General features: G+C 40.9%; 2 protein-coding genes and 1 long non-coding RNA gene across 4 annotated transcripts; 2 read left to right on the top strand and 1 right to left on the bottom strand.

The window, feature by feature from the left end:
* Nucleotides 1–55335: 55335 nt before the first annotated feature.
* abcb7 (ATP-binding cassette, sub-family B (MDR/TAP), member 7) lies at nucleotides 55336–116844 on the bottom strand. Of its 2 annotated transcripts, XM_041195467.1 has the most exons (16): nucleotides 116704–116844; nucleotides 104233–104313; nucleotides 101441–101524; nucleotides 98094–98213; nucleotides 92911–93043; nucleotides 91370–91638; nucleotides 87333–87421; nucleotides 87149–87236; nucleotides 85581–85755; nucleotides 82246–82403; nucleotides 81848–82011; nucleotides 78332–78461; nucleotides 64974–65145; nucleotides 60075–60178; nucleotides 59689–59796; nucleotides 55336–58516 (listed from the first exon to the last, which is right to left on the bottom strand). In XM_041195467.1, the coding sequence occupies exons 1-16, from the start codon at nucleotides 116833–116835 to the stop codon at nucleotides 58304–58306; spliced, it is 2220 nt and encodes a 739-aa protein (XP_041051401.1). In that variant the 5' UTR covers nucleotides 116836–116844; the 3' UTR covers nucleotides 55336–58303. The 2 variants fall into 2 exon arrangements, with proteins under 2 accessions (XP_041051401.1, XP_041051402.1); XM_041195468.1 differs by lacking the exons at nucleotides 104233–104313; nucleotides 116704–116844 and having other exon boundaries at nucleotides 101329–101464.
* Nucleotides 116418–117629, top strand: LOC121282063. The gene is made up of 2 exons (XR_005943990.1): nucleotides 116418–116554; nucleotides 117090–117629. It is a non-coding gene; the product is annotated as an uncharacterized LOC121282063 (long non-coding RNA).
* A 4616-nt stretch (nucleotides 117630–122245) lies between these two features.
* uprt (uracil phosphoribosyltransferase (FUR1) homolog (S. cerevisiae)) lies at nucleotides 122246–139001 on the top strand. The gene is made up of 7 exons (XM_041194807.1): nucleotides 122246–122611; nucleotides 129434–129476; nucleotides 129822–129891; nucleotides 133580–133642; nucleotides 134523–134684; nucleotides 136526–136624; nucleotides 138524–139001. Exons 1-7 carry the CDS (start codon nucleotides 122412–122414, stop codon nucleotides 138628–138630), a joined length of 744 nt encoding a protein of 247 aa, XP_041050741.1. The 5' UTR covers nucleotides 122246–122411; the 3' UTR covers nucleotides 138631–139001.
* The last annotated feature ends 5178 nt before the right edge of the window (nucleotides 139002–144179 follow it).

Raw genomic sequence — 144179 nt, 5'->3', positions numbered from 1 at the left:
GTGGAAATGTATATTGTGATGAAATTGTTCTAACCATCGTACCCTTGTGGATAAGAGAAGGCTAGATCATAATTTATGCACCTGCAAGCTACACTATTTAAATTGGGTCTAGGGTTAACACATTTTCTCAAATTAAAAAAAATTTGGCAAGGTGAAAATGTTTTGAGAGAGAAATATACAAATTATGCAAAAACAACTATTTCAAACCGACACTTGTCTTGCTGCTGCTCTATTACATATAGCAAGCTACAGTAAAGGGGGTAAGAGTCTGGATTCAGGGACACACATCCAAAGATTGCACTGCACCACATTAAAATCAAAGATCAAGCTTTAAAGCTCCTGGGAGCCTCAAGGATGAAAAAGTTATAAATCTGCAGTGCTATGTTTTCCTTTTCTTTTTATCTGATACACACCATCATAGGCGGAGGATGAACATTTTTTTCCTGCAGCAGTGACAGTGGGCAGGGTGGTAAATAGAAAGCAGGAACATGCCTGGTAACAGCCTCTCTCCAGAATTCCTCAGTCTAAATTGGAGACAATTATTTTCCAACACTTGTCAGGAAGTGCCATCAGGATGCGCTGCTGGATGTATACTTTAGCCCATTAGCTCAGTTGGCTGGACGGCTGGTTTGTGATGCAGAGTGACGCTAACAGCGCACAACGGCTGAGGTCTCAGCCTCGCCCCTTGCCTGAGGTGTGGTGACCCTCAGGTTAAACTCACCACTAGTCGTCTCTCTCTAATGAAAGAGCAGCCCATGGTCTTCCAGGACTCGAGTGACTTTCATAGCCCAGCAAATAGTGGTAAGGAAAGGGAAGAGCAAATTGCAGACAAAATGCAAAAAGATGCAAGAATGTTAGTGATTCATGGGAAACTTCAATGAGCCTAAAATCAACTGGAAAATAGCAATGTAAAGGGCAAGAGGGAGTGCAAGAGGAAGGAAGCGGTGCTGGATCTAGTTCTGAGAATGAAATGGGGGAAGTGGAGTATGCTTCACAGGGGGTGCATTTGGGAAATGATGATCACAATATCATTAAGTTTCGAATAGTTATGGAAAAGGGAAAGGAATAAAATCAAACGTGAAAACATTTAACTGGAGGAGGAATAATTTTAGTGAGTTGAAAAGGGATCTGAATCAGGTGGATTAGAATTAATGAGCAGGAGGCGAGACAGTAATTGAGCAATCAGAGGCTTTCAAAAAGGAGATACTTCGGGCACAGATTAGACACATTCACATGTGGAAAATTGCCCAGGTATGTCCTGTACACAAAAAGCAAGATAAATCCAACCCAGCCAATTACTGCCCCATCAGTCTACTCTCAATCATCAGTAAAGTGATGGAAGGGGTCATTAACACTACTACCAAGCAGCACTCGCTTAGCAGAAACCTACTTGCTGATGCTCAATTTGGGTTCTGCCAGGATGACTCAGCTCCTAACCTCATTATAGCCTTGGTTCAAACATGGACAAAAAGGCTGAACTCCCGAGGTGAGACGAGAGTGATTAACCTTGACAACAAGGCAGCATTTGACCGAGTGCGGTATCAAGGAGCCCTCGCAAAACTGGAGTCAATGGGAATCAGGGGGAAAGCTCTCCGCTGGTTGGAGTCATACCTAGCACAAAGGAAGATGGTTATGGTTGTTGGAGGTCAATCATCTCAGCTCCAGGACATCACTGCAGGAGTTTCTCAGGGTCGTGTCCTAGGCCCAACCATCTTCAGCTGCGTCATCAATGACCTATTTTCCAGCATAAGGTCAGAAGCGGGGATGTTTTTTGATGATTGCACAATGTTAAGCACCATTCACACATCCTCAGATGCTGAAGCAGGCCATGTCCAAACGCAGCAAGACCGGGACAATATCCAGTCTTGGGCTGACAAGTGGCTAGTAACATTCACGACACAAAAGTGCCAGGCAATGACCATCACCTACAAGAGAGAATCTAACAGTCACCTCTTGACTTTCAATGGCATTATCATCGCTGATTCCCCTACTAACATTATCCTGGGGGTGACCATTGACCAGAATCTGAACTGGACTAGCCAGTTCTCAGGGGAAGTGATGGTATTGTCACTGGACTAGTAATCCAGAGACTCAGGGTAATGCTCTGGGTTCGAATCCTGCCATGGCAGATGGTAAAATCTGGAATTAAAAGTTTAATGACGACCATGGACCGATTGTTGTAAAAACCCATCTGGTTCACTAATGTCATTAACGTAAGAAAGCAGAATGTAATAACATCAATGTCACCATCAGCACCTCCTTTAGCCCATACCGCTATCATTAACACTCCTGTTGTTCATGACATTTTTGTCAATCTCTCCTTTGCCCTGTCTGGCCTACTATCCAGCTTCACCTGCCCCAATCCCCCTTAAACAGTATAAATTTCCTCACATTTTTCCTTCTCTTTAGCTCTGAAGAGTCATATGGACCCAAAACGTTAACTCTGTCTTTCTCTCCACAGATGCTGTTAGACCTGCTGAGTTTTTCCAGCATTTTCTGTTTTAGTTTCAGGTTTCCAGCATCCACAGTATTTCGCTTTTTGCTTGACTCTTAAATACCCTCTGAAATGGCCTAGCAAGCCACTCAGTTGTAACAAACCACTACAAAGTCACAAAAAAAGAATGAAACCAGATGGATCACCTGGAATCAACAACTGCAATCTGAGCCCTGTCAACCTTGCAAAGCCGGCCAGCCAGTGCCGAAATTGGGACAGCTGTAGTCAAGCAACGGCCTGACATAGTCATCCGCACAGAATCATACCTTACAGATAATGTCCCAGACACTGCCATCACTATCCCTGGGTATGTCCTGTCCCACCGGCAGGACAGGCCCAGCAGAGGTGGTGGCACAGTGGTATACAGTCGGGAGGGAGTTGCTTTGGGAGTCCTCAACATCGACTCTGGACCCCAAGAAGTCTCATGGCATCAGGTCAAACATGAGCGAGGAAACCTCCTGATGATTACCATGGACCGCCCTCCCTCAGAGGATAAATCAATGCTCCTGCATGTTGAACACCACTTGGAGGAAGCACTGAGGGTGGCAAGGGCTCAGAATGTACTCTGGGTGGGGGACTTCAATGTCCATCACAAAGAGTGGCTTGGTAGCGCCATGGCTAACCAAGCTGGCCGAATCCTGAATGACATAGTTGCTTGCCTGGGCCTGTGACAGGGGGTGAGGGAACCAACAAGGGAGAAAAATATACTTGATCTCATCCTCACCAACCTGCCTGCCACAAATGCACCTGTCCATGACAGTATCGGTAGGAGTGACCGCTGCACAATCGCTGTGGAGACGAAGTCCCACCTTCACAATGAGGATACCTCCATCATGCTCAGTGGCACTACCGCCATGCTAAATGGGATAGATTGTGAACAGATCTAACAACTCAAGACTGGGCATCCATGAGACTATGGGCCATCAGCATCAGCAGAATTGTACTTGAACACAATCTGTACCTAATGGCCCGGCATATCCCCCATTCTTCCATTACCATCAAGCCAAAGGATCAACCCTGGTTCAATGAAGAATGAATAGAAAAAAATTGACCAAGTGTGGCAAAACCGGAGTTAATGAGAATCAAGGGGAAAATGACTCCGCTGGTTGAAGTCATACCTAGCACAAAGGAAGATGGTTGCGGTTGTTGGAGATCAGTCATTCCACCAGAAGGTCAGAAGTGGGGATGATTGCACAATGTTCAGCACCATTAGCGACTTCTCAGACACTGAAGCAGTCCAGGCCCAAATGCAGCAAAACCTGGACAATATCCAGGCAAGTAACATGCTTGCCACACAAGTGCCAGGCAATGACCATCTCCAACAAGAGAGAATCAAAGAGAGAATCATCACCCCTTGACATTCAATGGCATTACCATCACTGAATCCCCCACTATCAACATCCATTGACCAGAAATGAACTAGAACAGCCATATAAATACTGTAGCTACAAAAGCAGATCAGAATTGTGCCTCCTAACTCCCCAAAGTCTGTCCACCATCTACAAGGCACAAGTCAGAAGTGCGATGGAATACTCATCATTTGCCTGGATGAGTGCAGCTCCCACAAGCTTGACAAAGCAGCCCACCAGATTGGCACCACATCCACAAACATTCACTTCCTCCACCACCGATGCACAGTAGCAACAGTGTACAAGATGCACTGCAGGAATTCATCAAGGCTCCTTTGACAGCACCTGCCAAACCCACAACTACTACCATCTAGAAGGAGAAGGGCAGCAGATAGATGGGAACCCCACCACCTGGAAGTTCCCCTCCAAGTGACTTGGAGGGGAACTTCACCGTTTCTTCACTGCCGCTAGATCAAATCCTGGAATTCCCTCCCTAACAGCACTGTTGGTGTACCTACACCACATGAACTGCAGCTGTTCAAGAAGACAGCTCACCACCACCATCTCAAGGGCAACTAGGGACAGGCAATAAATGCTGACCTAGCCAGCAATGCCCACATCCCATTAATGAATTTAAAAAAACATGAGAGCAAAAAGAAGGGAGTCCAAAACTTCAGGTCCTTGGATGACTGAAGGTAGAGGTTAAAAATGAAACAGAAACAAGGAAGCCAATGAGCAATATCAGATTCATAGTGGAGTAGAGAACAAGACTGAATATATAGAGGAGAACATTGAAGGAAATAAGAAAAGCAAAGAGAATAGATTAACAGGTATTATATAAGGGAACCCAAAGTCTTTCATAAACGTACAAATAATAAAAGAATGGGGCCGTTTAAAAATCAAAATGATCTTGCGAAGGCAGAGGGCATACTGAGGTACTAAATGAGTGCTTTGTATCCGTTTTCAATAAAGAGGATGCTGCCAATGTGACAGCAAAGGGGGATGTAGTAGAGAAAATTGACTTGGATAAAAATAGATTAAAAAGGTGGCAGCACTCAAAGTAGAAAATTCACCCAATCCAAGCAGGTTGCATCCTGTGTTGCTAAGGGAAATAAGGATAGAAATTGGAAAGTATGGCCTCCTTCTGTGCTGCATCATTTTATGGCACTGTTGCTGCAAAACATCCAGTTGCTCTTATGCATGTGGAGGTTCTTGAAAAAGAAAAAATGGTCAGATGCACAGTTCTTCTAACTGTGGACAGTACATAATGGGAAGGAGAGTTTAGGATATTGTACAGGTCACTTTGGAGCAGAACAAACTTGCATTCATGCCTACACTGACATCTGCTTTTAAAACAATTTATGCACACACAACTGAGATATATATACTGTACCTCAAACAGGCTAATCATAAGATGCAACAAGCTTTATTTTGATGTTAGATGGCAAGTTTGATTGGTTATTCATACAGCATGTAAACATACTTTCTTGTAACAAAGCAAAAGAAACTCCATTATAAATTCATATCTATTTCACTATCTAACAAAAATGGTACGAATACATGCTTTTACATCTGTCACATTTTGAACATACCTTCAATACTTTATCATATGCAAATTGTTTCCAGCTGAATGACCCAAATTTCATATTCACTAAATAAAGTAGGAAGTCACAATTTAACAGGAAGAAAACCTAATTGGCAAGTTGCATGCAGGAATGAAAACTACCATTCATCAATTTTAAAAATTACAAATCAAAAAATAGGAAATCAGCATGCAATAAAAGGTGGCACCCAAAGCAACAATAATGTGCATTTATTTTGTGTCTTTAACATGACAAAATATCACAAGGCTTTTCACACGAGCATTATCATACAACATATGACACTGAGTCACATAAGCAAATACTAAGACAGGTGAACAAAAGCTCGGTCAAAGAAAGAGATTTTGAAGAGTATCTTAGAAGGGGGGGGATAAAAGAGGTGGAGAGGTTTAGGGAGGGAACTTCAGAACGTTGGTCCTTGGCAGATGAAGGAAAGGCCGCCATTGATGGAGTGCTTAAAGCCAGGGATGCTCAAGTGGCCAGAATTCGAGCAGCACTGATATCTGAGGGCTTTGAGGTTGGAGGAGTTTATAGAGATAGGGAGGGGCAAAGCCATGGAGGGATATGAAAACAAAAAATTTTAGAATCGAGCTGCTTAGCCTGAAGCCAATGTAGGTCAGCGAGCACGGGGTGAGGAGTGAACAGGGCTTGCTGTGAGTTAGGACACAAGTGGCAGAGGTTTGTATGATCTTAAGTTTACAAACAGATCAAATGTGAGAAGCCAGCCAGAAGTGCATTGAAACCGTCAAGTCTAGAGATGACAAAAGCACAGACGTGGGTTTCAATAACAGAGAAGGTAAGGCAGGGTTGAGCCTGGGTAGTAATCATACACGTGTGGTCAGAAGCTCATCTCAGGGTCAAATATGATACCAAGGTTGTGAACAGTCTGGTTCAGCCTCAGTTAGTTCCCCTGGAATGGGATGGAGTAGATGACTAGGGAATAGAGTTTGTGGCAAGACCTCAAGACAAAGCTTCAGTATTCCCGATATTTAGTTAGAGGAAATTTCTGCTCATCCAGGACTTGATCTAGAAGTAGTAGTAGTCTAACACAGCTGAGGCGTCTAGAAAGGTGGTGAGGTAGAGCCGAGCACCATCAGTGTACATGTGGAAAACGATGCTGTGCTTTCAGATGATGGCACCAAGGGGCAGCATATGGAGAGATATAGGAGGGGCAATGGGACACCAGATTTAATGGTGCAGGGGCAGGAAGAGAAGCCATTGCAGATGGGTCTCTGGCTATGTCTGGATAGATAAGAATGGACCCAGACAAATGCAGTCCTACCTAGGTGGATGCCGGTGAAGAGACACTGGAGGAGGACAACATGATCAACTGTGTCAAACGCTGCAGACAGGTCTAGAAGGACAAAGAGAGATAGTTTACCTTTGCCAAAGTCACATAAGGCGTCATTTGTGACTTCGATAAGAGCTGTTTCAGTACAGCAGGGATACAAAGCTCATTGGAGAGATTCAAGCTTGGAGTTCTGGGAAACATGGACATGGATTTGGGAGTCGACGGCACATTCAAGTATTTGAAGAGGTAAGGGAAGGTGGAGCTTCAGCAGTAATTTGCAAGGACAGTGAAAGACAAATCAAGGGTTGATTTTTGATTTGAAGGCAAGGAGGACAGTACTTGTGGCGAGAAAACCGTTAACAAATATCATCCAGGAAGGGAAGTTGGGTGGTCAGCAGTTTAGTAGGAATAGGATTGAGGGAGCAGGAGGTCGATCTGATGGACAAGGTGGACTCAGAGAGGGCATGAGGAGAGATAGGGAAGAAACTAAAGAAATGTGTGAGTTCAGGGCTAGGGCAGGGAGAACCTTAGAAGAAGTTGGGCACAATCAAATTATTTTAAATGAAAATTTCAAAATGCTTACATCCAAGCTAAGATTTTTTGTATTGTAATAGACATAATAATTTCATGCAAGCTTATAATTTAAAAATAACAATAAAATAGTATTCTCTGTATTTGAAATGATTGTAATAATGTGTTCTATCAGAAGCCTGTACCTATCTAAGAAGCCTGAGTCAAGTTCACGCAGGGTCCCAGAACTATTGATTTAGTTGGAACTGCAGCTCCCAGCATGAATCCATGCATACAACTGCTGGAATGTTTTAACATTGGCCATTTAGAGTGTGCGCCAGGACTTGCTGTTTGTAAGCCCAAGTTTCTACAATGGAAAATTACTGTTTACAGGGTTCCCAGGGAACCATTTTTAGCACAGTACAAAATAGTCAAAATGTTTTTTTACATCTCATGTTTCTAAGACAAAGTACAGCATGAGCTCTTCAATTTACTCAGTGATAACATTTCAGAAAACAAATTATGACATCCAAATGTTACTTACAGCATATTGCATGTTTGAATGTCTAATTTTATAATGGCCAAATTTTGCTGTAACAGGGCATCTAATAGTGTGCCATTAGTTAGGCTTACCCTTATGCACTAAGTTTTTAAATTGTTTGAATGAAAAGGTGTAAGCTCATAATGACACATGGGAAAATGGGTGTTTAGGACCAGAGTGATCAGCGCAAGCAACTGTGTATCTCCTTGACCATTAAGATTGAAGGATTTTGAAATTAACAGCACAAAGGAGTGAGGAGGATGTGTATATTGGAGCGGGTGAGGTCATGGCCAAGTCATGTAAAGATAGAGAAATAAAGACAGGAAAAGAAAACTGTACTGAGAGAGGAGAGAGAGAGGGAGGAAGATTGTGAAAAAAAAAGTGTAAAAAATAAACCTTACATTTTTAAAATCTCCAACAACAGTTAATACCTAAAGGAACGAAACACCATACTTTTAACTTTCAGTGGCAGAAAAGTTGATTGGCAGTTGTGAACATTTGCCACATCATTAAAAGAATGCCTGTACTTAGGATAGAACAGACAAGATTTAAACTTTCCCTTGATGAGTTTGGTTCAAAGGTTGAAATCTATGGCACAAATACGGCAACTTCATATCATTCAATGCGCTACAATGGAGAGGTAGATGACAAGATGGCATTTTCACAAAGAAAACTGGAGCAGCACAACTCAGGCAGCAGCTTCAAGATGTTTGAGTTTAATGCCCGAGTTTATCTGCCTGAAGTTTCTGTACCAATTGCACATAAAATAACAGCGAATGCCATTGGACCCTCTGATGTTTTGACAGGAAAATCTGAGTCAATGTATCCTAACTTGTTACAGTAGTGCTGTCTTTTGCATATTTATATAGGAGAGGTAAGATAAAATTAATTGTTTACATAAATATGAGTTGTACCATTATTCAAGTCTGAAACAAATTCTGAGTTACAGTCTGTAATTAAAAAATTTTTACAAACAGGTTTTGCTTAAATTCATTAAGTGCTACTGCAAATAGATTCGTCAAGAAAAACAAGAAACAATTTCCCCAGCCTTTTAAGCGAAAAGCCACATTTTAAACAGATAGTAAAGTGCTGCTCCCTGTATTACATGTAGATGTTTACTTAAATTAATACCGTATTTAATAAGATACGGGAAATATTTATTTATTTCCCTAAACACTCGCTTCACTCTCCCTAAGTAGCTATCTTAAAAGCTGTTTTAAAAAATTATTTCACTTCAGCTGGGTACATCCCTTAGAAAAGCCTAACCTCTGAGTTTGCCTTGTGTAATACCAAGGAAGATAAACTAGTATGTAAAAGTGCTGTGCATGACATGTGTTGTCCATAACACATGTCTATATGAAATTGTGTTATTTGTACCTGATTTCTGAATATGGGATTTGAGTCAAACCGTAACAAAACACAGTTCTGATGAAAGGTCATCAACCTGAAACGTCGGGCTGAATTTTATGTGCCCCCGGCAGGTGCCCCCCAGAAGGGAGGGGGGGAGCATTTAAAAGGAGATGGGCGCCCATCCCACCACCTTCCCACCCAACCCTGAGCTCACCTCCACAATACTGAGGTGGTGGGAGGCGGGGGGGGGGTTGTTATTGGGCAGCAGGGCAGGCAAGCAGGCCAGCAGGCTTGTTATCAAGCAGATTAATCCATAAAATGTTTGACGTGAGCAACAGGGTGGGAGCAGGAAGCCCGATTTTTCACTTCAAGTGGTTAAAGGGCGGCAAGGAAGTGACAGAAGGGGTCACTCTTCAGAGGCTGCCCTTGACTGATGGCAGGGCGCCCAACCCCCACTTCACTTAGGTTGAACCCACCCTTTACTGCTCACTCCTTCCCTTAGACCCACCCCCACCCCACTATCCTTAACCTACCCAAACCTTTCCGGCCCCAGACCCCGGACTTACCTACTCCAGGGATCCAAAGTCTTGGGGTCCTTTCTTCTCCAGCTGTCCTGGTAGCAGCCACTGACACCTTCCAAGCACTGCCAGGACTGATGGAGTTGCCAGTCAATGGGGTTGGCCAGCAGCTCCAGAGGGCTGGGCTTCTGCCCCAAAGTCCCACTGAGTCCTCACTAATCAGCCCCAAAGAACTTTATGGCTGTTGGGTGTGTGGTGTGGAGCATGTTGGCTCCAGGCCGAGGTGGTTTCCAGGGGTAGGGGGAGGGGGTGTGCCATCTGCCCTACCATGCACCGTATCATTTGGCCTGTTGACTCAGTTTCCCTCCCCTCGGATACTGCGAGACCTGAGTATTTCTAGCATTTCCTGCTTATATTTTAGTAACGAAACACACAAATGTTTTGAAAAGCGGTACATGAATCAGCAACAAAGCATGAATGAAAACTACTATTCATGAAGCTCACTAATGGATTATCAGCAACAGTCAGCAATACAAATGGATGAAAACCAAAATTCTGAAGTCTTTTTGGAAATCCTTTCAACTGCAATCTTGGGTCCCCTAACAAATTCAGCACTTGGCTAACATTCCTAACATAATTAAAACATAAAATTTACAAGAAATTGATTAAATTTAACCATCCAAAAGAAGTTTTTTCTAAAACAGAGAAAGTACAAACAATGCTTCCTGTTAGAGGTCCATGTCTTCACATAATATCACAGCCAACAGCAAACCAAATGAGGTAACAATCTACACATACCAGCAGTTGCTTACGATTTTCATGATTGACAACAAGTATGGCTACTCACTGAGCATCGCAATATTTGCTATTTGTAAATCTGCTCCCTCCTGCACTCCTCTGTCTTAATGGAAAATTACTGCAATCAAAAACTCCAAGAGTTATAATTATTATAAGCAGCTATGTTGAAAATGAATTTGATCAAAAGAAATGTAAAGCATGATCGCTTCAACATTTTCCAGAGGCAGCTGCTTTGAAGCTGCTACCAGAAAGTAGCCAGATTATGACTACCTTTCTGATTTCCGCTTCATCCTTCTCTGTCATAGGTGGAGGTGGGGATTACTATCTTTTATTTAGGATTTCCCTTCAGTGTCAAAGCCAAGATTAGAAATTCAGTAGCAAGGGGGCAATTAAAAGCGCAAACATTAGAAATATGAATTAATTCAGCAAACATTGCCATATCACAACTATTACTATTTATTCTAGTTTACTTAGCATATCGTCCATTGTGTAATGTGGCATGACCATTCTACTAAGTGGGGCAGAGGAAAACCAGATTCAGCAGACCAAACTGGGCATCCATGAGGCACTGTGGGCCCGTAGCAGAATCTTATATCACCACAATCTGTAACTGCATAACCCAGCACATCCCTCACTCCTCAACCATTATCAAAATGGGAAAACAATCCTGAATCAACAGGAAGTACAGAGGGCATGCCTTGAGTGACATTAGGATATGGACAAATATGTAATTAACTTAGTGAAACATCTACACAAGGATACCTTCCTGCTGGACACCAAAAGTAGCAGACTATAGACAGAGTCAGAAGGTTTCATAATCAATGGATCAGAGCCCACTACATCCAGTCAAGGATGTTGGTCGATAACTCAGCAACTAACAAGAGTAGGAGAAGGCTCCAGGAGCATCCCCATCTTCAACCATAGTGGAGCCCAGCATACGAGAGCAAGAGATAATATGAAGTATTTTTGCATTTTCAACCAAAGGTATTGCGGACTCGGCCTCCTTGTGAGTTCCCACCATCATAGTTGTCAATGCCCAGCCAGTCTGATTCACTCCACTTGATGTAACACAGCAGGATGGACTGGACACTGTCAGGCAATGGGCCCTAGTTGTAACATTGAAGACCTGTGCCCCCGGATCAGCTGGTGTAATACCCACTACAAAGGAAGATGTTTGTCAAAGGCCAATCATCATAGCCTCAGGACATGGTTGGAAGAGTTCCACTTGGAAGCATCCTTGGTCAAACCATCATCAGCTGCTTCATCAATGATCTCCCTTTCACCATGAGGTCAAGAGTAGGCCTGTTTGCTGATGAGTCCAGTCTTCAATTCCATTGACAACCTTCCAACAATAAAGCACCCAATGCCAGCCTACCACAGAATTTGTACAACATCCAGGCATTTACAAATAGCATTTGCACCATTTACTACCAGCTGATGACTAGTGTGAACCAGAGAAAGCCTCCACACCCACAATCCCCTCCACCCAATCCCTAATAGCATCACCATCACTGAAGGAGTGACCATTATTGAGTCCCTCATTAACAACATCTTGGTGGTCCCCACTGACCAGAAGCTCAACTGGAGCAGCTATATCAATATCATGGCAATACAAGCAGGGCAGAAGCTGGGTGCTCTGCAACAAGTTACTCAATTCCTAACTCCTCAAAAGTCTTCTGGTATTTTGGACAACAGTTTTCCTTCAAGCAACATCAACAAAATAAATTAACTTATCATTCATCATATTGCTGTTTGTAGATGATACACAAATTGGGATAAAAATAATGACTACACGATAAAAGTAATGAAATGGGCTGTGAAACACTGAGGTTGTGATGGGTACCATAGAAATGAGAGTTCTTTCTTTCAGCGTTTTGCCTCTGAAAATGCAGTGATGGAATTAAGATTTCCTTTATTGCTTTCCCTGAATTTGTCAATCTTTATTGAAACGCATATTTGGCACATAGTGTCTTCATTCATTAAATTTCACCATTATTTGTGCTATTCCATAGATTGCAAAAAAGGAATGATTATCACATTATATGTCTTTTATCGCTTTCAATCAATCACACTTGCATCAGAATTCTGGAATATATAGCTTTGTGGCTTCTGTTGAAACTACAATCGACCCTACATATTACCTAAAAGAAATTCTAAAATAGCATTTAATGTTAGACTATGATGGCTTACGTGTGAAAGAACCTTTGTTCTTTTAAAACATAAAACAAGTGGTGCAATTGAACTGTTGTAGGAGAGTCACATATCCAGGCACATACCATCATGTCGATTGAGAGCGTAATGGGTTCTTCACATGATCAAAAATTCTGCATTTAATCTGGTTACATGGAGCTTTATACTACTGAAAGGACTTTGTTAATATGTGGAAAACAATCGGAAAAAAGGAAAATCAACTGGAAATTTTTCACATAAGGAACTTCAAGGTCACTTAGGTATAAAATGTTATAATGGGCCCATTTTTTGAAGGAATTTTTCAGAATGACTCCAGCATAAATATAGCATTGTGTTGATTTCTTCCTGAGGAAATTCAAGTATAACTAATACATTCTGAAGCAGGAGACCATTGGGATAGTCAAGTCTAGTGGTAACAAAAGCATGAATGAGGGTTTCAGCAGTAGATGAGCAGAGGCAGGGCACAGACAGGCAATATTACAAAGGTGGAAGTAGGTGATGGTGTGGATACAGTGCCCGAAGCTCAGTGTAGGGTCAAATAGAAGTTTGAGGCTGCAATCAGTCCAATTCAGCCTCAGACAGTTGCCTAGGGGTAGAGTGGAATTGGTGGCAATGGAACAGAATTTGTGGCAAGACCAATGATCATGGTTTTGGTCTTCCCCAAGCAGGAGAGGAAGTTTGCTTTGACGAGCAAGTGAAAAGATGTAGCAAAGGCAGCTAAATAGATGATCTCCAACTCAGTGATAAGGACATTCATGAGCTCCTCACTCATGCAGCCCAGAAAAGTGTGAGGTAATGCACTTGGGGAGGGCTAACAAGGCAAGGGATTACACTATGAATGGCAGGACCCTGGAAAGCACTGAAGATCAGAGGGACCTTGGTGTGCATATCCATAGGACCCTGAAGGTAGCAGGGCAGGGAGAAAGGCGGTTAAGAAGGCATATGGGATACTTGACTTTATTAGCCAAACATAGAACAGAAGAGCAGGGAGGTTATGCTGGAACTGTATAAAGCACTGGTTAGGCCAGAACGGGAGTACTGCGTGCAGGTCTGGTCACCACATTATAGGAAGGATGTAATTGCACTGGAGAGGGTGCAAAGGAGTTTTACCAGGATGCCACTTGGGCTGAGCTACGAGGAAGGACTGGATAGGCTGGGTTGCTTTCCTTGGAGCAACGAGGTTGAGAGGGGACCTGATAGAGGTGTATAAGATTATGAGGGGCATAGATAGGGTGGATAGGAAGGCACATTTTCCATTAGTAGCGGGGTCAATAACCAGGGGGCATATATTTAAGATAAGAGGTAGAAGGCTAAGAGGGAAGTTGAGGAGAAATTTTTTCACCCAGAGGGTGGTGGGAGTCTGGAACACACTGCATGAAAGGGTGGTTGATTCAGAAACTCTTGTAACATTTAAAAAGTGTTTAGATATTCACTTGCATTGCCATAGCCTCCAGGTCTATGGGCCAAGCACTAGAAAATGGGATTAGAGTAGTCAGATGTTTGTTGACCGGCACGGACACGATGGGCCAAATGCCCTCCTTCTGTGCTGTAAGCGTCTATGAGTTTAATAGCCTTTTCATGTTCCTAAAGTGCTTCTGCTTTACAAATTGGTTTTACATGTTATATTTCTTCATGATCTCTTCTGCAGAGCCTTCTAGCATCTTGCTTCATACGGAGTCATAGTCGTGCATTTTCTGCTGCCATCAACATAGATTACTCCACTGGTCTTAAGTCTCCCTCCCAGTCATCCGCCCTCAAACTAAAATACTGTGAGCATTTCACTTCTGTCCATAGCAGTCTAAAAACAAAGACTGAGTCAAGACCTAGTAAAACATGCCAAAGAATAAAGGTCGTGGTTAGCCAGTAGAATATGAACATTCCAGATCAGAAATGTATTCTAGAATTAGAAGCAACTGGGATGGTATTATTTTAACTTTTAAAAAGTTATACAATTCTGGAAAGAATTTAGAAAGAACATCAAAGGCATAGAAACATAGAAAATAGGAGGAGTAGATCATTCGACACTTGGAGCCTCCTCCGCATTTCAATATGATCATGGCTGATCCTCTCTCAACGCCATAGTCCTGCTTTCTCTCCCCATACCCCTTGACACCTTTAGAGTCTAGAAATCTATCTATTTCCTTCCTAAATATATTCAGTGACTTGGCCTCCACAACCCTCTGTGGTACAAAATTCCACAGGTTCACCACCCTCTGAGTGAAGACGTTTCTGCTCATCTCAGTCCTAAAAGGCCTGCCCCATATCCTGAGACTGTGATCCCTTGTTCTAGACACCCCCCACCAGCCAGAGGAAACATCATCCCTGCATCCAGTCTGTCCAGCCTGTCAGAATTTTTATACATTTCATTGAGATCCCCTCTCATTCATCTAAACTCCAGTGAATACAGGCCTAGTTGGCCTAACCTCCCCTCATACAACAACCCTGCCATGCCAGGAATCAATCTGGTGAACCTTCACTGCACTCCCTCTAAAGCAATTATAGTCTTTCTTAGGTAAGAACACCAAAATTGCACACAATACTCCAGATGTGGTCTCAACAAGGCCCTGTACAGCTGCAGAAAGATATCCTTGCTCCTGTACTCAAGTCCTCTCGCAATCGAGGCCAACATGCCATTTGCCTTCTTAACTGTTTGTTGCATCTGCATGTTTGCTTTCATTGATTGTTGTCCAAGGACACCCAGGTCCCTTTGTACATCAACATTTCCCAATCTATCACTAAGTTAATAATACTCTGCCATTCTCTTTTTTCTACCAATGTGGATAGCTTCAAACTTATCCACGTTAAATTGCATCTGCCATGTATATGCCCACTCATTCAACCTGCCTAAATCACCTTGAAGCCTCTTTACATCCTCCTCACCACTAACATTCCCTCCAAGTTTCATGTCATCAGCAATTATATTTGGTTCCCTCATCCAAATCGTTGATATATATAATGTGAATAGCTGGGGCTCAAGCACTGATCCCCGCGATACCCAACTAGTGACTGCCTGCGACCCAGAAAAAGACCCATTTATTCCTACTCTGTTTCCTGCCTGCTAACCAATTCTCAAACCATGCCAATATATTACTCCGAATCCCATGTGCTTTACTTTTACACACTAGCCTCTTATGTGGGATTTTATCAAAAGCTTTCTGAAAATCCAAATACACCACATCCACTGGTTTTCCCTTACCTATTCTACCAGTTACGTCCTCAAAAAACTCCAGTAAGTTTGTCAAACATGATTTCCCTTTCATAAATCCATGTTGACTTCATCTAATCCCATTGATCTTTTCTAAGTGTCCTATTATCACATCCTTTACAATAGACTCTAGCATTCTCCTTACTACTGATATTAGGCTAACCGGTCTGTAATTCTGTTTTCTCCCTTCCTCCTTTTTGAAATCGTGGGGTTACATTTTCCACCCTCCAACCTGCCGGGGTTGTTCCAGGATCTACAGAATTTTGGAAGATGACAACCAACGCATCCACTGTTTCCATGGCCAATTCCTTTAGTTCCCTGGGATATAAACTATCAGGCCCAGGAGATTTATCAGCTTTTAGTCACATTCATTTCTCCAGCACTATTTTTTTTAAGTAATACTAATTTCCTTCAATTCCTCTTTCTCACTAGACCCTTGTTTCTGTAGTATTTCTAGGAAGTTATTTGTGTCTTCCTCTGTGAAGACAGAACTAAAGTAGTTGTTTAACTGCTCTGCCATTTCCTTGTTTCCTATTATAAATGCTCCCATTTCAGACTGTAAGGGACCTACATTTGTCTTCACCAATCTTTTTCTTTTTACTGACTTTTGGAAGCATTTACAGTCCACTTTTATGTTCCTTCCAAGTTTACTCTCATAATCTCGGTCCTCCTTTGTTGAATTCTAAACTGGTCCCAATCCTCAGGCTTGCTACTTTTTCTAGCAACTTTCTATGACTCCTCTTTAGATCTAATCCTATCCTTAATTTATTTTGTTAGCCATGGTTGGGCCGCTTTTCCTGTGTTTTTGCACCAGAAAGGAATGTATAACTCTTCCAATACATACATTCATTCCTTAAATATTAGCCATTGCCTATCCACTGTCATGCCTTTAATGGAGTTCCCCAATTTATCTTAGCCAACTCACGCCTCATAGCTTCATAGTTTCCTTTCTTTAGATTTAGGACCCTAGTTTTGGATCGGACTACTTCACTCTCCACCCTAATGAAGAATTCTATCATGTTACAGTCACTATTCCTTAAACGGCCGCGCACAAGATTATTAATTAACCCTTTCTCATTGCACAATACCAAATCTAGGATAGCTAGTTCCCTAATTGGTTCTCCAATGTACTGGTCTAAAAAAAAATCTCGTACACACTCCAGGAATTCATCTACCACAGTACTATTGCTAATTTGGTTTACCGGTCTATATGTGGATTAAAGTCACCCATATTACTGTAGCACCCTTGTTGCATGCAGCTCTAATTTCCTGTTTAGTGAGAGTAAACTTGCAAGGAACATAAAAGTGGACTGTAAAAGCTTCTGTAAGCATGTAAAAAGAAAAAGATTAGTGAAGATAAACATAGGTCCCTTACAGTCTGAAACAGGAGAATTTATGATGGACAACAAGAAAATGCAAGAGCAATTAAACAATTACTTTAGCTCTGTCTTCACAGGGGAAGACATAAATAGCTTCCCAGAAATGCTAGGGAACCAAGGGTATAGTGAAGAGAAGGAATTGAGGAAAATTAGTACTACTTAAAAAAATAGTGCTGGAGAAATTAATGGGGCTGAAAGGCAATAAATCCCCAGGGTCTGATAATCTACTTTCTAGGGCACTAAATGAATTGGCCATGGAAATAGTGGATGTGTTGATTAACATCTTCCAAAATTCTGTAGATTCTGGAACAGTCCCAGCAGATTGGAGGGTAGAAAATGTAACCCCACGATTTCAAACAGGAGGGAGAAAACAGGGAATTGCAGACTGCTTAGCCTATCAGTAGGAGGGAAAATGCTAGAGTCGATTATAAAAGATGTGATAACAGGACACTTAGAAAAGACCAACAGGATTAGACAAAGTCAACATGGATTTATGAAAGGGAAATCATGTTTGACAAGCCTACAGGGGATTTTTTGGGGACGTAACTGGCAGAATAGTTAAGGAAGAAACAGTGGATGTGGTGCATTTGGATTTTCAGAAAGTTTTTAATAAAGTTTTACACAAGAGGTTAGTGTGCAAAATTAAAGCACAAGGGATTGGGGGTAATATATTGGCATGGATTGAGTTGGTTAGCAGGCAGGGAACAGAGAGGAGGAATAAATAGGTCTTTTTTGAAGTGGCAGGCGGTGACTAGTGGGGTACTGCAGGGATCAGTGCTTGAGCCCCAGCTATTCACAATATATATCAATGATTTGGATGAGGGAACCAAAAATAATATTTCCAAGTTTTCTGATGACACAAAACTTGGCGGGAATGAGAGTGGTGAGAAGGATGTAAAGAGGCTTCAAGTTGAGTGGGTGGGTAAACACATGGCAGATGCAGTATAACGTGGATAAGTCTGAAGTTATCCACTTCAGTAGGAAAAACAGAATGGCAGAGTATTATTTAAATGGTGACAGATTGGGAAATGTTGATGTACAAAAGGACCTGGGTGTCCTTGTACACCAATCACTGAATGCAAGCATGCAGGTGCAGCAAGCAGTTAAGGTGGCAAATAGTATGTTGGCCTTGATTGCGAGAGGACTTGAGTACAAGAGCAAGGATGTTTTATTGCAGCTGTACAGGGTCTTGGTGAGACCACAACTGGAGTAGTGTGTGGAGTTTTGGTGTCCTTACCTAAGAAAGGCTATACTTGCCATTGAGGGAGTGCAGCAAAGGTTCACCAGACTAATTCCTGGGATGGCAGGATTGTTGTACAAGGAGGGATTGAGTCGACTAGGCCTGTATTCACTGGAGTTTAGATGAATGCAAGAGGATCTCATTGAAACGTATAAAATTCTGACAGGGATGGACAGACTGAATGCAGGGATTGGCCGGGGGGTGGTGGTGGTGGTGGTGATGGTGGTGGTGGTCACAATCCCAGGATACAGGGTAGGCCGTTTAGGACTGAGATGAGGAGAAACTTCTTCACTCAGAGGGTGGTGAACCTGTGGAATTCTCTACCGTATAGCGCTGTGGAGCTCAAGTCACTGAATATATTTAAGGAGGAAATAGATTTCTAGACTCTAAAGGAGTCGAGGGATATGGGGAGCGAGTGGCAGTATGGCACTGAGAGACAGGATCAGCCATGATCATAACAAATGGTGGAGCAGGCTTGATGGGCCAAATGACCTACTCCTGCTCTTATTTTCTATGTTTCTATTGGCCCCTGGTCAAGCAACATGTTGATTTTAAAATTCTGGTCCTTGTTTTCAAATCTCTTGATGGCCTCACCCCCTCCCCTACCTCTCTAATCTCCTCCAGCCCCACAACTAATTTTGGCCTCTTGAGGCCACTCGATTTTAATCGCTTCCCCATTGGCGGCCATGCTTTCAGTTGCCTGCCCCCAAGCTCTGGAATATCCTTCCTAAGCCTCTCTGCCTCTCCAAATTGCTTTCCTCCTTTAAGATAATCCTTAAAACCTACCTTCTTTGACCAAGCTTTTGGTTACCTGACTTAACATCTTAATGTGGCTTGGTGTCAATGTTTCCATAAACTACAATGCCATGCAGCAGCCCAAAAGCAGAGAACCATGTTGCGCACAGTGCCCCCTTTGCCCACCCAAGCTAAAAAATTTAAAGGGGCTGCACACTTCAAAATAAAATCTTAGGGTATATAGCTGCCATATTTTGTTTTGTAATGCTCCTTTGAAGCACTTGGGGACCTTTTCTTACATGAAAGGCGCTATATAAGACTCACTACAGAGAAAGAAACCCTCAACTAATTTAAAAGGTGTCTGGATACGCATCTGAAGTCCTGTAACCTCCAGGGCTACAGACCAAGTGCCGGAAAGTGGAATTGTGCTGGGAGCGGGGTAGGGGGGAGATGATGTGCTCATTTTTTGGCCGGTGCAGATGCAATGGGCAGAGTAGCAGCCATAAGTTTAAGTACATTTTCTAAACATCTGAAGAAGAGGAAAGTGTAGGGATGTGGGGAGACGACAGGGGAATGGCAGCAGTGAATTGCTCCTTAGGACAGCCAGCACAGACACGACAGGCTGAATGGTCACCTTCTATGCTGTAACCATTCTATGATACGTAAGTTACTATTATAGTTCTCAGAAGAGTATAATAATTACAAATCATTTCAGATTAATTAATTCTTGTCCATGCTTCAGAACCCCAATCTGAGTTCCCATGGAATACGATTTGATCCTTCTCTCCAAACCCAGTAAGCTCATTAAAGCTGATGCGTAGCTCTGGGAGAGGTGAGACCAGAGTCCAAGGTCCATTAACCGAAGGAAAAATGAAAGCTAGAATATCTCTTCTAAATTGTTGGCACACACACGCCTCCTACTGCACAACCGAGGTGCTACAATGACAGATGCTTGGATCACATTGATCAACCAACGTTCGAATCAAAAAGCACAGGAGGCCATTTGGTCCGTTGTGTCTGTGCCTACCCTCTGAAAGAGCTGCTAATTAGATCCACTCCCCTGCTCTTTCTCCATAGCCCTGCAAATGTTTCCTTGCCAGGACAATACAGAAATATAAGAAAATAAAACAACATTTCCTGCATCATAACCTGATGACTTACAGTGACTAGTTGAGCTATACAATCTCCCAGGTTCAAACCCCGCTGTTACAAAGGTTGCTGCATTCAGCCAGTGTGACTGCAGGACTGCTGAAATTGGCCTTGGTAGTTCTGGGTTAGATAGAGAAAATTAGCTCATGCTTGAACATCATCCAGTGACCCTTGTAATTACATGCACTTAGTCATCCATGGGGATGTAGGATATATATTGATACACAAAGTATACACTTAATTTTCAAAGGCAAGCATGTGTCATTTTAGATACTGGCATCTGAAAGTCACTGGCACTGTAGAAAGCTATAAGTTCCTCAAGTTATGTCTCTATTATCTTAGTGGATGAATCAAGAGGATTTCAGTTCAGGCCGAAGTGCATTTTTGAAACCTCCAAACATGTTGTTGGATCTTTTTTGGTTGGCTTTTTTTTTACTATTTTAATAGAAGAAGCTAAAGAAAAGAAAATGGGCATTCAACCTATCGAGCCTATGTCGTCTCTTTGAAAGAGTTTCCAATTTAGCCCCATATCTTAGCTTTCTTCTCATAATGCAAAATCTAAGCTTTGAATGTAGAACAAATTATATGCAAATTTTTCCAAGGCAAATGGTCTGAGGCCAATGGGTTAAGTAAATGAAAAGATGCAGTGGAATAGCTTACAGAGTCTTCTCTCAATTCTACCTTCTTATGTTAGAAGGATAAGGTGGGGTGAGTGTGTCCTTTCAGTAAAATAAATGAACGAATGCTACCTGTTCTTCTAGTATTAAAAAGCCTGGTATTACCCTACAGCGACATGTTTATAGATATTTGGTTACAAAGCAGCATGGCATAATACACTGAATGTCAATCAGCTGCTTATGGCTTACACACAGATAAGAGATAACAACAGATTGTCAGCATGCGTACAGTTGTTTTTGTCCAGTTTAGTGGGTATATTCTCTCCTATGAAGCATGCACAACCAAAAACATTCAAGTACACATAAAAAAATCTGTTCCAAAGTGCACCAAATAAAATGTCAAAGATTAAAGCTTGCTGGGGAAGGGGACTGGACATGCCCCAGAGTGTAAATTCTCATTATAGGGTCCACAGCTTCGAGAGAATCTAGGAGGGGGATCCCAGGAATTTAAAGAGGTCATCAAGTCTTGTCTGTTGCCAGACATAACATGTGCCTCAAGCACAGGGTCTCAGAATTCTCAATTCCATATTTTTGTATTTGGCAACCTACTTCTGTTGCACATATACGAATAAAAATTCTTTCCACAAATGAAACTGCATTTCTTTTGAAGTCAGGATAAGGGGTCTGTGAATCAAAATTATAGGGGCTCCTGGACTGAGTCAATATTTGGTAAACCCTACTCTAGAAAATAAATCATATATATGATACACAGTATTCCCATTTTTGAACTTGCCATTACATCACTCAACATTAAGCGTGCACAGAATTAAGCTTGACTGTGAAGCTCTTTGCAACTGAAAGGTCTGCCAGTACTCACTGTCAATGGTGACACATGAAAAATGACCACTTTGCAGAGGTACCAGAGAGTACAAGCCACCCATGAAATTTCAGGGCAAGAGTCAATACCTTCAGGAGAGATGGGGGAGGGAAGTGAGAAAAATACATTTGTTTCTTTTCCATGATTAAAAAAATCAAATATCTCGGGGAAGCTATAACGTTTTATTCTAATTGCACATGAAGTTCCACGAACTCTGAAAACAGGTCAACAGTGGGTGACCTGTTCCCAGATACTTTACAGCTTTCAAAGTATGCTCTGCACTAGAGATGTTAGATTCTTTGATGCAGTTCAAAGTATTAATATTTATTGCAACTCAGCATATTTATATTTCTCCCCTTTTTCTACAGGCCTATCTTCCCTGGTCACACCCCCTCCTTGCTCCCCCCACTTCTTATACTTGTGTGCTCTACCTCACCCTAGTATGGCCTCTCTTCTCACTACAGAGGTTTAGAACATGAACAAACATACCTCAAAGCCTAATTGTTCTACTGAATTCCAAGGTGCTGCATCTTAAAATCTTAAGCCACAAATACAAAATTGGTTTAAACACATTTTAAAAGCGCAAGTTACTTCAAACTATATTTCTCAACATAGATGTGTTGTACAAATATAATTTTAAAAAACACAAGAGATTCTGCTGGTATACCATTAGACTACACTATGCCACTTTATCTTCCATTTAAAGCACTTGACAAAATGAGGAATCTTCAACAGGTATTTTAGACAAATAAAATTTCAGTTGAAATAAAATTCAGTCAACATGCTACCTTGATATTTTAAGAACTGTATTAATATCAACATGTACATAAATAAATCAAAATGCATGGAAGGCAAAACAGGGTAAATTATAAGTTCTTGGCAAAATTAACTTGTATAAAATCTAGTACTTTTCTCAAACCTTCTAAATTTAGGGAAATTACTTCGGCTGGTGCAACCTAAGTTTTCCAAAAGAACAAACCTAAAGATCAAGGTGTGCCTTACAAATCTTGACTTTGCAACAGATAATTACAGAAAAACAGAATTCATAACAACATTCGTAGTTCAAAATGGGTATCCTTTAACAATTCTTTTCAAAAATACAGTTAATAGCAGAAAATTTGATTTGAATGCAGGGAGAGAAAAAAAATGTTTTTGTTGTCCAAAAAAGTACGACTTCAACAATCATACTGTGCAGTGAGTCAGTGTTGGAATGGTATTCCTTTTAACAGAAGCAATGGATATTTTAGAGGTAAATATTACTGCATTTCCAAAGGATATAGTAAACAAGCTTTGAATATCTGGCATGATTTCCTGCAAAATGAAAGGGTACTAGTTCCTAAATCTACTATATTTGTGGTCTTTGTCTCCACGCCATAGACAATGTGATCTTTTCTAGATGTGTGAATTAATGATTGCCATACCATATATTAAAAAACACTTCCAGGATTTTTGTGTAACTACAGTAACCTGTCATTCTTGGGCTCTCCCCTCCCCCAACCTGCAGCAACAGACTAAGGGGAAAAATACAATGGGTTGTTTTTAATTTAATTAGAATGGCTGTCACTATTTCTGAAAATATTTTCTTGGCAAACTGAAATTCATTAATGGTCCAATAAATCAGTGATATGCAGATTTATTGTCTATTCCCAGATCTCACATTAAAACTCCATTACAGACTACAGCCCCAATTTACTGTAGGATATGCTCCAACATTTTTTTTTTGCCCCCCTTTCTCACACCCCATTCATGTCTGCTGTAGGCCATCCACTACACTACTAAAGCAAACGTAACCTATACACACACACACACGCTGCAGTTGCAAAATAATCGCTTCTAAACGAGAAAGCATGTCGAAAAGGAAATCTGCTGCAGTTTAACGTGCGGGGAAGGCACCTTTCATCCGGTTGCAAAAACACTCTCTGATTGCTACAATTGGTATCTCCACACAGTCACTCACAGGCCTGAACATGTAACCTTACTGAATGATTCACTACTCGCTTTAACAAAGATTGCTACAATGTTAAATGCAGAAGGGAAAGAGGGAAGGTGGAAACACGGGAACCGCTGATAAGCTACACAGAAATTGTAAACCAGAAGAGAGCTGCCATACCTGTAGATCCGAATGCAGCATTCCCACTAGCAGGGTGCAGTGTGTGTATTTTTTTGGGGGGGGGAGGTGGGTCAGTCTGTGAGGAGGGGGAAGGCCTGTGGCACTGTCCAAGCTCCAGTTTTTTTTTTCTCTCCTTCCACGCCTGGTTTTTCCAGTGCAGGTGTCGCGCCTCTCTCTCGGATGCAGGCAAGGCTTTTCCCAAACCCACCCCCTTCTTCTTTCCTCCCCCCCCCCCCCCTCTCTCTTTCTTCTTTTCTTACATCTTTTTCCTTTCACACGGCGCCAAGACAAATACACAGGAATAAGAGTGAGGGAAATGATATATATATATATATATATGTGTGTGTATATATATTTTAACTACTATTTAATCCATTTCTTCGGATTTGCTCGGTAAAGAAAAAAGGCATTGATTTAATATGGGAGGGTTGCAAAAAAAACTGTTGAAAATTGGGAGTTTTTTTTTGAAGGGCGGTGTTGATTATTATTATATTTATATATATATGTGTGTGTGTGTATATATATATATCTTTTCCCCTTGTCCTGCAGAGGGATGTGTCCGTCTCCTCTCTTGTTGCTGGATGTCAGATGCAGCCCCGTGCCATTGTTTCCAGCCTCTGCTGCGCTGCTACCGAAACCCAGAGCGCGTGCACCGAGTCGCGCGGCACGCGCAGCGCGCTCCCCGGCCCCGTTGTACCGCGCGCGAGCGCACCATCCCCACCCACCTACCTACCTACCTGTGGTGCCTCCTGCTTTACCCAGGTGAGTTCAGTCTTAAGTTGAGACTTGTTCTGCGCTTCCGCCCCTCCCAGGCCTCGACTCCTGAAAGACAGACTTGCATTTATGTAGCGCTTCTCACGACCACCAACAAATCTCTCAAATTACTTTTTGAAGTGTAGTCACTTGTAACGCAGGGAACACAGCAGTCAATTTGCGCTCAGCAAACTTCCACAAGCAGCAATTACCAGGCAGCCTGTTTTTTTGTGTGTGATATTGATTGAGAGATAAGTATTAGCCAGATGGTAATAACTTCCCTGTTCTTCATAATTGTACCATATGGGATCCTTCACATTTACCCAAGTAAGTAGGTGGGGACTCGGTTTAACATGTCATCCAAGAGAGAGCATCTCCAACAGTGCAGTGCTCCCTCAAGACTGCACTGGCATGTTAACCTTGATTTTTGTGCTGAAGCCCTGGAATGGGACTGGAACCTAGTACTTGGTGATTTGGCGGCGAGAGGGCCACAACTGGCATTGACACTGCCACTCCCTTCATATTTCTCAGGATTTTATTTCTGAATGAGTTCTGAAATGGGCTTGGAGGTATAGCTTTGTCTTGGAATTTTGCATTTCTGGTTTAAAAAATGCAATTAAAATGTCGTAGAAGCTGAAAAATCTGAAACGATAACAAAATAAAACCCAGAAAATGCTTGAAACACATGCCAGGCCATTCCCCATGCGGAGAGAACAGGTAAAAGTTTGCGAGTTTTGAGCGTAGAGCCTTCAGAACTGAAAAATAAATGGACAATGTATCTATCAATGCAGTCAGAAAAAGTGATGAGTATATGAACCGCAAAGAAATCTTGAATGAAATGAAGGAGTAAACCCTCTCAGTCAAGTAATACAGAGAGAAGAAATAAGACATTACAGAAAAAAAAGTGTGCAAATAGAGGGAACCCAGGGGACATGTAAAAAAATGGGAGACAGAAACTCCAGGGATTAATTATGAAATTATAACTGGTTTAGAAATGGTACAGTTAAAATTTGAAGTCAGTTTTCCTACCAGTGTGTTTCAGATGTCAAGAATACATGGGAACCTAGAAAATTTAGCGGACAGGAGGCCATTTAACTCATGTCTATATCAACCAGAAAAGAACTATCCAGCCTAATCCCACTCTCCAGCTCCTGGCCCATAGCCCTGTAGATTACGTCAGCTCTATGTATATCCAAGCGTTTTTTAAAATGTAATGTAGGTTTCTGTCACTACCACCCTCTCAGACAGTAAGTTCCAGGCCACCATCACCCTCTGGGTGAAAAAAAATTCTCAACTCCCTTTAATCCTTCTGCCAATTACTTTAAATCAAGGCCCCCTGATTATTGACCTCTCTGCTAACAGAAATAAGTGCCTCCTATCCATTCTAGGCCCCTGATAATTTTATACACCTCAATTAAGTCTCCCCTAAGTTTCCTATATTCCAAAAAAAACCCAGTCCATCTAATCTTGCCTTATAACTAAAATTCTCAATTCCTGGCAACATCCTCATAAATCTCCATGTCCTCGCTCATGCAATTACTTACTTCCTGTAATGTGACAAGAACTGTACACAGTACTCTGGCTGTGGTCTAACTAGTATCTTATGCAATTCTAGCATAACCTCGGTGTTCTTACATTCTATACCTCAGCCAATAAAGGAAAGTATCTAATGAGATAGTGTTCTTGAAGCTTGCATTGAACTTCAGAGTACGAGACAAATGACGGAGTCAGAGGGGCAGCAGAAAGGCAAGTTAAAGGTAGCTTGGGGGTAACACTTGCAGACAAAACAAAAGTGTTCACTAAAGCAGTCAGCTGTCTACAAGAATGATTTTAAATTTCCACCCCATTCCCACTCTGATCTCTCTCTCCACAGCCTCCTAAGTTATTCCAATGAAGCTCATCACAAACGCGAGGAACAACACCTCTTCTTTCAATTACGCACTTTTCAGTCTTCCAGACTAAACACTAAGTTCAACAATTTCAGTTCATTACCACTGTCCCCATTTGTTCAGACAAGACCTGTTAGTAATGATTCTGCTAGACCCATGTTTTGTTCTTTTCCTTGTCTATTAACAGTGTTCACTCCAAGCTGTGGTCGGGCAGCAATACGGAATGTGCCACACAGGGAACAAACAGGCAGCACAAGCAACAGTCCCTTTAGGATATTTGTATGTATGGCCATGTGTTAGTCTTAAAGGGGTAAGTCATTTGTGCACAGTAAACTGCAGTTCGAGGGAACATTGCCCACTCTCACCTCCATCTGCCTTGCACTGCCATCTCTTTTCCTCCCTATCTTAGACTCTCTCTTTGGATCTTCACACCTCCCCCGCCCCACTTTCCCTGCCTCCATGCCCACTTCAAACCTGTTACGTTCCTAACTTTATTGAGTTTTGACATAAGGTCATCAACCTGAAACATTAAATCTGTTTCTCTCTTCACAGATTCCACCTAGCCTGCTGTGTATTTCAGCATTTTCTATTTTTAATTACAGCTAATTTGCATTTGATTTTCCTGGCATGAAGATGACCACAGCATGAGCAATAAACCATGTACTAGCTTAGAGGAAGTACATATAAATTGTTGTCTCAGTAGAAAGAGTGTTTAAGATTTTGGACAATTGTGTGGGAGAAATTGAACAGACCAATGTTGCTGCTCCTGTCCTTGCATGGGTAGGTTCTAGGGAAGGGCAGCTGGAACTAGGAGAGATGGAGGAATGATCTAGAATGTCATGAAAATAACTTATCCCTCCGCAAAGTGGAAGGAACATCTGATGAATGGAGGAATCATGTAGGTGGCAGAAATAGTGAGAAAAGCCTGGTAAATGCAGAGACTGGTAGGGTTGGTGGTGAGGGCTGGGGGACAACATCATGGTTGTGAGTGGAAAGGGAGAGGATCAAGGCAGTAACATGGAAAAGGGGACAGATCTGGTCAAGCATCCTGTTGACCATAACAGAGGAAAGAAAAAGAATTTAGAAGCTCTGGTGCAAAAATTAGATTCATCCATGCAGATCCTTCGGAAATGGAGAAACTGGGACAACAGAACTTTATAGGACACTGCGTGGGAAGAAACATACTCTAGTTAGTTGTGGGGGTTAATGAATAGGAATAGATTGGAATAGATGTCTATGAAAAATCCAACCCACTGGAGAAAGAGCAAGAGAAATCCAGAGATTGCAGGAAGAACTCACAGACAATGAGAAAGTGACAGATGATGAGAATTGGAAGCATAATTAACAAAGTTCTCAATATTTGTGTGAGAGCAAGAAGCAATCAGTCTCGCATGCAACAATGTAACAGAAGAAGTGGTCTGGGAAGAGGCCTAACTAGAATTGCAACAAAGAATGTTCAACATACCCTACAAAAAGATACATAACTGAGCTCATGAAATTCATATAGTCACACCTTTCATCTAGAAGAGGTGAGCGAAGTTGAAAGCAAAGTTGTTCAAGATGAGATCAAGTTCAACCAGACGGAGGAAGGTGGCAGTAGTTGGCGATAGGTTGTGGCATATTCAAAGGAGAAGCAATGGACGAGTGGATCTTCTGCTGTGGGCTGGTAATGTAGAGGGACTGAACAATTGAGGCTGGAGACTCTGAAATCATTAAGAACATGAGAAATAGGAGCAGGGGAAGACCATACGGTTGTTGAGTCTGCTCCACTATTCAGTACGATCATGGCTGATCTTGGGCTTCAACTTCAATTTCCCCCCTGCTCCCCATATCCTTTGATTCTCTGAGAGTCCAAACACCTGTCCGCGTCAGCCCTAAATTTATTCAATAATGGTACATCCACAACCTTCTGGAGTTGAGAATTCCAACAATTCACAACCCTTTGAGTGAAGAAATTTCTCCTCATCTCTGTCCTAAAAGATCGGTCCCTGATCCTAAAACTGTGCCACCTTGTTCTAGATTCTCCAGCCAGGGGAAATAACTTCTGTGTCTACCCTGTTAAACCCCTTCAGAATCCTGAAATTCTCAATGAGATAATCTCTTATATTTCTAAATTCCAGGGAGTATAGACCCAATTTACTCAGCCTGTCATCATAGGACAACCATCTTATCCCAGGGACCAATCTATACTGGCTGCAATACAAGTATATCATTTCTTAAATGGAGACCAAAATTACACACAGTATTCCAGGTGGGGCTTACTAAGGTCCTGTACAATTGTAGCAAGACTTCTTTATTCTTGTACTCCAATATCCTTGCAATTAAGGCCAACGTGCTACTAACTTTTTTAATTGCTTGCTGTAACTGCCCGTTTAAGTTTTTGTATTCCTTCTGAGTACGCCGAGGTGTCTCTGAACATCAACATTGACAAGTTTCATACCTTTAAAAATCTGTTTTTCTATTCTTACCACCGAAGCGAATAACCTCATACTTCCCCACATCAGGAACCTTGTTGCCCACTCACTTAACTGGTCTGTATTTTTTTGCAGCCTCTTTCTCTTAGCAGCCTCTTTGTGTCCTCCTCACAGCTTGCAATCCCACCTAATTCAGTACCATCAACAAACTTAGATACATTACCCTCTTGTTTGTTTAAGTTGTTAATACATATTTTTTTCTTCATTTACGGGATGTGGGCTTCACTGGCTGGGCCAGAATTTATTGACCATCCCAAGTTGCCACAGAGAAGGTGGTGGTGAGCTGCCTTCTTGAACTGCTCAGTCCATGTGGCGTAGGTACACCCACAGTGCTGTTAAGAAGGGAGTTCCAGGATTTTGAACCAGCGACAGTGAAGGAACAGAGATATATTTCCAAGTCAGGATGGTGAGTGACTTGGAGGGGAACCTCCAGGTGGTGGTGTTCCCATCTGACTGCTCCCCTTGTCCTTCCAGACAGTAGTGGTCGTGGGTTTGGAAGGTGCTGTTGAAGGATCCTTGGTGAATATCTGCAGTGCATCTTGTAGATCGTACACACTGCTGATACTGTTCATTGGTGGTGGAGGGAGTGAATGTTTGTGGATGTGGTGCCAATCAAGTGAGCGGCTTTGTCCTGGATAGTGTCAAGCTCTTGAGTGTTGTGGGAACTGCACTCATCCAGGCAAGTGGGGAGTATTCCATCACACTCCTGACTTGTGCCTTGTAGAAGGTGGACAGGCTTTGGGGAGTCAGGAGGTGAGTTACTTGTCGCAGGATTCCTAGCCTCTGACTTGCTCTTGTAGCCACAGTATTCATATGGTTAGTCCAGTTCAGTTTCTGGTCAATGGTAACCCCCCAGGATATTGATAGTGGGGATTCAGTGATGGCAATCCCATTGACTGTCAAGGGGCGATGGTTAGATTCTCTCTTGTTGGAAATGGTCATTGCCTGGCACTTGTGCAGCATAAATATTACTTGCCACTTGTCAGCCCAAGCCTGGATATTGTCCAGGTCTTGCTGCATTTGGACATGGACTGCTTCAGTATCTGAAAAGTCATGAATGGTGCTGAATGTGTGCAATCATCGGCAAACATCTCCACTTCTGAGCTTATGATGGAAGGAAGGTCATTGATGAAGCAGCTGAAGATGGTTGAGCCAAGGACACTATCCTGAGGAACTCCTGCGATGATGTCCTGGAGCTGAGATGACTGACCTCCAACAACCACACCTTCTTTTGCACTTGGTATGAATCCAACCAGTGGAGAGTTTTCCCTGATTCCCATTGACTCCAGTTTTGCCAGGACTCCTTGATGCCGCACTCTGTCAAATGCAGCCTTGATGTTAAGGGCAGTCACTCTCACCTCACCTCAGGAGTTCAGCTCTTTTGTCCATGTTTGAACCAAGGCTGTAATGAGGTCAGGAGCTGAGTGGCCCTGACAGAACCCAAACTGGGTGTCAGTGAGCAGGTTATTGCTAAGCAAGTGCTGCTTGATAGCACTGTTGATGACCCCTTCCATTACTTTACTGATGATCGAGAGTAGACCGATGGGGCAGTAATCGGCCAGGTTGGATTTGTCCTGCATTCTGTGTACAAGACATTCCAGGATTATTTTCCAAATAGCCAGGTAGATGTCAGTGTTGTAACTGTCCTGGAACAGCTTGGCTAGGGGCATGGCAGGCTCTGGAGCACAAGTCTTTAGTACAGTTGCCTGAATATTGTCAGGACCCATAGCCCTTCCAGCATCCAGTGCCTTCAGCCATTTCTTGATATCACGTGGAGGGAATCGAATTGGCTGAAGACTGGCATCTGTGATGCTGGGGACCTCCGGAGGAGGCCGAGATGGATCATCCACTCGGCACTTCTAACTGAAGGTTGTAGCAAATGCTTCAGCCTTATCTTTTGCACTGATGTACTGGGCTCCCCCACCATAAAAGATGGGGATATTTGTGGAGCCTCCTCTTGCCAGTGAATCATTTAATTGTCCTCCACCATTCATGACTGGATGTAACAGGACTGCAGAGCTTAGATCTGATCCATTGGTTGTGGAATCGCTTAGCTCTGTCTATCACTTGCTGCTTATGCTGTTTGGCACACAAGTAGTCCTGCGTTCCCTAGCTTCACCAGGTTGACACCTCATTTTTAGGTATGCCTGGTGCTGCTCCTGGCTCTTCATTGAACCAGGATTGATCCCCTGGCTTGATGGTAATGGTAGAGTGGAGGATATGCCAGGTCATGGAGTTTACAGATTGTGTTTGACTACAATTCTGCTGCTGCTGATGGCCCACATCATGGATGCCCAGTCTTGAGTTGCTAGATCTGTTCGGAATCTATCCCATGTAGAATGGTGATAGTGCCACACAACACGATGGAGGGTATCCTCAATGTGAAGGCGGCACTTGATCTCCACAATGACCTTCCGAGACTGTCATGGACAGATGCATCTGCAGCAGGCAGGTTGGTGAGGATGAGGTAAAGTATGTTTTTCCCTCTTGTTGGTTCCCTCACTGCCTGCCGCAGACCCAATCTAGCAGCTGTGTCATTTAGGACTCAGCCAGCTTGGTCAGTAGCGGTGCTACTGAGCCACTCTTGGTGATGGACAATGAAGTCCCCCACCCAGAGTACATTCTGCACCCTTGTCACCCTCAGTGCTTGCTCCAAGTGGTGTTCAACATGGTGTAACACTGATTCATCATCTGAGTGGGGTACATGGTAACCAGCAGGAGGTTTCCTTGCCCATGTTTGACCTGATGCCATGAGACTTCATGGGGTCTGGAGTCAATGTTGAGGATTCCCAGGCAACTCCCTCCCAAATATATGCCACTGTGCCGTCAACTCTGCTGGGTATGTCCTGTCCCACCAGCAGGATGAACCAGCAATGGTGATAGTGGTGTCTGGGACATTAAGCTGAGATAGCTCTCCCAATTTTGGCACTAGCCTCCAGATGTCAGTAAGGATGACTTTACAAGGTCGACAGGGCTGAGTTTGTTGCTGTGTTTTCCGGTGCCTGGGTCGATGCCGGGTGGTCTGTCCGGTTTCATTCCTTTTTTTGTAACTTTGTAGGCCATTTCGGAGGGCATTTAGGAGTCAAGCACATTGCTGTGGGTCTGGAGTCACATGTAAGAATGGCAGATTTCCTTCTGTAAAGGACATTAGTGAACCAGATGGGTATTTACAACAATCAACAATGGGCTCTTCATAGACTTTTAATTCCAGATTTTTATTAAATTCAAATTCCACCATCTGCTTTGGCCGGCTTCGAACCTGGGTCCTCAGAGCATTACCCTGATATGACTGTCCAGTAACGATGCCACTACGCCATCACCTCCCCTAATATAGATTGTAAATAACTGAGGTCCCATCACTGATCCTTGCGGCACTCTACTAGTCACAGCCTCTTGATGGCAGCAGCCCTCTACCTTGTTAGATGTTGGGTTGTGCAATGGTGATCAACCCTGTGTTAAGCATCGATTAGTGTGGCTCAGGAGCCTGGCTCTGGGATGGCAGTCTCTGCCGCATTTGCTGCAGAGGAGGACAGTGAGCTGAGAAGGTGCACAATTTGCTGCATGGCCTCCCTTTTCTCTGGCCCTCTTCTGAACCAACTGACCTTTTTCATTTCTGCTAGCCTCTTCCAATGCACCTCCAAAAGGTCACAGCCATCAGCAACTGTCTCCCAGTTGTCAGTACCAATGTCCACCATCTTCATATCTGGCTTGCATGTGTCCTTGTAGTGAAGATATGGATGCCCAGGAGGTCGTGACCCAGTGGCCACTTCACCATACAGAAGGTCTTTGGATACACGGCCGTCATCCATTTGATGAACACGGTGTGAGCCAGCACAGACATTGTTGGCTTAGCAATGAGTGGATGCTGATGGAATTAGCGCACTCCAGGACCTCTGAGTTGGTGCCCTTGTCCTACCATGAATGCCGAGGATACATTTGACACAGCAAAGGTGGAAACTGTTCAGCCTTTTCTCCTGCCTAGCCTATATTGTCCGGGTCCCATGACTACAGAGGAGTGCACTGAGGACGCAGGCTTGGTAGACACGCAGTTTGGTGTTCTCAGGTTGCTGTTGTTCCACACTCTCTTACTCAGCTTGGGCATAGAAGCTGCAGCTTTTGTGACGTGTACGCTGATTTCAGCATCAAGTGATATGCGAATCTACCAACAACTCCAACGTCACATTTTCAATGCTGACAACATCCTGGACCATGACATTTGTCTTCCTGATGCTGATTGTCAAATCAAACTCTTTAGGTGTAAGAGAGTCTGCCTATTTGCCACCGAAGGTGTTCCTCGATGTGGAATGCTAGTGTGGTATCATAAGCATAGAGCAGCTCACCGATGAGGACCTGGCGCACCTTTGTCTTGAACCTCAGGCACGAAAGGCTGACCAACTTTCTGTCACCTCTGGTATGTAAGTGGACATCATCTGTAGATGACCTGAAGGCATGTGACAGCAGAAAGAGAAAAATATGCCAAAACGTGTCGGTCCCAGAACACAACCCTTTTTGACTCCACTGCGGACCTCAACGGCTCCCAATGTTGACCTGTCATAGCTGACCTTACCCATCATGTTATCAAAGAGCAGCTTCGGCAGGCAGCCAATTTTCTTCAGCGGCTTAAATGGACTGCTCTGTACACATGGTCAAATGCTTTAGTGAGATCGATGAAGGCAATATACAGTGGGTCACCTTTGTTCACAGCATTTCTTTGCAGCTGCTGGACTGAGAAGATCAAGTTAATTGTAGATCTTCCAGTTCTGAAACCTCACTGGGATTTGGGATAAATGTGTTCAGCCAAGATCTGCACAGGGGCAACACGGGCAAATAGTTTTCCTGCAGTGCTTGACAGGGAAATGCTTTCATAGTTGTTGCAATCACTGCAGTCACCGTTGTTCTTGTACAGGTTCATGATCTTCGCATCATGCATATCCTGGGGCCCTGTCCTCCCCCCTCCAGCAGAGACAGAGAAGTTTGTGCAGGGGTTGCCAGTTTCCTATGCTTGATAAGTTCAGCGTGTATAGCATCAGCACCTGGAGCTTTGCCTATGGCAAGCAAGTCAATAACTTTGCAAAGTTCCTCCAGTGTGGGTTTGATATCCAGCTCTGCCACAACTGGCAGGTTTTCTATGGTGTCTAGAGCCTATGGTGACAGAGTTCTCCCAGAACTACAATTCAAGGCAGTGTTCCACCCATTTTTCCAACTATTTATTGCCTTCGGTAGACCTTCTCCTGCCTTTTTTTCAATGGAGCTGCATGCTTTGCTGATGGACCTGTAGCCTTTTTGATCCCTTTGTATATGCCCCTAGCATTCCTTGTGTTGAAGGACATCTGGATATTCTGGCAAAGGTGTAACCAGTAGTCATTGGCACACCGCCTAGCAGTCTGTTGGACTCTACTTCAAGCAGCTTTTAGTGTATTCAAAGTCTCTCACTCGGGTCCCTCTTGTAGTTAATGAGACCGGATCACTTGGCCTCAATGACAAGTTCCATCACAGTGATGTTAGCCTTGAACCAGTCAGCATTTATCCACTCTTGCTTCCCATATATTGAGAGTGTGGTATTGTAGATGGCATTTTGAAGTATGTTGCATTTCACATCTGCATTGTAAACATAGAAAATAGGAACAGGAGTTGGCTATTTGGCCCTTTGAGCCTGCTGCACAAGTCATTAATGTCATGGCCGATCATCCAACTCAATAGCCTGCTCCCGCTTTCTCCCCATATTCTTTGATCCCTTTCGCCCCAAGAGCTATATCTAACTCCTTCTTGAAAACATACGATGTTTTGGCCTCAACTACTTTCTGTGGTAGCGAATTTCACAGACCCACCACTCTCTGCATGAAGAAATTTCTCCTCATCTCAGTCCTAAATAGTCTACCCCATATCTTCAGGCTGTGATCCCTGTTTCTGGACTCCCCCACATCGGGAACATCCTTCCTGCATCTACCCTGTCTAGTCCTGTTAGAATTTTATCGGTTCCTATGAGATTCCCCACTCATTCTTCTGAACTCCAGCGAATATAATGCTAACCAACTCAATCTCTCCTCATATGTCAGTCCCACCATCCCAGGAATTAGCCTGGTAAACCTTCGCTGCACTCCCTCTATAGCAAGAACATCCTTCCTCAGATAAGGAGACCAAAACTGCACACAATATTCCAGGTATGGTCTCACCAAGGCTCTGTATAATTCCAGCAAGGCATCCCTGCTCCTGTATTCGAATCCTCTTGCTATGAAGGCCAACTTTTGCCTTCTTTATCGCCTGCTGCACCTGCATGCTTACCTTCAGCAACTGGTGTATGAGGACACCCAGGTCTCATTGTACATTCCCCTCTCTCAATTTATAGCCACTCAGATAATAATCTGCCTTCCTGTTTTTGCTACCAAAGTGGATAACCTCACATTTATCCACATTATGCTGCATCTGCTATGCATTTGCCAACTCACTCAGCTTGTCCAAATCACACTGAAGCATCTCTGCATCCTCCTCACAGTTCACCCTCCCACCCAGCTTTGTGTCATTTGTAAATTTGGAGATATTACATTTAGTTCCCTTATCTAAATCATTAATATATATTGTGAATAGCTGGGGTCCCAGCATCGAACCCTGTGGTACCCCACTAGTCACTGCCTGCCATTCGGAAAAAGACCTGTGTGGGAATGCAGGAGAGCACCTGTTCAATTGAATCATAGAACTGGTAGGCAGTATGGCTGACATTGACACAGGATGGTATTTCTGCTTTGAATAAAAAAAACTTCAAGGGTTGCATCCTAAACCTGGTGTACATCAGGAAGTGACCTGTATTATAGTTGGCACTGTGATATCTGTGTGTGTTGAGAATGCTGTTCAGAGAGTCACGTCTGGTGATGATTAGAACCAGCTGGTACCAGTGCCCTGATCTTGGATGACTACAGGACACCTCATGACATGTTTTGCTCTGAAAGAAGGTGTTAATTACACAAAGCACATGGTAGCAGCAAAGCTCCAGTAGTTTCCATTCGTTCTCATTTATCTTTCTCAGGCCATGATGTCCAAGGCAGGAGGCCATGTCTCATATTCTGCGCCCACTCTTGCATTGAAATCTTTCAGTGGGTGAGGATGTTCTGACTTAGGGATTCTCTGGATAGCAGTGTCAAACTCCTCAAAGAACTGGTCTTTCGTCATCTGACTAAGGCGAGAGGGCAATCCCTGAGCCAAGGCTAACACCTAAACCAATGGAGGGCATCAGAAGTCACAGATAGAGACTCAACCAATGGGATAAGGAGATATCAAGATGAAAGGAAATCGGTGCATTGGGACAGAAGCAAGCTAAAACAATTGTCCAATTTGCCAGTCGTAATTGCTTTCTCCTGCCATTGCTAGTGGGTGGTCCAGGATATGGAGTGTGCTCTCTAATGTTATCTGAAGTTCCGCCGCAGCTTAAGCAATTTTCCTATTGTTTGAGTAAAGCAAATTTACTGAAGCAATGTATCATATATAAAAGCAGAGAACACTGGAAATATTCAGCAGGTCTGACAGCATCTGTGAAGAGAGAAACAGAGTTGATGTTTCAGGTCGATGATCTTTCATCAGAGCAATATATTGTGTGACTGACACAGGTTAAAAAAGTTATACATCTTCCCGGCACTGAAAGATACAACTCTCAGAGGTTATAATATTTTAATACAATTTATCTTCCACTGAAAGAAACTCCAAGGTGCAAGTGTTTATTAAGAATGGTTCTTCTTTCCCCAAAACTTCCAGTCTCTAGTTATCAATATTTTTGCCCTGTGGATTTGCTTAAGTATTTACTCAAGATCCAAGCAGTTTATTCATTTGTTTATTCTTCGCTCCTTCCCTAAAAACTATTTTCCTTTGTCTTGGAAGAACCTAACATGGAATACCAAAACTAACTGGTTTGGAGGAAAAAGAAAACAAATAATACTTGCACCAAGGTTACATAATAAATCTTAAAGGATAAAAGTATCCTGGCAACTTCTGAAGAAGAGCCATACTGACTCGAAACATTAACTCTGTCTTTCTCTTCACAATTGCTGTCAGACCTGCTGAGTTTTTCCAGCAAGTTTTGTTTTTGTTTTGGCAACTAGAAAGTTGCCTTGGGCAGGTGTCCAAGTGTTTCCAATGGTGACAACATCCCTAACAAATAACCTATACCACCAGAAATAGTAGGAAGTCAATATGGGAGCACTCCGCTTCAAATCATCACAATACTGGACTGTTTCTTTTTTTTTTCAAAAATATACTTTATTCATAAAATATCTTCAAGAACATTCCAAACCATTTCAAAATCGCCATCACAAAAGTACAATCAGGTTCAACTTTTACAACATGTATCACAAAATGCATCAATACAATAAATGAATATTACAATCATTTGCAGACATTCATTTTGAGTTGTACAGCCTGAGGGGCTCTCAACAGTTCCCAGACCCTTGGTGCACTGTGGCAGAAAGGTCTTAGACAGCAACCTTTCCCCATTGCACCTTTGCGGCGGCTGCCCCAAGCTTTAGTGCATCCCTCAGCACGTAGTCCTGGACTTTGGATTGTGCCAGTCTGCAACACTCGGTCAGCTGCCCAAACCAGTAAAGTTGGGGAGTCCAGATTAACTTTAAAATTAGAGCCGGGTTGTTCAGTGGTGAAATTAGGAAGCACTTTTAAAGGGTAGTGGAAATCAGGACCTCTCTCTCCCAAAAACCTATCAAGGTCAGGTCAATTTTAAATTTCAGAGATCGATAGATTTTCGTTAGATTAAGGGTATGAAGCTTTAAAGAGTCAAGATGGATCAACAGAGATAAATGCAAATCAGCCATGATCCAGTCAAATGGTGGAACAGATTCGTGAGGCTGAATAAAAATTTTTAGGAATATAGGACAGAGATCTGCAAACCGTTGTCTGTTTTTGTCATCAGATTTCTGTCTTTTCTGTACTCGCTGATGTTGTAGTGTGGCCGAGTTGTACTATTTGTGATAGAGTTAATCTGCAGACACTTCTTGGGTGGAAACTTTAAGTTTATTTACAATATACTCAGCAGCATATACATGTGTGCTTTCAACTCCAACTCCATCTCTGCACTGACTGCTGCGGTAGCCCGCGCTCCTCTCCTATTGGTTACTACAGATCATGTGATCTTGCCTAACAAGTATTATTCTTAAAGGTACATTACACACTAAATAAAACCACAATTATCACATTCCTCCCACTTTAACTTGGCTATACATACATTTACAAATACATATGTTTCAAGATAACATAATATTTACACTGGGTAAGGAATTTACAAGTTCAGTCTTTCAGGTGGTTTCCTGGTACATGTGGAATGTCGCAGCTCCACAACTTCAGATTCTTTGTCAGGAACCTCCTTTTCCGGAGTTGCCTGAACATCAGGAGTTTCGGGTGGGCACTTGCAGTTCTGTATCCTCAACTCTTACAGGAACATCACACATGTCAGTCCTGGAGTATCCTCAACAGGAAACACAGACTCGGTCATGAACACTGCTGGAACCAAATCTTAGTGATTTGTCTCTCTCTCCCTTAAATGGTCCATGTGTTTATGAATGATCCGGCATTCCACCTCCACGTGGTAAGATAGAGGTCCAGTCACTGCACTTATTTCACCTGGTAACCACTTCAGTCCTTCTCCGAAATTTTTCACATATACTGTCTCTACCACAGTAAATTTCCTCTCACAATTATGACAGTTGTGTCTAGTTTTCTGGCTTCCCTGACTCCTTTCCACCATCCCTTCTAATTTCAGCATTATTAAACTCAATCTCGTCCTGAGACAGCATTTCAACAATAACTCCGCAGGTGTGGCACCTGTTGTTGTGTGAGGAGTGGTCCTGTAATGAAAAAGAAAACATACTAGCTTGGTTGCTAAGGAATCGCCAGTTAGTTTTTTCATGCCTGCCTTGAACGTTTGAATCGCCCTTTCAGCCAGTCCATCTGAGGAAGGGTGGTATGGTGCAGTTTTCATGAGTGATACAATTAAGGCTGATAAACTGTTGAAACTCAGCACTCGTAAATGCTATGCCATAATCAGAAACGACTACTTCTGGTAGTCTGTGAATGGCAAAACTCTGACATAGTTTCTCAATTGCAGTGGACGACGTTGGTGACTTCACCTCATATACATCCAACCATTTTGAATGGGCATCAACAATGAGCAGAAACATTGTTCCCAGGAAAGATGCCACATAGTTAATGTGTAACCGCACTCAGGGTCTACCTGGCCATTCCCATGGGTGTAATGGAGCTGTCACTGGCAACCTTTGCAGTTGCTGACATTACACACAGTGCTTTACTAAACTCTCTATTTCACCATCCATCCCAGGCCACCATAGATAGCTGCATGCTGTGGTCTTCATTTGGGAAATTCTGGAATGGACACTGTGTAGTTCAATTAAAAGTAGCTCCCTTCCCTTTGGAGGAACTATGACTCGTGCTCCCCACAATAAGATGATTATTTCATGTCTTCTGTTGAAGTGTGTTTCATTTCATCAGGTATGGGCTCCTGTGACCAACCATGTAGCACTTGTTCTCATACTGGAGATAGGACTGGGTCCTGACTTCTCCAGTCTCTGATCTGTTGAGCACATACTAGCGAGGAATCTAAGAAATTTAACAGTAAAACAAGTTCCTGTGGAACTGGGACGTGCTCATCATTTTCTTGTAAAGACAAACGACTAATGGCATTGGCATTTGCGATTTGATTGCCAAGCCTATGTACAAAAGTGTATTTGTATGCTGCTAGAATTAAAGCCCATCAATATATTCTTGCTGAGGCTATGGGTGGTACAGCCTTGTCCTCGCTAAACAATCCTAGCAATGGTTTGAGTTCTGAAACGATTGTAAAATGGTGGACGTACTGGTGAAATTTCTTGACGCCAAAGATGATGGTTAGGCCTTCTTCTATCTGTGAGTGTCCCTTTTCCTCTGTGGTGAGCGTTCTTGAGACGTAACCTACTGGCCGTTCCGTGTCATCATCTATCCGATGAAAAAGCATTGCTCCCACTCTGTAGGGAGATGCATCACATGTCAGCACCAATTCCTTTGTCTGGTCATAACACACTAATAGATTGGACAAGTGCAACAATTGTTTCACCTCTATGAAAGCTTCTTTCTGGGGTGCATCCCAAGACCAACGTTGGCTCTTTTTGAGTAGAGAATACAGGGTGGCCAGCACTGTAGACTAATTGGGTAATAACTGCCCATAATAGTTGCTCATTCCTAGGAATGATTTGAGCTCTGAGGCATTCTTTGGCGCAGCTGCTTCTCTTATGGCTCTCACTTTCTCCTCAATCAGGTAGAGGCCCTGTGAATCTACCCGGTGACCCAAATAGATTACCTCCCTCACTTGGAATGTGCACTTTTCTCTTTTTTAGCATAAACTTTCATCTCGGCCTTCATTTTGACTTCACTATTGGCCAGACTTCTCTCAGATGCAAGCGCAACTTGTCTTATTTCAGTAGATGAGCTACCCATGACTTCATTATATATTCACATGTTGGAAAGTTCTATGACTTTTCCTTTCAAAGCCTCTTTAGCTTCATTCAGCTGATTCTTCAGCTCTTTGTTAGACAGCTGCCTTCACTGAGCTGACACTGCCTTGGAGTTTCTCCGAACTCCTGTCTCCTGGCTGTATCTAACTCCGATTACCAGAGCTTCCTGGAGCCCTCTTCAAACATCAGGGCTTCCCCTGAGCCCTTTTCAAGTTTCTTCTGCTGTGCTTCCATTCTACTGTTTAAGACAGTCTTCATTTCTTCATGTTGCTGAATGGCGACACATTCCTTTTGCATTTAATCTTGAAGGACAATCAACTGTTCATTTAACTGTTTAATTTCTTGTTGCCCTCCCTCTGCGGTCTCCTATTGCTCTTGACGGAGTTGCCCTCTCTCTGGGGTCTCTTGTTCCCTATGGCAGAGTTGCCCTCTCTCTGGGGTCTCTTGTTCCCTTCAGCAGAGTTGCCCTCTCTCTGGGGTCTCTGTTTCGCGAATTAAACCTGAATCTCTGCGTCATGACTGAGGGCTTGGGTTGAAAGTGACCCTTCACGAGGTCCATCAATTCATCAAAATTTTTGAAATCTGGGGCATTGGGTGCTGTCAAACTTCCAATCAAACCATAGGTTTTGCTCCCACAAATACTCAAGAGGATCGCTCACCTCTTCTCATACCCCGTAATCTCATTCACTTCAAAAAGAATGTGAGGCATTCTATGTATTGAAACCAATCGTCTGTGGCAAATTCAAAAGGATCAATTCTCCCAAATAGCGGCATTTTGAAAGGGGATATATTTCTTCAATTCTAATGGCGCTTGCTGCTTACAATCACTGGGCGAGGTACAGTGCCAATTTCTTTTTAACTGGATTTCTTCTGTTCAACCCTGTTTTATCCTCATTGCCAGTTTGTTGTAGCATGGCTGAGTTGTACTATTTGTGATAGAGTTGATCTGCAGACATTTCTTGGGTGGAAACTTTAAGTTTATTTACAATATGCTCAGCGGCAACTACATGTGTGCTTTCAACTCCAACTCTAACTCTACGCTGATTGCTGAGGTAGCCCGTGCTACTCTCCTATTGGTTATTACAGATCATGTGATCTCTCCTAACAAGTGTAATGTGCCTTTAAGAATGATATACTAAATAAAACCATAAATTCTACAGCTGACTTACCAGTTCTTTATTTCTGTTAATAAATAAAATGTTTTCTTTCAGGTACTTGAGATTACTTATGGCAATTTGGGCTAAGAGTACACAATAGCTTGTCAATATCTATAGATCACCAGAAGCTACTCTGACAAGGAAAACCTGTTCATAACTTTGTGGCTACAAGATCAGACACGGGGGTTAAAGATTACTATTAAAGGTCAAGACAATTCTAATGCCTCACTGAGGCTTAAGCTTAAATTATGTGTGTAAACTAGGTGTAAGAGGCTTCATATATTTTTCTCCAATGAATTGCTGCTCTTAGATTGTCCACTCCCATCACTGTTGGGGAAGGAGGACAGAATGAACTTTATTCATCAGCCTCTGGCTATCAGTGCGATTTCTATTGGGTGGAAAGAATTGACCAACTGGGTACACAATTGACAGAGATAGAATGGGAACATAGTAGTGTCACATGAGGTTTTATTAATATTCGAGTTCCAGAACTTAAAATGTCAGAGTTCCTCAGTAGTTCAGTTAGTACATGCACTAAGTGATCCAGACCATACCGGATGTGCTGAATCACCACATTTTAACATACCCAGGTTATGAGAGTAAAACTGAGCCAGGGTTCCAGATTAAGAGAACGTGTATGGATACCTGATGAAGAAAGTATAGAGCTTAGTTTAGAAGCCTCATAAAGACCAACAAGCCTCATACAGACCAACAACTTGTCGCAAAATATGCAGCATGAACTGGTGCCTCCAATGCACGAAAGAAACTGGGCAAGGGAAAGGAATTTAAGTTTTTTTAGAAAGACTTATTATACAATGCTGGCAGCCTATATCCACTCTTTCCAAGTGATACAAAGCAATTATTTAGTGAAAGGAATATACATTAGCTGTAGCTACCCTATGCTTTAGCCTAGAAGCATTCATAACACTAAATGGTTCTTTTATGCCTTAAAATAGGATATGTCATAGAGAAATTGGTTTGGAATAGACCAGGTGATAAAATGGAAGGATAATAAATCTCCACTATACAAAGGGCACAGTGGCTTGCTGTTGTGAACGTGTACACTTCCCACAAGACTATCTTCAAAGCAGGGAAACTGTCCAAGATATTACTGTCTAACACCTGTTGTATAAGGACAAAGAGTGCCATCAGTAACATGTACACACTAACTGCAGCAGGTGTTTTGTACAACTATCTTCTGTTAATATTCCCACAGAAATCAAATAAAAATTTTCCCCACACGTATAAGCACTCAGCAACCTACTGTGGTTTAGCTATGCTTAGTCTTGTCCAAAGATTTAAATGTACAGTAACTCGGTTTTAGCTCAACTATATTAGGGCAATAAATATAGAGTAATAGATAGATGGCAGTTAAGTACAAAGCAATAACTCAATTGAACAGTCATGATAATATCATAAACTGCAGAAGCAGTTTGCTGCCAGCTGTTGTTCTTCAAAAGATGAAAAAAATTATTATAATGAGTTTTGATTGTTATGCAACGGGCACATTATCATGGAAAGTCACATACACATTATTAGCCTTTTTTCAGCAGCAGACTTATAGAAAATAAATTGAGTAGTAATTTATACGTGGCTTAACAGGAGTTACTGTCATGAGAATGCAATAAGTGCGGGGTGGGGGGGTGCATTTAGCTTAAGGAAAAAGGGAGCACAGTTGAACACTTGATTATCATATGTAAAAACTGTGTGAAGCTTCTTAATTAGCTCAGTTGGTACCTGTACAGAATAACTGAACCGTGCAAATCTAAATGGTTCAGATTCAATCCTTGATTTGTGCTGAATTTGTGTTTTTGTGGAGGGGTGGCCAGGGGTTGGGGGTATAGTGGTCAATGGAAGCATTTCAGTACCTTTGGGTTGGGCAGAGAGCGTTCCCATTCTTGATAGCTTTTCAGTATCCTCTGCTGGAAATGTGTATGTGTAGAAACCAGGTGGGATCAGAATCAGTTTCGGTGGTAGTGCCAATGTAGTTGCTTTGCCTGATAACACATCTAGACTCACAAATGAAAATTGCCCAGTTAGGCAAGGAACTGGTTAGATACTCAGTGGCTGTGGAAACAGTCTGAAAAGAAATCAATGTCTTTTGAGAGGGTGCAGACTCACAAGAGAAAATAGAAAATTGACAAAGCAGGAGGGGTGGGGGGAATTCAGTGCTAAAAGTAGCATATGTGCAAAGCAAATCCAAAAAAAAGCAGCTTTCATCTGCCAGAACTTAAAATTGGATTTCCAAACCTGATACAATTCTACAAACTGAACAAACTCAACAATATAGTCACTTTATCGCCCGTAAGACTTTCTGAGCAAACATTTTTTGATAAGACAATTTAGCTTAAAAAAAGAAAAATCACTTGGACAATAAAAAGGACAGGTGCCCTCTCATAGCTTAGATGTATAAACTCTTGTTAATCTACCTGTAATTACCACCCCACCTCACAGCTTCAATATTAATTATAGTGAGGTGTGACTCAGTTCCAGTCCCTTTGGAAATACATTCGATAACCTTAGCTATAAACACAAAGAATGGATGATTGGAATGGACAGACTTATGGATCTTTTGAAAAGATATGTTTTTAAATGCCTGCTCAGAATTGCTTATCATCTTAAACAGATGGAATTATACACTGGATCTTATTCAAATAAGCAGGCAAAGAATCTCTGCTTTATTTGCCAGAAAGAACAACATATGCAAAGCATGGTCAATAGCGTAAGTGTTTGTGTGTTGCCAAACACATCTAAATAATCCAGAAGAAAACTGTTTTGTGTCTGCTAATAAGAGTTACACATCAGGATATTTTAATTGGCTATATGGATTAAGTGGGCACAGATGAGGGAGGATAAAAATGTTAACATTTTAGGTTTAGCTGGGCTATAACTCAGAGCTGTCAAATTAAAACCTTTAAATTATATCATTTTAAATGCTTCAGCTTTATTTAAATATTTTATGTATCTTCTGTAAAGTTCAGTTCAAATGATTTCAAACAGTTTTTTATGGCTCTGTAAAAATATATAAAATCAGTCTTTTCCTACAAATGTCTTTAAAATTATGAGTGCACTGGGATTATGTACCACAGAATGGTTTTTAGGTTGGACTAATGCAAATAACTAAATCAGTCTGAAAATCATATATTCAGTGTTGTGCTGGTTTTGAGTGAACTGATTGGTCTATGTTAAACATATAACTACTAATAATACTAAGTGCCAAACATGGACCAGGTGGGAGAACCATAACAGAAAAGGGATGGAAAACAGCCAAGTTTCTGGCAGCATCTGGCCTCTGTCTGCTTTCTGTCCACTTGGATTGCTTGCTGTTGGCAGACTTTGGATGCGTTACTGGGTTTCCCTATCGTTTGAGAGTCAGCATTTTTGTCCTGCTTTCCAGACCTGAATTTACCTTTGACTTTCAAAATGTTAAAAGCATTGTACAGCATTTTGCTTTTGCTCCTTTGAGATTTCTGGTGCATCAAAACCTAATCTTTATATCTGTCACATCCCACCCGAGTGTACTTATTGTTAAAGCTTTTTTCTAAAAGATGAGAAATACATCTCTGCAGTTCTGTGTTAAAATTGAAATTTCTGTCATTGTTGATATAGATTTCAAATAGGATTTAAAATGGAGGCCCCTCCTTTGCTAAGTGTAAAGGAAAGGCAGGAGACTCCATTAAGATAAAGTTGCTTTGATTTAGGCATGGACTGAATTGTATATTGTAAGAAATATAGCAGATGTAGGTTTGGTCTCAGACAATCTGCTTTTAGCTGTTTATTAGCATTTCATGTAAACATCATTATGGTTGTACTTTGATAGAATGACATTTGAACAATTGTTCCTTTGACCACTGTCTTCAAAGAAAAATGTCTAAAACAGATTTTTTTTTCATTGCTCAGCATCTCTGACAAAAAGCTAAACTCTGTTGACACTTGATGCTTATGTATTTGATGTGCACCATTTCATTCTCAAAAATACCCATTGCAGAACTCATTACTGTTTACCAAGAAATAACAGGTATTGATTCATTGGCCTATATAATAACTGTGACTGCACTTCAAATGCATTAGCTGTGAAAAGTGGTGGGGTATCCCGAGGACACTATGAGGTGCTATTTAAATAAAAGCTCTTCATTTCCTCCAATCTAAAGGAGTTGTTCAACTCTGAGGATGTGGGGATAAGAAATAGCAAAGGAAAGAAGTCACTGGTGGGAGTGGTTTATACACCCGCTGACAGTAGCTACACTGTAGGACAGAGTAGAAATCAAGAAACAATGGCCGGGGGTGGGGGGGGGACTGTGTGTGGGGAGAGAAGAAAGGTACTGCAATAATCATGGGATATGATTACCTGCACCTTATGCCTGCACCCAAGGGTTTTAAAGGAAGTGGCTGCCGAGTTAGTGGATGCATTGGCTGTAATCTTCCAAAATTCCCCAGGTTCTGGAAAGGACACAGCAGATTTAAAAACCGCACATATAACTAGAGGCCAGTTAGTCTAATATCTGCATTGGAAGCAGTTCAGAGTAAGTTCAGAGTAGGCTGAATGTTGGGATGAAGGAGTTTGTCTTGAGGAAAGGTTAAGCTGATTGGGTCTGTATCCATTGGAGTTTAGAAGAATGAGAGGTGTTCTTATTAAAACGTAAGATTCTGAGGGGGCTTGAAAAAGTGGATAGTGAAAGGATGTTTCCCCTTGTGGAAGAGGGTCTCCCTTCTAAGACAGACATAAAGAGATTTTTATTTCCCTTTGAGGGTCATTAGTCTTTGGAATTCTCTTCTGCAGAGAAGGCTGGATTATAAGGCAGAGGTAGATAGATGCTTAATTAACAAGGGAATCAAAGGATATCGTGGCTGGTCAGGATAGTAGCATTCAGGCCACAATCAGATTGACCATGGTCTTATTGAATGACAGAGCAGGCTCGAGGGGCCGAATGGCCTACTCCTGCTCCTAATTCATATGCGCATATGTTTGATTTTATCGAATGGAAGAGCAAACTCAATGGCTGAATGGCATATTCCTGCTCCTATTTCTCATGATCTTGTTGGAGGCCAATCATCTCAGCTGCATTACTAAGGAGTTCCTCAGGGTAGAGTACTATCTTCAGCTGCTTCATCAATGACCTTCCTGCCAACAGAAGGTTAGAAGTGGGGATGCTTTCCATTCGCAAACTCCTTGGATACCGAGCCAGTTCATTTATCATGAAACAAGACTGCGCAACATTAAGGCTTGGATTAATGTGTCGCACAAATGTTACTTGCCACTTAAGTACCAGGTAATGATCATCTCCAAAAGAGAGAATCTAAAACATCTCCCCTTGACATTCGATGGCATTACCATCGCTGAATCCCACACTAACATCATCCTGGGGGCTATCATTGACCAGAAACTGAACTGAATCAGCCAATAAATATTGTGATTACAAAAGGTCAAATGCTGAGAACTCTGCGGCAAGTAACTCACTTCCTGAATTACCAAAGACTGCCCATAATCGACAAGGCACAAGTCAGGAGTGTGATGGAATATGCCCCACTTGCCTAGATGTGTCCAGCTCCAACATTCAAGAAGCTTGACACTATCCAAGAGAAAGCAGCCTGCTTGATTGGCCCCACGTCCACCAAGTCCCCACCGATGCACAATGGCAGCAGTGTCACTAAGGCAAATTCCTGGAACTCCCTCGCCACTGTGGCTGTAACTACACCACATGGACTGTGGAAGGCAGTTCACCACCAACCTCTCTAATGCAATTAGGGATGAACAATAAATGCCGGCCTTGCCAGCAATGCTCACATCCCTTGAAAGAAAGAATAAAAAGATAATGGCAACAAAACAAAACAGAAATGAAAAGCTTAAGTTATGAAGGGGAAGAGATGGAAGCAGAACAGGAGGATAGAGTAGTAATTACATATTGTTTGACTACAATGTGAATGTCCGCTAATATCTATCTCTGCCTTTTGTAATGTTGCAGAATCACTTCTTAAAAAAATCATTTTTGTTCTTTATAACTAATGCAAACTAACATGTATTTTTGTAACCCCCTTATCACATTTCTCAGAAAAACCAGAGTGTTTCACATATGTTGAATTGCTTTGAAAATGCAGTTGCTGTTAAATAGATGAATTTCTACTTTAATTTAAATACGTTAGTTCTACCCAGTAATTTTCTTAGCATCCTTTTATGTGACATGCAGCATTAAATGAACAGGTAATTTATTTGCAGCACTGCCAATACAGCACTCTGCGTACTTATAAACTGGGGTTAAATACGACAATCTGAAGAGACAAATTTTTCTCCTCGCACCTTCTAACAACTTACTTTGCTTGGTGCCTCCCAGGTTGCAACATTACCATAATCAAGAATTTATTCTTTGCGTAAAATTATATCCTTATCACTCCTTGGCACACTGTGTTAAGAATATAATTTCTTCCATTAGCAATAAAATGTAGCCAATAAAAATATAGCCAATAAAGACCTTTGTTTAAAAAAAACGATAGGGATTATTGGAGAAATTAGGTTTTTTTTTAAAAATGGTAATTTTGTACCTGTTCTGAATTTGGTAACCACGATTCAAATACACAGATCAGCCATTCATTCTACTTGCTCACATTAACAGAATATCTGGTTAAATCTTGAGTGTAGGCTATTGGAGTAAGTGTAGTAAGTATAATGTGCACCCAATTTCTGGGAACGCATTATGGAAGTGATAGACCTTGTTTAATTTGCACTTCTGGCTGGTGAATCAGGAACCAACAACAACTTGCATTTATGTTGCACCCTTAATATAGTAAAACATCCCAAGATGCTTCACAGGATCGTTACTAAAAAATGAAATATGTTTCTACAGTTATAAATTATACCACAAACATGCTTTCACTGAGGCAGTGCCTCTTTCAGTTAAGACTTTGGCATCGGATTTTAAAATAAAATTCCATTCTAAATTTATGCTCAATCAGCGGTAGCCACTGTAAAACTGGCCAGTTTATCTTGGTGCAATTCCCCACACAAGGGGAGAAACAAATGGTCCCACAAGTAAATGATACACACAAAAATCCTGCATGTCACATGTGTTTTGAGCCAGTGTAATTTTCCAAGTTATGACTGGCTGACCAAATGATAGAACAGAGAAAGTTAGAAGGAAATCTGATTGAGTCAAAGTTCTAAGTTGAAGAAATGAAAATCAGGTAAAAACTGGTAAGTCAGTAATTAGAGGGCACAAACCTCAAGGTCACTGCTGAAAGAATGGAGAGGTCAAGGGTATTTTTGTTTTTCTTGAAAAGGGTTTTTAAGGTATGGAATGCCCCGCCAGAAACATCAGTGGATGCAGAAGAGCTTTTAAAAAGGAAAGTGGATAAATATTAATTAAAAATATAAAGGATATAGGGGAAAGGCAGGCTAACTCTTTACAGAAAACTGGCATAGGTATGATGGCTGGTTGGCATTTCTCCGCTGCTTAGTTCTATGATATTAGATTGAAAATGTGCCACGGAACAAGTTGGATGTAGGAATGAAAACAAAAGTATCAAGGAAGTATAAAAATGAATAAAAAATTAACAGCTATTAATGAAGCATCTTCAAAGAGAAGGGGAACCAATCAAGACAAAGAATCTTTAAAAAAAATCTTTCAGCCAGCCTAGCCACCATTTTATTTTCAGTAACCAAAATCTGAAAAAGTATTAAAATTGTACAGTTTCTGTGTGTGTTTTAATTGACTCCCTGAATTTTTCAATCAGATGATTGTTTCAGTTTCCGACCATGAGGCTCATGTTTTACTGCATTCTCCAGGTCCTGAGTAAAGAAGTTTTGTAAATTCCTGGAATGCAACTCTACCCTCCTGATCACATGGACGGGCTACCCACAATGCACCAGTGCACATTACCACATTGATAGACTACATTCTGGAAGTTGTGGGCAAAGACTGCCTCATTCTCTAAAGTGTTGACAGATATGTGGGGGTACTAACAGGAAACTATGGATCACTGCGTCAATGGCTAGTCTTGCTTATCAACCTGTTTTAAAAGGATATCCTAATTTTCTGATTCAAGACCTTTTTTTGACAGAGAGCCACTTGATTGATGGCAAATAAAAATGGCCGGAGGTGGGGAAGAAGGAGGAATAAACAATCTAGTTAATGGCATTCCTGGTGATGCCAAATAATCTCTCAAGGCTTTGAGTCTAAAATTTTGTATCTGACTCCCTTTCTGTAAACCCTCTTTGACTATTCACATACAAAAGGAACAGAAACTGTTACAATGTTGAAATCATCTCATCAGTAGCATGCATTTAAAGGCAGGAAAATGTTGATGTGCAACAGCATGATGTCATCCAAAAGTGTAGTTTTAACGTAAATATGGAAAATGCCATAAAGATGCAAAAAAATTCAAAAGATAAAGGCTTTAAAAATAATTTGCTCAAATATGTTTTAAATGCGATTCCATTCTATTTAAACAGTTGTTTGTTAAGGAGTCAACTCTTACTAAGGCTTGTAAAAATATAGACCTGAACATACTATAACGGAAGGTTAATGTTTTTCTATTGATATTTTGTAAATCCATAATTGTACACTATCAAAATGAACAGTCCAGAGAGACAAAATTACACACTAAACTAGAGGCAGTTTAGTATTTGGATGCAGAATATTTTATGTATTAAATGGTTCCTAAGATGTCTTTTTCAAAATACAGAGGATAAAATTGAATAACAAACTGTAGAAGATGCAATTTAATAATAAACACACTGTTGCAATACAGGTGGCTTATTGCATGACTATTTTATAAGAGATTGGAGTCTTTAATAAGTGGATATTTTCTGCATTTTATGAGATTAGATAAATAGCATCGATTCTTTCTGGAAAGAGAATTTATAAATACTTTGACCTCTGAACAGTCTTCAGAAACAGCAAGGTCACTTAGTTCAGCCTGTCATGTTGACATTCCTAAGCTGGTAGGATGGCATCTTCTGCACCCTCTTATCATTGCAAGTGTTTAGAAAGGGTCAGGATATGACCCTCAGCATAACGTAAATGAAAAAGCTGACCTCGAGCAGGGTGACAAACAAGATCGCTGGTAACCACCCTGATGTTTTGAGTACCTGTTCTGTATCCATTGGTCAGAATAGTTAAATAGATGATTGACACTGAGTAAGCTACCAGCTCCCCCTCACCTTTTCTTCAGAAGGAAGATGGACCAGAGGAGGAGCAGGAAGAACGAGAGATCAAGGGAAGAGTTTCCTAACACCTTGACTATAGAGTAGAATGCCGTTATCACAAGCTGTAACAGGTCATGTACTTTTTTTCCTGTCTAATTAATGTATCATATCTAAACTGCTGTTTCTTAATAAATCATCTTAAACTTACTTACGGCTAATTGACTACCTATTTAGGTATCTGGGTCCCGAACTCCAAAATCTTACAATTTTCAAACTAAAACCAACATCTGAACTTATAAACTCAAAACTTATGAAGTTTAAATAAAATCTTAACATTTTTTAAAATTAGGTGGTATAGTAACCAAGTGCACATTATTGCTGAATATTCCATGGCATCTGTCAGTCCATTGAGCCAATTCACACCAGGTCACAATGTCAGCTAACAACAGTTAATTACTGAAACTTATAAAACACAGAAATAGAATGCGGAGAAGATCCTGATTAAGGGAGAACTGATTTTGTTTTATTTCCAGTATTTTTGGGGCTAGGAGGAAAGAGGGATCAGTGAATATTAATACATTTCCTATGGTGTTTGGGACCTGGAGTGCAGTTTGATATTTACCAGCCCTGCTGCAAACTAAACACAAAAGCAATTCACCCAATGCTCCAACACAGCAAATATACTCATCAATATACTCCAAGTGAAAATATTACACAACTTGGGATACCAACACACAGGCCTCACAACTGCTGCCTTACAAAAATAAATGTTCCTGCTGACCCAAAACTTCATCTTGCCCTATGAAAGTTTTTTGTTTCGTCTCTCATGGTAAAATTGCGGTATTTAGTTATTTATCTTGCCTTGTTTTCTATTATTTGCAGGATCAAATACACACTTTCCCCCCCTTACTTCCTGCAGTCGTTCTACAGTCTTTTTTGAAGAAGTCATTGGCATAACCGAGCACAAGGGAGGGTTTCCCATCCATCTAGACTTTCTAGTGACCATCTTGAACATTCACCATTGCTTGAAGGCTTGATTGTGGCTGAAGTGACTCAGTGTCCAAGCTATGCATCAAAGCACATCAAAAATACCACTTCAGATCTGTAGATTTCATCAAATGACTTGGTTCCATGTTCCAGCCATTATTTGGCCAACACATCCACTCTTGTGATGTACTGCCTTCTTATGCCAATTGGAAAGCAAAATATCTCATTCCCCAATTGGTTTGACTGTTAACCAAACAGCCTTCCTCCCCCCACCCCCCCCAATTCCTGGTCAAACCTGAAGGGTTGGCAACCCTAGGTCTGGCATAAACAATACCATGAAAATAAAATTCCTTACAAACTGTAATCAGTACATTAGTAAAGACATTTAATGGTTTAAATTATATAAAATTAATAAAAATAATTTTTGATTCCTTTTGAGTATCAGCTGCCAAGTTACCATGACACTGTGAAATTAAAATGACCAAAGGGCATTTAAAAAATCTATAATTCCAGCAACTTCTCCCACACTTTGCCAGCATGTGCTACAAATCCTCAATGCCCCAAGTCCATGTGAAATTTGCAACTCTAGCACCAAAACCACAAGAGAAACATGCCAATGCAGGCAAAATGTTTTGCAGCAATTCTAATTTTACAGATAAGTGGAGCGATTTTTTCTATTTTAACAGCATATACAGACCAGTAAGGGGAGAGAAAGTTTGGATGAAGAGTGAACGATGATGTATTTAACCATTTTGATTTTTTTGTACGTGGGCAGTTGCTGGTTTCTGATTGGTAAGCTTTTAAAATAACAGCATGTTATTTGGTTGATCAAGTTTGTATGGATTGCAGTTCATAAGTGATAATGTTTTTACCTCGTCGGGCAAGCATGGCAGATGGGCCAGGAGAGGTAGCAAAACTGAACGCTGCCCCTGATCAGGCCCTGACCGCGATTTCATGCTGACTGGCCAATTAACAGCCACATTTAAACATTTTTATTTTAATTCCTGTTGGAAACCTCATCCTGCCCATGGATGAGGTTTCATAAAAAACCCAAAGGCCGCTTAGCCTTTTCACCTGCCCGCCAACTGAATGGTTGGGCGGGCAGCGAAAAATCCAATTCAATTGATTAAGGGCCTTAATAGGCCTCCTCATCGTTGGTGGGCGTTCTGTCGCCTCTCGCCCGCCGAGCAAAATATTGCAAGAGTGCGTGATGATGTCAGGATGCTCGCCTGATGTCATCGCGCACTACTTTACTCTCATTTGGGTTGGGCACATGACTGCTTAACGAGAGAAAAATTCTGCCCACGGTGTGTTTGTGGCATTCCTAATCTCCAAGATAGATCCATGCAACTGATTGTTCTCTTTTCTCTGTCAACATCCTCCCAGTTTCAATTTATTCCAAACCTGATCTTCCATTTCCTTTTCTGAATTTTCCAAACCCATCTTACAGAGATCCACCATCTGTTATCTTGATGAGATCCATGAGGTCACTGACTGTCTTGTTTGTGCCCAAGTGACCTTGGTGAGAGACAATGTGGTGTTTACCTGGTGCACCATATATATCAACCACACCAGTCTTTTTTGTTGCCTTCATGGTTTCACTCCCATCTGTCTGAACATAGCCATTTTAAATTTTGGTTAAGCATTGAATCCTCCAAAGTTCAAGGTTCTATTCTTAGCTCATTCCACTTCCATCTCTGTGTAGTACCATAAAAGCAAAATACCATGGTTGCTGGAAGTCAGAAAAATAGCAAATGCTGCAAATACTCAGGTCAGGCAGCATCTGTGGAGAGAGAAACTGGATTAACATTTTAGGCCCTGGGGAAAAGTCAGTTTTACTTTAATTTTTCTTTTGTTTTTGCATTCAGATTGCAACTGTTCATCATTCTGCCATTCGCACTTAAGGGTTAATAGCATTAATAGAAGCCATAAACTTATTGCAAGACTTTAATTATTTAGATTGATGAAACTGCTAGTTCTTCAGAGAACAGCAGAATCTTCTTCCAGCAATCCAAGGGAGACCAGGATTTGTTTATTCCATTCTTGTATTAAGTTCTGGACTGAATTATCAATTTACAGTTAATGCATGTAAGTGTTTCAAAGTACTAAAACACAATGACAAATGTACTTCACACAATAACTAATTATATTTGGAGCTGCATGTTTCACAAATGCATGGGGTCTTTGAAGTCCTATATCACATTAATCTTACTTCTTTCTGAACTGCTAAAATTAACCTCTGGTTTTTCCTCAAATTAATAAGTGTTTTTAAATTTGTGCTTTTTATTTTTTGAAAATTGCTTTAACTGGTTTATTGAAAAGCCCCAATATTAACAGACTATTGTTCTTTAATTAATTAGTGGGATATGGACAGCATTCATTGCTCATTCCTAAATGTCCTCGAGGTGGTGGTGGTGGTGGTGATGATTCATCTTCTTTATAACTGAATGGCTTGGTAGACGATTTCAGAGGCCAGTTAAGAGACAACCACATTTCTGTGGGTCTGGAGTCACATATGGGTCAGACAGAGCAAGGATGGCAGATTTCCTTCCCTTATAAAGGACATCACTGAATCAGGTCGGTTTGTGTGACAATCCAGTAGTTTCATAAAAACAAAAAAAAACTGCGGATGCTGGAAAGCCAAAACAAAAACAGAATTACCTGGAAAAACTCAGCAGGTCTGGCAGCATCGGCGGAGAAAAGAGTTGACGTTTCGAGTCCTCATGGCCCTTCGACAGAACTAGCCCCAGTAGTTTCATGGTCATCATAACTGATACTAGCATTTTGTTCCAGGCTTATTTAATTAATTGAATAAAAACTCCTCAGCTGCTGTGGTGGGATTTGAACTCATGCCCGCAAGTCATTAGCCCAAGCCTCTGGATTACAAGTTCATTAACCTAACCATTATGCTATGTATCCATGCTAAACAGGATTCATCTGACTACCTTTGAAGTAATAGAAGAGGTAGGGCTACCAAACATGAAGAAAAAAGTTAAATGTTATTGCACATGTTTTATAGTCAGAAATTAAGCATGATGAGCAAGGTTTAAAACAGGTATTATTTTGGAACCACTACAACCAATATAATGTTTTTTTCACCTCTACCTTTGTGTGACATACACCAAAATATGTAACAAAACCAAAATTGCAGTGTTACACAGTAATATTGCCCTATGGTAAAGTACCAAAGTGACTTATGGCTAGCTTCAAATGCAAAAATATAAAATTTTACTGACATACTCCACGGGTTTGGTTCAAAAAGCTTGTTAATGAAGAAAAGTGACTTTTTAAAAACTGATTTAATCACTGAGTAAATCATATGGTATTACCACTGCTTTGCTAACTTTTTAAAAGTGAGGAATTTCTTCACACAATTTGACATCTTTGAAGTTGAAAACTTAGTTTCCTTTAGCAAACTCAGTCGTGCCCATTACAAAAGAGGGGGTAGTTGTAAGGCTAGTGAAGTATAAGACACAGTAAAAGCCACAGATAGTCAAGACTTTATTTGGGCTGACCAATTCTGCAAATACATTCCAATTTTACAGGTGAAATAGACTTGAAAACATAACCGGTTACTTACAAAACCATAAACAGCATTCAGACTTTGACTAAATACTGGGTAAACTTAAATGGCTCACAAATAAAAGAACATTAAACATTTCACCACTTTCATCGTGTAATCATGGAACTCTAGTACACATCATGTAAATACGTCCTTTATCTTCTGGTTCTATTTTCAATTAGGGAAGTAGAATGGAAAGATTATAGCATAGTGTGCATTAGAAATAAATACATTCGTATTTATCCAATGATGACGGTATTCTGAAATTGGGTTTACATGACTCATATAAGAACATCTTAGAAACATAAATATATTTAAAGATTTATACATCAGGTGAAGTTTGATATTTTAAAAAAGGGACAAATGTAGTTTCTGTATACCTCAGTTTTAAGTAAATTTGTTTACAAAATCTACCATATGTAGTGAGCAATACAAATCATTTGCCACAGGTCAACAGGATTGGCATTTAATTTTCATAAAAGCAGGGGCCAAAAAGCTCACAAATGAAAGTTAGAAGCAAGTTTCTCTTGCAACTGGAACTAAACTCCATATTTATCTAATGAGGTATTTGGTTTCAAATTATTGGGGTACCCATGCCATTAGTTTAAATGTTTAATATTTGTTTAGAAAAGATTATGGATAGTAAATGTGACCTTGTAAGGATGGAAATAAAAATATTACCTGTAAAAGTCTGCACATGTGCAGAAGTAAGAATTTTGAAACTCTATTGTGTTACATCATTTCTGGAGTAACCTCAACAAGTTTTAAAATTTTCATGGTGCGTGGTGTTTGTGTAAATTTAGAGCTGTAAATTGCTGCCTGCACCTAAAGCACTGTATGTTGGTTTACAGGCTTAGTTACAAAACAGCTAAAAAGGTCAAGTAAACATACATTGTGACAGATACTGGAGGTGTTAGTCTCAATATTTATGAACACGGTCGATAAAAAAAAGATTGAAAGGTGAACCAATCTAATTTTTTTTGCTGAATAAAACTCAGTTATAGCCAAAGACAAATGGAGAAAAGATAGTTAGACACTCATAGATCTTACAGCTCTTACAAAAAAGAAAACCTTGCACCACAATCTGCAGAACTAAATCAATATCCCCTCCAAAAAGCAATCCCAAGTTTGACCTGGCTTAGTTTTGGCTCAGTACATGTACTCCTTAACTTAGGTACTCCTTAGAAGTACCAATGCTGAGAGATGCAAAACTAGTAGAAGACAATGATCTAAGCAATGATCTGGATAAAATAATATGGCAATATACTCCACAATAGAAAAACAACACAAAGGCACAACTCAAAAGCATTTTATAGGGGGAAAGCAGCAGCTTTTTGAGTCAACATTTGATAAGTGAAAAAGGAAACAAATGAATGAAACCATGTGCACACCACAGCTTAATATTCCTGACTGACAGGGGACCATATTGCCAAATTAACAGGGCCATTTAGCTTGTATCTATTACAGCAAGTTTAAAAACAGTGTCTCAATTACAGGAGAATAAAAAGGTTGTACAATACCCTGTAGGAACAGAAATATGAAAAACCTTGACAATTGTTTCAGAACTGGTTGCCCGGTTTTAATTCTTACAGATTAATGCAATGGGTTTTTTAGTACATCCAAACTTCTCCAAAAGCAATTAATTCAAGACTGCAAAATAAATCCACACTATTTCAGACTACCAATTATCACAAAATACATGTCACCTTTTCCTCATGACCATACCATTAAACGTAGTTGATAGTTGCCTTGTACAGAGGAGATTAGTGCCAAGGTGGGCTATGTTATGGAGTGCTACACCTCCAGACTATATTAAAGCTTCTCTTCATGCAGAGCTCCTGGTCTCTTAAAGGGTTGTCTAGGGAAAACTAAGAGACAAATCCTTCTCTAGGAGGTTCAATAGCAGGGAGGAAAAGAAATCTCAGACAGTAGACTCAACCTCTCAATTGCATATCTTATTGGACAGCTCTGCTTTCATTCCCAATTGAAGGTGACACAGGGGTTTAACATGAAGGATAACAAAGTAGAGCTGGATGAGTGACAAAAAGATTTTACAGAAGTATGGATGGTCAATGAACAGGGTGGCAAATACATCTATTTGAAGGGATAAGCCCAGGAATATACACTTTTACAGCCTTTTTAATACAGGCGATCTTTCGTTAAACATTGGCATGCCATCTTGAATTATTAAATTAGCATGCCTCAGTTAAATCATTCAAGGTATCATAATAAAGCAGTGAACGAAGTTCAAAATGTGCATTATTGGTAAATGCTGTTTGTGGAGGCATGTGCATTCAGCTTTGCCTAATTCCCAAGCTAATTCCTTTCCACATTCTGGTATACTAAATATTGTCCTAATTAAAAACTCTCATTATAGGTACTATGGCCTTGGATCCAGATACCAACGTTCAGTGTTTACTGAAACCCTGTAAGGATTATAATAGTTCTACTTCTCGGTTCACAACATAATCATTGAAAAAGCAAGCACTGGTTCTGTTTCTCATGACTATTCCTGTTACATGGTCCATGCTAATACTGATACAGTATTGGTTAACCACTACATTGCCGTAATTCACCAGCAATGCACTATGCCTCAAGCTAATATTTAGAAAATTGCATGGATGCTACCTACAATGGAATCATTTACTTGATCTAATTTTAAACGAGTTTTTGATTTGCTGTTCCATGAAAGGTCTTTCAACATATAAGGTTACCAATCAAAAATATTTGACCATTTTACCATAAAAAAATAAAATCCTTCCCTAAAAAAAAGAGCAGTTTCATCAGGTTTCCTGTTCAAAATGGTCTACTTGTGCATTGGTACCTAATGACATCACCAGTGCAAATTGCCAGCATAGTTTAATGCCCAGTATAAAATTTTAGAAAAGTTTTAACAAGAGCAGTTTCCACAACCTTTAACACTGTTCAGAATCTCTTCTGATAGTTTTCTCCTTTCCTCTTCCTTGGATGACACAACTTTCTTTTCTTGACTGTAGGAATTTTTGTTGAACACTCTATTATTTTGTGCTTGCCACAGTTCAGAATAAAGACTGTTGGAATTGTTCAGGAGAGTTTGATGGGTTCCACGCTCTGCTATCTTGCCCTGCAATGAAATTACAAGGAGTCAGAAAAACACCAGGAGCATTGTATTTGATTTCAGATGAACAACTTCTAGTCAGATGCAACTAAAGATGCACTGACGTAAATCTGTTGTGTATGCAGTTTAAAGTTAGATTCCTCCATTAGATCCATATCTTTGTTTGACTGAAGCCATAAATGACTGGAAAAAGTCTACAGTAAAAAAAGTGTGACTATGTAGTTAGCAGGTTTGAAATACCAAATTTTCTCCTTTGAAGTTAGTAACTAATACTTAGGCAATCTAATAGAGATGTATTAGAATGCCAGCAAACCATCAAATTTTCCTCCATGAGCAAGATCCATTTCAGAGGAAGACAGGAGTTAATGGATTGACAGGTCATAGTGAAGCATAGTAACTTGTAATATGAGCTCACTTCTCCACTAACTTATCTAGGTACATTCAAGTTCCAATTGCAAAAGTCCCCAGACTCAACTGTGTGTCAGTTGCCAAGGAGGTAAGTGCTATAGCGCTAGAGTCAGTATCCATTATTCAGAATGTTTTCACATATGGTGCATGTATAAAATATTATAGCATCCCATATCCGAAGTGTACAACATGCAAATATATATACACATTAATTTTTAGAATATCACTGACTAATGTGACCATTTCAACCAAACTACATATACAGACAGCAGGTGCCATAGCCTCGAAGGGCCTTGTAAAAATGCAAAAAACCTCTGGTACATTTTTCTACACCATTTTGTAAATACTGTAGGACAATGGTACTCAAACTGTGGCCACAGGTGGCCACTTTCAGTCTGCCTCCTTCACAGCTCGACAGATCTAACAGTCACAGCCTGCAAACTGTGGGATGTTGCCAGAGCTGGAATTCATGGTGAGAAAGAGTAAAGGAAGCAAGACTAACCAAGCATCAATCAAACAGGTACTAAAGGCTTTATTAAAACTGCAGGTTCAATAGTTTTAATGGACCTGTATGTCATTCCTGTAGTGGTTTCCCCTCCCCTTCCTCCGGGCAGTCATTTTGAAATGAGGAACTCAACAGTCCCATCATCTTGGTAATGCTACACAGTATGAACAAAACACTGCTTGGTATTGTGGCCCTCAACAAAATACTTGTGAACAAATCCGCTCCGAGATAACTTAGAGTTACGGAAATATTCTAGTTTTCCTACCTTATCCAGAACTAGAATTTCATCTGCATCAACAATTGTAGTAAGCCTATGGGCGATAAACACAGATGTACGGTGGTGCACCAAGTCTCTCATTGCACTGAGAATATTCTGTGGAGAGTGAGTAAAAATGATTCCTTAGCATTGCAAAGACAGTTGGAAACTAAAAACTAACTACGAACCCCATAAATCTGCAATAAAATGGAGAAGTTTAAATTATTTATTTACAAATAAGTAGTCATTTACTCCCAACGTTGAATTACAAAAAGGACATTTGATTCACATGCTGTGAAGTTGAAATGAGTTGTAAATCAGGTAGCAGTGAACATGAAAGAACAAGTGATTTTGTTTTGGAGTATGATATTTGACCAGAAACTTCAAAGGCATACCTCTTCAGTGATGGAATCCAAAGATGATGTAGCTTCATCATACAAGATAATGTGAGGGTTTTTCAGAATTGTCCTAGCAATTGCAACTCTCTGCTTTTCTCCTCCTGAAAGAAACATCAGTTTACATTCACCTCAGGCTATGAATGACAAAAGGTCCATTCAAAATGGTTCAATTCTTCCACAAACATTATGCACAAGGTTGGAGAAAGAGAAAAAAAAGAATAAAAAGTTAAAAGACTATGAAATGTCATTATATTCCCCACTGATTTCACATAATGCCACATTTTAATGTGCTGAAGGTTAAACTACGTTACAAAATAATTTACCATTTTTATCAGTTCAATCAGCATGGTTTTATGCTGCATTGTGAACAATGTCATAGGATCCCTAGACTGGACTAAGAAAGGAATTATAAGGATGCAGTGTTTTACAAAAAAACAGCAATATATCACAGAACACTGACAAAATTGGCATTTTCAGCCTGGTAGGCTTCATGGTGTAAATAGCTAGAGTTTGAAATGGAAAACACTCCTCCACCAGGCATAAAATGGTAGACCAGAGATGCTCCATCTGAAAGAACTATGCAGAGTTATTGATCACAAACAATAAGAGAAAGGTTTATGATGAAAGGTTATCGACCTGAGGTGTCAAGCCTATTTCTTTCTCCACAGATCCTGCCAGAGCTGCTGAACATTTGGAGCATTCTATTTTTATTTCAGATTTGCAGCATCCATAGTATTTTGCTTTTGAAATAAAGGTTTCTCTTCAAAGGTTGACAGAGACTCCACAGAGGTACTGAATGATTAAAATATTACCAAACACAAAATTCAGCATACCAAACACTATTTCCTATTGTTTTCATGTGTCAAGGTTGGAAATGTGGAATGTTTGAAGGGAGGAAATAGGCCATATTCCATTGCTTGCTATCCAGGGAGATATCCTCCTGGTACTTGCTGCTGGTTTTTAAATTTTATATTAGGATCTAATATCTGGTGAGGCATAATGAACTAGATGGGCATTTGGGAATTAGATATTCTGCATGAATTAGATCATTTGGGGGAAAAACGTTCAATTCAAGATAGTATTCAGACTACCAAGGAACAAGAAATGACTCTGTTGAAGAAATTGTTTATTTAGAGATGAAGAAAAGCCAGAACTTGCATTTTCCGTACTCTCCACCGTGGGCCCAACCTGAGCTCCAGCAAGCAGAGTACAGTCATTGCAATTAATTGTTGTTATTTCAGGGCTATGCTCGGTCAGTGTAACAGAGTAAAGGACACATGTTCCAGTTTTTAAAAGAGGCAAATTCTGCTTATGCATGGAAATATTGATGGAAAATTTCCCCATTGTGTTTATTTCTGTCTAGCATCGTTGTTCATGCAAGTTTCTGCTCTTCTCAATTTTCGCTCCTCTATAAATCTGATCTGAATGGTTTTCACAAGTTCCATTGATATGCATTTTTAAAAAATTATAATGTCTGATCATTACTTGATCATACAGCAAGATAGGAGCCAATCTGCAGTGGGACAGAGATGGGTATCAGGGTTTATGAGACTGAAGTCCAGGAAACATCAGAAGGAAAGCTCAAGTGAAACCATAAATTCTGGAAATGGGCTCAAGCTCCAAGTTGTCAGATGTGAGTAAAGAGAGTTGTAGTTAGTTTAACCAAAAATTTTTAACCAAACTATTTTACCGTAGCAAACACTTGTGCAAATGCCACTAACATTTTGCAAATGCAGTACACTTAAGGTAGAAAAGGCTTACATTTATATGGTGCCTTACTGGACATCTCAAAGTGCTTTACAGTCAATTAAGCGCTTTTGAAGTGTAGTCACTGTTATCAGGTACAATAGATTGGCATAGGTGGCACAGTGATATTTGTCACTGGACTAGTATTCTGGAGAAACAAAAACAGAATTACCTGGAAAAACTCAGCAGGTCTGGCAGCATCGGCAGAGAAGAAAAGAGTTGACGTTTCGAGTCCTCATGACCCTTCGACAGAACTTGTGTTCGAGTCCAAGAAAGAGTTGAAATATAAGCTGGTTTAAGGTGTGTGTGTGGGGGGCGGAGAGATAGAGAGACAAAGAGGTGGAGGGGGGGGTGGGGGGGTGTGGTTGTAGGGACAAACAAGCAGTGATAGAAGCAGATCATCAAAAGATGTCAACAACAATAGTACAATAGAACACATAGGTGTTAAAATTAAAGTTGGTGATATTATCTAAACGAATGTGCTAATTAAGAATGGATGGTAGGGCACTCAAGGTATAGCTCTAGTGGGTTTTTTTTTATATAATGGAAATAGATGGGAAAGGGAAAATCTTTATAATTTATTGGAAAAAAAAAAGGGAAGGGGGAAACAGAAAGGGGGTGGGGATGGGGGAGGGAGCTTACGACCTAAAGTTGTTGAATTCAATATTCAGTCCAGAAGGCTGTAAAGTCCCTAGTCAGAAGATGAGGTGTTGTTCCTCCAGTTTGCGTTGGGCTTCACTGGAACAATGCAGCAAGCCAAGGACAGACATGTGGGCAAGAGAGCAGGGTGGAGTGTTGAAATGGCAAGCAACAGGGAGGTTTGGGTCATTCTTGCGGACAGACCGCAGGTGTTCTGCAAAGCGGTCGCTCAGTAGTATTCTGGAGACGCAGGTTAATGCTCTGGAGGCCAGGTTCAAATCCCATCACGGCAGATGGTGAAATTTGAATTCAATAATATGAAACTAATGTCCTTTCGGGAAGGAAATCCTATATCCAGAACCACACCAATGTGGTTGATTCTTAAATGCCCTCTGAATGTACTCTGCCCTAGCCAACGAATAGTTAATTGTGTAAAAATATGGTTTAGTGTTTAAAGAAAATGCTGCGTGTTGAACTACATTTTCCCTTCTTTCTTTTAAATAAAAAAAAAGTGCACTAAAGGTAGTTTTTTGGCCTGATCAGTATCAAGTTATCAGTTCCAAGTAAGAAAATGAATGGAATCAGCATCTTATATTCACATTTTCACTGAACTTATTAAAATACATAATTGAGTACTGGTCATTGAAAGGAAGTATATTGGTAAAGTCTGCTAACTGTATTGAACAGCAATTTACACTATTGCAAGTTAACAATTCAATTTAACTTAATTTAATAGAGAAATGTGTTTACTCATCCTCCTCTCCCACATTAGAATGTACAGCCACTATTTCCATGACCTTCCTATCCCTTCAGGGTCTCCATTCTGAAGACAGGATTGTTTGGATTCAGAAACTTCTCCAGAGCCAGTGCCAATTTCACACATTTTGGATGACAAGTGTTTTTGCAGGGCTAGATAAGTTTCCATAGTGCAATATACAAGCAACAAACAAATTTATTGTTGGTGACAGGATTATTTGCACATGTTTGAACAGGAGAGTTATGGAACACTTGAAGATCTTCCACGTGAAGAAACCAGTTGTCTGCTTTGACAGATTAGAAACACATGAATCCCAATGGACTAAATTTCTTAACCACTTGATGTTACTGAGGCAAAACGTTAGAGCTTCTTGCATAAGCTTTGCAGCAGGAGTAGTGAAACAATGACTGACTATACCCAAAACAAGATTAAATCCCTAACATTAATTTTTTTTCCCGTTTTAGAATGAATATTAGTTAGCGTGGACCGTTTTCAGTTACAGATAATCAATGCACAAAGATACCTAGAAATAAAAGATTAGCTAGTGTTGCTGTTACTAGTTTAGCAAATAATGAAATTGGTTTATATAAAATTTATGTTAAAAAACCTCGAATTCTGTAATTGGAAAGCTACCAAAAAAGAACCGCCATCTCCCCCCCACCCCAGTACAAATGCATTTCTGTGTTTTTAATGAGATAAGCACATACCAATTTTGATAGACTGAATTAAATCAACATTTCCTAGAGAAGTTCTAAAGGTCACCTGGAATATTGAACTTAAAAATGTGCATTTTGCCAGTTATCCATTACTTGCACTGGAGTTGGAAAGGGTAAAAAAAAAGGAAAAACTACGTCAAAGTAGGAGGAAAAAATAACGTTGAAAAAGGCCAACAGCTTCCTCCAATTAGCCAATGACGACATAGCTTCCCAAAATGTATACTTGATCAGTAAATACAAATTCTTTACCTGTTAAACTTTTTCAAATTTATGATAAAGTCTAAAAAACCCTTTGTGGGAGCACTTTCTATCTGACAGATCTAGTCAAAAATGAAGAGCCTGAACTCTTTTGGATGCAGTTAAACATATTAAAGATCAACCAGTAATACGGATTCTACTAATAGTTTGTCTAAGCTAATGTGTTATGCAAAGTGGTTTCTGCTTCAGAGATGACAGCGTAACTCTGGGGTGAGGTCACAATCAAACTTGAGTGCAGTGGTGTAAGACTTGGGAGCTATTCTCAAGTTTGCAACCAAAGTGGATTAAAAAACTGCTCAGGGTTCAGTTGCATTGCACACCACTGAGCAGAGAACAGTAGCTTCACAGTGTGAATCAAAGCTGGCAGTAACCAATCTATACTGCACATTGCCATGGCTGCAAACACATTCACTTCAACGTAACTGACAGAAAAATTCAAAATTACTTAACCCTTTGTATCCAATCCAACTGTCAGTCCACTATTTTTCCTACCTCACCTACTTATTCTTTTATAGCTATTCATCACCACTTTCAATGACAGCTAAGTCAATGGGAGCTGGAATAACATGGTTCCCAGTGATTAAATAGTCAGTCAAAAGTGGTAATATTTCCATGTACAAAAGCCAGACAATTCAAGTTGTCGCACTGGTAGGGAGCCCCACCTGCTGGTTTGGCTGAACACAAGTTTAAAAAGCATTTTCAACAAATCACCAATATTAAGTTAACAGAAGCTAAAGGTTATGCACTCCAATCACAATTTCCAATCTTCCTTTAACTCACCTGAAAGCTTTAGTCCACGCTCACCAACCTGAGTGTCATAACCATTTGGCATTCTGAGAATGGAGTCGTGAAGGCCAGCAAGCCTAGCGACATTATACACTTCTTCTGGCACTGCATTAATATTCCCATATTGAAGGTTGTAAAAAATAGTGTTGTGGAACAGGACTGCATCCTAGAAATCAATGGAAAGAAGCAATACCAACTTCAAATGTACAAAATTACTGAACAATTGAGAAATATAGTAACGCCGATGATATAAATGTAACACAAATGACCATAAACACTTCCGTCTCCTCACACCCAAATTAACCTCAAGTGTTCATTGTTTTCAGTGAAGTATTCCTTGCCTGATCTTCAAGAATACATTTTAGAAATCACATATACTCGGTTCACTATTTCTTGCAATAGAAATGGATGTTTGACAAAGTCATTTAAACTTTTCTACTCATTTGCTGTTAAGTAACCATTTGGTATAGCCTCTGCTGCACTTTTCAGGAATGTTGTCAGGGGGAATTCAGGTAGTAACAAACAGAAGAGCTAATTGCAAAAGAAACTAGTAAACAATTTTAAAATACCATTTTGACTCCCTATAAAGGATGAGGGAGGTTCCTCTTGTGTAAGAAGAGGAAGTTACACAAGAGTTTTCACTTGATGAAAGCTGGTGCTAAATTCCAGTTGCTATGAAATATTGTGCATTTTTGTATTAAAAATGTGTGACTATAAACTAATGAAATTCATGAGTCATACAATGGATAGAAGAGTCTCACTGAATATTTAATCTCCAACAGCTATTAACCTTTACCTATTTAATACAGAAAAAACCACACTAAACAAACACTGCCTTAGCCATCTTATGACTACCAGGAAACAACCAAATCAAAATGGTCATTGCCCTCTCAGGCACAATGAGAGAAATACTCGTTTTCTCACTCAGATTATGCCATCAATATAAATTACAGAAATACTGATTATTGCTTTTTCCATTCACTGAGCAACTAAAATTTGTCATTTGGTTTCATCTGAAATATGAAATAAATACTTGCAATATGCATCCAACACAGGCCCAAAATCATACTGGAAAGCCCTCTGGGTACCAGCTGGGGTGAATGACAAAATAAATTGAGCATGACATGTCCAAAATAATTCATGTTAATGGCAGCCTTGGTTTACTTCTGGAATAGTTCCAGGGTGCTTCCTGAGCAAGGATTGTTGCAAATATCTAGTTCATAACTCATATGCTTTGGAAGATAACACTCATTCCTAAAACTAAAGTTACAAGACAGATAAATGGAAATATCTGATTGAGAAACTGATAAACCTAAGTAAATGCAAATCAAACAAGCTTGGGTTAATTACAGTTAAAAGCTAACCTATGTTTATCTCACAAAGTCAGAGATAGAAGACTAAAACACTGAACAATAGATGACCCAACTCTAAGCTTAAATAGAGCCAGAAAGTCTACACTTATATCTCAATAAAAGATTCAGTTATTTATACAGTTCTCAGATGAAAAATAAGTTAAAAGCCATTTGTAAACAAGAGAGTGTTCCTTGACAGGGCCAGCAATCCTGGGGAAAGAGGGTCGTAAAACTCCATTAGAGATATAAATTATTCACATGAGTCAAATAATCAAAGACTTGTGTTCAAAGTAAAAAAATTAATTTGCATTTCTATTTGGAACATTCCAAGTTTGCCATGTTGTTATCAAGATGGGCTGTGGGGATTAGATTTTTGTTTAATTTTTCTGGTCGCTTCTCAAAGGCAGCTACAGTTTTAGTTTTGTGTAGGCTGCAGCCCACTGAGTCAGGGGAGCAAATGGAGATAAATGTTAGTTAGGCATGCACCTTAAGCAGATAAATACTAACTTTATTGTTCACTGCGCAGAGTGTAGGTGGGGGCTTGAGCTCAGTTTGAAGACAGAATTCATCATGAGGGGGAAAGAAGCCGGAAGATTTGCTTAGCACGAAGCTACAGGAAGAAATCTACAGTGGTCCTCATAGTGAAAGGCAGTTAGCCTTGTGGAAGAAAGTTAGTCCACTTGAACAAGCAGAAAGTACGTGCCAGGAGCTGGGAGTCAGCTGTGGGACTAGCAGCTGTACAAAAGCTAGGGAGTACAGAGGGCCATTATGTTTAAATCCCTAAGAAAGAATGCAGTGAAGCCCAAGTTTCAGCTAAGCAGTCCACAGTCATGAAGGTTGGAAGTTGCAGGGTCGCTTAGTCAAAGGCTAATGGAAAGATCCTTGTGAAATTTCAGACCACAGAACAGGTGGCGGGGGGGGCGCGCGCGCGTGGGAAGAGAGGTTGGGGTTGCGAAGAAAAGGCAGTGGGAGAGCAATAGGGGATTTTATTTTAAAGGGCAACAGACTGATATTCTTCCGCCACAAATGTGTCACCAGGATGTTATATTGCCTCCCTGGTGCCTGGGTCAAGGATGTTACTCAGTGGCTGCAGGGTATTCCGAAAAGGGAGGGTGAACAGCAGAGGTCGTGGTCCATAACCATACCAACAACATAGGTTTAAAAAAAAGGGATGAGGTCCTGAAAACGGAATATAGGGAGCTAGGAAATAAATCAAAAGGCCATGTGCTAGTGAGATCAGGAATAGGAGAACAGACCAGATGAATGCATGACTGCAGAGATGGTGTAGGAGGGAGGGGTTTAGATTCCTGAAGCATTGGGACCAATTCTGGGGAAGATGGGACCTGTACAAGCTGGGCAGGTTGCACTCCATTATCCTTGCAGGAGTATTTGCTAGTACTGTGGGGGAGGGTTTAAACTAGAGTGGCAGGGGGATAGGAATCTGAGTGGGGAGACACAAGAGAGGGAAACAAAGATAGGAATGAAAGACAAAAGTAGAAAGCAGAAGTGGAAGGCAGAGAAAACAAGGGCTAGCATCAAATAGGGCCACAGTACAAAAAAAAGTATAAAAATATTAAAAAGACAAGTCTAAAGGCACTGTATCTGAATGCATGGAGCATTCGCAATAAGGTAGATGAATTAACAGCTCAAATTGATGTTAATGGGTATATGATTGCGATTACAGGCATAGCTGCAGAGTGACCAAAGCGGGGAACTGAACATCCAAGGTTGTTTGATATTTAGGAAGGACAGGCAAAAAGGAAAAGGCGGTGGTGTTAGTTAAGTTAATTGTTGGTTAAGATGGAATTAGTGCAATAGTGAGAAAGGATATTTGTTCAGAAAAATCTAGGTCTGGAATCAGCCTGGGTGGAGCTAAGAAGCAACATGGGGCAGAAAATATTAGTGGAGGTTTTCTACATGCCTCAAAACAGTAGTTGTAAGGTAGGGGACTGCATTAAACAGGAATAAGTTCCTGCAGTCTGCACGAGATAGTTTTTTTTAGACCAGTATGTCACGGAACCAACTAGGGAACAAGCTATCCTAGATTTGGTATTATGCAATGAGAAGAGGTTAATTAATAATCTAGTTGTGTGGGGTCCTTTATGGATCAGTGACCATAACATAATGAAGAATTCTACATTTGGATGGAAAGTGAAATAGTCCAATCCAAAACTAAATCTAAACAAAGGAAACTACGAAGGTATGAGGGGTGAGTTGGCTACAATAGAGGAAATTCAATAAAAGGCATGACGGTGGATAGGCAATGGCTAATATTTAAGGAACGAATGCATGCATTGCAACGATTAAAAATTCCTTGCTGGTGCAAAACCACAACAGGAAGAGCAGCCTAACCATGGCTAACAAAAGAAATTAAGGATAGTAATACATCCAAAGGAGGGGTCATATAAAGTTGCTAGAAAAAGTAGCAAGCTTGATGATTGGGAGCAGTTTAGAATTCAACGAAGGAGGGCCAAGAGATTAAGAGGGGAAAAATAGAATGAGTGTAAATTTGCAAGAAGGAACATAAAAGTGGGCTGTAAAAGCTTCCATAAGTGTGTCAAAGAAAAAAGATTAGTGAAGACAAAAACAGTTCCTTTACAATCCGAAACGGGAGAATTTATTGTAGACAACAAGGAAATGGCAGAGCAAATAACAACTACTTTAGTTTCTGTCTTCATGGAGGAAGATACAAATAACTTCCCATGAATGCTAAGGAACGAGAGTCAGGTGAGAAGGAGAAATTGAATGAAATTAGTACTTCTAAAAAAAAAGGGGAGAAATTAATGGGACTGAAAGCCGATAAATCCCCACGGCCAGATAATCTACATCCTAGGGTACTAAAGGAGGTGGCCATGGAAATAGTTGGTTGTCATCTTCAAAATTCTATAGATTCTGGACCCAGCAGATTGGAGGATGGCAAATGTAGCCCCACTATTTCAAAAAGGAAGGAGAAAAAGGAAATTACAGACTGATTAGTCGAGCATTAGTAGGGAAAATGCTAGAGTCTATTATAAAGGACGTGAAAACAGAACATTTAGAAAATATCAATGGGATTAGACAAAGTCAACATGGATTTATGAAAAGGAGATTATATTTGACAAACCTACTGGAGTTTTTTGAGGACATAACTAGCAGAATAGATAAGGGAGAACCAGTGGAAGTGATATATTTGGATTTTTAGAAGGTTTTTGATAAAGTCCCACATAAGAGGCTAGGTGTGCAAAATTAAAGCACATGGTATTGGGGTAATGTGTTGGCATGGATTGAGAATTGGTTAGCAGACAGGAAACAGTAGGAATAAATGGGTCTTTTTCAGAGTGGCAGGCAGTGATAGTGGGGTACCGCAGGGATCAGTGCTTAGGCCCCAGCTCCTCACAATATATCAATGATTTGGATTAAGGAATCAAATATAATATTTCCAAGTTTACTGACGACACAAAACTAGGTGGAAACTAGAGTGGTGAGGAGGGTGTTAAGCAGCTTCAAGGTGATTTAGACAAGTTGAGCAAGTGGGCATATACATGGTAGATGCAGTATGAGATGGATAAATGTGAAGTTATCCACTGCACTTTGATAGGAAAAACAGAAAGGCAGAGTATTACTTAAATGGTGATAGATTGGGAAATGTTGATGTACAAAGGGACCTGGGTGTCCTTATACACCAGTCACTGAAAGCATGCATGCAGGTGCAGCAAGCAGTTGAAAGCAAATGGTATGGTGGCCTTCATTGCGAGAGGACTTGAGTACAGAAGCAAGGATGTCTTACTGCAGCTGTACAGTGCCTTGGTGAGACCACAAGAGTAGTTGTGTGCAGTTTTGGTCTCCTTACTTAAGGAAGGATATCCTTGCCATAGAGGGAGCACAGCAAAGGCTCACCAGGCTGATTCCTGAGATGGAACAATTGTTACATGAGAAGAGATTGGGCTGACTAGGCCTTTATTCTTCTAAACTCCAGTGGATACGAGGGGATCTCATTGAGACGTATAGAATTCAGACAGGATGGGACAGACTGGGTGCAGGGATGATGTTTCCTCTAGCCGGGGGGGGGGGCAGAACAAGGGGTCACAATGTCAAGATACAGGCTATTTAGGACTGAGAGGAGGAGAAATTTCTTCACTAAGAGGGTGGTGAACCTGTGGAATTCTCTACCACAGAAGACTGTGGAAGCTAAATTACTGAATATATTTAAGGAGAAAATAGATAAATTTCTAAAGGTGTCAAAGAGTATGAGGAGAGAGCAGAAGTATGGTTTTGAGATAGAGAATCAGCCATGATCATATTGAATGGCGGTGCGGGCTCAAGGACCGAATGACCTTCTTCTGCTCCTATTTTCTACGTTTCTATGTAACGAGAAGAAAGTAAAGTGAATCCCAAAGGGCAGCAACAGACCTTTGGGTTGGTCCCAGGAGGGGCGAATGAGCTTTCAGATTTCATAAGGCAAGGGAACTCAGAGGGTTGGGGGGATCGGTAGGTGAAGCCAGGGGTAAGTAAAAGTAAAATTGGATTCATATTAGCTATAAAACTAGAGTGTTAAATTAGTAATGTTTACTTAATTTTTTTTCAATAAAATAAAATTTGTTCTTGTTTAAAAATGTGAAATCTTTTGATGTAATTCTGGACGTTTGCATTTCTCTAAGTGTCCCTACCGGGTTAAAACAGAATGCAAATACGAACATGCAGAAGTAAGCCATTCAGCTCCTCAAGCCTGATCTGCCATTCAATAAGATCATGGCTGATCTGTTTTCAAGTTCTGCATTCCCATCTACCCCGATAATGTTTGATTCCCTTGCCTAACAAGAATCTACCTCTGCCTTAAAAATATTCAATGACCCCACTTCCACTGCCTGAGGCAGAGTGTGTTCCAAAGTTACACAGACCTCAGGAAAAACTTCTCATCTGTACTACAAAGGTGACCCCTAATTTTAAAACAGTGCCCCCTAGTTCTGGACTCACCCACAGAGGAAAGATCCTTTCCACATCCACTTTATTAAGACCTTTCAGGATCTTATATACTTCAATCAAGTCACCCTTCACTCTTCTAAACTCTGCTGGAAACAAGCCCAGCATGTCTAATCTATGCTCATAAGACAACCCGCTTATTCCAGCAATCAATCTAGTAAACCTCCTCTGAGCCACCTCAACACATTTACATCCTTCCTTAAATAAGGAGACCGTTATGGCAGGCAGATGGTAAATGCCAAGCTGCTCAGATCCCAGGGGGAAACTTGAAGCAACTGCCACAACTATTTGCAATTTGTATGTTTTTCAAGATGCAGGCTTTGAATTCAGTAGTAATAAGACCACTGAGTCTTACAGGTTTGCTACAAAACTAAATTAAACCTTTATTAATAAAAAAATGATTTAAAGTACAGACATAGGTTTACAAATTATTACTATGATAACTCCTGGCTCCCCAAGTTAATCTAACTCCCAGTTACACCTCTGATATGGGAACAGTAAGACACAGATTTTTAAAAGACCCAGGCAAAGTAACATGATACCCTGAATAGCTGAATTCAAAGTGAGTTTTCCTCAGCTTCAGTTCCTTGTAGAAAGCAATTTGAGGCTTAGATGCTGGGGGTTTTTTCACACTTGTTAGATCTTACAATGTTTTCCCTTGTACACAACCTTCTTTCCTTTATACGTATTTTCCCCTTTGAATGCAAATTCCCATTGTTTCACTATATCTTTGGACTTTACCTCTCTAATAACAAAAATGTAATCATGGTACCAATTTTACCAGGAATTTTTGGGAAAAATAAACAGTGTCTTAACTTCTCCTGGCTAGGTGAAACATTTCGTCCACTCTTTTGAATTCAAGTTAGTCTGGTTTATTTAAAAATGCAAATCTTCCCTTTACACCTCACATTCTAAAACTTCATGTTTACCTATTTAGCATTTCAAACCTAGTTTCCCATCTAATACATCAAAGCCTTCAGACAAGATGTCTCTAATTAAAACCCACCCACATAATCACCCTTAGACAACGATCCCACTATAACCCTACAATAAATTCCAATAACATTATGAAAATCTCTGACAGAGACCAAAATTGCACACAGTATTTCAGATGTGATCTCACCAATGCCCTTTATAACTGAAGCTAACATACTTACTTTTATAAAAATAATAAAAAACTGCGGATGCTGGAAATCCAAAACAAAAACAGAATTACCTGGAAAAGCTCAGCAGGTCTGGCAGCATTGGAACAGAGGACTCGAAACGTCAACTTTGTTCCTCATGACCCTTCAACAGAACTGAGTAAAATTAGGAGAGGGGTGAAATATAAGCTGGTTTAAGGTGGGCGGGGGGGGGGGGGGGGGTGGTATGGGGGGAGGTGTGGGGGGAGAGGGTGGTTATAGGGACAAGCAAGCAGTGATAGGAGCAGATAATCAAAAGATGTCACAGACAAAAGAACAAAGAGGCGTTGAAGGTGGTGATATTATCTAAAAGAATGTGCTAATTAAGAATGGATGGCAGGACACACAAGGTACAGCTCTAGTGGGGTGGGGTGAAATAAGACTTACAGAGCATAAAAGGTATAGATTTAAGAATAATGGAAATAGGTGGGAAAAGAAAAATCTATATAAATTATTGGAAATAACAAAAGGGAGGGGGAAGAAACTTAAAGGGAGTGGGGATGGAGGAGGGAGTTCAAGATCTAAAGTTGTTGAATTCAATATTCAGTCTGGAAGGCTGTAACGTGCCTAGTCAGAAGATGAGGCGCTGTTCCTCCCATTTGCGTTGAGCTTCACTGGAACAATGCAGCAAGCCAAGGACAAACACTTGGGCAAGAGAGCAGGGTGGAGTGTTAAAATGGCAAGCGACAGGGAGGTTTGGGTCATTCTTGCAGACAGACCGCAGGTGTTCTGCAAAGCGGTCGCCCAGTTTGCGTTTGATCTCTCCAATGTAGAGGAGACCGCATTGGGAGCAACGAATGCAGTAGACTAAGTTGGGGGAAATGCAAGTGAAATGCTGCTTCACTTGAAGGGAGCTTTTGGGCCCTTGGACGGTGGGGAGAGAGGAAGTGAAGTGGCAGGTGTTGCATCTTTTGCGTATGCATGGGGAGGTGCCGTAGGTGGGGGTTGAGGAGTAGGGGACACGCTGGTCCATTCCTCCGTCACCCCCTACTCCTCAAGCCCCACCTACAGCACCTCCCCATGCCCAGGCAAAAGATGTAACACCTGCCCCTTCACTTCCTCTCTCCTCACCGTCCAAGGGCCCAAACACTCCTTTCAAGTGAAGCAACATTTCACTTGCATTTCCCCCAACTTAGTCTACTGCATTCGTTGCTCCCAATGCGGTCTCCTCTACATTGGAGAGAGCAAATGCAAACTGGGCGACCACTTTGCAGAATACCTGCAGTCTGTCCGCAAGAAAGACCCAAACCTCCCTGTCGCTTGCCATTTTAACGCTCCACGCTGCTCTCTTGCCCACATGTCTGTCCTTGGCTTGCTGCATTGTTCCAGTGAAGCTCAACGCAAATGGGAGGAACAGCGCCTCATCTTCCGACTAGGCATGTTACAGCCTTCCGGACTGAATATTGAATTCAACAACTTTAGATCTTGAACTCTCTCCTCTATCCCCACCCCCTTTTCGTTTCTTCCCCCTCCCTTTTGTTTTTTCCAATAATTTATGTAGATTTTTCTTTTCCAACCTATTTCCATTATTCTTAAATCTATAGCTTTTATGCCCTGTTAGTCTTATTTCACCCCACCCCCACTAGAGCCGAACCTTGTGTGTCCTGCCATCCATTCTTAAATAGCACATTCTTTTAGATAATATCACCACCTTCAACACCTCTTTGTTCTTTTGTCTGTGACATCTTTTGATTATCTGCTCCTATCACTGCTTGCTTGTCCCTACAACCACCACCCCCCCCCCCAACTTCTCTCCTTCCACCTTCCCCTCCTCCACCTTAAACCAGCTTATATTTCACCCCTCTCCTAATTTTACTCAGTTCTGTTGAAAGGTCATGAGGACTCAAAACGTCAACTTTGTTCTTCTGCGCCGATGCTGCCAGACCTGCTGAGTTTTTTCAGGTAATTCTGTTTTGATTTTGGATCCTTACTTTTATGTTCAATTCCTCTTGTAATGAAGGATAGTATTCCATTAGCCGCCTTGATTACATGCTCTAACTACCTGCATACTAACTTTTTGTGACTCCAGGAGAGCACCTAGATCCCTCTGCATTTTGGAATTCTGCAGTTGTTCTCTGTTTAAGTAATACTATGCTTTTTTATTCTTCCTGCCAAAGTGAACAACTTCATATTTTCCCCACATTATACTCCATCTGCTAGATTTTTGGCCACTCACTCAACTTATCTATATCTACAATCTCCTTATGTCTTCTCACAACATACTACCATGCCTTTGGTCCCCTCATCCAAGTCACTGATAAATTGTAAAAAGTTGAGGCCCCAGCACAGACCCCTGTTAATCAGACAAAGACTCATTTATGCACACTGTTTTCTGCCAGCCAGCAGCCTATCCTCTATCCAGGCCAATGTGTTACCCCCTACACCATGAGCTTTTATTTTCCACAATAACCTTTGATGTGGCACCTTATCAAATGCCTTCGAAAATCCAAGTACAGTATGTTTACAGGCTTCCCTTTATCCATAGCACACGTCACTCCTTCAAAAGAACTCCAATAAATTGGTTGAACATGATTTCCCTTTCACAAAACCATGCTGACTCTTCCCGGTTACCTTGTGTTTTTAATGATAGACTAACACCTTCCCCCAACAGATGTCCAGCTAATTGGCCTATAGTTTCCTGTTTTCTGCCTCCTTCCCTTCTTAATTCATTTTGCATTATGTACATCAATCTTACATACGAACACACAAACAAGGAGTAGGCGATTCAGTCCCTTGAGCCTGCTCTGCCATTTAATAAGATCATGGCTGATAGTAATCTGAAATCTGCATCCCACCTACCCCTGATAACCTATCACCCCTTACTTAACAAGAATCCATCCACCTCTGCCTTAAAAAATATTCAAAGACTCTGCTTCCACCACCTTTTCAGCAAGAGTTCCAAAAAGACTCATGGCCCTGAGTGAAAAAATTTCACCTCATCTGTTTTAAATGGACAACCGCTTATTTTTAAACAGTGACCCCCTAGTTCTAGACTCTTCCACAAGAGGAAACATTCTCTCCATATCCACCTGTCAAGACCCCCTCAGGATCTTAAGGGTTTCAATCAAGTCGCCTCTTACTCTTCTAAACTCCAGCAGATACAGACCTAGTCTGTCCAACCTTTCCTCATAAGACAACCCATCCATTCCAGGTATTAGTCTGGTAAACTTTCTCTGAACTGCTTCCAATGCACCTTGCTTTAGTTTTTAAACAATTTCACCATATAAAATAAGTAACTTAGACTCAAATTTAGAACTGTTTCCAATGTTTGCTTAATGAGCTGTTTGCTCTCCAGAGCAGCAATGTAAGAGATCATGGCGATGTATTCAAGTATTATAGCTTATTGAAATTACAATCAATTGTCATCCCTTCTATTTCTTTCCTTGAAAACGTTCTCTCTTCTAAGCCATGACTCCACAAATTTCAGCAAACCTTTAGTAAAGCTAGGGGCCATTATACAAACAATACACAACGAATTCTAGTAGGATATTTGATCATAACAAACCTCAATCCTATCTTCACCTCTGCATTCTCCAGCACACATTGGACACTGAATAGGAACAGGAAGCCAGGCTGGTTAACTCCCTTCATACCATAGCGATGTTATGCAAAGAATTTATTTGCCACAGTGAATTTAACACCACCAGAGATGCAGGCTGGAACATTCTGGGCCTGTATAGTCATGTACCATACACCAGACTAATTGGGTGCATTCAAAGTCACAGGAGCCCTACTGTAATCAATTTATTAGGTATATTTAGCTCACAATGAAAAAAGGTACTTGGAGACCTTGTATACCTTTCTAGTTGATTTTTGAATGCAAATATAATTTGAAGTTACATAGCACCGTTAATGGAGAAAAATGTCCCAAAGTGCTTTAAAGAAGCTACACCATTTGAAATGACAAGAGCCAAACAGCAGGTCTTAGCTTTTTCAACACCATCTTAGGACTCTTCAAACAACAAAGCCATTAGACAAAAGCTTCTATACAAAGCCTGCAGCATTTAAACACTCCATCTAGTGGCCTGGCCATTACTTCAAAATGGTTCATAACTGAAAAATCAAAGATTTGTTGCATATAGTTTACACATTTTTGAATCCTCAGGATTAGAACGTGAGACAAAATCCACAAGAACTCAACATAACTGATGTATTTATGCAGTTAAATTATTCCAAACCCAAAACAGCCTATCATACGTCATTGCAGTCAGCTTCAAGTTGGGCTTCCATTTTCAGAAGTTAAGACTGCCCAAAGCAAGAATAGTTCAGACCATTGTTGTGCAACCAGAAGTATTTATCAAAGACAGAAATACCTGGAAAAACTCAGCAGATCTGGCAGCATCGGCTGAGAAGAGCAAAGTTGACGTTTCGTGTCCTCATGATCCTTCAACAGAACTAAGTAGAAATAGGAAAGGGGTGAAATATATTCTGGTTTAAGCACCCCCCCCCCCCCCCCCCCCCCAAACAAACTAGCTTATATTTCACCCCTTTCCTATTTCTACTTAGTTCTGTTGAAGGGTCATGAGGACTTGAAACGTCAACTTTGCCCTTCTCTGCTGATGCTGCCAGACCTGCCGAGTTTTTCCAGGTATTTCTGTTTTTGTTTTGGATTTCCAGCATCCGCAGTTTTTTGTTTTTATCAGAAGCATTTAACAGTTTGGCTAACAATTTTCATAAAGCGATGAATGTAATGCTATTTACTTACTGAGTATGACAATTGTTCTGTGAATTGTTACTATGTCAGTTTGCATTCCCCGCCCCCCCACCACTGTCCATGGATATCAAATCTACATTGTTACAATCCTGTTAGGGACTGCCAACATTGAAAAAGAAATCCAGATGACTTGCCAATAGAATTATGCCATAAGATTTCACTATTTTTAAAACAAACTTTATCGTATATAAAAGACAAAAAACAAACACCATTAGCTTAACAATATGGTTTAGAATTATATAGGTTATGCACTCTGGTTTACTTCCTACTTTCAAGAATTCTCTTAAGACACATCAATCTTAAAAGTTATTTACTTCTGTAGGGGCCAACCATAAGTAGCCACAGCCCCGTGGAGAATTTTCCTCAGCTCCAGTTATTCTCAGAATTAAAACTTCCATTTACCATCTCTAACTGTGGATGCCTCAGTCCCTTGTTTTAGTTACTTTTCCAATACTGCCAAGCTAAATGGCTGGTTACTTTCTTTTGCAATAAGACACTGAGGCCTTCCATAGATTGTCCCACTAGCTTCAAACTAGGCGATCTTCAAACTTCTAATCCTCAAGATTCAAACTGAGATTACACCTCTTCTGCCTTCCATACGGTCGATGAAGCTAGTGTTTTACTCTGTTTACTGCGCAGGTCTGTCATTTATTTTGGCTAGCTTCTGTGAGCTGCAAACCACACAAGGAGAAAACTGCCACCCTCTCCAAGCAAACACCCAGATAAATTGAAACTAGAGTCTTCCTAAGCTTCATCCATCTGCATTACAACGTAGCCTGCTCTGGGCTATCCTCAAACCAATCTTTTAAGCTAATTACCCCTCATTTACAATTTTTCCAGCTAAGTAAGCCCAATTGGTGCTCTATAGCACTCTCTCTTCACTCTGATTCAATTAAACAAATATAGGCAATCTTCTGAACTGCCAATTCCTTAGGTTTTCTGGTAAATCACTAAAGCCCAGCATTTTAATTACCTTGCCTTTACAACAACAATCTTCCCAGAGTTAAACATTACCTCTAAAAGCTTAACATGAATCATGAACTAGATATTCACAATGGCATTCCTTCATGTTGAGGCTATGGTCCCTGCTTAAACACACCTACTTTTGAGACCAGCTGAAAGACATTAGGAGACAGTTGTTTTTACCTGTGGTACAACACCAATGGTTTTCCTCAAGCTTTCCAAACTGATGTCTTTAATATTCTGACCAGCCACATAAATGTTCCCTTTCTGAGGCTCGTAGAAACGGAACAGCAATCTCACTATTGTGCTTTTCCTAAATCATAGAAAATATGTACAATTATTTAATACATTTACAAATCTTTGTGGAAACATGAATGAATCTACTAATGCTGATCACTAATTTAGAAGATTCTTTTCCACGACTTATAGAATTATAAATTGGATAATCTTGGTGGTAAACACTGTCGCAAACAAGGTGGGCTAAGAACATAAGAGATAAGAGCAGGTGGAGGCCATTTGGCCCCTCAAGCCTACCCCGCCATTCAATAAGATCATGGCTAATCTGCCCCAGGCCTCGATTCCTCTTTCATGCCAGCTCCTCATAACCCTCAACTTTCTGATATTTCAAAAATCTATCTACATCCTCTTTAAATGTTCCCTAAATATTCTAAATGTTCTACTAAATATTAGTAAAAATCAAAAGAGATAAAGTCACTCAAGATAGAAAGGGGGTGATGGGCAGAATCAATAAATCAAACTTAACCCCAGATGGATTGCATTCACTCATCTCAATATTGAGACAATTACATAAATATCAACATTCATTAGAAAAGGGAACAGTGCCAGAAGACTGGGAGACAGCTAACATATTCTCTCTCTCTTTAAAATATTTGAGTAAGTCCAGGGAACTAAAGATAAGTTAGCTTAACATTGGTGTTAGAAAAAATGGAATCTTTACTAAAGGATGCAATAAAAGTACATTTGGATATAAAAAAAAGTTTTAATAAAACAAGGCTTTCTAAAGGGATCATGCTTGACCAACTATACGAAATTTTTGAAGTAACAGAAGGGTAGACAAGGGTAGTTCAGTAGATATAATGTTTTGGGTTTTCAAAATGTCTTCAACAAAGGTGCCTCATTGTAGACTGATGACTAATGTAAGAGTCAAGGGATAAATAGAATGGATAGAAAGCTAGTCACAAAACAGAAAACAGAGTGAGGGTTATGGTAACTACTCATTACAAAAAAGGTGGGAAGTAGTGTTCCACACTGACCATTGTTGTTGACAATTTACAGAAGACGCTTTGGACTTAGGAATCAGAAGTATGCTTTCAAAATCTGCAGGTGATACCAAATTTTGGGGTATAGTCAATACTGAGGAAAAATGCAACAAAACACAAACCATTAATGAGCTTGTAGAATGGGTCTGTAATTAGCGAATACATTTCAATAGAGTTAAGTGTGAGGTGACACTTTTTGGCAGGATTGCTTTGTCCAAATGACAGCAGCAAAAGAATCTAGGGTGTACTGTTACAGATTGCTAAAAGTAGTGACACTGTTAATAAGGCCATTAAAACAAAACGCAAACAAAGCACTGGGCTTCACTTCTAGTGGAATAGAATTTTTAAAAATCAGAGAAGTTCCATTAAATTTCTTTAGAGCCTGGGTTAGTCCACACTTGGGAGTACTATGCACAGTTCTGGTCTCTATTATAAAAAAAGATAGAGGCACTGGAGAAGGCACACAAAAAGTTAGAATCATACCAAACTACGAAGATATTTTCATCAGGAAAGGCTGAACAGGCTGGGGCTCTGTTTTGGAAAAACAGAAAGCTGATGTGTGGCCTGAGAGGTCTTCAAGAATATGAATGAGTTTGATAGGGTGAACAGAGCCAAAATGTTTCCACTTATGGGAAATTCCAAAATAAGGGATGATTAAGTATAAAACAGTTACTAATAAATCCAATAGGGAATTCAGAGGAGTCTTCTTTATCCAAAGAGTAGCACGAATATGAAATTCAATATCACAAAGAGTAGCTGAGACAAATAGCATAGATGCATTTAAGGGGAACTAGTTAAGCATGATGGGAAAGGAATAGAAGGATATGCTGCTGGGGAAGAAACAACAGAAAATGCTAGGATTCTCAGAAGGCTGGGAATCTGTGGAAAGAGAAAACTGAGTAAACATTTCAGGCCAATGACCTTTGGATTGATCAGAGTTCAATGAAGAGTGGTAGGAGAAAGTTCATGTGAACCAGTTGGCTTGAATGGTCTATTTCTGTGCATTAGGTATACAATTCTAGATACTGATTTGCATAACATTATTTGACATTTGAAGGAAAGCCATGTACATATATGAATAACAATATTAGGGAATTCCATTGCAGATTTTTTTTAAAAAATAGAATTTTTGTTTTATGAACATCAGTATCACTGCTGTCTTTGTACCATGTTAAAGGACAGGGATAGGTAGCATTGTTCTTTACTTAAATCTTGATAATGATCAGACTGGAACCTTCAAAATTTTCAATTATTTCTACTCATTTAAATTTATTACCCGATGGATTAAACTGTTTCTGAATGTCCATCAAGCCCACCAATTTGGATGAATTTGGTCAAAAAGATAAGCTTTGAATGCAATTTTGAAACTGGAGAAAGAAGTGGAGAGGCAGAAAGGTTTAAATGAGCGAAATGTGTGTTGGGTCAAGGCAGCTGAAGGTTCTGACACCAATCGTGGAGCAAAGAGAGAGTAGGGTGCACAAAAGGCCAGAGGCATGGGTTAGAAAGTCGTGGAATGATTTTAAGGCCAGGACTTTGTTCCTAATCCCCAAAACGTTTAATTTAAATAAAGCAGCTACCAAGAATAAAAGAGTGTCTCAGTGCGAGACAGGATATAAGGTGATGTAGTTGTGAAAGGCTGGAATTTAGGGAAGGTGACGAAAGAAATTTACCAAGGAAAACATGGCAGAAATCGGATCAAGAAGTGAAAGAAACAGGAGTAAAAGCTTCAATAGAAGTAGGAGCAAGGTAAGGATATAGGATGGTAATATTAAGAAGGTAGAATTAACACATTAGATTATAGGATTTGATGTTCACTTCTGCCAAAAATAAATGCCAAGGTTTTGTATGACCTAGTTCAGCTTGGGAAAATGGCCAGGAAGAGGGTCGGAGTCAGTGGCACGAGAATGGAGTTCATTGTGGGAGCCACATACAGTTGCTTTGGCTCTCCCAATGGTCTGGATTTTTTATTTTTGACTTATTCACATGTAAACATCTGACACCCTCATGCGAGCAGATATCACCAATGCTTTGCAGGTCAGAGGTTAATTACTGATAGATGATCAACCAAAACAAGCACGTTACATTCTTAAAGGCCAATTTTCAAATTAAAGGGAAAAGCGCAAAGGAACAAGAAAAGAAGCATTGGCTAAGGACTATCATTGATTAGGAAAGTCCCAGGTTCTGTTTCTCAGCTACATTGAATTAATGAATATCAGTGGGATAGCAAGTCTGGGCGAAAAAAGGGGTCCCCACTACTGATTATTATTCAGTGATTCTTGTCCATAAGTGAGAGGGGTTGGGGTGGGCAGGGGAAGAGCACATGAGAGCGCATGCAAAATTCAAGAGACGAATAAAGTGAAACATGTTTCAAAGACAAAAAATTAAAATGCTAAGGTTACCAATGTAAATGAGCCCTTACCCAGAACCACTACCACCTACAATTGCCACCTTCTTCCCAGCAGGAACTTCAAATGAGACTCCATCAAGGACTCTGTGACCATTGATATATTCGAAGCAAACATCTTCAAAAGTGATTGTAGATTTCTCAGGAGAAACCTTAAGTTCTGGAGCCTTTTCTGTATCCTAAAAAACCCAAAAAACAAAGTTGGAATACTGAGCTCGGAGGAACATCCAGGTTAAAATAAAAACATTTTGTAATTCTCACCTGATTTTCCACTGAGACATTTATAAAAAATGAAGTAACAATCTCACAGTAAAGATTTTCATGTTATTTTACGGAATTCACACAATTTCTGGCTAAAAATCTAGAAGTTAAGAGTTCTTCACCATTGACTTTCAAGAACTGTACAACCTTACCTTGATTTTTGAGTCAACACTTAGCAAGGTAAACAAAGTGTTCATGTCTATTAGCGCCTGCCGTGTCTCTCTATATACTGTGCCCAGAAAATTTAAGGGAAGAGACAATTGGAAAAGTAGGCCATTTACCATCACCAGGTCTCCAACTGTTAGTGTACCTACAAAAGAATGGGTGTTACAATAAACTTCTACATAGGTTTAAATTCAATTCAACTTGAAAAAATATATGCAAAAACATTGAACATGATCTTAATAGTACATAACAATGTTTGCATTATCCAGCGTAAGGTGATGAATTTAACTAAACAGAAGTGGGGATGTTTGCTGATGATTGCACAATGTTCAGTACCATTTGCAATCCTCAGATACTGAAGTAGTCCATGTCCATGCGCATAAAGACCTGGACAACATTGTGGCTTGAGCTGATAACTGGGAGGTAACTTTCACACCAGACAAGTGCCGGGCATTGACCATCTTCAACAATAGAATCTAACCCTTTCTCCATGACATTTAATGGCATTACCATTGCCGAGTGACCACCTCCCCTCAACTCCATCAACATCCCAGGGGTTACCAGTGACCAGAAACTAAACTGGACCAGCTATATAAATACTGTAGCTAAACGAGTAGGTCAGAGGCTGGGAATTCCAAGATGAATAAATCACCTGCTCATTCCCCAAAGCCTGTTCACTATCTACAAAGCACAAGTCAGGAGGGTGATGGAATACTCTCCATTTGCCTGGATGAGTGTGGCTCCAGAAGTACTCAAGAAGCTTGACACCATCCAGGACAAAGCAATCTGCTTGACACTCCATCCACCAACTTAAAGATTGACTCCCTCCAACACCAATGCACAATGTCAGCAGTGTGTACCATATACAAGATGCACTACAGTCACTCACCAAAGCTCCTGGCACAGCACTTTCTAAATCCATGGCCTCTACCACCTAGGTAGTCAAGCACAGCAGGTGCATGGGAGCATTGCCACCTGCAAGTTCCCAACCATTCTGACTTGGAACCATACTGCTGTTCCTTTACTATCGCTGGTTCAAAAACCTGCAAGTCCTTTCCCAACAGCACTGTGGGTGTACCTACACCAAATGGACTGCAGTAATTCAAGGCTCAATGAACTTCACAAAGGCAATTAGGTATGGGCAATGATGCCGATGCCAGTGATGCCCAGATCCTGTGAAAGAAATAAAGCTTAATGGGAGTCTACTAATTGGGATTCATCAATGGCTGTGTCATAATTCTCACATACACTGAGTACCTTACTTAGTAGCGTAGCCCTCTTTATCTGGACAGGGGATGGCTGGGTGAGGAAGGAAACACAAACAAAAAACAAACAGGGAGATCTATTCCACTCAAAACTATGCTTCTAACAAACTGCAGCTTTAACAGTTCTTTCCCCCCATTCATTCTTAGCATGAGAAGCACTGTCTCCATGCTGGCATATACTGCCCTTCCCTAGTTGCTCTCAAGAACAGGAAGCTGGGTTGCCTTCTTGAAGGCTACATGGGCCGAATGTATGCCCAGACAGCAGTCAAGGAGTTCCAGGATTTCGACCCAGCAATAATTAATGTCCAAATCAGGATTATGTGCGACTTAAGAGGTGATGGGGTTCCCATGCACCTGCTGTCCTCGTGCTTCAAGGTGGCAGCAGTCACAAGTTTGGGAAGTGCTGCCAAAGAAATGGCAGCAAATAACTACAGATCATCCTGTAGAAAGTACACTGTGCAGCCATGGTGCATCAGTAATGGATGTTTAAGCAGTTGATGAGGTGCCAGTCAAGCAGAAATATTTGGTCTGGATGCAGTTGAGCATCTTGAGTGTTATTGCAGCATCACCCATCAGAATCTCAACTTGTGTTGTTTAGGTGTGAAAAGCCTTTTAAAAGTCAGTACCTGCTTCAGTACCATCCCTACTAAAGGATGCAAATATGGAGATGGTAGGAGAGTTAAAAGAGACAAAAAAAAGAGGTCCAATATCCAGTTCAAAATTCTGCACACTTTAAATGCTGCATGGTTATACTGTAGTAGCTAATGCATGATTAATTATAAATATGACACTTTAAAGGATAATAAAGATTCATATCAATTTTCTCCACCATTCAAATCAGTTAAAAAGGGACATGGTCATCTTGGTCTTAATGAGATGTGGGTGTCACTGACAAGGCCAGCATTTGTTGCCCATCACCAATTGCCCTTGAACTGAGTGGCTTGCTAGGCTATTACAGAAAGCAGTTAAGAATCAAACACACTGCTGTGGGTCTGGATTCGCATGTAGGCCAGACTGGGTAAGAATGGAAGATTTCCTTCCTTAAAAGGACATCAATGAACCAGATAGGGTTTTACAACAACTGATAATAGCTTCATGGTTACCATTGTAGAGACTAGTTCTAGATTTTATCAACTGAATTTAAATTCCACAAGCTACCATGGTGGGATTTGAACCCGTGCATTAGCCTGGGCCTCTGGGTTACTAGTCCAGTGACTTTACCACTACACCACCATCTCCCTCTTAATTACAGTCTAATCTTGTGCAAAGATTTGACATGATCACTTTTCAAAAAGTTGTTATTAAAATGAACTGACCACCACATTGAATATGAGCAAAGAAACAAGCTTACATCAGCAATTTCTGTACTGCAAGCCAAATCCCTGATGTAATAGTCATTTAGCAGGTATGAGTTCTCTAGATTTTTTGATTCGTCGCAGGTTCATTCCTGTCAACGTAGCTAATATTTAGGGCTTTTCATTGGGATTGGCAGTTGATAAATGAAATACAGTACATCTAAAAATGTATTAATTTTGGTTTTCCAGAATTGATAAAGGGAATAGTGGGAGGAGGAAGAATGGAAGCGAAGTATTCTTAATAATCTACTGCAGACGATTCATGGAATAAATTTTTTTCTCCTTGTTAGGAGCATTGAATTGCCTCACTTGCCAGTAGCCTGCAGGATACTCATGACCTACCATATTGGGTCTAATACTTGGAGGACAATCACTCTACTGACGTTCACAGCAATTCAGTCAGAAAGGCACTATTTCACAAGAAGAACAGAAAAGCATCTTTCCAGGTCCTCAATGCACATCTGCGCTCCTACAGCCAGTGACATAGCATGAATGTCGGCAGCTATTGCTAGAGACCCAATACAGTGGGCTCTTCAGTAGGCGGTCAATTAATTGTACAAATTGTATCTTCTGGCAGGTAGTTGGATTACTACACAAAAAAAAAACAACAGTGGAAAGGGAAGAATATCGTATCAAAGGATAACTCATCCAAAAGTGCAGACTACAGATCTTTACACAAATTAGCCAGTTTAACTGGAGTACCTGCCAGGATTCCTCGACTTGCAAGTAACATGATTCCAGTCAGACCAAAGCTAAAGATAATATTCTGGCCAAAGTTCAGTACTGCAAGGCTTGAGGTAGTCTTCAGAGATGCGTCCTCATAAGTCTTCAAGTACCCATCATATCTCTCTGCTTCATACTTCTCATTGTTGAAATACTGCAAGAGAAATTTAAACTATTGTACTATTTTGCTATTTGAGAACTGGTTTTTTCATAACAAAAATCTTGTTTAAATTTGGAGCAAACAAGAAACGTATTTTGAGGTGTAAACATATGAAAGGCTTTCAAAATGTAATGCCTCTTCCCAATGATATACAGTCTTAAATTATTCTCACTTTTTCTTCAATATTCTGCATTGTTCTTCTCCTGAAGGCATTGGCTCCTTGCCAGTTATGTTATGGATGTCAGACAACCTGTTAGCTTTTCAAATTTTTCATGTGTGCACTGGCAGGCTATTTAACTACCGTAGCATCACAGTCAAAACTAATTTTATCATCCAATGCCCATCTTTAGAGTTCATTGTATGACAATCGGCAGCAGGAACCCTAGTTAATTTTCTCCTCAACTTAGGTGCATGAAAGTCAATTTTTCTCTTCCTGCCAGTGCTCTAGTTGAGGTCAATTTCAAACAGGCTTGGGACCAGACTTGGAAATTCCCTAATCAAGAGTAAAATACTACAGACTCTGGAAGTCTGAAATAAAACAGATGCTGCCAGACCTACTGAGTTTTTCCAGCATTTTCAGTTTTATTTCTAGACTGTCACTAACTTAACCAGATAAACCACTAAGGAACTCTCTTTACTCATGTTTATTATTTGCACCACTATACACTATTTGCTAGCTGAAATTTAGTCAGACAGCTTAGTCTCATGCCTGAGAGCTAATCTGTAACTGGCTCCTAAGGTGGAGGAGAATATTGCCTGCTTAGCTACCCTGCCAGCAGGTACATCGTCATCTCAAACACAGCCATTTGTAGTATGGTGTAGAAGCCCTGCTATATTTCTACCTGTGAACCTTGTTCAGAGAGAGAGAGGGCTCAACTGTCTAAGACACAGATTTCTGCCAATGCTATAAAAACATTTGCCAAAGGCAGATTGCAGCAAGGCCAGCATTTCCAACCATCAGCCTGGCAACAATCTAAACATTAATAATGCGTAACAAATTCACTCTTGTATAATAACCCCTGCATCCTAAACAGTCACCAATTCTGGAGAAACTGCAATTACGTTTACCAACATAGATATTAAACAATTTTTGGACATTTCAACAATCAAACTTTGTAATAAATAATCTAACTAGCTCAGAGTTCATAAGGGAATCAAATGAAATGCAAACTCGATGCATATAATTTTGTTAATGTTCGAGGAAATGCTTATGCTGGAGGTGTTAATTATTCTACATTACTAAGAACTGTGACAAGAAGAGGGGAAGGACAGAGTATAACAATCTAAATTGTATAATCTTAAAGCTGGATTTTTTTTTGTTTTTTCTTAAATATATAAAACTACCCATAATAGTTTAAAAAAAAAACACAATTCAGCACATTCTTACCTTTACAGTCTCATAATTCAGGAGGGAGTCTATTGCAGCATTGCCTGCATCATTATCAGCCTTATTCATTTTGATACGGAATCGAGTCCTACAAATGAGAAATTGACATTGTAAAGTTGCCACATGAAGAAACTGGTGGGCATGAAGAAAACGGAAATCAACAAATTTAACATTGCTACAGTACCTCCACTGTGTGATGCCAATAGTAAAAGCTGAATATGCAGTTAAAGTCCCCAGAGTTATTAATGCATATTGTCCTCCACATTTATAATACTGTAAAGAAACATTAAAAACAGGTGAAACACTTCCAGCTCAGAATTCAATATTTGCTACAGTCATAATCTGCATTTATAATAAAAACAACCAACTCTGGGCAAATGCAGATTTGTGCATATGAGCATAAATTATGTGTTCCAACATCAACACTGATTTGGTCCACTGTGTTTATGAATAAACTCTTATTAGACACAAGGCCCTGATTATTGCATTTCAATGCTATAGAGAAAGAAACAATTGATAAATTAGACCTAGCTTTTTTTTTTAAAAGAGAAAAAAAATCTTCATTCAATCAATTGGTTGTAAAGTGCTTTGGTGCCTCCAAAAGTGGATAGGGTGTTATATAAATACAAGATCTTTCTTTCAATACAATTACCGCAAACTATTACAGACTGCACAATAGTTCTAACATAGTACACGTATAAATCAAAATTTAGTTTTATACTACAGATCAGCTTTCATAGAATGAGTAGAAGAATTGTTACACAGGAGGCCATTCAGCTCATTATGCCCATACCAGCTTTGTACAAAAGCAACTTAGTCCCATTGTCCTGCCCTTTCCCCATGGCTCAGCATTTTTTTCCTTCTCTTCACGGGTTAATTCAATTTCCTTTCAAAAGCCATAATTGAATCATGAACACAATATTGACCAGCCTCAGTTTTGAGATATTGCAGTACTAATCCTTCCTATCAATTTGATCTGCCTTTCTGAAATTGAGAAATTTGCTGTCTCATAACAGTTTAGTTGAGAAGCAGTGGTTTATAGTCATTGGTTAGTGGCACAGTTTGTGATAGAAGTCACTTAATACAAAATCTTAAGTAAACATCTTTAAACATTGCACACCTTTTAAAAAAAACTGCCTTCCACACTACCAAAGTAATCACATTCAAGTTTTCTCAGTCACTGACTAATTTCCTAGTTGTGTGTCAATGGTGGAGGGCATTGGTGTACTGGATTGGGCAGGTGAAGAGTCAAGCCTTCAATTCCCTATGTGCTGAATTTCCAGCTTTACCCAAGCAGCATCTATATCTGGGAAAAGGCCAGCATCCAAAACTACCTTTTTTCCATTCGTTCATGAGGCGGGGGCATCACTGGCAAGGCCAGCATTTGAGTGGCTAACTAGGCCATTTCAGAGGGCATTTAAGAGTCAACCACATTGCTGTGGGTCTGGAGTCACATGTAAGCCAGACCAGGTAAGGGCATTGGTGAACCAGATGGGTTTTTACGACAATGGTTTCCAGACATTTTTAATTGAATTCAAATTTCACCATCTGCTGTGATGGGATTAGAACCCAGATCTCCAGAGCATTACTCTGGGTCTCTGGATTACTAGTACAGTGATAATACCACTACATCACTGCCTCCCACAGCAGCTAATAACAGCCACTCCATCCTTGGTTCTTTATCTGTTACATTCTTCACCTCACTTTTTTCTGAAAGCAAATTTCCAGTTCTAACGCTGATTTCAAGAAGCTTAGTTCCCTTTTTTATGCCCAACATTTTTGCCAAGCTGAATAATTCCTCCAAGACTAGAATATTGCACCCATACTAGGAACAATTATCCTAAATGATTTCCTTACATTCTTGAAGAGATTCCAAGAAAAAAACTCATTTTTCAGATAGGAAATCACAATGTTCTAGCCAATTCCTCTCTCCATGGCTACCTTTATCACCCTCTATTTTAAATCAATACTGGTACTGCCAGTTTCAGCTAAGCTTTTCTCTCATTGTTATGGCACAGTTGATGGCAAATGCTGAGTTGCTCAAATCCCAGAGGGAAACTTGAGACAAGTGCCACAGCTATTTTTGCAATTTGTATGTTTTGAAATGTGGGCTTTGAATTTAGTAATAACACCACTGAGCTTTATGGATTAAACATTTATTAAGAGAAATTATTTTAAACACATACATTTGTCTACAAATTACTGCGATAATTACTACTAAATCCCCTAATTAATCTGACTCCCAGTTTCACCTCCATTAAGGCAAGAGTAAAACAGATTTTAAAGACCCAGGCAAAGAAACGTGATACCCTGAACAACCCAATTCAAAGTGAGTTCTCTTAACTTCAGTTTGTTGTAGACAGCAGCTTGAGGCATAGATAAAGGCTTTTCACACTTATTAAATCTTAAAATTCCTGCCTTTGCACACAGCCTCCTCTCCTTTAAAAATATTTTCCCCTTTGAAAGCAGTTTCCCATTGTTTCACCATGTCTTTGGGCTCCACCTCACTGATCACAAAAAAATTATCCTAGTACCAATTTTACCAGTAATTTTTGGGAAAAATAAACACTATTTCTGAACTTTACCTGGCTAGGTGACACATTTCAACCCTCCTTTGAAAACAATCTAGTTTGGTTTATTTAAAAATGCAAATGTCCTTTTACACCTTACACTCTAAACTTCCCCCAAGTTTACCTACTTAACATTTCAAACCTAGCTTATTCTCTTGTTACATCAAAGCCTCCAGGCCAGCTGCACACACATACTCCAATAAAATTATATATTCCTGACAGTCATTCCTTAAAAATCCACATCCTCTCCTCTACTTCCCCTTGCATTATAACTGCATTGAAATTAATAACCACAACCTATATCAACTCATTCTTTGCTAGGACCTCAAGACTACAGCATTTCTTTCCTCGCTCAATTTTTCCTTCCTCCTATACAACCTACAGGTTTCTAAAAACTTGATGTTATAGATTCATAATTTTCCAATTTACCTAGTCACTTTTAAACCTTGGTACATATAATGAGGAGTAGTAGGCCACTCAGCCCCTCGAACATGCTCCACCATTCAATGTGATCATGGCTGATCTGAATGGAACCTCAATCCCACAAGATTACCCCCGATAACCTTTCAGCCCCTTGTTAATCGAGAATCTATCCAGCTGTCTTAAAAGTATTCAAAGACTCTGCTCCCACGACCTTTTGAGGAAGAGAGTTCCAAAGACTCAAACATTAAAGAAAAAAAATTCTCATCTGTCTTAAATGAACAACCCTTTATTTTTAAAGTGACCTCTAGTTCTAGATGCTCCCACAAGAGGAAACATCCTCTCCACATGCACCCTGTCAAGGCCCCTTGGGATCTTAAAGGTTTCAATTAAGTCACCTCTTACTCTTCTAAATTCCAGTGGATACAAGCCTAACCTGTCCAGCCTTCCCTCACAAGACAACCTGCCCATTCCTAAACCTTCTCTGAACTGCTTCTAAGGCATTTAGATATTTCTTTAAATAAAGAGACCAGTACTGTACACAATACTCCAGACATGGTCTCACCAATGTTTTGTACAAGTGAAGCATAACCTCCCTACTTTTGTAATCAATTCCCTTCACAATAAATAACATTCTATTAGCTTTCCTAATTACCTGCTGTACCTGCATACTAAGCTTTTGAGATTCATGCACTAGGACATCCAGATCCTTCAGAATCTGAGCTCTGCAATCTCTCACCATTTAGATAATAAGCTTCTTTTTCATTCTTCCTGCCAAAAATCAACAACTTCACATTTGCCCACATACTCCATTTGCCAGATCTTTGCCCATTCACTTAACTTATCTAAGTCACTTTGTAGCCTCCTTACGTCCTCTTTACAATTTACTTTCCTATCTATCTTTGTACCATCAGCAAATTTAGCAACCATTCTTTAGGTCCCTTCATCCAAGCACCGGCCTATGAACCCTGACCCTTTCATTTTGCTTTCCTTAATCAAAAATACCAAGCAATATTGGCAGTAGGCCCAGAAGATTTCCTGCTCATCCCTAGCCAGCTGGTAGCACACAATGGCTGAAGATGAAAAGGGTGCAAAGAAAATTAATACTTTATCATATTCCCCATCCAAGAAGCTATTTCTGAGATTCAGTTGTACGTTAATGGCTGAATATCCCGTGGGCCATTGCATCTACCAAAATACCAAAAGCTGCTCAAACAACTACATTACTTACCAAAATGTTACTGACAAGCAGTACTTCAAAGATGGTAGGGCCTAGATTAAACACCAAGGCACTCAGCACAAAACTGATACCTCTAGTCCCTCTGTCTATGGCTTTTGACAGTGCACCTGTTTGCCTGCTGAGATGGAAACTCAAATCTAAATTGTGCAGGTGCAGAAAGACGTTTTTGGCTATTCGCCTGATAGAACTTTGAGCTACTTTGCCAAAGACAGCATTCCTGAGTTCATTGAAGGCGGCTGCACAAACCCTCGAAACACCATCTGCAAAGGAATTTTAGATGATTTGAATTGGCTTTTTGAAAGATGTTTCATCATCTCAAGGTTACTTCCTACATGAAGAAAATTCTAATTTTAATCAAATTACAGTACTGAACAAAGTTATTGATTGTGGTTATGTCTTTGTGACACAAAGATTGCATTAGCAAAAGTACAGCACGATCATTATTTTCCTCACACTTCAGCACGTTGACCCACAAGTGGAGGCGCACAGACTGGAAGAACCCAAATTCCATTAACCTTCGAGTTAGCTGATCCCTGTGGGCACATGAGGAGCACATTGCAATCGGCGTCATTACTGCTGGTTTTGGAACGGGCTACAATAAATACTGGAAAGGATTTCTGCTCTGTCCAGTGAACCCAGCAACAAGGACATAAAAGGATGCATCATAACTAAGTTATCGGAACAGATTGCTAATGTTCTCCATGAATATTCATGTTACTAATGGCTTCTTGGATAAGATGCTGGAGGCCAACTTGCAGAGTTTAAAACCCTCAGGTTGAGAAAAAAAATCAGTGAGAAAATGACAAATACTAAGCATTCAGTCAAAACAAAAGGTATTATAATTGACACAAAAGATACTTGGTCAAGATTTTTGCTGACTTCACAAGAAAAACTGATCCAGCACTGCAGCAAAGCGAAATGGTCAGAATGGCCAGCTTGTGCGCTATACATTCTATGTATGTTATGCGGCTTTAGCCTCACGACAGTTGCTGTACGTGCATTCCACCTATTCCAAACCTCCATGCTATTACCAGGTTTGGAATCCAATTCTGTCTACCCATTTGACAAAAGAAACGTTACAGAGCAATGAAGAAAGATCGGGGGAACTGGGCTAATTAGACAGCTCTTTTAAAAAGCCAGCACAAGCATAATGGGTTGAATGACCTCCTTCTATTCTATAGGATTCAATGACACCATTACAGCTTCTACTGAAACAACTTGACTGAAGGTACCACCTTATTTATTTGTTTGAGAGTAAACATTTTACACTGCAAATCTATTACCCTTTCAAATCTTAGTTTCCTGCTGCAATATACCTCACTTTCTTCTTTTGCAACAGAAGAATGATTTACATATATTGACATAATCTGTAAACTCAAATCACTACAGCAAGAATCTCATGCACATAATATAAATTTATGCAAAGTGAAAAAAATCTCTGCAATTCTATTGCCAGAAACATTTGCTACTCATTGCAACCTGCACTGTAAGAAAGTCAACATCTGTCAAGCAAATTAAAATATTTTACTTACAGCCAATAAGGACAGCTGTTGCCATGGTGATGACTGTACTAGTTGCATCATTCAGGTTCAAAACACTACCTGACATTTGGTTGAGTTCATCTACTGCATATTTAAACATGAAGGGAACCATTATATTCATGAGCTGCAAAGACACAAGAACAAACATTACAAAAGGTTGAACACTATACCTAGTGAATAATTTGACTGATTTACAGCTTCCTGAATAAAGGTCCTGGAGGCACTTTGAAATGTCAAGTCCTTAGTGATGTAGAAAGTTGGCAGTAAAGATTTAATTCACTGTAACATCTAATAGCTGGCAGCTGATGCTAGTATTATCATTGCTTCACTGTATTTACATGTCTGCTTTTAACAACAAAGAAGCTAACAGCTGCAGCTTCTTTAATATGTATTAAAGTACACAGTTGCACCTCAGTTGTCCTATTTTAAATGGAAGAATACAATCAAAACTACAATGCAGGTTTGTAGAATCTTACTTTTTTTAAAAAAAGCTCACTTCTGATAAAACCAATATTACAGCTTGATGCATGTACCTGTTTATTTTTAAAATCAAGGCAAAAATTGTAACCCTCACCATTCCTACACATTACAGACCTCTGCTAATGCCATTCCTTATCTAGTCACCAACAGATATCCAAGAGCAGCATTAGGTTGATCTGAGCCCATTTCCCTAACTTCTTACAGTTTCCCTCTAAATTTCAGAAATCAAATTGCATGACAGGCCAAATGGTTTCATCCTGTGCTGTAACCACTCTATGGCATTATTAGACCCGAAAGATGCAAGAATAAAAAAAAGATAAATTATGAATTTTATTGGTCCTCTCTTAGTTTCTTCACAACAGGAGCTCAGGAAATGGTAGATGTGGATTTTGTTGTTTTTTAAAAAAGTGCAGATATTCATGAATTATGTTAATAGTGCCAGGATAAATTAAAGTTTAGGACGGCTATGGAGAGAAGAAAATAACTCCATGTGTTCACATGCAAAAGCACAAATGTCTGACTCATTTTCTTGCTACGTTCCCACCCACTTCTGTTGATAGGACATGAATAAAGCACAGTGCAATACTTAAAAAGCAAACAAAAAGAAACAAACACTCTTCAGAATATAGAAGGATGGCACTTTGTGACATGAAATTACAGGAAAATGTTTCAGACGGGGATTTTCCCCAGGTAGTTTAGGAATTACCAGTTCCCTCAGACTGTGAGAAAAGTATTTTTGGAAAATAAACGTTGATACATTCCACATCAAAATCACACTAGTTAATTGAATTACTGAGTGTCAACATTACTCAAAAGCCCTTCCTATTCAGCTGTACCTGTTGACAACCTGGGCCTTTAGATTCTCTCAAAGTTTTCAGGAGCCACAAACAGTAGAGAAAAGGGCAAAAAGCGATATAAATAGAGAAAAGGCAAATTATACATTTAAGGGGAAGCTAGATAAATACATGAGGGACAAAAAATATAGGAGACTGAGACTAAATGGGAGTGTGTAAAGACCAACATAGGCCTCCTATTAGGCTGAATAGCTACTTCTGTGCTGTAAAATTCTAGTAAATTAATATATCTAACAAAAACCCAACAGAGAAAGATAACATTGAAAAATAAAAACAGTGGAATGCCACTGTTACAGAAGATCCTGTAAGCCTCAAGTTAACAAGCTCCTTCCATCCAACCCATGTAGAACTCCATAAAGCCACAGTACTCATTAACTTTCCACTGATGACCCACAGTCCCAAATAATGTATTGCTCAACATCAACTCTCGGAATTTTCAACACATCACCAGTGAGTCAATGGGGGTCTGTACCTCCAATTTAAAATGTAATAAGTCCCTAATTTTAAATATGACTAAAGTGGGGAGCTGAAATTTGAATTCAATAAAAATCTGGGATTAAAAGTCTTACAATCTTAAGAACACACCTGGTTCACTAAGTCCTTTAGGGAAGGAAATCTGACATCCTTAACCTGGTCTGGCCTACTTCAGATCCACAGCAATGTGGTCGACTCTTAAATGGGCAATTAGGGATGGGCAATAAACGTTGGCCAGCGATGAACAAATAAAAAAAATTTGCATGAAGACCAGGAAATACTGCATAAAAAGGAAAAGGCCAATAGTTGTATTTTAATGGATTCCATTCAACTGTTAAATGCAGCCTGAAATAGCGCCGCCTCACATTACGAGACATGAAATAAGAGTAAGTGGAGGTCTACGCTGGACACCAAATTTGGTTAACATCCTATGACTCTTGACTGTTCTACTGCGTTCCTGGTTCGCCTTCCACATTCTACCTGCCACAAAGAACATCAAAAACTCTGATGCCCATGTCCTTACTCAGATTCAGTCCTGTTCACCCATCACCCATGTGCTTGCTGACCTACCAGTGGCTCCCAGGTTAAACAATGCCTTGAATTTAAGTCTCGATTGTTTTCAAATCTCTCAGTGGCCTTGCCCTACCCCATCTCCAATCTCCTCTAGCCCGACAATCCTCAGATATCTGCACCCCTCTAATTCTGGTCTGTTGTGATGACCAATTTTAATTGATCTACCACTGGTGGCCATGCCTTCAAGACCCAGAGTTCTGTAATTTCCTCCCTAAAACTCTCTGCTTCTCTATTTCTCTTTCTTCCTCCAAGGTGCTGTTTCCAAGTTACCTTTTTGACCTTCACATGCCTTAATCTCTCCTTGTGGCTTAGTGTCAAAAATTGTGTTTAATAACACTCCTGTGAAACACCTTGGGACGTTTTACTACATTGAAGATGCTGTACAAATAAGTTCTTGATGTTAACTGTTGAATGGAATGGGTGCCCAGTAGCAAGTTTGCTGATGGCTAACGGTAAAGATTGAAACCATGAATAATTTGTAGAATATCTAAAGACTACTAGACGCATAAACTAATAGGGAACGTTATGAAGCAACTCGAGCATTGGATTTTTGTTTGGTTAACTGATTCAATGATGAAATTTAATGGTAGCTAATGGGTTATACAGTAGTCAACTTGAACAATTAACAGATTAAAAAGCCTGTGCATATAGATTGCCAGACGCACACTAACTAAACACAAGAGAGCAAGCTTCCATAAAAACAGATGAAAAAAATTGTCACGTGCTAAAATCATGTGATGCATTTTCAAATGGAAGAGATTGTATTCCTTTATATAGAGATCAAGTTAAAAACAAAATATATCAGGATAACAACAAAACCAAGTTTCAAAACTACACATCAATTCAGGTTAACATTTAAAATTAAGATCACCATAGAGCTTGTAAAAAAAAAAAATTCCATACATGCATAGAACAGAAAATGTCACAGTGCATTGTATAATAAAGATTTATTCCATGAGGATAGAAGACCAAATTGCTTAGGGGCAATGCAGTCATGTGGATATTATGTAAATTACATTCCCACATGAATAAAGTTAGCATTTCAGGGCACAGGGTATACAGTTAATTTCATAATTACATTTGATAACTAAATAAAATACCAGCATAATTTAGAAATGCATCTTTGATGAGAATTTATTTTTTTTAAAACAAGGAAGTACAGAAAGAGGTTTCAGCAATAATTGGACAGACTGCAGGTTTTAATTATAATTCCTATTTTGATCAGGGTAAGTTTGGCAAATTTAGTGCACTGCTAACTTCTAATAAATAATTAAAAATTAGACTGTTGTTCAATGGGAACATCCACACTTAATCAGATTCCAAAAGAGATTAATATTGTGGATAGACCATTCAGGAAAGAGATCCACTTGGAATGAAATTTAATGGTAGCTAATGGGTTATACAGTAGTCAACTTGAACAATTAACGGATTAAAAAGCCTGTGCATATAGATTACCTGATGCACACTAACTAAACACCTCTCTTTCAGATACTAACAAATCACACTGTACATTTCTAATGTTTTGTGTCTCAGAATGGTTACAGTACAGGGAGCTGTTTGGCCTGGTGTTTACACTGGCTCTCCAAAGGAGCAATTTCCCTAGTGCCACTCCCTGGCATTCTCTAGGGGGTACAAAAGATTGTCTTAGGCTGCTTCGCCTGCAAATTATTTTCTATTCCTTTGAGTCTCAAATGGAACTTTTGCATAAAATCCTATTTCCGCAGCAAGTTAGGAATTAAAGTTGTACGCACATTTGCCCCCCTCACCCTTTCATTCTCCAGTTTCCATCCCCCACAAACTACTTCAGGAGCCAATCTAAGCCAAGACTTGGCAACAACAGATGCCAATACTCCTTGATTAATTAGCCATTCCTTCCCTGTCACTGAGTCAAAATCCTGGAATTCCTGCCCTAACAGCACTGTGGGTGCACCTACACTGCAGGGATTGCTGTGGATCAAGAGGGCAGCTCACCACCACCTTCTCAAGGGCAATTAGGGATAGGCAATAAATGCTGCGACGTCCACATCCCATAAAATGAATATTAAAAAAATTTGGGGGATGTGGGAGGATGGAGCTATGTTGTGTAACAACCAACAGAAAGCTCTCCCCTTTTCTGTTCACATCACCTTAACTCCTTTTCCTACAGACCTTGGAATGGCTAACTTCTATTCTTGTGCATCAATTACTGGTTTGTGTTGGAGAATACAGCATTATCAGCTGGATAAAAAAAAAATCACAAAATTTAAAGCACTATTTCAAGCAAAACCTTCCGCAGGAAAACAGAAGCAACACAATTCCCCCAACTGGAGTTATTTTTCTGACCAAAAAACTATATGACCAAAATTAGCATTTAATTTAAACCCCTCCATTTCTTTAGACTTCATTTTCATAAGTTACTATTTCTATTTTGAACTCCCAACCTGACACAATAGTTGGGAAGTTAATATCCTTCACTCATATCACCCTACGCATTCACTAGATTCTTATAATACAAAGTTGATCAAATGCAAACAGCAAGATTGTGAAGTGAACATAATTTACTTGGTTGTAGAAATAGAGTTATACTTTAAAATCACTTCATTGTTTAAAACAATGCATAAAACAACCTTGTGCAAAATGAGCCTCATCATAGCTCCCTTGCTAACAACGAGACTAAATTCTCTCAGTTCAAACCAAGCTTTTTCCTATGTCCGATTACTAAAATAAAAATAAAAACAAAAACATACTGGATGGCACAATAAAAAAAAGTTACAAACGCAGCATATCCTTAAAATGTGGACACAAATGACTGACCTTTGCACCACCTAAAAGGCCAAGAGATATAGCCACCCTGGCACGAAGATCAGGCCTATCCTTTGGCCAAACATATGTAAACATGGCCTTGAGGATTTTTCCTGTATCAACATCTTTGAACTGAAAGATAAATTTTACAAAATGAGTGCACTTTCAAACTTTAACAACATATTTGTAAACAGCAAGTGCTAATGACATCATGAGTATTTCCGGTTTGCAAAGGTTACTGAGTTGATAATCTAAATTATCTTATTTAACAAACAGCAGTGCTGAGTCATCTTTCTAGTATAGAATCGCACCATTATAAATTTAGCTAGTAGTTGGGCTCAGCGAGTCTTCCAGCTAACGTTACAGTACAATAAGATTTTTAAAAATCAGAAATGGATTGAACATAATGTTTAAAAATTCTTTCTAGTCATACAACTTTTTAAAAGGGAGTCTAAGAATGAGGCAGCATCTTTAAAATACTGGGATATCAAGAGATGGCAGTACTTTTTAATCATTAAAATAAAACTTGAGATAGCTTTGCTAAAAACATCACAATGTAAAAATTTTCTATATTTGCACAGTGACTATTTACCATCTTCTGCATGAAATGGCAGAAGTTTAAGAACTAACAGGCTTAAAAATAACGTGCAGCAATACTAACAATGGCCCAGGTTTTGCAGTAATAATAACAAATGTCACTGTTCTCTGTCATTACTTCTCAAATTGACAGGAACATCAGGAGTCTGCACACATTCAGTTAAACACAGAAACCCAGGAGTAACTGTCAGTGATTCTATTTTACCCCCACAAGGTGTGCTGTTGATGTTGCACATACTGCAATGGAGTAGAAATCACTGAGCTGACAAAACTTGTACTTTCGTGCTATTAGTTTTGAGGATAAAAGCCCTTGAAAAAGTTACGCCTTGTTGAATGGGGTGTAACTGGATGTTTAATAGTGTGCTAAGTTCATAATTACTGCTGAACAATCTCCGCTCCTGAAAACCTAATCTTATACTTGTGGAACGCCAGACTTGAGACTTGCACTCGGAAAGGGGAAATCCATATCAAAGATCATAAGATCTTCGTAGACAGCTTTCTTCAAGGGCAGCCACTGGCACTGCTGCTTAGCCACTGACCATGAAATCAAGGCCATTAAGTTAGTTTAATATATTGAACACTTGCAAATATGCTCTTTCCAATTTTAAAAACAAGCTTTTTGGAACTGTCACTTTCAAGAATTTTTGATGTCTGTTAAGTGAACAGATCTTCTATGGTAACACTCAGAGCAAGCTAGAATAAATACACATGAAAAGATTTGCAGGGGGTGGTGAATTGTAATATTAACTGTAAGATTAATATAATATATTTCTATTAATATAGATAGAAAATATAAAAGAGGAAGCAAAAGATTAGAAAGGCTATGGGGAGCATGAAGAAAGACTGGGAAATAATATAAAAAGGAAATTGGACAGGATTTTATCAACACAAAGTTAAGTGGTTAAAAACGATAACATGATAATTGAGAAACAAAAGAAGAATCTAATGGAGGATGATGGTAGCAAGTGGTTTTTCATGGTTTTCACAGAAGCATGCCTTAGTGTGAATTGAAGGATACATAGGGGAACTGAAACAATTACATAGAATAATTATAGATAAGGAAGTACTGCTGAAAATGTTGATGAAACTCAACTCCGAATCCTGAATTTTTTTTTTTAAAAAGTCTTTCAGATATCCTTGGAAAGAAATGCTGTACCAGAGGGCTGAGAGATTACAAATATAATGCCTCTATTTAAGAATGAAGAAAACAAACTGGATACTAGCCTAACACTCATGGGTAGGCTTCAACGGCCACAATAAAAGGATAAAATTACTCACTTAGGAAGATCAGAAATACAAGATATAAGGAATTGTAAGTCTGAACAACAAAACAACAGTTGTATATCAACATGCAGGAAGGTAGCAATGGACTGGTCAGGTGGGCAGAAAAGTGGGAAATGGAATTCAACCCAGGAAGTGTCAGCTGTTCCTTTTGGGAGGTCAAACAAGGCAAAAGGGTACACAATAAATGGAAGGGTACTGAGAGGTGTAGAGAAGGTGAGGTGCCTTGGAGTGAACATCCACAGATCCCCGAAGGTAACAGGACAGGTTAATAAGGTGGTTAAGGCGGCATATGGACTCCTTTCATATTCTATGCCTCAGCTAATAAAAGCAGGGAGGTTATGGTGGATCTATATAAAACATTAGCTGGGCCACAACTTGGGTCATGTGTGCAGTTCTGGTCACCTCGTTACAGAAAGGATGAAATTGCATTAGAGGGGGTTCAGAGGAGATTTACAAGGATGCTGGCAGGACTGGAAAATTGCAGCTATGAGGAAAGATTGCATAGGCTGGGGTTCTTCTCCTGGGAAGAGAGGAAAGAGAGGGGAGGGTCGATTGAGATGTACAAAATTGTGAGGGGCATAGATAGAGAGATGGGAAGGGCCTAATTACTTTAGCAGAGTGGTAGTGACAAGGGGGCATAGATTTAAAGGGATTGGTAGAAAGATTTGAGGGGAGATGAGGAAAATATTTTTCACCCAGAGGGTTGTGGGGATCTTGAGCTCTCAGCCCAAAAGGATAGTAGAGGCAGAAATCCTCAACTCATTTAAAAGGTATCTGGATATGTACCTCAAGTGCCGCAACCTACAGGGATAAGGGCCAAATGCTGGAAAGTGAGATTAGGCTGGGTGCCTAGTTTTTGGTCGGCACAGGCATGATGGGCCAAGTGGCCTCTTTCAGTGCCATAAACATTCCATGATTCTATGTACCTTAAGTTGTCTTATCCAATTTGTGAGAAACCAAATGCAACTGATTTGCCAGTAACTCGGGTAATGCTAGAGTTAGGCTTTTACAATGAAAAATGTTTAGGTGCACAAGCTGCCTCCCCTACACGCTTACAGGTTTTTAGGCTAGCCTTCCTTGCAAATAAAAGCACTGCATTTGTTTGCAAAACAAATCAATTTTTGACAGCAAACAATTTTATAATTAAAATCCTATTTATTATTTGCTGCCCTCCCTCTCATTTGTGCTAATTCACAAATTACACTATTTCATCTATAAAATCTGTGCTTTTAAGGATCACTGATTTCAAGAAAAATTATTTGGTAACTGTTTGCATTTATATAGCACCTTTAACATGGTAAAAGTTGCTTCACAGAAGCATTATTAAACAAAATTGAACATGTTTATAAGGATGTAAATTACACACCAAACATTCTTTCATGAAAACAATCCCTCTTTCAGGTAAGACTTAAGACATCAGGTTTGAAAATAAAATTGCATTCAGAGTTTACGCTCAGCTACAAATACACAACAGTTACATTTTTGGGGTCGGTATGAAGGCCTCCACCAGCATGTCCATGCCAGCCTGTCCTTTTACCCATCAACTGCCACCACTGGGGTCCCTAAAACAAAAACAAAACAGTTATACAGACCAAGATGTTACAACACGTAATGACACAAGTCACAAAATTAAATAACAGTAGAAAACTTATGACTTCTGCCTTGAAATACTTTTAAAAACAAAATCATTGATGATGCTACACACTGGAAACCAGACTTACAAAACAACTTGCATCTCATTTACATTCAAATCTACAGCCAAAACATTTAAGTGTAAACATGCAAAAGCTCCTGTTTTTCAAACCTTGCTCACTGATGAGCAGGACTGTTTAACCAATGGAAGGGAAAAGCAAACAACCACAAAAGCAGGAAAAATAAGGTCACCACCCTACCTCCCAACCAGTGTTTCACCCTCCCTGAATGTGATTTTAATAGGAATTAGATTCTCATTAGTTCATCTTGTAGTGAAACAAGTCAGGAAAAAAGTGAAAATTAACTTGTTTAAATTATGCATGAGCAGCACTCACAAGAAAAGCACTTCATTCCAGCTCCCTTTTTTAAAAAAAGGAAAATGCAATGAGTATAGAAGCTTAACAGATGGCAAGTTCTGTTAAAATCTATTAGAGGGAAGGTGAGAAAGTAGCAGGAGGGCAAGACAGAGGCAGCACCCATGTTTTCTTACTGCAATGAGCGTGACTGTGGCGCCCTCCAGCATCAACACTGGCAGCACATTATACGTTTAGAATAGCTATAATAAAATATTGAGGTTAGAAATCACTGCCTCCTGTCCAGTTCCCCCCTGCTCAAAGCATTTACAGCCCAGAGGAGGGCGAGTAGTTTAATCTTTGTCAATGCTGTTCTGAGCTACCAGGATTAATAACCTGGGGATGAATTCATCTCATTACTCATGGCCTCCAAATTAGGCACAACCCATAGTATGGGTGGCTGGATGGGGGATGGGAAAGAACAGAAAAACAAGTGATAAATAGAGCCCATGTTTCTGAGCACTGCTGAGTCATAAGTTATTTCAACAATTGCAACAGCTCAAAATTGGTTTTAAAAATTGAAAAACTGGGAGCAGGTTTATTTTTTGAAGGGCAAAGAGACAAAATTTGACTTTATTTGTAAAGATCAGAGAACACAATTATAAGACAAGGAAAGTATTGCATGTTTGCCCATCAGGTAACTTTTAAGCAGCAGTAATCTAAACCTGTATATAGGCATTTGATTAAAGACTAATTTATAGTATTGAAAAATATAACAATTTCCCAGCAAGTTATTCACACAATTAATTCTGAGCTAGTCAATAAGATTTGAGAATTAATAAACACCTTTAAGTCTTCCTTATATTTGTGGCTACTCAGCCTCAGACTACTATCCTCCGATTACACAGACATTATTCCTTGCTACAATTAGAAATATAAGAGTTGCCCTCTGAACAAATTCTAGTAGTTTATTAATTTTAATGGTAAACTAGTGAAAACTGCAAATCGAATCCCTTTTTCCTGAAAAGGTTTCATGCAACATACTGCAATGATTGCCATAAATTCATATCAAATGTACAGATTAAATCTTGGTGGCTTTGACATGGTAGTCTGTATTTTGCAATGTTGAACAGAATAAAGCTAAGATATTGTCTTTTGTGTCTTTCCTGCATATTTCCTTCCCTTCTTTTGATGTAACTGAATCACACTTAAGTGCAATATCTGCCAGTCCTTCAGGACTTCATCCAAGCCATTCAAAACATGCAAACCTAAAGTATTAATCACCGAAGCCAATTGCAACATGTGCACCGCTGCCTCACTTAAATTCAATCAACTCAGTTGACTGGGACCTTCCTATTCTGTGCAGTTCAATATTACACAGAGCACTTATTCATGGAGCTGTTAAGGAACATTGTAAAAGGTGAATTAATAGCATTAATCACACAAAATGAAAATAAGATAAAGTGACAAGGTTTGGTTTATGGGTTCTGAGGTTTATCCCCAACATTAAAGCCGATTCCTCCAGGGATGAGAGATTCTGCTCATGAACTGTCCACAATACCCCTCTCTCAAATCTCAGCCAAACTGAGAAGAGGTACTGATTTTTGCAGAGGAGAAAAAAAATAGAAAAGCATCTAGGTGATTTGACATTGGAATTAGAGGTGACATGAGGGATTTCTTTTTCAAGCAACAAGTGGTTAGAATTTGTAATGCACTGAAAAGGGTGCTGAATGCTGATTCAGCAGCAGCTTTCAAAAAAGGAACTGGATAAATATTTGAAGGAGAAAATATTGAGATATTTGAGAAAAGAGTGGGAAAAAATGGGACCAACTGGATTGCTCTTTGAAAGAACCAGTGCAGGTTCAATGGCTATACTATTCTATTATTAGCCCAGATTGCGCTCGCATTTCTCCTTGTTGGCCAATATAAGTAAAACCTGATGGAGTTCTGCAAGCAAGTTATTTGAGTTACTGTCTTAGTTGAATGGTGTATGGCATGATGAGAAGTAATTGGAAAAGAGAGAAAATTGCATAGGGAGTCTCATCATTCCACGTATAAAACTTTTGTACGTTGCAGACAGCCAGCAACTAAATTAAGTATTATGAGGAGAAAACTGCTCCGAAAATCTTAATAGGTAACTAAATGGGCAAAATTTACTTCCAAAAATATAAACATCAATTCTCTAAAAAGCTACTTGTCATTGCTGGTCAATCACATCCATTTAAAACAACCAGTCATACAATATTCTATGAGTAACTGGATATAAAAGAACAGTAAAATCCAACCTTTGCAGCCTCCAATATGTGCCTTCCAGTTTCTCCTCCCAAATTTTGTAAAGTTCCATATCTTAAATATGTCGGCAAAGCCTAAAGAGCAACACAAAAGGAGAATCAATACTTTGCATACATAGAAACGATTAAACCAAATCTTATTGCTACCCCAAATGTTCCCAAAAATCATTAGTAAAAGAGATTCAGCTTTGTATTTACCAGCTAGAAAATTAATCAGCTAAATATCACTCAAATTAAGCAATGGTAGTAATACTTGCCAGAAAAGCCATATGAAAAATCAAATGTATCTAGCAGGCTAATAAGGGTGAACAGAAACTTATCGTAGCGCAACTGAACGCGAGAGATCTTATGGAAGTATACCACTCCATTTTGTAAGTTAAAGCACCTACATTTTTCCAATTGGAATTGTATTTTATCTTCTACAGTAAACAATGGATTTGGCAACACCAATAGGCAATTGGCTACAACTAGAAAAAGCAAGCAATACACAAGCACAACTTTTGAACAAGATGCACGGTGCTAAAGTATATATAGAACATAGATTTAAAAAATCCAGTGCTACAATACAGAATAGATAAATCAGAACACAGGCAGAGAACACAGCTTTATAAATCTTCCTCAGCTTTACCCTCAGTTTGATTCTTCTCTTTGAACACTACACCTAATCTACATAATAATGTCAGATGTATCGTAGCATTGCTCAGTGATTTAGGTCACATGCTATTTTTAAAAAGGAGCTATTATGCACGTACTGCACAACATATTGTGCAGGGCCAGACTGCATTGACCATTGAATCCTAAAGTGGTAGGCTCAGTCAGCCCAGAAGAGACAGCAGCTAGTCAAAACATTTGAGGCAGGTAACAGAGTAAACTCATACTGTGGCCTGCTTCTTCCACAGCTACTGGGTAATCTTCTTGGGCAGAATTTAGATTTCAGAACAAGAGGCAGCAGCCTGAATTTGAAAAGTAACTAAAACTGCCAGAGATTGCTTTATAAAACTTCCCATGGCACTATTTTAAATAGCAGGGTGTTATCCCGTGTGCTGACCAATATTTATTTCTCAGTTATCACTAAAATTGATTAGCTAGTCATTACCATATTGCTGATTGTGGGTATTTGCTGTCTGCATATTGGCCACCGCATTTCCTACATTACAACAGTGACTACACTTCAAAAAGTAGTTCAGTGGCTGTAAAGCACTTTGCAATGTCCTGTGGTCATGAAAAGTGCTGTTTAAATGCAAGTCTTTGGGACTCAGAAGCAAGGGCCAGGCCTTGAAGAGCAAAACATAGCTAAAACTATTAAGAATGTAGCAGGACTGGAAGTATGAATCTAGCGGAGGGAGGCTGCAAAACATTTAGGAGCCAGCAGGCACACACAAAGTTGGTTGGAAAACCTACCAGAAAGGTACCTTCTCACAGGGTTAAATCAAGAATAAGGCAGATGGCTGCATTTAAAATTTAATAAGCAATTTTAAATTTAAAATAAAATTGAGGACCTACTAAAAGGGCAGAGCAGTACAATCTAGTCCTGGAATGATTGAAAGGCAAGTAATTTAGTCAGTATGGACAGTTTGGATACATGCTTTATCCAGGCATTTGTTTAAGGATGATAGGGATGTTAGAAAGCCAGGGGTGTGAGAAAATGCAGATACCTACAAAAATTGTATGACAGGAGCTGCCTATGTAGCAAGATCTTACTCTGTAAATGACTACACTTCAAAGGTACTTCATTGGCTGTAAAATGTCCAAAGATGTCCAATGGTCGTGAAAGGCACAACAGAAATGCAAGTCTTCCTTTAACAGAAGGAATTCTGTAGTCAAGAACCTAAGTGAAGCCAGACAATGCCTCAAATTTAGTGACGTGGAATTTCCAGTACTTTCAATCAAGCATCGCCAGAGTTTAAAGTTCAGAGTTCTGGTGTGTCAAAGTTGGCTTAGTGATTATTCCCAGTAAGCAAATATCTAAATTTTTAAAATAGCAGAGAAGAACAAATCTGCCAAGGGCAGATTAGGGATAGACAATAGACGCTGGCCTAGCCAGTAATGCCCACATCCCATGAATGGTTAAAAAATAATAATTAAAGGCAGTATTTAAACATTACAATCAAATTTGTTTGAATTTCCATTTCACTTTTCCATTAGTACAACATCTATAAATTTAGACTTCCAACTAAGCCACAATTTTGTTTTTGATTTATGCTCTCTGCCCTCTAGATTGGGATGCATTTTTACCCCAGCTAAGAGTCTGTATTGAGAAAAATGCATTTCTTGCTTGCACAGCTGCCATCACTGAAGCTTCACAATCTACTGATAGGAATTAAGTTTCTGTATTTCTCAATACAGACTCTTAGCTGGGGTAAAAATGCATCCCAATCTAGAGGGCAGAGAGCATAAATCAAAAACAAAATTGTGGCTTAGTTGGAAGTCTAAATTTATAGATGTTGTACTAATGGAAAAGTGAAATGGAAATTCAAACAAATTTGTTTGTAATGTTTAAATACTGCCTTTAATTATTATTTTTTAACCATTCATGGGATGTGGGCATTACTGGCTAGGCCAGCGTCTATTGTCTATCCCTAATTGCCCTTGAGAAGATGGTGGTGAGCTGCCTTCTTGAACCACTGCAGTCCATGTGGTGTAGGTACACCCACAGTGCTGTTAGGGAGGGAGTTCCAGGATTTTGACCAAGCAACAGTGAAAAACTTTACATTAAAATTGTCTCCCAATGTTGAAAAAACCATGATGAAACAGCTAGTTCAAAATGGCAAACACCAAGTCAAATGCATTATATTGATACAGGCGCTTAGGCATTGAATGAGAACATTTCAATCATCATCTGCTAAAGAAAAAGTAAATGAAATTGAAGCCTGTTTAAACAAAGTTGAATGATGTAGCTTTCAAACTAGCAATGTTATTTTGTACTATCCAGCAAGACATTGAATGCTGTCTGTGCCCAGAAAATAAAATGCGGAGGCCAGTGATATTATATTAATGCTTAGATTTTTGATTTAAGCCACTAAAAGGGTTCAAAACACTTAGGGCATTGCAGACCTATCTTTACAGCCAATTACCAGCATAAGCAGCTCCTGGACCTATGGAAGTCCAAAATATCTATCAGCTGGTACTTTGTGCATCTAAATGTACAACAAATTGGCTGCATTTCTATATACCCATCCTGCCTCGAGGAGTATCATATCCGATTCAATCTAATTCAAGTTGCCAGAAAAATCCTAATGCAGATGTTGGACTTTGCTAGGAATGCCAGATCATTACAACCGACCATCCCTGAGCTCTAATGAAAGGTCATTGACCTTAAATGTTAACTTTCTCTCCCTTTCTCCATGAATACTGCCTGACCTGGGCATTCTCAACGTTTTCTGTTTTCATTATCTTTGTGTTTTATTTGATTGTAGCTAGTTTCCTTCCTGAAGATATCTGTCCTCCAAACAGGGATATTCATAAAGCTCAATTCTCACATTAAAATTTCACACCGATGTAATAAAATGATCAGACACATTGCCATCTGATTAAATTAAAATTTCCCACATTTATTTGCACAGGAAACACTAGTTCACCAACTGATAAATATGGGAATGAATAGAAAAATGTTACAGGAAAATACAAACAAAAACTTGCAACTTGCATTTATTATCTTGCTTTTCACAACTACTGGTTGCCTCAAAGCACTTTACAACCATGAATGTACTTTTAAAGTGTAGTCATGCTTCTAATGTAGAAACACAATAGCCAATTTGGACACTGCAAACTCCCACAAACAGGAAAATGATAATGACCAGATAAATTGAAAGGTAAAATAGCAAAAAAGTTACATTTATAAAATGCCTTTAAAGCAATGAAACATCCCAAGGCACTTCACAGGAGCATTATAAAACAAAATATGACACCGAGCCACATAAAGAGATATTACATCAGATGACCAAAGGCCTGGACAAAGAGGTAGGTTTTAAGGAGTGTCTCAAAGGAGGAAAGCAAAGTAGAGAGGCAGAGAGGAGTAATGAGGGATCTCCTTGGCCCAACTGAAGTCACGGCCATCAATGGTGGAGCAATTAAAATTGGCTTCTTATGCATCCCTAGAGAAGTGCCGACATCTCAGGGCTGTAGGGCTGGAGATTACAAAGTTAGTGGGGAAAGGCCATGGAAGGATTTGAAAACATAAATGAGAATTTAAAAGTCAAGACTTTGCTTGAATGGGAGCCAAAGCAGGTCAGCAAATGCCAGGATGATAAGGGAATGGGTTAAGACACAGGCAGCAGTTGATCTTAAGTTTAAGGAGGGTAGAATGTGGGAGACCAGCAAGGAGTGTGTCGGAATGGTTGAGTTTAAAGGTAACAAAGGCATGTGTCACAAAAACATGCTCTATGCCAAATATAATTTTTTAATCCACTGGCTAGGAAACAAAACTGAACTCTTAAAAACAGAGACTTTTAAAAACACAAACTTAAAGGTGTGACTTGAGCTTGCAGCAAAGTTGGCTACTGTAATTTGCATCACTGTACTCGCTACATTGCAACCCACTGAGACGGAGACACTGGATCTGCAAAGGCCCATCGTGGGCAATGACCTCAGGAGAAAAATGAGTGAGGCATATATCCTGTCCCCATTAGCAAGGTATCAAGGCAATCATCTGGGATATTCAAGAGAATTCCCAGGCATGAAATGATTAAGTTACAAGGGAAATACACTCGTCACAAACATGTTTGATCACTGGGTGACAGCCATGTGACATGCCCATCCTTTGTATGTTTCAACTTCTGCTTTCACTGCAGCAAGAGGACACAAGCAACTGAGAGACTGACGAGAGATGACCCATGTGGGATCCCTCATTCCTCCCTCTCTCTATAACCCACCTTGCAAGTTTCAAACTCAGTTCACCATGATCATCCAGGGAGACTGCTGCTACAAATAGAGACTTAAAAGAATTCATCCCAACACTACCGCTTCCAGGTGAAAAGCCAAATTAGCCGTCTATATCTTTCAATCAGAAGCACCGGGATCACCGAAAGAAAGTCACAAACCACCAAATGCAGCTTGAAGTCAACCGAGTCACCAGACTTCATATTCCCTTTATTTCTCTGAACTCAAATTGACAAATCCATCCTTCCCTAATTGAATCTATTGGTGTATCTATATGAACTTTTGAATGCGTGCGTGAAAGCTGGAGTGTATTTTATTATTTAAGATCAGTTTAAGTATAATTAAGCTAGCCTTTTTCTTTGGTTCTTTTATGATCACAGCACATCAACTGTTAAACACTTAATGACTTATCAAGTATGCCCTTTTCAAAAAATCCTGTTGCAGTCAAATGAGAAAAGGGAAAAGAGGGGAGGCTTTTGACCCCTCCTCGCCTGACCATAATACATGAATGAGACAGAGGCAAAGTTACACAAATGGAAAAAGGTGGTGTTAGTGATGGCACGAAAGAGGTTGGAAGCTCATCAATATCAAAAGTGACACTAAGATTGCAAACAGGCTGACTTAATCTCAGACTGTTTCCAGGGAGAGGGGTGAAGTTGACAGCTAGGGGAGAGACGTTGGATGAACAATGGCTTCAGTCTTCCCAATATTTATTTGGAGGACATTTTTACTCATCCAGTACTGGAAAAGCAGAATGATAACTTAGCAACAGTGGAGAAGTCAAGAGTGGCGGTGGTGATATAGAGCTGGGTGCTGTCGTCGAACATGTGAAAACTAATGATATGCTTTTAGACAATGTCACCGAGCAGCAGTGTATAAATGAAGCAGGAGAACAAAAGTGGTTTCAAAAAGTACATTTTCACAAGGTACATATTACACATAAAATTCTGAATGTTCTACTCACCCAAAATATAGGAACAAAAATTCTCATTTCAAAGCATAAACATTAGCTTATTTACACATTAAAAACCATTAATGTGCACGTTATAGTCAAGTTTCATCAATTACAACTCAAACATTGACATTAAATACAGTCATTAGGTGATAAAAACAAAAAACTGTGGATGCTGGAAATCCAGAACAAAAACAGAATTACCTGGAAAAACTCAGCAGGTCTGGCAGCATTGGCGGAGAAGAAAAGAGTTGACATTTCGAGTCCTCATGACCCTTCGACAGAACTAGGTGAATCCCAGGAAGGGTTGAAATATAAGCAGATTTAAGGTCGTGGTGGTGGTGGTTGGGGGGGGGGTTGTAGGCAAAAGCAGTGATAGAAGCAGATCATCAAAAGATGTCACAGACGGCAGAACAAAAGAACACATAGGTGTCGAAATTGGTGATATTATCTAAACGAATGTGCTAATTAAGAATGGATGGTAGGGCACTCAAGGTATAGCTCTAGTAGGGGTAGGGGGATCATAAAAGATTTAAAAATGGAAATAGGAGGGAAAAAGAAAAATCTGTATAACTTATTGGAAAAAAACAAAAGGAAGGGGGAAGAAACAGGGTGGTGGTGGTTGTTTGGGGGGGGGGGGGGGGTCAAGACCTAAAGTTGTTGAATTCAATATTCAGTCTGGAAGGCTGTAAAGTGCCTAGTCGGAAGATGAGGTTTTGTTCCTCCAGTTTGCGTTGGGCTTCACTGGAGCAATGCAGCAAGCCAAGGACAGCCATGTGGGCAAGAGAGCAGGGGAGTGTTGAAATGGCAAGCGACAGGGAGGTTTGGGTCATTCTTGCGGACAGACCGCAGGTGTTCTGCAAAGCAGTCGCCCAGTTTATGTTTGGTCTCTCCAATGTAGAGGAGACCGCATTGGGAGCGACGGATGCAGTAGACTAAGTTGGGGGAAATGCAAGTGAAATGTTGCTTCACTTGAAAGGAGTGTTTATGCCCTTGGACCGTGAGGAGAGGGGAAGTGAAGTGACAGGTGTTACATCTTTTGCGTGGGCATGGGGTGGTGCCATAGGTGGGGGTTGGGGAGTAGGGGGTGATGGAGGAGTGGACCAGGATGTCCCGGAGGGATCCATTCTTAATTAGCCCATTTGTTTAGATAATATCACCAACTTCGACACCTATGTGTTCTTTTGTTCTGCCGTCTGTGACATCTTTTGATGATCTGCTTCTATCACTGCTTTTGCCTACAACCACACCACCCCCCTCCACTTCTCTCCCCCAACCCAACCACACCCCCCCACCACTTCTCCCCCCCCACCCAACCGCGCCCCCCACCACTTCTCTCCCCCCAACCACCCTTCTCTCCCACCACTTCTCTCCCCCCACCCACCCCACTTCTCTCCCCCCACCCAACCCCCCACCCACCCCACTTCTCTCCCCCCACCCATCCCCCCACTTCTCTCCCCCCCACCCATCCCCCCACTTCTCTCCCCCCACCCATCCCCCCACTTCTCTCCCCCCACCCATCCCCCCACTTCTCTCCCCCCACCCATCCCCCCACTTCTCTCCCCCCCGACCATCCCCCCACTTCTCTCCCCCCCGACCATCCCCCCACCCATCCCCCCACTTCTCTCCCCCCCGACCAACCCCCCACCCCACTTCTCTCCCCCCCGACCAACCCCCCACCCCACTTCTCTCCCCCCCGACCAACCCCCCACCCCACTTCTCTCCCCCCCGACCAACCCCCCACCCCACTTCTCTCCCCCCCCGACCAACCCCCCACCCCACTTCTCTCCCCCCCCGACCAACCCCCCACCCCACTTCTCTCCCCCCCCCGACCAACCCCCCACCCCACTTCTCTCCCCCCCCGACCAACCCCCGCACCCCACTTCTCTCCCCCCCGACCAACCCCCCACCCCACTTCTCTCCCCCCCGACCAACCCCCCACCCCACTTCTCTCCCCCCCGACCAACCCCCCACCCCACTTCTCTCCCCCCCCGACCAACCCCCCACCCCACTTCTCTCCCCCCCGACCAACCCCCCACCCCACTTCTCTCCCCCCGACCAACCCCCCCCCAACTTCTCTCCCCCCAACCAACACCCCCCACCACTTCTCTCCCACCACCCAACACCCCCCACCTACCAACCCCCCCCCCATCACTTCTCTCCCACCACCCAACCCCCCCCACCACTTCTCTCCCACCACCCAACCCCCCCCACCACTTCTCTCCCACCACCCAACCCCCCCCCACCACTTCTCTCCCACCACCCAACCCCCCCCCACCACTTCTCTCCCACCACCCAACCCCCCCCACCACTTCTCTCCCACCACCCAACACCCCCCCCACACTCCACACACACCACCTTAAACCAGCTTATATTTCAACCCTTCCTGGGATTCGCCTAGTTCTGTCGAAGGGTCATGAGGACTCGAAATGTCAACTCTTTTCTTCTCCGCCGATGCTGCCAGACCTGCTGAGTTTTTCCAGGTAATTCTGTTTTTGTTACAGTCATTAGGTGCTTTGTTAAAAAACCTCATGCATCATGTCACATGCCTATATCTTAACCATGATATGGCAGCATCAAAGCATGCGTCAGACTAGGAGATTTATAAACCATCAAATGCAAACAGTTGTCAACAGTACAGTTTTTTTTAAAATATGTGCCACCTCTCTGTTGTTGTCAATTAAAATGGCCAGTCTATGTTAATCAATTCCTGGAAGCATTGTTAGTGATTAACGTGGGGGAGAGTTACATGGTTTCAGGAGGCAGTCACACCCGTTAGATGGGGGTCTTCTGATCTGGTGCATGGTTAGGGACAGGAGGGTGTGACTGAGTGAGGCAGGTATGGGGACCCAGAAGGTAGAAGCGGAGAAGCCTCAGCCTTTGCAATTTCCAACAGATTTGAGGTTCTTTTAGCTTGTATGGTTGAGAGCAGAGACTGTATGATGGATGAATGAACTGACCATGGTACAGGGAGCCAATCAAGCAGGGGGAGTAACAGGAACATAGTGGTATCAGGGAGCAATATCATGAGGGGGACGGATAGTTCTCTGTAGCCGAGAACAAAAGCCCAGATGGTTGTGTTGCCTGCCGGTGCCTTGGGGGGGCGGTGGAAATGAGATGGGATGGGGAGGCAAATCATGTGAGGGAAGATGTGGTAAACTAAATAGAAAAGGCAGGCAATAAGCAGGGTAATGACAATCAGAACATGACAGGAAGGGAGAGTGTGGCAGGAAGGGATGGAGTATACAAACTTGAGTGCAACAGCAGGTAAGGCCTAACAAAAATAGTAAAAAGACAGAATTAAAAAGGCTTTGCATTTGAATGCCATAACCAAAAACAGATGAATTGCCAGCTCAAATAGAAATAAATATGTATGACCTGATGGGCATTTTAGAGACATGAGTGTAAGGTGACCAATGCTGGGGCTTGAATATTCAAGGGTACATAACATTTCAAAAGGACAGCAAGTTAGGAAGGGTGGTGGGGTAGCTCTGTTAATTAAGGATGACAGTACAATAGAAAGAGATGGCCTTCATTCTAAAGATCAAAATATAGAAACAGTTTGGGCAAATATAAGAAACAGCAATTGTGGGAGTAGTTTATAGGCTTCCTAACAGCAACAACACTGTAGAATGTGGTATACAGAAAAAAAAATGGGGCTTCTTTTCAATCATGACTTTAAATCTACATATAGATTGGCAGAATCAGGTTGGTAAAGATAGCCTGGAAGGTGAGTTCAGTATTTTTGGGACAATTTCTTCAAGCAGCAGGTTCTGCAGCCAACCAGAGAGCAGGCTATTCTAGATCTGAAAGCGTGCAATGAGTTAGGATTAATTAATGATCTCAAGGTAAAGTTGCCCTTTCAATCATAACATGATTGAATTTTGCATTCAATTTGAAGAGGAGGAAAGTCGGTCTAAAATTGGTATGTTAAACTTAAAACAATTACTAGGGTATGAAGATGGAGCTGGCTAAGGTGAAGTGGAAAAATAAGTTAAGGTCAGTAGAAATGCAGTGGCAGACACTTAAGGAGATATCGAAATGTATCTTTGCTGAATGTTATGCAATGAAAAATAAAGAATCTAGGAGGCAAATGCACCATCCATGGCTAACTAAGGGAGTTAAAATAGCAACAAATTGAAAGAAAAAGCATACAATTCCACAAAGATTAGTGGTAGGTCAGAAGGTTGGGCAGAATTTAAAAACCAAAGAACGGCTAAAAAATTAATGAGGGAGAAATTAGAGCCCGAGAGAAAGCTAGCTAGAAATATGAAAACAGATAGCAAGAGTTTCCACAAATACTTAAAGAACTAAAGTGAGCATGGGTCCTCTAGAGGGAAAGAGAGCCCAAGTCTGGGGAATTAATAATGGGAAATAAAGAAATGGTGGAAGCAACAAATAGGTATTTTGTGTCTGTCTTAACTGCAGGAGACAAATAAAATCCCAGAAATACTTGTAAATCAAGAGATTAAAGGGAGGAGGAGCCTTAAAACAATTACAATCACCAGGGAAAGTGTACTGAGAAAACTATTAGAACCAAAAGCTGACAGGTCGCCAGGACCTGATGGACTGTTTTCCTAAACACAAAATGCCCTCTCACCTATTTTTGTCTTGTCAGCAAATTTGGATACATTACACTCTGCCCCCTCCTCCAAGTCATTAATATAGATAGTAAATAATTGAGGTCCTAGGACTGATCCTTGTGGCAACCCACTAGTTATGTCTTTCCAACCTGAAAGATGCATTAATCCCAACTCTGCCTTCCGTGTGTTAATCAATTCTCAATCCATTCTAATACATTACCCCCAATACCATGAGCTCCTATTTTGTGCAATAACCTTTTCGAATGCATTCTGGAAATCCAAATACAATACATCTATCAGTTCCCCTTTATCAACTCTGCTTGTTGTATCCTGAAAGAACTCTAGCAAATTTGTCAAACATGATTTTCCTTTCACAAAACAATGTTGATTCTGTTCGATCGCATTAAGCTTTGCTAAATGTCCTATTCCTTCCTTAATAATGGATTCTAGCATTTTCCCGACAACAGATGTTAGGCTGACTGGCCTATAGTTTCCTGCTTTTTGTCTCCCTCCCTTCTTGAACAGGGGCGTCACGTTAGCGGTTTTCCAATCCGTTGGGACTCGGAATCCAGTGAATTCTGGAATATTTCGACCAATGTAATCTAATATCAGTGGTCTAATCAAAAGGTGGCCAGAAATCCAATTTGGTCTGCCTATTGTTTGAGACTATCTGTATCCTTAGATCAGATGTCATTGTAACTCATTCTCCAACTAGTAACCCAGAACAGTAAACTGTTCACAAACATTATAGTTCCCTCGCACAAACATATTTTCTTCTTTGGAAATACTTGTGATATCTTGTTCAAAAAACCTAAATCCAACCGGGTACATATTTTCCAACAGTTTTGCAAGTGCTGCACATCTTCTAACAAGTTTGAGGAAACAGGAAATGGTGCAAATTTCATAAAAATAAGACTGCTCCAAGAGAAAAGGTGGACCTATATTTTGTAAAAAGCTTTTATAACAAAAATACTCTATAAGCAAATTTGAAGGAAAATACATTATCTTTTTATGGTTAACTCTCAAGTTACAATATCAGTGACATATTTTACTGTGCTCACAAAATACTATCACCCATGGAGAGCAACAGGAAAATGTCCTAACTTATCATCTTTGCAATCCACCATAGTTAACCTTTGTCCCACAATGGGAAACATTCAAATTGGGACAGGGTGAAATTATCAAGACATACACAGCTCCATCTGTTTTCGAGATTAATAACCAGTCATACATAAATTATCTACCACTGGGTGCTTTGCACAAATTCAACATCGTTCCTCGGAGCTAACAAGCAGTCAGTTCACTCATGGCAACCCACTTACTCAGCCATCAAAAATAAAATGTTCAAGGCAGCAAATTATTGGACTAAACACAGTAAAGTATCTGCTAGGAAGATCAGTACCAAAAGTAAGATTTTATTAGATAAAATGAACCAGATTACAGCCACTTAAATATGGTTTTCCCCTTTCTGATGACAACTGTCGGAAGCTGTAATTGCGGCTAATCTCATCTCAAAACTTGGCCCTCTCTCTCTCATAACAATATGCGGCACTTCGCACAATCTGGAAATACGGCACACATTTTAAACACGTTCTTTTCATTTTTGAGAGAGAGAGAGAGAGAGAGATAGGCTAAAATGGGATTTATTTTAAAGAAAACATTCCACACATCATAAAGCATGTCGATGGCTTGATAATCAACGTGAACACATTGTGATTTTCCATCTCCTTTGCCTTTGAGTGGAAATTCCCAACCTCGCCCGGAGCGGGAGGGAGGAGCTTGCTGGACAGAAACCTGACGGAAAGCACATAGACAAATCTGGAAGTAACTTCGGTTTCACCCCGCAGTCAGTGCCTCCGCGGAATGATGAGGGCACGGGGATGACCCTGGATCTCCAGGGGAGGTGAGTGGGGGTGAGTTTGGGGGGGGCGGTGCCGATCTCACTGGGAGATGGAGGGGAGCTGGCTGCTGTCGGTCCGGTTCACACTCACTCAGTGACTTGACCGTCCTTCACTCTCTGCCACCGCCCATTCTCCCTTCAAGGCTGCTCACCTGATGGTGCTTGTCGGCGGGACGCCCGGGGTACGTCAGGACGTGGACCGAGCTGGCGGACTGCAGGAGCAAGGCGAGCCGGCGCCTCTGTAAGTGAAGCCTACAGCGCAGAGAGAGCCAGAGCGGCGCCATCTTAACCCCGGCCCGCGGCATTGTGGGAGCCCCCGCACCACGTGACCATATCCCAGTGCCCTCAGCATCCTGCCCCATGACTGCAGCATATATAGTAACAATACTCAACATTATAACTGTTTTAAATAATACTCAGCATTATTACAACCTACAATAATACTTAGCATTATGACTACCTGCAATAACACTCAGCATTATAACTCTGCAAAAATATTCAACATTATAAATGTCTGCAATAATCCCTCTCTCTTCAGGTACCATGCCCTATGAGAGTGTTGGCAACCATTGACCTCCATGTTAATCTTGCTCTGGAGGCGTGGATCATCTTCATTTGTTGTACATTCATAAGAGTAGGATCATCAACTCGGTGAAAGATGCTCTTTGGTCTGCCCTAAGCTTATTGGTCTTCTAGCGCAAAGAGTTGGCCCCGATCGAGTATTGCAGTCTGGCAGAATCCAAAGTCCAGGACTACGTGCCGAGGAATGCACTAAAGCTTGGGGCAGCCGCTGCAGAGGAGCAATGGGAAAAGTTCGCTGTTTAAGACCTTTCAGCCATAGTGCACCGAGTGGCTGGGAATTGTATAGACCCCCTCGGGCTGATGTACATTGAATGTATGCAGTGAATATTACATGTATCACAGTTATATTGAAGCATCTCAGAGTGCAACATGATCTATGTAGATAATTTGAATATCACTGCAATTTCTGTGGTAGCCATTTTGAAATGTTTTGTAATGTTCTTTTACATATTTTATGAATAAAGTATATTTTTGCAAATAAAAAACATTCAGAATATTCAGAGTATTAGAACCCTTTGCTTTCCTTTGAATTGTGTCATAGGAGTATCTTCATTGAATCATAGAATTGTTACAGTACAGAAGGAGGCCAGTTGGTCAGTTGAGTCATGCCAACTCAGCGAGTACAACTACCCCACTCTCCAGTAACATTGATTTTTTTAATCTTCAGGTGCTTATTGAATTTCCTTGTGAAGGCCCCAATTGAATCTGCTTCCACACTCTCTCAGGCAGTACATTCCATCTCCCAATCACTCGCTGCTAAAAATAAATGTTTCCTCATGTTGCCTTGGGCTCTTTTAAATGTGTGTCTTCTGGTCCTTGAACCCTCTGCCAGAGGTAACAGGTTCTCTCTATCTGCTCTGTCTAAACCCCTCATGATTTTAACATAAAATCTTACAAGTATCAAGTAAGATTTGCTTTTAATGTCTTATCTGAAAGACAGCCTTTTATGTCTTGAGTCCATGAGTTCATTAGTCATATTATCTCGAATTGTACGCCTTCATATACACTTGTTAGTTGATGCTCGCTTTCAACAATGGAGAGAGACCGACGTAAGAACAAATTGTGATTGTTTATTGCAACAGAAGGCAGAGCACTAAATCATTGCGTGCTCCCACAACCACCTTCAGCTCTAGACTTAGTTAAGCAGTAATAACTATTTACAAATCAAGTCTCTCAGGAGGCTTTCTCGGACGTGTTGAGCGTTGCAATTCAACAACCTCGGCTGGTTTTTCCAAGACCTCATTTTCAGGAGACAGTTGTCCACTAGGTTCCTCAGTGGATTATTTCACCATCTTCCAAGTGTGGTCACATTCACTCCTGCTGCCCCTCCCCTCCAAGCCGAAACAGATAAATGACAACAAGCACAAAGCAACACTGAGAGAAAAAAAAAGTTTTTATTTTCAAGGATTGTCAATAATTCCTCTTTTTCTTCCTGCGTGTCCTTTTCTTGATTGCACTGATCTGTATCTTGGTCTTCTCTTTAATTTTGCTATTGGCTGGACCAGACTCAGGTGCAAGCTGAACCTGAGTGAGCTCAATAGTTGAGTTTTCCAACAGCTCTTCTGAGAACTCAGGGCCTTCTAGTTTCAAAACTTCAGGGCATTTACGCAGCTGCTTCTTCAGCTCTTTCAATTCTTTCTTATTCTCATTAATAGTTTCCTGAGGGATCTCATATCATTTCCCCTTCTCAGTTAATTTGTTTCATAATTTGGCCAGAGACAGGTTTAACTCTTTCTTCTTCATATCTTTTCAGTGGCACAGATTGGGAGCTGATTGAATGATTGTAGCGCATGAATGTCCTTTCTGAAGAATGCTAACTTCAGCTTAAACTCTGTCCCATTATAACACTTCTGTGGGCTTCTCCCATTGGGTCCTCATGCACTCAATTTTTTCTTGCAGTAATGCTTCTGGTTTCTAATTGGGGACTTAGTGGACCCTCAAGGTTTATCTCTCCCAGCCAGTTCCTTCCGAGAAGACTCAGTCCCCTGCCTGACATTACAAATAGGGGTAATTTTGCAGATTGTTCCTCATACTGCACCTTGACTTGACATATCCCTTTTGATCTTATTTCTTCATCCGTGAATGTATTCCATTTAGTGCCCAAAATTTCCAATTTAAAGAGTGGGTTCCTTTATTCAGGTATCTGAATGTGTGTTCTCCAGTGATGGACATCGACACTCCAGTATCAACTTCCATCTTAATGGGTTGTCCATTGACTATAATGACTACTTGGATCGGCTTGGTTCTACCCACTTTCAGGTTATATAATGAATGGATGCCTGATTCTATTTCTTCTGGTTCTTCCATATGACATATTTCACAATTTCTCATTTTGGCTTTAAAATGCTGTCTCAGCCTATCTCTGCAATGCCGCATCATGTGACCACAGCGGTAGCAGAAAAAGCATGCAACTTGTTTGAATTGTTGATCACCCACAGGATGCCTGGATGCATTTCTCTTATTCATTTTATGGATTTTCACTGTGGTACTGCTGGTTTTTACTGATCTGTACATAGGAGGCATTTGCCACCTTTCTGTGGGTCTGATGTTTTTGCGCCCTTTGCTGCCGGTCTATCCCGCCCTGCCAGATGGATGGTGCCACTTTGTGTATCTCTTATAGCTTCCGAATTTCTAACAGCACTCTCCATGGCTGTGGCTAATTCTAATACCTTATTGAAGTCTAGATTAGCTTCAGCTAGCAAATGCCTTTGAATAGTATCATCTCCAATCCCGTATATCAATCAGTCTCTCAACATATCCCTAATGGAAATTCCGAATTCACAATATTCAGTTAAAACGGCAACATATTCAGCTATTGTCTCCCCTGGAAGCCTATTCCTTGAATTGAACTTGAAGCACTGCATAGTTACTGAGGGCTGTGGTCTCAGGTGGTTTTGAACAATTTTTATTAACTTGTCGAAAGTCTTTGAGTCGGCGGTGTTAGGTGACATGAGGCTGCGGATCAGCCCATACATTTTGCTCCCGCGTGTGGACAAAAGAATCGCTGTCTTTTTTCCCTCCCCCCGATATTGTTAGCAGTAAAAAAGAACACTAGGCGCTCGACATACTGAGACCAGCCGTCTGAAATGGAGTTGAATGGATTGACACGCCCGAACTGTGGCATCATGAACAACTGCAAGGGGACTGCACTTCTGATGTCTTCCCAGTTAATGATGAATTCAGGTGTTTGGCTTACTGTGGCTTTCTTGACTATTGTCGGTCAATTCGTGTTTTGTCTTCCACAGCGATGCCCTCTCTCTGGGGCCTCTTATAATTTTCTGTCCATAGCCATTTTCCTTGCATCTACTTCTTTAAATGCATTGCTGCTTTAAAAGCAGTCACCGTTTTTTCTCAATTCCGTCTCTGCACCTGTTGGTTTTTATGTTCTATGTTTCACACTCTTTTTGAGTTTTGGAGGGATCCCTCCAATCACAATTCTGCGTGATCACAATTCTGCGGGGTTTTTTTTTCTTTTCTCCTCTTTCCAAATTAAAAACTGCAGCACTGCTTCCTGCTCTGATTGCTGTCTATTTTATTACCTAAGGACAGATTCTCTTTCTAATGTTTTACCATTGTTAATGTGGATTCTCACTCTGGGATCTTTTAATTTTGCTATTTTAATCCTCGTCGTCAGTTTTATGTCTTAAGTCTATGAGTTCACGAGTCAAGTAAACTTAAATTGCATGCCTTCACATACACTTGTTAGCTGATGCTCGCTATCCATTATGAATAGACCGACATAAGAACAATCTGTGATTGTTTATTGCAACAGAAGGCAGAGCACTAAATCCTTGTGTGCTCCCACAATCACCTCCAGCTCTAGACGTAGTTAACCAGTAACCTTCAGTGTACAGTGATTGGTCAGTACTACCAATGGTAGTACACCATTGTGTACTACACCATGCTTAGCCCACTTGCATTCTCTTAAAGGTACATGGTACTCCACTTTACCACACCGCCCCTCCCATAATGGTGCACTGAAGTGTCAACCTCAATCGATTATGTATGCCAGAGTATAAGGCGAGCCTTCACACAACTTTCTAGTGGCAGTCATAGAAGCAGCATTAGTGATAGGCCTGTGCCTCTGCTTATTTTTCTTAAGTTCTCTGTCTGAAGGCAGGTTTGACCCACAGCACCACAATCTCCACCATGGGTCGGGCAAGGAGACAGGTCTTGAATCCACCCCAGCTGGAACAGGGATCAAACCCCATGCTGTTGGCACCAATCTGATCCACACCATCCAGCCAACTGAGTCAACCAACCTCCCCCAACCCCCAAAGGAGTCCAAGTTGCAGTGGCAACGTAAACTTTTACATGCATGTTGTAGCCTGGCACAACGGATAGTGATGGTAGAAACCAAGAACCAATTTCTTTCCATCACATGGCTGACCAGGAATCTCTCCTGTTCTTACTGCCTACCATTGGCATATGTTGGAAGGATTTACAAGCTAATAATCAACCTGTTTAGTTGCGGTGTGAACATATCTTTCTTGGCCATCAAGTCCTGGGTTGGGACTTTAACCCGGAGCTTCTGGCTCAGAGGCAGGGACGCTACCCACTGCCACACAAGACCTCCTCCATGCTCATTCAGAATGCAATTTGAAAATATGCTCATTGAGGAAGTTCGAAATAGAGATAAATGTCATGACAAGTTTTAGACATCAGGAAATTATACAATCTGTTTTGGCAAAGCCCTTCAAGCTCACTTTCTGAATTCTATTTTCCTGTAAGCAATTGTACACAGAATTAATATTAATCATTGAACATGGATATAATAATGCACGTTTATTAATTTAATGTACACAATACATCAATACAATCATTGTATGAAGATTTCAGTACAGCAACAACATTCAGGGGTATACTAATAACTAAATCAGTCATAAAGTTGTTGTCAGTAGCTGCAAGTTTTTTTGTGTTTCTTTTCGAGAAAAAGTCACACTTCGCTGCTCAGGCTGAAAGGAGAAAAAAGTGACAGCAAGAATAATCAAAACATGTTGTTTGCACTTGGCCATTTAAACAAAAACTCCAGATAAAAGCAGGAAACGTCCTCGGTTACGGTGACGTTGCAAGTGAGTGAGTCACGATCTGATTATATACAGCAGAGGCCAGCCAGCAGGTGGAGTCCGGAAATAAGAGGCAGGATGGACGTGGATTAATTTTCTCTCTCCTCCGTCTGTGTCTTTTCTCTTGTTTGATCTTGCAGGTCCCGGAATTATCGCAACCCTCAGTGTCCAGGGGAGGGTGAGTCGGGGTTGGGGGTGGGTCGCTCCTGTCTATGGAAACTGATTTCCCCCTTGCCAGCATCATGCCCTGCCAAAACGCCCAGCGGCAACTCAGCAACTCCGAGCAAAGCCACTCGTTGCCCAAGCAAGTGAGGTTCGCGGGCAGCGTGGAGCCCGAGACCGTCGCCCCCCAGCTCAAGCTGCTGCCCATGAACGATCAGATCCGAGAGCTGCAGACCATCATCAGGGACAAGTAAGTGGCGGAGGAGGCGAACCAGTAGCAACGCCGCTGCTGAGATTGGCCTTATCTCCTGTATGTGTGTGTGTGTGTGTGTGTGTGCAGGAGCCTGGAGCTTCAGGCCTCCTCTCAATGGGGACTCAGAGACACGAGGGGAGGAACATGAGTCACTTTTGCCACAGGTTTTCATGCCTCGCCGGGTGGAGAAGCCTGAGACTAAACCCTGGACAAACGCTTAATCCCAGCCCGCTGCTGTGGGAACCCACAATCATTTCATTGTTGCCAGAGCATGGAATAGCCCCGGGGATGTTATTATCCTAGATATATATATATATATATATAAACCCACACAGCTCAGTGGCTGCTGGAAAATCCCTTCTTCCCGAAGCTTTAACGGACCTTGCTTGCTCTTTCCAGTACTTTTCCGTTTTAATTGCGGCATTTGCATTATTTTTTTTGTTTTATCTTGTTCCGATTGACCGGTTATGGCTGGAACTCCTAGTGTGTCCTGTCTAATCTGATGGTTAGTTTTACTGTTGAACTCAGTACAATATTAGAGGCTCGTAGACTTATTTGGGTAGAACTGTTTTCCAAACACTTTGGATAAATGATGTCCTGCAGTAATAAACTTTGGTGCAGATCACTGGTTTTAAAACAAAATATAAATGAAAGTCACTTAAGGTTTTTTTTTTGCTTATCTAAAGCTAGGGTACATTTCGGTTTAAAAGTTGAACCCTGCTTTCAGCCCAATGTTTTATCTGAATCGAGTAATAGTTAATGCATAATTATGCACATTTCTCAAATGAATCATTTGGTTGAGAATGTCATTATTTTTGTGCACCCCTCTCTTTTTCTTTGCCAATTTTCTGCCCTCTGCTGAAGGTGGTTGAGTGGGCATTGAGAACCCTTCAATATCTCACCAAGGTGGGCATTCTTCACTTGCAAGCCTAAGCATTGAGCCATTGCAGGCTATTGCAGTAAAGTGGGTGGAAGGGGAGAGAGGGGTGCAGGGGTGGTGGTAGCACAGCTGAGCTCCATCCTCTTCTCACTGGAGCTCCTTACAAGTACAGTCCTGGCACAGGCCATTGGATAGCAAAGAAGAGCAGGAACCATGTGGCACATACCCCACACCCCCCACTCCCTCCCCCCAACCTGACAGCCATTCTGGTCCTGGCTGAGATGGCTAACTTAATGCAGGTCAGGAATCCAACTTGGGTGCTCCTGATCAGCATGATCCAGTCACATGCTGACTTTATTATACCTTAGTTATCAGGAGTGCCCGTTCTTGCACTAAATGCAGGCTGCATCTACACTATAATTGTAGCATCAGTACAAAGTGCAAAGGGTCACAGTTCCTTTTTCCTTACGCTTATGTGGAATGTTTTGAGATGTTTATCTACTTTAAAGAAGCCATAAATGCAAGTTGTAGTTGTCATTGTTATTCCTGCCTGAACCGGTTCCCAGTCTCACTAGCCCCAATTACTGGCATTCTGTTGGAACAATTTTGTGATGCTGAAATTACATGTGTTGAGTTTGAAGTCATGCAATTTTTTTAATGGTAAATGCTCATTTTTATAATGGATGATTCATACTGAAGGAAAATGATATTTTAGAATGCCATTAAGGATCTCTAGAAAATTAATATTTGTTAGAATAAAAAATATTTGGGTTATTTCCCTCCTAATCCTTTTTCTTTTTGATGTAAATGGCCGTCAATAATCACTTTGATTGCAATTATGAACATGGGCTTTACCTGTTAGAAATATACACAATGAGATGCCCTACCTTGTATGTGTTGTCGTCAAACGTTTTGTGTATGTGAGTGAAATTGGGGAGGGGAGAAGGTAGATGTAGGTACCAGCGTTCCCAATTCAGAAAGAATGTGATGGCAAGAAAGACAGTGGCACTTGAGGGAGACGCAAGATAGCTAATTATCACATTTGACTCTTATTGTGGCAGATGAGCAGAAATAAAAATAGTTCACTGGTGATTTCCAGTGGCAGGGTATGCAGTTTTAGTATTTCTGTTATCAACAACCACAGTGCAAATTATCATACACAATTCTTTTATTTTTCTATATTATAAATGACTGCACAGCAAAAGTAGTCTATTGACAAGAAATGGCCCAAGATGTTCTGAAGGTGTGATCTAGCACTATATAAATGCTAGTTCTTTGATCTAATTTTCAAACCTAATTTGCACAATTAAGTTATTGAAATGGTTACAAATAACAATGATTTGTATTTATAAGAGCCTATAAGGTATTAAAATGTTCCAAGGCACTTCAGGAGCATAATCAGGCAAAGTTAGCACCCAGGCACATAAATAGACAATAGGAGAGGTGACTAAAAGCTTAATCAAAGAGGTAGGCTTAAACAAGTGACCTAAAGTAGGAGAGAGAGAGTGAGAGATAGAGGGACGGAGAACTTGAGGGAGGGGATTCTAGAGCTTAGGGCCTAGACAGCTGAAAGCACAGCTGCCAATGGCGGAGTGATGAAAATTAGGGATCCATATAGGCCAGATTACACAAAACTTGGAGAGCTGTAGGGTTGGAGGAGGTGACAGAGACAGGGAAGGGTGAGGTCAAAGAGGGATTTAAAAAAAAAAATCACTTGCATTTATATTACGTTTTTCGCACCTCCTGGATGTCTCAAGAAACTTTATAACCAATGAAGTACTTTTTCAAGTGTAGTCACAGTAAACATGAAGATGAGAATTTTAAAATAAGAGGCTTTCCTGGACCAGGAGGACAGGGTGACTTGTTGCGAGTTAGGATATGGATGAACTCAAGTTTATGGAGGGTGGAACATGGAAGGCTGACCAGGACAGCACTGAAATAGTCGAGTCTGGAGGTTATGAAGGCATGTATGAGGTTTTCAGCAGCTCACAAGCTGAGGCAGGTGCAAAGACAGATAATGTTACACACGTGCAAATAGGCAGTCTTAGTGATGGCAAGGATATGGCATTAGAAGCTCAACTCTGGTCAAATAGAATGGCAAGCTTGCGAACAGTCTAGTTCAGCCTTAGATAATGGCCAGAGAGGGGGATGGAGTCAGTGGCTAGGGAATGGAGTTCGTAGTGGTGACTGAAAACAATCAGTCTTCCCAATATTTAATTGGAAATTAAAACCGTAATATTATGGGAACCATGGTCATGGGCTGATCAGGAACATCACAAGTTCCATGCTAACAATTTCTGAAATGTGGATGGTGAATTCATTGAATATCTGTAACAACTTATTAACTGGAATATTCTTATACATAGGGCAGCCAGCATCTGTCAAGTGAAGAGACAGGTAACTGAGGTTTTGGTTGTGTATCCTTCATCGGAAAATGAGTTCTGAGGAATGGTACACATACAAAAAGTCAATAGTTAATATTTCTCTTTACAAATATTGGCAGGTTTTCTAAGTATTTCCAGCATTTTTTTATTTTTATGTCAAATTCCTAGCATTTGCAATTTTTTCTCCTTTTAACATTTCAGTATGTTGTTCCAGAGTATAAGTACTCAGAGCCAACGTACAGTAAACTCAGCCAGTTTTACTTTCTGCCCCAACCCCCATTACTGCACTAGATTGGTACAGTATAGAATCACTAAAGGCCTTTATAAATGCAGCATTTATTAATGACCACCAGGCCTATTATATATATATATATATAAAAATAAGTAATTGCATCTTGTAAACATTTACAGTAAAGTTTAATGGTGGTTGTGTAAAATATAAAAACTTACACACATTTGAAGTGTGAAAAACACATTGGTGCAATAAAGGTAGGACCCTTCTTCCAAATTTGGGTTGTAGCTGGAAAGGAAAGAGAATGTTTGCTCAATATAACACTGGACGTGAGTGCTGGTGGTTACAAGCCTGACATTGATGTCAGTAGTGGTGGAAGAAAATTGAATGATAATTTAGATGTTTTACACAATAAGTATATTGGCACAACTTTACAGGACATTGAGGTCAATTTTTCCCCCCGCAGTGAATGGGTACAAATATGCCAAATAAGCCTAGTAATTGTTGAGTTGCGTTTTTAAAAATCTTACACAATTTTATCAAGCAATAACTGAAAAATTTATCTGCAAATCAAAACCATTAAATCAAATAGTCAGACCAGATCCAACTGTCTGAACATTTCTTTTAAATCAGGGAGGAATGTTCTTCACATCAAGGTGTAGAGGGTATAAAGGTTTAATATTTTTTATCACAGCTGTGGTTTATACAAAGGTCTTAGTAAGGTACAAAAACTCCACTCGTACACCAAATACTTGACCAGAGTTATCCCAGAATGTAAGTAAATTACCTGACAATGCAGCCCTTATGAAGACACTGCACACCTTTACCATAGTATCAACCTTTAGTTCCAAAATTCTGACCTTGGATTTGGGAATCTTTCCTAAGGGTAAACAGTGGATTGCATTCGCTGCCGCCGGCACCATCGCAGCAGGATACATGGTGACCAGGCCCACTTAGTCTTGGGAGCGGCCCTGTGCCAGTCACCCGGCAGCAGCAAAACCTCTCCCGATTAAGTCGGAGAGCGGGAGGGGCTGACGTGGATTCCCGACTGGTGCCGGCGGCAGGATATCACCAAAAGTTGGTATTCAAGTACAGCAATTGATTAGGAAGGCAAATGGAATGTGATCATTTATTGCAAGGGGAATGGAATATAAAAGTAGGAATGTTTTGCTACAGTTATTAGTGAGACCGCATCTGGAGTACTGTGTAGTTTTGGTCTCCTTACTTAAGGAGGAATATAATTGCATTAGAAGCAGTGCAAAGAAGGTTTACTCGACTGATTTCTGGGATGAAGGGGTTGTCTTCTTTCCCGTCCACTCTCTCACTCTCTTATCAGTCAATAATCTATTCTAACTCAGCCTTAAAAATATTCAATGACCCTGCCTCCACTGCTCTCTGGGGAAGAAAGTTCTAGGCAAGAGAGGAAAGGTTGGACAGGCTGGGCCTGTATCCATTAGAGTTTAGAAGAATGAGGTGATCTTATTGAAACATATATGATCCTGAGAGGACTTGACATGGTGGATGCTGAAAGGATGTTTCCCCTTGTGGGAGAGACTCGGTCCTGGGGACACAAATTAAAAATAAAAGGTTTCCCATTTAAGATGGAGCTGAGGTCTTTTTTTCTCTCTGAGGATCGTTAGTCTGTGGAATTCTCTTCCCCAGAGTGCAGTGGAGGCATGGTCATTGAATATTTTTAAGACTGAGTTAAGTAGATTCCTGACTGACAAAAGAGTACAAGGGTAGCGGGGGTAGGAAAGTAGAGGCCACAATCAGATTAGCCATGATCTTATCAAATGGCTGAGCAGGCTCAAGGGGCTGTTGGCCTGTGACTGGCTGGTAGCTCCCGTTGGGTGGGATATATGCCACCAAAGACCTCACCTACAGAGAAGGCACAATGGTGGCCACTTAAGTACCACATAATTCGTATGTTTGTATGATATCAATTAGGCTCATTAATGTGCCTGTTGAAACCAATTATCCCTGAGCTCACCACAACTTAGTGGTGGCTAAGGGATTAAATGGAGGCTACATGGCACCCTGGAGTTTGCCTGCTGCCTCCCAGTTCCTCACTACTTGTCATGTGTGCCTGATTGAGAGACCTGGCATCAGGCACATGGGGGTGGGTGGCTGCTGAAAACTGCCCCCTGCCCTTGTGTCCAACCCCCCAGTCTCCCACCCTTCTGTGACCCCCTCCTACAATCTGCATCCCATCTTCACTGACCTTTGGTCATGATGATCTTAGGCCTCTGGTGGGTGTACTGCCTCCAGCATGGTGGCAAGAGGAGCTGTTGGCCTGTGACTGGCTGGTAGCTCCCGGCAGGTGGGATATATGCCACCAAGGACCTCACCTACAGAGAAGGCACAATGGTGGCCACTTAAGTGCCTGAAAGGCAATTGATTCCACTGGGCTTCCCCACCAGAAAGAATCCCAGCCAGTGAGTTTTTAGTCACTATGACACTGTTCCAATTTTGGCTGTGCCATCAGGTGGGTGGTGCAGAGCAGAGACCAGATGCTTCATTCTAAGGTGCCAGCCTTCTATCTGTAATAGCGTCTTAGCCTCTGAGCCGGAAGTCATGGATTCAAGTCCCACTCCAGAGACCTGAGCACATAATCTAGGCCGACACATAAGTACAGTAGTGTGAGTGTGCTGCAGTATCAGAAATGCCATCTTTCACATGAGATGGCAAATCAAGTCTTGGCTGCCATCTTGGATCCTTGGCTTTAGAAGAGCAGGGGATTTTAAGGAGCGTCTTAAAGAATGATAGAGAGGTGGAGAGAATTAGGTTGGGAATTTCACAGTTGCGGGCAGGTATCTCAGGTTACTTGTGCACTCTCTCAACCAGGAATGGCGCATGATCCAGAAGACATAAAGAGGAGCAAAAATTCACTTAACGAAAACTATTACTCGGATTCAAATCAGACCAGACTAATAAGCTGAAATATGTGTCTGTTAACTCACTTCCTGAATGGCATGAATGGGCAGTCCAAAACTCTCCCGAATTTGGAACCAGCTGGTAGTCTTACATCAGAAAAGCCATAGAGTAGTTGCTGTAAGAAATGGAAACATTCACATTCGTGCAATAGGGAACTCTGAGGCTGGAGTTAAGGCATATTGTTGGGGCAGAGTGGAAGGTGCTTCACTCTACAGTTGATCATGCTGCACTGGGGATACTTGACTCTGACACCGACAGCCAAAATGGGGAAAGTGTTCCATTACCTTGCCCTAATAGCGTTCACTTTGATGAGCTCAAATACCTGAAATTTTGTCCGTAACTAAATAGCCGCTTTTTTTGTTTCCTTTCACCCCCCCCTCCCCACTCAGAACAACGAGCAGAGGAGACTTTGTATTTTGTGCTGATCGCTTGGTGAGTAGCAAAGTAAACCTTGTCATTATTTATGTTCTCAATTTTTTGGACCATCAAAACTCCTTGGTCAGGGTTCTCCTAAGGAAGAGAAGGTGAGTAGGAGGGGAGAAGGAGGAGTGTGGTGGGGCTTATGAGAATGATGTTATAATACTTCAAATGGTAACTGCCCTTTCAAAATAAAAATAAGAGCTTTACTTGCGTTTGACACAGTTCCCTTTTGGAGAAGAAATAGATGCTGTTGCTTAACTTTTATTTATTACCCAGTGAGAAGGTAATATTTTCTAAATTTGTGATATATATGTACAGGACAAAGTCATTCCTTCATCTAGGAATATTATGTTACAGATCAGACTGGTTGTCGAAGAAGGACTGAACCAGCTGCCATACACTGAATGTACAGTCACAACCCCTACAGGTTAGCTATAAGTAAAGTGCACGGAACAGAGCTGCTACAGTACTCGGGTTGTTTCACTATCTCTACCTGTGATATTAAAGAAATACTAGAGTTTTTTTATGTAGATGCCATTTTGAAAGCTGCAGATTTATTTTGTTGCCTTTTTTATTAATAATTTATTTTTTAAACTAAGATGGGTGACGTAACTGTCAGGAATTAGGCAGCCCTCCATTTGTGTATGAGGTTCACCACTTTGCCAGATCCTTCAAGCTGATGACCAAACAGCTTGAAGAACATCACAATCATTGTGATACATATGTACAGGACAGAAAGGGCACCTGGGTGTCCTTGGGCTGGCATGGACAAGATAGGCTGAATGGCCTCCTGTGTTGTAACTTTTGTATGGTTCTATGGTTCTATTATCTTCTTGGCAATCAAAGGGGTAATTTTGATGGCGATTGTGTATAACGTGTGATATTGAATCAGCTGCCTGGTATACATCTCGCCTGATTTTCTTCCCATTAGTGGTTGCAGAGATGTAAAGAGGCATCTGATCTGATGTTGCTCATTTTGCATTATCACTCAAAGTCAAAAATACTTTGTTGTTCAAAAAGATCACAGTGGGTAGATACAGGGCCTCAGAGACTTAAAGCTAAGAAGTGGAAAACGGCCAGCTTCCCACTCTCGATTGTTCCCCTTGTACGCAGCAAGACACCAGGCTCCAAAAATGGAGGGAACAACAAGGTACATTTCCTGATCAGCTGCTGGACGGTTGGTTTGTGATGCAGAGTGGCGCCAACAGCGTGGGCACAATTCCCGTACCAGCTGAGGTCATCCATGAAGACCCCGCCTTCTCAACCTCGCCCCTCACCTGAGCTGTGGTGACTCTCGGGTTGAACTCACAATCTGTCGTCTCTTTCCTATGAGAGAGCAGCCTATGGTCCTCTGACACTGTGGTGACTTTCACATTGCCTGAGCTCAAGCTGGCAGCAAGGCACCTCTCCCATTATTAGCACACATGAAAAAAACCTTTGGCGTGTTGCTTATGATTTTCCATTCATTGTGGTTGAATTTTCAGGTATGTGATGGTGGCAGGTGAGGTACCTTGCTGAGGTGTTGATTTGGACAATTTAGAAGTTAGTGCTTTGAAGGAATTGCCGGGCATTTTTTTTTGGGGGGGGGGAGCGTGGAAGCCATGTTGCCTGTTGTGAAAACTATGTCAGCCACTCAATGATGTCATTGTGATGAACAGTATCATTTCCATTACATTTGTATTGAGACTATGGAAAACATCTCCCAAACACTTCAGTTCCACTTTCTTTTGAGTTATCGGTACATTTCTGCTGATGATTGAAAATTACTTTTGTTTAAGTTAAGAATGAATATCACAGACTTTAAGGGAGTTAGCGAGTCTGGTAGCAAAATCAGCACCAGCAGATGAAAGGCATTAACTGAGGATACTTTGGTGATTTAATCATTTAGCAGTGTCCCATTAGCTCCCTTGCTTAATCATTGCCTTTATTCAGTGAGTTGCTGAGGCTTACAGACTCCATTTAATCCTTAGTTTGTTCTGAGTTAATTGACATCAACTGTGCCAAGAACTGAGGTGGAACTGTTGGCTTCACTACTTGCAGGTTAGACAGGGAAAGATCATAAACAAAGAATAAAGTAAAGTACAGCACAGGAACAGGCCCTTCGGCCCTCCAAGCCTGCGCCGATCACATTGCCCGTCAACTAAAATATTTTGGACTTCCGGGGTCCATATCCCTCTATACCCATCCTATTCATGTATTTGGCAAGCTGCCTCTTAAACACCACTATTGTAGCTGCTTCTACCACTTCCTCTGGCAGCGAATTCCAGACGCTCACTACCCTCTGCATAAAAAACTTGCCCCGCACGTCTCCTTTATAGTTTTCTCCTCTCACCTTAAATCTATGTCCCCTAGTAATTGACTCTTTCACCCTGGGAAAAAGCTTCTGACTATCTATTCTGTCCATGCCACTCATAATTTTGTAAACTTCTATCAAGTTGCCCCTCAATCTCCGTCGCTCTGGTGAGAACAATCCGAGTTTCTCCAACCTCTCCTCATAGCTAATAACCTCCAGACCAGGCAGCATCCTGGTAAACCTCCTCTGCACCCTCTCCAACGCCTCCATATCCTTCTGGTAATGTGGTGACCAGAATTGCACGCAATATTCCATGTGTGGCCTAACCAAGGTTCTATACAAGGTTCTATTCATGAAAAGTTCCTGCTGTTGATCACTCTTTAGCATCACTTTCTGGAAGTGTATATGTTGTGTCGATAATATTGGCTGAGGGCAGGTTTGGGCTGACCTGTGAGGCCCCCAAAACCATATTGAAGCAGCCTACTCACACACTCAAGGCTTACACTGGCCACCTAGCTGAGATTCTGAAAATTGTCTGTGGCTACCTTATTAAAAATAAGAGGAGGGAAGTCTGTGATCAACAGCCAAGGTGACAGCTGAGGACATCTACTGAATTAGGAAGAGGGGGTGAAAGATTTGTCATTCCAATCATTTGCCATCTGCCCTGCAGGCAGTAAAGGAATTAGTTGAAACGGTCCTCATTGTGCCTGCCACCACTCACTGTTTAGACTCATACAGAATCGTAGAATGGTTACATAGGACTAACAATTTTGAAAGTGCACAGAAGGGCTGCGGGCATAAGCATGAGTTGCCACAATCAAAGAGGTGGGGAGAGAATTGGGAGGAAAACAGAATACTGACAACCCTTCTTGACAAAACCATGAATGTTAGTTCACCGTAGCTGTTTTTGAGATTTTTTTCTCGAGGAGGCTAGATGGTTAATCTTACTGACCCACTTTTATTAACAAGTGAGACTAAGCCAGTTAATCAAGAGGAAATGTAATCTATTTACTGGTTCGTCAAGGCTCAATACTGGTGGACATTGTGGAAATGTTTGAACGTTGGTCTGATTCTATTCACAGCCAGATTGTTGATGCTGCTGTGTTAGCAGAACAGACCCTGCAATGCAGTTATGTTCTTTTGTTTAGTGTTGCAGCCTGGGAACCAAAGTATGGGCTGGCTGCACAATATAAACACAGTAAGTCAGGGCACACTGAACTTTACATTAATGTACTACTGTGCAAGGGACTGAGCAAATACTTAACTGATCAATGGAGTGTTTTTATTTGGAGTTTAAAGGGCAGGTACTCAGTGGAACAGTACTAAAATACAGAATACTCCTTCCCTTCGGAGGCCCAGAATTTATTTATATTTTTGGGTCATTCCTTTTTCTTTGAGGAATAGTTGCAAGCTGAAGGGGATTCGTCCATTAAGACTGAGAGACATTTTATCAAAGTAATGAGTAGGGATAGCTTTAGAAAGATCAGTCTTGAATTGGTCCACCTCTTTGTGTGTTCTGTTTGCAGGGAGTGGGTGGGTGACCTGTTGCCAGACAGCTAACAGTCGTCCTCATGAGTCAGCCTGTGAAGAGGAAGCTGCTGCACTTTAATTTAGAAATTGAAAATGAAGCACTTCAATGATGGTTTGGGCACAACTTGATTTCCATGTACCGCTGAAAATGAGTAGAGGTCAAGCAATGTGGTGTCTCCCTGTGCACCCTGAGAATGATGCGTGGCATTACAGATGGGATGATGGAGGGGAGGGGAAGGAACTTAGACCACTGATGCTATGCTAACCCCAATTAATGTTTAATTTTACACAGGCCATAAGTACGATGGAGTGAAGTTTGAGAAGGGAAATTGTGGTGTTAGTATTATGAGAAGTGGTAAGTCACCATTGTTGAGTATTAAAGCTGTTTACCATTCATGACATGATTTCACTTGCGTTAATTAGGCTAGCCTGGTGGAGATATCATTGTGTGTTTCAGAATGTAATCTGGAAATGTGGAGAAGATGGCAGCCTGATCAAGATGCCAAATATGAATAGCAACCTCTTTATCCTGCTCCTCTCCATTACCTTTTGTAATTCCCACTGTGATGCCCTTGGGTATATACGAAGATTTAATCATGGCTGTTCTTCTGGGTACTGCACACAAAGCTATATCCTCATCCTGTGCCACCTACAGTGCATTTTATTTGCATTCAGATTCTCTGGAAAATAGTCCAGAGGAGGAAAGCTATGTAGATAGTTCCGTCAGGACATCCTGCAAAGAATTTTGGAGTAGAGTGTGTAGAAATTGACAGAAATGTGGCTCGGGACAGAGCCAGGACATCTCACAAGCACATTCACACCTCCCAGGAGTGCAGGTGGTTCCCTGAACTACTTCATTATTTACACAGCCAGCCAAACACCTCCTGTCAGAGGTGGTAGTCACCCAGTTTGATATAAAATTGTACATAGTGTTTGTGTTCTAATTGTGAATAAAGCAATTCATTTTGAATTACTCTTGAGACTGTCTTTTTTTAAAACAGAAGTAAAGTACTGAATAATATATCAATTACAAGGCTGGATATGTTAATGCAAATTGATGGATTGTTTACAAATATTACTTACACTTTAGTTTGGCAGATTATTATTGATAAAAATGTATTAACAATCACAAACTAACAAAACAAAACCTGATCGTCTTTCAAAATTAATAGTTCCACTTTGTTGCAATGGGAGGAAGAAATTGCTAACACAGATAATTTTTCATCCTCTTCCAGGAGAAGCAATGGAGCAAGGTTTGCGTGATTGTTGTCGGTCAATACGCATCGGAAAGATCCTAATACAAAGTGATGAAGAGACACAAAAAGCAAAGGTGTACTATGCAAAATTCCCACCTGACATCTATCGCAGGAAAGTGCTTCTAATGTACCCAATATTGAGTAGGTACCATGTGGTCTCATTGTAACATTCAGTAGAAACCGGAGATGGAAAGATATTAAAACAGGCTTCCTGATTGAAATGATAGAACTTCACACTGATTTAGAAAGTAGTGCTTTTTGGCGAATAGTCGGACATTTTACTTACAAATCATCTGCACGAGTGCACTCAAAGTTCCATTTTAGAACCCGTGTTCAAGTATCTGGAGTCGTGCTTGCACTCAGAACCTGCTGACTCAAACCAGAGTGCTACCACTGAGCCAAGGCTGACACCTGGCTGTAACTCATTGCCAATGATGAGTGGGGAGAAAAGTAGTTTTGACAAAAACGTTTTAAGTTTGGATCAGACATTCTGATCTTCCCAAAAACCTGGCTAAATTCAGATCTAATCCATCACTGAAAATTTCCCAGTTAGTGTCTTGAAAAGGTGTCAGAGAGGAGTGTGTGATGTTGAAATACAACCTCAGGTGACATTTGCGTGGGCTGTTTACAATTTCTCTGCCAGGGTGATGGGTAACAGTGGAATCTGAATAAGAGGCAACCACCAGCTGTTGTAGAGATGACCAGTCATACTCCACAAAGCTACAGCTCATGTCAAACAAGGGTGGTATGGATTGCAATCAAGGATTTTTTGGTTTGCAAAAGGATAGCCTGGTATTGAGGCAAGCTGCATGGTAGTGAGATAAAAACAAAAAAACTGCGGATGCTGGAAATCCAAAACAAAAACAAAAACAGAATTACCTGGAAAAACTCAGCAGGTCTGGCAGCATTGGCGGAGAAGAAAAGAGTTGACGTTTCGAGTCCTCATGACCCTTCGACAGAACTTGAGTTCGAGTCCAAGAAAGAGTTGAAATATAAGCTGGTTTAAGGTGTGTGTGTGGGGGGCGGAGAGAGAGAGAGAGGTGGAGTGGGGGTGTGGTTGTAGGGACAAACAAGCAGTGATAGAAGCAGATCATCAAAAGATGTCAACAACAATAATACAAAAGAACACATAGGTGTTAAAGTTAAAGTTGGTGATATCTAAACGAATGTGCTAATTAAGAATGGATGGTAGGGCACTCAAGGTATAGCTCTAGTGGGGCTGGGGAGAGCATACAAGATGTAAAAAAAAAATAAAATAAAAAATAAAAAATTTTAAATTATATAGATTTTCCTTTTCCCACCTATTTCCATTATAAAGAGAAAAAGAAAAAAAAATATTTATTTATTTTATTTTATTTTTTTTTACATCTTTTATGCTCTCCCCACCCCCACTAGAGCTATACCTTGAGTGCCCTACCATCCATTCTTAATTAGCACATTCGTTTAGATAATATCACCAACTTTAACTTTTAACACCTATGTGTTCTTTTGTATTATTGTTGTTGACATCTTTTGATGATCTACTTCTATCACTGCTTGTTTGTCCCTACAACCACACCCCCACTCCACCTCTCTCTCTCTCTCCGCCCCCCACACACACACCTTAAACCAGCTTATATTTCAACTCTTTCTTGGACTCGAACTCAAGTTCTGTCGAAGGGTCATGAGGACTCGAAACGTCAACTCTTTTCTTCTCCGCCGATGCTGCCAGACCTGCTGAGTTTTTCCAGGTAATTCTGTTTTTGTTTTTGCATGGTAGTGAGGTTGTTTTAAAAATCAGGCAAGGTAATGTAGTGGTTAATTTACTGGACTAATAATATAGAGAATATCTCACCCTGGCAGTGAATTTGAATTCAGTTTATATTAAGAAAAAAAAATTGGCAAATAAAAGGCCATCAGATTATTGTAAAACTCTAGCTGATTCTCAAATTGTCTATTCCACACCACTCTGGATAATTGCAGGTCATCCATCTACTTTGCAGGTACAGGCAACACAGTTATTGAAGCTGTGAAGGTCCTGATTGAGCATGGTGTGCAGCCAAACCATATAATCTTACTCAGTCTTTTCTCAACTCCACATGGTAAGTGAGACATGTGAATACTTATTAAAACATGTTAGATTTTAAAACTGCGATGCGCACTAGAGTGTTATTTTAAATCAAAGAAGTTTCTTCACTGCAAGAATTGAAAGTGAATGTTAATTTATTTCTTTTAGTGCCATGTGTATAGGCCACACCAGCTGCAACAGTAGACATTCTGTCACAGTTTTTGAATGTTAATGGAGACGTCAGCCTTAGTTAATCCTTCATTTTTCTTTGATTGAATGGCATGACAGATAAGCAGTTGCACTCCCTCTGATATCTGTTCTGGATCAAGACAGTAGGTCCAAAGGTGCCCCAAGCTGGAATTTTAATTTCATGTTGTGAGTTAAATAATGCAATCTCTCATTTCCTGGAGCAAAAGCAGGAGTGGACTGGCAAGGGCTTGAGTGATGCAACACAAACCTCCACCCCAGAGAATATTATTTGGGAGTTCCCAAATAAGACCCAGTGCATTCCTCAGAACCTTAAATGGGCTGACGTTTAAAAGAAGATGGTGTCATTTGTCAAGTTATTCACCAATTGACCACCTTGATGCCAGAAATGGAGCAGCATCCATGTCCATGGATTGGTGGATGTGGAGCCCATGGAGTTTTCTGGTCTGGAAGACTCCAGAATTGCTCTGGCTAAATTTTTAATTTCTTATAAAGTGGGCCAATTGAGCAGAGGCCTTTACCTTTTAGGCCAGTCACGCTGGGTTTTCCTTTTCATAACCACACCATCCTCTTCTAATGCTTCTTTGGTGATACTGCCTTTGATTGTCCTACCTATCCACTTGTTGCCACAGCATTTCTGACAGTGGCTCCTTTTCCCACTGCCACCTCAGCAGTCCCCCAAGGATTCATTCTTGCTTCCCTTCCTCATTCACATGATACTTCTTGGTGACATTATCTCATGATATGGGGGTCAGTGCCACATGTTCACTTGTCCGGCTCCACCTTCCTCCACTGCTTCTGTACCATTAGATTGCTTGTTCGCCATCCAGGTTTGATGAGCTGTCATTTCCTCCTGCTGAGCACTGCAAAGACCAAAAGCATCATATTCAGTCCCTGCCACAAATTGCATTCTTTTCTAGTCCATCCCCCACTCCGGCCATCATCTCAGGCCCATCCAGACGGTTTGCAATCTCAGCATCCTAATTTGACCATGAGTTGATTTTTGATCTCATATCTTTTCTTAAGATATCCCATACCTTTTCTCACCCTTAGACTTGATTACCTCAGTGCCCTTCTGGTTGGTCTCCCAACTTCTCCTCGCTCAATCTCTGCTGCCTGCATCCTATCACACACCAAGTCAAAGTTGCCCATCACATCTGTCCTCACTCACCTAGATTGGGCCCTGGCCTCCCAGTGCCTCAAATTTTAAATTTTAGTCCTTGTGTGTAAATCCTTCCTTTGACTTGCCACTCCGCATCTCAGCGAACTCTCCTAGATTTTCTATTTCTCTCAATCCAAACTCTTGTGTTTTTCCCTGACCCTTCACCCCAGCATTAGCAGCCATTATTTGAGCCACCTCATTCCACACTCTGGAATCTAACTCTTCCAGCTCAGAGCAAGTTTGTGGAACACAATTTATGTATTCACCTGGGCAGTAGGTGCATCATTTTCCAGCAGTTGAAGGTATAGATCATGTATATCATTGGGGAAGTGTAGACTTAATTGTTGCGATGACTTGTGTGGATTGTCTCCCCAGAATGGTAATACTGCGCTGGTTCCTTCGTGTGAATCACTGCAGACATTACAATTCAGGCACAGCGCTGACATATAGAGGTCAGCTGCACAAATATATTTAGTGTTCTTTATAACAAATAGGACAGAGCAGATTTCTGTTCCACTTCTACGAAATTCAGTGAATCATCAGCTTTTTTTTTCCCTTCAAAAGGTGCAAAATCTATTATAGAAGAATTCCCCGAGATCACAATTTTAGCAACAGAGGTCCATCCAGTGGCACCCACACACTTTGGACAGAAGTATTTCGGCACGGACTGAAGCCAAGATAGAATCCAAATTAAACCTTTGATTGCATTGCTGTTTTGATAGATAAAGACTTAGTTTTATCTTGGTAGGTGTGTCTTCACTCCACCCCCCCAATCCCCCCATCCCCCCATCCCACCGCCAACCCTTTCTGGGACAAATTGAAATGTTAACCAGCTTAATGTAGACATCTGGGAGCACGACCTAAGCTACTTGCCTTAAGTTCTTTTCTCCAGTTATTTTTATAAAAGGAAGTCAGTTCTGAATAGCACATTCCAATTCCATCAAAATTGTTTGCACCGCGCTTGCATGCGTCCTTAGCACTTAGTCATTTTAGCATATTTATTGTTTGTAATTAGAGGCAGTGCCTAATTGTAACTTAAAAATACATTAAATTTGTTTAAAAAAACTTGGGACTAAAATCTATTTATTTATAAAGGTCTCTTTTTCCAGATTTCTTGTTTAGGTTACGGTTCCACAAGCTTGGGGCAGGTTTCAGTTACTTCACAAAAGTGGCTTTTCTTCATGCAGAATTGTGGATACAAGGTGTGGGTTTGTGAGGAACACAGTTGAGTCTTTTCTTATCCTTACCTGATGTCCACACATAATCAAGAGTGACAAGATAGCAATCGGCAGCAGCAGCTGTGGCTGATGTCTCTCCCTACCTGCCTCTGCAATATGTGGCAGAATTTTTAGCTCAGTGGAAGGGTGCACGCCCAACCCGATCTGGCGTGACATCGCTTGAGATGACATTAGGCAAACGTCCCGATGTTGTTTTGCGCTCATGCAATATTTCGGTCGGCGGAAGCGCTCCTGCCAACAATTAAGACAATTAAAGCCCATTAACGGAGCAATTGACTCCAATTTTTCGTGTTCTGTCCAACATTATGGTTCAGTAGCTAAATTTTCAGGTGATTTATAACTTGCATGGACGCTTTCTTTCAGCTTCTGAAACCCTTATTTTTGATTTTTCAGGTCTTCAGCTCCCTGAGGCAGCTCTCTGCCCTCAGGGAGCTTTCTCTCAGCGCACTCCCACGCCTGCGTTGACGTCAGTGCCCACTGTCCTCCTGTCCCCACCCCGACAGCGCTGAGCATTTCAGGGCATGTTTCACGCTGGCTGGCCGCTAATTGTCCAGCCAGTGTGTGATCGCGGTCAGCGGTCCATTCCCTGGCTGATCTTGGGCCCGCCGAGCTAAAAATTCAGGCCATGAAGATCAGAGTTCAAACCTGCGATCTTCTCCATCTGTATGATTCAGTAACACAGCAAAGGTATCCCCAACACATTAGATTACTCAAATTTGTAGCATTTTTACTGTTGCATCTTACCCAGGGTTGTCTTCAGTTAGTAACCACTTATAATTGGATATCAACTGGAAAAGAACGCAAATGGGCACCAGTAACACCCCACTTTGATGAGTACAATCTGCAGCAAATTGTCACCTGGACAGAAAATTTCCATCCTCCACATGTTGTGTGATTGACAAAAATAAAAGCTTTAAAATGACAAACCAGAAAGGCAGGGGAGGGGAGAGAGGATTTTCTCTGTGAATACTGAAGGATAAGAGTGTGCCTTTCTGCTGCATTAAGTTTTGAGAGTTTCTGCTAGTGTCCACGAGATGTTGCAGGGTGGCTGAATTTCCTGATCATTTTCAGTGTACTTTCTATGCAGAAACTGTACACGATTTTGAGGAAGTATGTGCGGAAACTGTTTCCGTTTGCTGGTTAAGCCTCTCAGCAGTGGGTTGCCCCCCACCCTGCCCGCCAGTGGCCTTATTTGAATGTCAGTGAAAGGCAGTATGGTATCACAGTTTCCTGCATTTGCATTGCTATGGCACTCTTGTGAGCGAATTTAAACGAGGTGCAGCAGCTGTCAGGATTACCCATTCAAGCTGGAAGTGAAGAGTTTGCTTGATTAGAGTCTGTAAACTTTATATTGTAAGTGATCCCTGTAATTTGGAACTGTTCGTGAAGAAGCCTGTGCTTCTCAGATACAGGAATGGCTCTCCCATTATCACTTCACTATTATGAAAAGGGGAGAAGGAGCAACCGCACAGGTTCAATGGAAAAAGAGATTCAGGTACCATTCGAATGGGATTGAATGCTCCCAGCTATTACCCATTCCCGTCACCAAAGAATATATAGGCTGAACAACACAACATCTCCGAGGAGCTCTGCACTTTACCAAGGAAGAAATAGGCCATTTCTGTCCTGCTTAGCACTCAGTCAGTGCCACACCCCTTCCAAACAGTAGTAACAATCTTGGATGACTTGGTAACATTTACACCCAGTAATTTGTGCCTCCTGCCTTCAGTCTCCTCAAGGAGGGCTTGTATGTCTGAAGTTATGAATCACCTGTCTTTGGTGTCAAGTCCTACTGCCCTCTGGGTCCAGATGGTGGCTGTGTAGTCATAATTCTCTCCAAATATAATTGCAATATTGCTTTGGTACACAGTGACATTATTAAAGAGAATAAATTGAAAAAGTCAAACATTGACTTAACTCTGTCTCCCAGTTTACTGCTCAGGGGGATTGGCTGAACCCTTAACAGGCTGCACAGAAGTTTCCAGGTACTTCACCTCTTTTGAACAGGTTTTATTCCATTGGGAATGCGTTCAAGGTCACTGGTGGGTGCATTTTAATTGAAGGGAGTGACAGCATTCCAACTGACTGAGGAAATTCTATGCCAGAGTAATTAACTTACTGATCGTTAACCTACTAATTTATAATTTCCTATATTTCCACTATTTATCTCACATTAGGCCCCTCATCCCTCAATTTTTCCCATTTCTGCCCTCTCAAAAGCAACATCTCCTTGGTGGAGCATAGCATGATAGGGATCCTCATATCTTTTCCAAATACCCATTATTCAGCAAGAACCTAAACAGAGTATGCTGATTGCCTAATTGAATGGGGTAGGGGAGAAAACCGCAGCTGATCTTGCCCTTATTCTACACATGCACACACCCTTCCAGAAGGGTTCACTGGATAGAAATCAGGAGCAGAAACTCGAGCTAATATTGGATTCGACCCCCTGCCCCAGATATTACTCACTCCCTTTAACAAAGAGGAAACAGGCCATGAGATCAGCTAACAGACCAGGCATCAAACCTGGAACTCTCCCAATCTGTATGGCTCAGACACTCACTCCATAAACTTGCTAAGTTATGAGGAAACCTGTGGCCTTTTTCATTTCTACCAGGAAAAAGCACAAAGCTCTCCTTGTCAACCAAAAAACAATGAAGAAAACTCCTAGATGGTCAGGGTCTCATTAGTTAATAGAACACAGCACCTCACACTCCAGGCTTCAGAAATCCAAGCCTCTCTTACGTAGACCTGGTTTTCAGCCCCTGCTCGTATGGACTCTCCCATTCTTCTGCCACTGACCAGCACAGCAGGTCCTGACCACAAGGGGTTACTGAGGTCAGTTATGAGCAGATCCAGCACCAGGATTCTTAAGGAAACTGGGGAACAAGTACCAGCAGTTCTCATCTCGAGCTTGGACACTCAAACTGGCAGGTAAATCACCTAATAAACAGCATTTCAGTATCGCTGTTGCATAACTATAACAAAAATATTATACTGTAAATATAAATGTACAAAACTACTGACAGTTTCACAAAATACTAATAAACAATTCAGGCTACACAAAAGTATTCCATTACAAATAACAATTTTATATATTATACATGTCTATATCTACATATACTACTGGACTTTGTCTACCCAATTATTTTTAGTTCATTAAATCCATGCATTTTACCTTTATTGACAAATTTGATCAATATTCTCAAGAACAGCTTTTAATATTGGATATTATTGCTTCACCTGAGGCTTTACATCAGCACCTGCACTTTCCATTTCAAACCCTCTCATTAACAGGAAGCCTGTAAAAGACGAATCTTCAAACCATCTGGCATTTCCAAGTAATCTCCAACATGTTGGTGCTTTCTAATTCTCTCGAAAACTTCATCGGGATCCCTCCAGCCTGACTTCTCTCCTTCCTACAGCACCAAACTACATAATCCATGAATTACATTCTCTGTGACTGAAATGAGTTATCCCTCATTATTCACCCAAACCTCTCCGCAGTATTTGATACAATTGACCACGCCATCCTCCTCAGACACCTTTCCCTTGTTGTTTCGACTCCTATCTGTCTAAACCTGGCCATCTCCACCATTGGTTGTCCTTTCCTCCCTTGCAGTCTTGTCTCTGGATTCCCTAAGATTCTAATGTTTGGCCCTCTCGTCCAGAGACTGCCCTCTTCATGGCCAGGATTTCTAGGATAGCAGAGTTTCCCATCCCGCCATCCGAAGAGTTGGCGGAGAACACATCCCCACTGACACTGCCTGCCGCACAGCCACTTAACGCTCCAGCAAGCATTAACTGGCTGGAGGCAGGACTACCGCCCCTTGGGAGGAAGTCCCACAGCGCCAGGAGCTGCAGTGGACAGCACTGGGATTGCAAGGAGTACCCGGAACCTAAATCCTGAGATTCCAGGGCCAGGTAAGTTTTGAGGGTCTCAGGGTGGGGAAGGTAGGTGAGGCCTGGACAGGGGAGTGTACAGAAGGTGAATGGAGGTGTTGGAGCCGAGGCCTGGATGGGGGAGTGGACAAATGGGTGGTGGGGGTGTTGGAGGAGAGGCCAGGGAGGCGGAAGCGTGAGGGAGGGAGGACATGCAGGAACTGGATGGTATTGGGGTTGGGGGGGCGGTGGTGGGGGTGGGGAGAGGGGATGGGGGGGGTTGCCCGATGTTAAATGAAGGAGCCCACCCCAGCCCCCTTCTCACCTGAGGCCTTAGCCCGATTTATTTTTGGGCTCCCCCCATCCCCTGCCCTGAAACTCATCCCACTAGCCTGAGAATTGAGGCTGGGTGGGAAACAGCCCTTAATAATTGGCCACCTAAGCCCTCATGTGGGTCAAGGGCAGGTGGGCCAAGCTAGGCCTCGTCTATCCAAGCACAATATTGCAGAGTAAGTGGGTCAGGAAGGCCATAGAAGCTAGGAGCAGGAGTAGGCTATTCAGCCCTTCAAGCCTGCTCTGCTATTCAATATGATCATGGCTGATCCTCTATCTCAACACCATATTCCCACCTTCTCACCATACATGACGCCCCTAATATCCAAAAAATTATCAATTTTTTTCCTGAATATGCTCAGTGACCTGACCTCCACAGCCTTCTGTGGTAGAGAATTCCACAGGTTGACCACCCTCTGAGTGAAGAAAATTTTCCTCATCTCAGTCCTAAGTGGCCTGCCCCATATCCTGAGACAGTTCTAGACTCCCCAACCAGGAGAAACAACCTCCCTTCATCTAGTCTGTCTAGCCCTGTTAGAACTTTACACATTTCAATCAGATCCCCTCTCATTCTTCTAAACTCTGGTGAATACAGGCCCAGTCGAACCAATCTCTCCTCATACGACAGTCCTGCCATCCCCGGTATCAGCTTAGTGAACCTTCGCTGCACTCCCTCTATGGCAAGTGTATCCTTTCTTAGGTAGAGAGACCAAAACTGCACGCAATACTCCAGGTGTGGTCTCACCAAGGCCCTGTATAACTACAGT

The sequence above is a fragment of the Carcharodon carcharias genome, chromosome 9 (genome assembly GCF_017639515.1).
Source record: "Carcharodon carcharias isolate sCarCar2 chromosome 9, sCarCar2.pri, whole genome shotgun sequence".
Lineage (NCBI taxonomy): Eukaryota > Metazoa > Chordata > Chondrichthyes > Lamniformes > Lamnidae > Carcharodon > Carcharodon carcharias.
This window is presented reverse-complemented; position numbering and strand designations above follow the sequence as displayed.

What these genes read in the sequence shown, in the direction of transcription:
- abcb7 (XM_041195467.1), bottom strand. Translation starts at nt 116,835, where the DNA reads ATGGCGCCGCTCTGGCTCTCTCTGCGCTGTAGGCTTCACTTACAGAGG. An exon ending in ACATATTGGAGGCTGCAAAG is followed by an intron (nt 101,525 to 104,232) that starts GTTGGATTTTAC and finishes TTTTTGTTTTAG; the next exon opens with GGACCCCAGTGGTGGCAGTT. An exon ending in TTCATACCGACCCCAAAAAT is followed by an intron (nt 98,214 to 101,440) that starts GTAACTGTTGTG and finishes TTTATCTTTCAG; the next exon opens with TTCAAAGATGTTGATACAGG.
- uprt (XM_041194807.1), top strand. Translation starts at nt 122,412, where the DNA reads ATGGAAACTGATTTCCCCCTTGCCAGCATCATGCCCTGCCAAAACGCC. An exon ending in TGTTAGTATTATGAGAAGTG is followed by an intron (nt 133,643 to 134,522) that starts GTAAGTCACCAT and finishes ATCCTCTTCCAG; the next exon opens with GAGAAGCAATGGAGCAAGGT. An exon ending in TCTAATGTACCCAATATTGA is followed by an intron (nt 134,685 to 136,525) that starts GTAGGTACCATG and finishes TCTACTTTGCAG; the next exon opens with GTACAGGCAACACAGTTATT.